Source organism: Aythya ferina, assembly GCF_964211825.1.
Source record: "Aythya ferina genome assembly, chromosome: 10".
NCBI classification, from domain to species: Eukaryota; Metazoa; Chordata; class Aves; order Anseriformes; family Anatidae; genus Aythya; species Aythya ferina.
Window position 1 is genome coordinate 12501685 of NC_140306.1, and position 121553 is coordinate 12623237.

Below are 121553 nucleotides of genomic sequence, written 5' to 3' on the forward strand. Positions count from 1 at the left end.
CCTATCTATTGTTCAGCATGACCACAGATGGTATGCGATACCCCTTTGGCCAGTTTGGGTCAGCTGTCCGGGGTCTGTCCCCTCACAGCTCTTGCTGCACCCCCAGCCTACCCGCTGGCAGGACAGAGCAAGAAGCTGAAATGTCCTTGGCTTGGTGTAAGCACTGTTCTGCGACAATTAAAAACATCAGCGTGTTATCATCACTCTTCTCATCCTAAGCCAAAACACAGCACCCTACCAGCTACTAGGAGGAAAATTAACTCTGTCCTAACTGAAACCAGGACACATACTTGTTCTCAATTTCTAAAGGGAGCTTAGCCTATGTAAGCAACACAACTTCACTTCCACACTTACAATTGCAATGAGGATCTTATCATTCTAAGTGGCTGAGGGGTTTCTCTTCAACATGCCATATGCTTGCAAACATTAAGTCTTCAGGTGTAAGCTTGCCCTCACTTACTAAATCAGTGAATATTCTTTGCCTAGGTATGAGGTTTATGGTCTCCATTCTGTGCACAAAATTTTCTCCTTATTTCTGTATCTTGAAGTTCAATTATAAATTGGATGTTTTTTACTATCAGCTCTGTAGCGTACAAGAGGACAGATACTACCACCAAATCATACACAAGGCTGAATTTCACTTCCCTTTTTAAGGGAATTTTCACTTCCCTTTTTAGCAGAGACCAGTAACTGACCAAGGACCAATCCAAAGTATTTGGGGTCCAATTTTACAGGTTGGGTACTGTCCTTCACTCTGCATTGCAATGATCTAACATAATTTGTTGCCACATTTTGCGTTCTGCTTCCACTTAATCATCCAAAGGCCCTTGGCTACCATTTGGCTTGGTTAAAATTCTAATTAGCCAAAATTGACATCTGAAAATTTTACATGTAAGCTTACCAAAGCTCATTACTGTAAATGAGAGCACTTCCAATGATGTTGAAATGATGCTGAAGCAGGTACTGCCTGGATGACTTCTTCCCAGTTCCAAGCCTGTATCTTGTTTTTAGGGTACAAGATGTTCATGGTGAACCAGCTCAGGAAAATGACCCACTGAAATCTTAATACAATTAAGAGAAGACCCTGTATTTTAGCTGGATCATTTCCATATTTTAGTCTGGTATGCATAAGCAGAAACAAATAGCCAGAACTCAGAAGTGGTGGAGTAAAATCAGGTAAAAGAGGTTGGGATGAGAGGAAAGAGAAAATCACTACTTATGTTTCTTGAAGAATTAACAAAAAACCTCCATATATTACTGGAACAGTCCTTTTGTCAGTTGCTGTTTACCTTTATGGAAAAAGCTACCTTTCCCTGCAACTGAAGCCAGTTACAAGCACCCTTTGTGACTACAGGGGCACAAGTTTTGGCTCCCATTTATTTGAAGTTAATCCTTAATCAATTTTCACCTCTCTGAGCATGACTAAGTTATCTCCTGGCTTTTCCCAGAGACTTTAAAAACTGGGTATCAATTTCAACATTAGCAAGGAAGACAAAGTTTGAAAATATTTTAAGTAACTAAAGCAAGTACAGAATGAAGCACAGCATTGGATTTTAGCTTTATTTATTGGAAAGTTACCAAACCCATAGAGTTCTGCATTACCTTTTTTATTCTCCTTAGTATTTTTCTTCTGTTTAAGCACAGATTCTGTTAAATCTTTTAACATACTTGCTGCTGTAAGGCTGCAGATACATTACAGTTGTTTGTTTCTTTTGCCTTAGAATATATTTAGAGAACTTTTTTTTCCCAGTAGCACTTTAGGACTTCTTTTGCCATGGAAGATACCAGTAAATAGAAAGAAGTCAAATGAGAACTGTGATAGACAAACAACTTAAAAGGGAACTTTATTAGTCAAGATCTAGTGAAAGCATTAAGTGGTGTTTTGTTTCATATAATTATGCAAGGGAATAGTTAGTGATTCATACCCCTCCAACACATTCAGTGATGATACGGATAAAATATATTTCCCAACATCCAAATTTTTTTCAAAACAATGGGAAACAGTTCTAGACAGGAAAAAAAATACAGAAGATATTCAGATATTCGAAGTATTTTTAATAGAACCTTACAAAGGTTTTCAAGTCACTTTTTTTTTTTTAATTTTGGCATAGATAACACACCACCTTAGTTATTCTGCCCCTCCCCTTCCTTGAAACAGATTGTTGAACTGAAAAAGTTCCCTCCCACCCCAAGTCAGCTGCCTTAAATATTACTTATATTACTAATGACAACAGAAGCAGCCTATATATGGAATCCAGTTTTAACAGGTGCTGAAGTTACCCTCATTACCCATACTAGGTGGGCAAAGTGCTTCCCAATCAATTATGATCTTCAATTTAACACAGTTGTTGACAGAACAAGTCTATTCACTGAACATTAAAGACCTTCTTTTCAGAAAGTAGCCAGTACACCCATCATGCTGCTTGCTAAAAAACTAGGCACAAGACAAGTTCTGAATTTATTTTAAAAGTTTTGTCTTTGACAGTAATCACAGTAAAATTGAACTAACTGAAGTAATTTTTTTTCAGGTTCTGCATTTGGTTCTGAATTAAACAGGGTTCAGTTTGCATACTTATATGAATATAGCTTTTTTAACAAAGTTTTTAATCTTTAAAAACCTATAAAAAGGTATATGATAATCCAATTTTCAAAACTCCCCATCTTAAATATTTTCTTATTAGCATATAAAAAAAAGGGAAATGTTATCACGCAAATATTCTGAACAGTGAGATTAAACCATTAAACACAAAGTTTTCAGTAGTTCTAACTTTCCTTTTAGTAGCATGCAAGCCAGGGCACCTCAGTTTCCCAACAGTAGATGAATGATTGAAAACCCCAAAAAGCACCGTAGAAGAACTGATCTATTTCCACTTTAAGTCACATATTAGTGCTATATGATCAGAAGGATGTGAAACACTTGGCAAAGCCTGATGGGTTGTTACTTCTTCATGACTTGGCAATGGAATGACCTGTTCAACCTCTAGAGCAGTTTTGTCAATGAAAATGTAGTCCAGACATCCATGAAACCCACCAACATAGTTTGTGTAAGCAGGTTCTCCACAAGCACTTTGCAGTTTGAAAGGATGGGTTAGAGGCATATTGCACCTTTCTTCTTCTCCATTAGAGACCCAGTCTTCATGATCTTCAGCAATGCCACCACTGCTGATAAAACTGTAAGTTCCAGACGATGGTGTGCTGTTAAAGTCTCCACAGAATATGACTGGTATACTGGGATGCAAGTCACATGCTACATGCTTGAGGTGAGATAAGGCTACAGCAATTTGGATGAGACGGATGTTCCCACCTGAAAATATAAAAATGTATTGCTTAAATTAGTTCATAGTAGCACTGGAAGAGTTCTCAAAAGTTGCTAATTTAGGCATGTCATGTATGGCTCTAAAACAGCAATCTTGCTTTAAATTCCCTGTGCACTTTTAGAATATTTTTTTGTACATAAAGATGCCTTTATTCACAACTACAGAATTTTGCAGAAATGTTTAACTTCAAATTCACAAACCTAAGTACTACAAACCTTAGACATCCATATCACAGGAGCTTTACAACTCTTGGGAACCATCCTAATACTGTTCCTAAAAGGAACAGAACTAAGATAAAAATTAATTTAAAGGAGAGTCTCTTCTGAAAGCTTCTCTAGCCAAAGCTAGTTCCCCTTCAGCTACAAAAGGAACAGGGAGCCATGAGCACACACAGGGCTGTATTTTATGGTCTGTGATTCAGACAAATTGTGTGTAACATGACTGATCTTCAGCTGTACTCTACTGACTCCCTGGCAAACTAGAACAATCTCACTGTATGGAAGATAATAAGTCTAATAGCCTGGCTTGATTTTACCTATATAAGGAATTGAGCAGGAAATCCCCAGTTCCACAAGAAAAGGTCATAGCTGCAAAAGGTTAGGGATAAATCAGTTCTCCACAGGAAGGAGAATCCAGTCATCCCATACACAGGAATACAGGAAAGTTACCTTTTGGATGCCAGTACAAATGGGTGTTAGCTACACAAATCTTCTTGGAAGGGTCAGTTGCAGACTGAAGAACAGAAACCTTCAAGAAAAAGAAGTCTGATAAATTTCAAATAAAGGTACTACACATTATTATTTTTTTAAGTGCATTATTTAGCTTATGCCTTGATGCCATTCCAAACAACAGAATCTGAGACTTTATAAACCAATGAATGGTATGTCTCCTAAATTGAATCTATTTATCCTCTGTGTAAAGTATAGGTATCAGCCACTTATATTGCCAGTAGTACCACTACAGAATTCCACTGACATCAGATATTTGACAAATGTTGTGGTGAACAACTGGGCAGCAAATGCCACAAACCAGCAATCAACACCAAGCCCAGATTGATCCTCAAACAGCTGATTTCATCTTCAAGCAAAGTAAGCTTGCATTTTTTCCTAATTTGATGTTGTTTCATATATCAAGTCCAATTGTCAGCATTTCCTTCATGTTAAGTTGAACATTTCCCCTACTCATTATTGTTACCCTAACTGGTGGAGAACATTCCCCTGTTCTGTCATCACTTCAGATTCCTAGTGCTTTGCCTCCCTTCCTCGTGCAACTGGGCACTGAAACACACCTTGCTCAGCTGCCAGGGAACAGTGGGAAGGGGAAGGAGGGAACAGACACATAGAAGTTGGTACCTGCAGCACAGATGATCTCTGCAGCACCTTCTCCCGCACTGCAGGGTACTCGGCCAGCTTATCGCACAGCTCCTTGTGCAGCGGGTCCGAGAGCAGGGCTTCACTGAACACAATGTCGTGCTGGCTCAGCAGGCTGAACTTGTCCCTGCGGTAGAAAGTGGCCAGGCCCTCGTGCTGTTTCTCCTTGATCTTGAAGAGCCCTTCGAGTCCAAACGCATCCAGAGCCGGAGCCAGGCTGTCCACGAAGACAGACTTGTCCACTTCTTGCAGGCAGATGAGGTCGGCGCTGTAGCCTGCCAGCTCCTTCTTCAGGAGGTTCTGCCGGTAGTCGATCTCCAGCGCGTACGGGGCGCAGTACGGGTACAGCACAGTGCGGGAAAACTCCGTTTGGGCATAAGTGTCAGCCAGGATGTTGTAGGAGACAGCACGGACAGAGCCGTGGCCGCACACCTTCCTGGTGTACAGGTGCCGCGAGTCGAAGGTGCAGGCGCCAGGACCGGCCTCCACGGGCCCGCTGCTCTCCACCTCGCAGGGCTGCCCGTAGCGCTGCTCCCCATCTCCGGGCGTGCAGCGCAGCTTCAGCCGCAGCCCCACGAGCGCGTTGCAGGGCGTGAAGACCCGCTCGGTGCCCTCCGCCTCCTCCACCCAAGCCGCGTCCCCTCCACCGCCTTCCCCGTCCGCGGGCCGCCGCTGGCGGTACCAGCGGAAAACGCAGTGCCTGGGGGCGGCGAACTCGGCGCTCACCTTGGGGCACACGGGGAAGCCGGCCAGCAGCGAGCGGGGCAGCCGCAGCTCGGTGACGGCGGGCGGGTTGCGCTCCACGCGGTACCGCGCCTCGCCCACCTGCAGCACGGCGCCGTCCTGCCACGCCGCCGCGTTCGGCACCTCCTCGGCCACCGCCAGCCCGTCGCGGGAGAACAACCGCACGGCCGGCACCGCCGCCGCCGCCGCCTCCTCTCCCTCCCCCGGCTCGGCCCGCGCCTTCTTGCTCTTCTTGGCCGCCTTAGCGCGGCCCTTGGCGGCGGTGGCGGCGAGGCGGGCCAGCGCCCGGCCCAGCGGCTCTTCCTGGTCGCGCTGCATGTGCCTGGAGCTGCCGTCGGGCAGCACGAGCCGCACGCTCAGCTTGGGCTCTGCCGGCACGCAGCGCACCACGGCCCGCTCCATGCCCACGGGGACAGGGCCCGGGGCCGGGCCGCCCGCGCGGAGCCGTCCGAGAGCGGCGCGCAGCCGCTGCCACATGGAGACGGCGCCGCCCGCCCGCTTCCGGCCGGAAGTGACGGCACACGCACGGTCTCGTAGCGGAGGGGCGGGGCGTCCGACCGTCGCGGTTCGTGCCCAGGTAGGGGGCGGGGCCTGGTGGAGGTAGGCGGGGCCGCGCTGAGGCGGGCGGTGACGTCACGGCCCCTCAGGCACTTCCCTTCGCCCTCAGGGGGCTGCGGGGAGGGGTCCCGCCCGGCTCCCTTCTGTCCCCTGCCCCTGCCCCTGCGCCAGGGGGTTGGGGCTTGTTTGCCGCTCAGAAACGGTTATTGAAGCTGGAATGAAATTCCAGTCCTTGTGAGAAATAATCCTTAGCCAATGACATGGGCTCAGGCGAGGATCTCAGTCAAGATTGCAATGGCGGGCGTCCCACAAGCAGGAGCGCGCCTACTAGTTCCATAACACGATGTATATACGTATATATGTATATATATATTTTTTATTATATATACATATATGTATATATATGTATATATATAATATAATATGTATACTATTATATATGTATACATATTATGTATATGTATATATGTATGTATATACATATATATATGTATATGTATAATATTATATGTATATACATATGTATATATATATATATTTACTATATATACATATATGTATATATATATATTTTTACGACCGGGACCCTCCCCTGCTTTCCCGTTGACTGGGTAACCCAGGCTCACAATCTATCCGGTGCCTCACAGACAACACTTGGCTTTCAGTTGTCAGCCTGTTACAACTCAAATTTATTTTGACTTTTTTTTACCCTTTTGAGGCGGTAACGTTTCTCACAGCGTGATTTCCGCCTGATTGCCCTAAGGATTGTGGTTGTGTGCATTTTACAAGCTCGCCTGTTAAGCTTCCTTATCTCCGCAAGCATATCTCAATACCACATTCCTCCCCTCTACACAGCGTTAACTGTGCAAAAACAACAGTTTGATTCCCACAGTCGTTACAAAGCCGCTCAGCTCTGTCTCGAGCTGCTGCCCCCGCAGCCTCAGCCCCCACACCACACGCAGCCCCCGCCGGGCTGTGGAGGCGCCGAGCCGAGATGGCGCCGCTGAGGGGAGGCGGCGGCCGGGCGGCCCCGCGGGGCGGTGACCAACGGTGGCGGCCCCGGGCCCCGCCTCGCCCCGCCCGGCAACCGCGGCGCTGTCCCGACCGGCCAACGTTGTGTCCGGCAGCCCCGGGGAGGTGAGGGCGGTGGGGACCGGGCTGGGTTGGGTTGGGGCTGCTGTTCCCAACAGGGCTGTGTCCGGTCCTGCTGGGCTGGGGGAGATGCCAGGAGGAGCCCCTCGGCTCTCCTCAGCCCAGATGTGTTTCTTTTGCCGGACCCTCTCCCCGTCCCCGTTTTAATTTGCTTTTAGGACGTAGAACTAACGGAGGAGGCGGCTCTGGGTTTCTGTTCCCCGGCGGGAACCTGAGGAAAGGCACTCGCGAGTTTGGGCATCGTGTTTCCAGGGGAACCCTGCCGTGAGGCTATGGGTGTTGCCAGGCTTGGCTGCACAACACTGAAGCCCCTGCAGAAAGGCGTTTAGTGCACCTGAATCCAGTCATACATAGGCGTTTTTTCTGTTTTTCAGTCCTTATATGTGGAGATTAACTAATTTTGTTTGCCAAATGTCTGTAACTGTGGTGGTTACTATTCTTTCCTCACCTCATTTTCCTTACTACACATCTTCATCTGCCCCCCGACCAAGATTCCTACTTCAAATCCTTATCTGTCTCCCCTCTCTTGTTGCGCAGCCCAACTACTTCCCAAAACTGTGATCGCAACCCAAAACTCCTGTCTCTCAGACACACCTCCTAGTTTGAATCCCACACCCACCCTTCCAAATGACAGCCCCCTGTGAAACCATAATTTGAACGGTAATTCACTCTGCACACACAAGCCAGGATTTAGCCACATTCCTTCAACCACATTGACACCTCACTTGTCTCTTGTTCTAGTAATTTCACTTTATTCTTTGCTAATTCATGCTCAAGTTGCTTCTTACCCATTTGGGCCGCATATTCAGTAACATGGATTGAGGCCCTATCAGAACAGGAGCTGTGAGACTGAGCTATTTTGGTGCAGTCTGCCTAGGGCTGGGGGTTCATAGACTACTTTGCTGGTATCTTCTGTGCTTCATACAGGTGGTGGGTTAGCACCCAAAGAATCTTGTAACAGAACTTAACTGTTATGCAATGTACAAATCTTGAGTTAATGAAATGTACCATCGTTTTCTACGATTGCAGACTTTGTATGTACCTTCTGTTAAACTTTGCAATTTTAGCATGTGCACTATTTTTCTGTTTTCTGAAACATAAATTTTCATATCTAAATTGTAGCTATCCTTGCGGCTACCACATTTTATGTCATATGTAAATTCAATTTAATATATGCATCTGTTCAGTTGCTTTCTGGACACGATTAATTGTATTCTCATCTTGCCTTTTTATTATGGTTTTAGATGCTACACTCAGGTGGAACTCCTTCCAATAGAAAGACTTTGAGAACTTTGCTTCTTCCCACAGTTTTACCTTCAACAGTCACATCAGATATGTCACCATTACAGAATAAGCTACTGACATACCGAAGAAGCAAAGAACAGCAAGAGATGCTTAATCAATTACTGTGAGTTTCACGCAATTCAAGAAATATTGAAGTTCAAATGAAAGAAACATCACACTAGATATTCGGGAAATAATAATGGCGTTTGTTAGCATAAGAGCATTTGTTTGTTGGAATCTCTGATTTTTTTTTTTTATTTTACAGCACCAAAAATCTGCTTGACATATGTTTGTTGTCTCACTAGCCTCACTTTTTAGTGATCAGTTGACAAACATGAAAAAACAGGTTACATCAATTAAAAAAACTGCATTATTTTTAATGTAGTATTTGTTATTTGTATTTTTCTGAACTTCTGACTGTACATTTTACTTTAGAATTGATCGAGCCTTAAAAGTCTATTCTGAATACATGGAAGAAAAATATCACAGAGTTCCTGCACCCCCTATCCCAGAACTACCTGCCACTGTAAGTGTGTATTTCTTCAGTATTATTGCCAATTTTATGCTTTGTTATTGGGCATTTATGCTCTTACTTCTCAATATTTACTAAAAGATACTTTTATCTCAGTTCTTAGTAATTCATAAATAGATATATATGCACAAGTAGTCCTATTGAAAATGATACCTGTATATACACAGTTAAGTCTTTACTTAGGAATCATATCTGTTAAATTTAAAAATCAACATTTATATTTCTGACTTTTTTTTTTTGTGTATATGTTCTTAATACATTAGGATTTTTTGTTCTTTTTTATACAGATGAACAGCGAGCAAAAACAACGACGAGTGAGTTAAATTCTTTCTTCTGCTTTTTTAAAGTGGAATAATAAATAATTTCTATTCAGAAGAGTTGAGTATGTTATGTGGAATTTGTATCTGTTAGACAGAAAAAAAAATTGCAATAGTCTTGTAAGGGGAAAAATGCAATCTGAGGCAAAAATGGGAATCCTTTCTTGAGACCCAGAGGAAGGAAAGTGTTTTCTGTTACAGAAAGTGTGTGTATGTCCAGCAGTAATTAAAGTTTTGATCTAAAATTTACTTAAAGATCATTACATTAAAAAATATCCTATGAGGCTTCAGTGTTTTTTTCAGTTGAGGTCATAGATCGTACTTTAGCCTTTACAAAAAGTAGTCTTTGACATTGTTCATTTGATTTAACAAGGAATAAAGATGTGTGAATACTGGTATAATTTTTTGAATTGAATTGTGTACAGTTTTAAAAATAATTTATTTCTGAAAGCCACTTTCAACTTAAATTAGCATTGAAATACTTGTGTTAAGTAACCTAAGGGAGCTTCTGTTTTTCTTGGTTGATGTTAGATAAACTCATTTTGAAGACTATATATATACACCATTTTATAACAAGTGCATCACTCAAAAGCATAGATACCTATTTGTTTGGCAAAACAACCCCCCCCCCCCCCCAAATACACCTATTTGTGCATACTCTTTGCTAGATGAATATTTGTCCAAAGAACAGTAGTATGAACTTGGAACTCTTTTATTATCAGTCAGGAACTTCATCAGAGAAACAAGGAAAATACTAAAAAGGTGCAATGCTTCGTATTTGAGCACTAAGACAGGGAGACCATTTTATCAGCTTGTGAGTAGCTTTTAGTGCACTACTGAGTGAATACTTAAAAGATTTGATTATGTCTCCCATCCATAGGTATAAAAAAAGACAAATAAAAAGGGACTTCATTGTGAAATCTCATGTAAAAAAAAAATACTTACACAGCCCATTATTAGACCTCTGATAATACTGTCCTTTCAGAACAACTACCTCTTTATGAAGAAGTGTGTGCAAAGTAACCCAGTGGTTCCCATTCAGCAGCAATGTCTAAAGTCTGTGCTTTCACTGGTGCCACAGTCACTCATGGAAGGCAAAGACAGAGAGCTGTTAGCTGAAAAGCTTTTAGGGGAGATAATAAAGGACTATGAAAAGAGCATGAACAGATGTGTGGGTAAGTACCACAAGCTACACAGTATTAATATTACTGTATGTATGTGTATCTGTATATATGTGTGTATATGTAATACGTAACAGCTTATAATGTGATATGTTATCTATGATAATAATATATATAACACATATGTATTATATACACATATATGTTATATAGATATTATAAGCTGTTACATATTCTCCCACAGAAAATATTTTTCTAGATTGTTCTTTCAGTGAGGCATGACTTCTGCAATTAGCCATTCATTTCTTTCATTTGGACTAGTAAAAAGTTATATAATCCTGTCTTAACCAGTCTCAAGCTATGGTTCCAGCAAAGACAAAGGCAGCTGTAGACTTCACACTCATGACTGTATTTCATTAAGCCTTTGACCTTTCTCTATAATGTTGTGCTTGAATGTATGGCTGTTTTCTACTAAAGACAGTAGAACCTTTCTATGTACTAGTCATCCTTTTTTTTTTTTTTCTTTTCTTTTTTTTGCAGCTTCAGGAATGGCAGCCTTTTTAAGCCCTTCATCCACAAGCACATGCATAATTTTTCTGATACTGCTCATGAATAAGATCCTAATGAAAATTTGCAAAGATAATTAACTATTTTCAGAAATCACTCACAACTCATCTGAAATTTTAAACTTTTAAATGAGGTTCATAAACTTGGATTTTGAAAGTGGATTCCCTATAAATCATGTCTTAACATCTTTATTTACATCTTTAATATCTGAAAACTAAAATTTAGCCATTTTTGTCAATATTTTAGTGAAAGGTCAATCTTTTTTAAAACACCAATTAAAAAAATCAACAATTTAAACTATGACCAACTTTATAATGTCATCAGTGGGATAATTATAGTATCCCACTATATTTATATGAAATAAAATTGCCATAAATACGTAATTATTTAAATACTAGTTTATCTAGTGAATAAGGGACAGACTGGCTGGAAGTTATATACCTGATTCTGTATGGGTATTTTCAAAAGCTGTGATTTTGAGCTACCTTTGGGAGAATGATTTTTTGGAGACTTGGATGTACAGTTACCTTTCCATCCCACTATGTGTGTAGGCCGATGTGGAGAATGGCAGAGGAAGTACAGTGCCTATTGAACATGCTCATACATTTATTGATTTTTACTTTTTTTCTTCCTAGTGCGAAGAGTTCTTATTAAGCCAGATGTAAAAGGGCTTGAATATGAAGAGGAGGCACCTTTGCCTTTATCACCTTTGTGAGTGGATTAAATTAGCAAATTACCCACAGGCAAAACACTCAGTTGCATGTGAGGAAATTCTAATTGAGCTGCATGAACAGAGTTATGGCATAATATTAATTTTGGAGACCCTTAAAGAGGTGTTTTTTTCTGTTTGTAGTGGATTTATGTCTAAAGTTCAGAATTACGAAGTTGACAATGTTTTAATGCTTTTGCTACAGTTACAAAGAGTGGAACCAATGAGTGCCTAGATACTAAAGTTGCCTCTGGAATGGAGTGTGTTCATGCAAGACACTTTACTCACAGACAACAACATCATGCAGTAGTTTAACATGCTGAAACTGCATCCAATGCCAAGGTTTCATTTGGCCTTGGTGCTATGCGGTGAAACCTTGAGACCAAATGCAAAGAGTATTATATTCTGCAAAGTAGAAGAGGAATTGAGGTAGACAGAATATAATTATCTGAATGGTACAATTTCTGGAACATTAGAACATCTGCCACCTAAACATTGATAATAAATACTTCCTGTTAGCAGTTTATTGAAGTTTGAAGTTTACATTGATAGAGCTTCTGGAGAAGCAGGTGATTTGAAAATATCCTGGAGTATAAAATCATGGATGATTAGACAGATTATGGCTTCCACGGCATTATACTGAGGATGTATGTATGGTAGTTAAGTATATATTTGTTTTTGTGAATAAGGTTTTTGATACTTTTGTTTATCTGTAAGAATCTTTTACTCAAGTATTACTTGAACTCTTCACTTGTTTTTGTTTGTTTGTTTGTTTATTCAGAGGCCTAGATTTTTCTAGACCATGGCATAACAGTTTTATCCAAGCAAAAAATCGGATCCTTTCTAAATTGCATATTCTTCACCCCACAATGAAAACTTTACTGGATTTTGGTTATTCAGCATTTTCTACCTTTCTTATAGTGGATTTTTCAAGTTTCAGGTAAAGTCTGTTTTGGTGAATTATTAGCCAATAGATTTTTGAAGCTGGTAAACAAAAGAGTTTGTGCACTTCTATTAATTACTGTGTTTGGGGGCTTTTTTCTATAATAAATTTGTTCAATCTGTCATTTAAAGATCTTTGAGCAGGTTATTTTGTGTTCATAGAATCATAGTGTTGTGTTGTCACACATTTAATTTAACTTTTCTTCTAAGCATAAATATTTCACTTGCCCTTAAATTTATGATAATATCAGCTGTTTTGGTTGATGTTTTGACTGTAATTCTGTTAAGGTCTCCTCATTATTTAGTTAATGTCAATGCCATTATCTCCATGAAACTCTGGTTGAAGTGGATTATATTTCTTATTCTTACTATTTTTCATCAGTTATTGAATTTTATTTTTAATTTTGGAACTTCATTGTCTTTACCTCATTTTTTTTTTTTTTCTGGTAACTGTTCTTCATTTTCTGGGGTTTGCGGTATTGTTTTTTTTCTTTTAAGACTGCAAAAATGGTACTTAGGTTCCCACTCTACTTACTGCTAAGAAAGAAGTGTTTCTAATACAGTGTAACATTATTATCTCTTCACTCTTTATTATTTATTATTTATTTATTTATTTTTACTATTTTCTGTATACAGTAGGCTGTAATTTTCTTTTCTAGATTGAAGGGGCCAATTGACTGTGAATCTTTAAAGACTGATGTCTCTTTATGCTGTTCAAAAGCAGAAGAGAAGATACTGAATACATGGTATCAAAGAGTTATCAGCCTCTTCACTCAGAAGGAGGCATTGAATGGTATAAACTTAGATCAGGTTGACTCTTTTTACAGCTGTGTGGCCACGCTCATGATTAATCAGGTAAATATGCTTCTTCCTTGTGATTAACTTCATGTGAAATGTAGGGGGGGGTTGAGTTTACTGAAGATTAACAATACTTTAACATCAAGTTAACTTGAAGCATCTGTTGTTTACATAGTTCTATTTACATGTATGAATATAATAATCAGTGGGACTATCTAAGTTCAGCATTTCAAGAATGCAGACATTTTTAGGATCAAACCTTTATTTACTCTGTAGAAAAATAATGGAAAATATTCTAATCAAATTATTGTCATATTAAAAAAAAAAAGCACAGTGCATCAAAAACCAAACAGAAACAACTAACACCAAAAAAATCCACCACCACATTTAGAGGAAAATGCATTCCAGTTATTCCGTTCATATTTAAGGCACATATTACTTATAGACTTAGTTTTCTAGCAAGAACAGTTGCATGGATTTTACTGAAGTGTTTGTGCACATGTTCGTTAGCTTGAGCTCTTAAAAAATTGAGACTAATATCCACTGAAGTCATTAGAAAGATTCATACTACTTCAGCTATCTATGAATCAGGCCAAAAGTACTACAGTGAATGGAAAACATGATTTACTGAATGAAGGGAAGGTGGGATGGAGCTCCCTGTTCTTTCAACTAATAGGAGATATATTTTATGATCTAGCTGAAAGAATTCTTGAGAAGAAATGTTGAAGCATTTGTTAAACTTTTTGACCCTGAAGACAGAAGTCATCTACCTTTATTTAAGATGGAACTGATTCTTGATGAAAAAGAAATGGAATTTTATCCAAGCTTACAAGACCTGGAAGAAGCAATTCTATTTATAGTGAATCGTATAGGACAGACTCTCCAGGTATGCTTTTATCTTTATTTAAGATAAATAAAGGCTCTGAAACTCATTTTGCTATTCCTTGTTCATGAAAAATTGGCACATTTGCTACTGGTTGTTTTAGTCTGCTGTTTTAAAACTGCAAAACTCCGTATATGTCCACAAATGAATAGTTGGCCTGTTCATTGAATAGAAATCAGCCTCAAAACTTAACCAGGAAAGAAAGCTAGCTAGAAGATAACCTTTTATGTTTTTTTTTTTTTTTTTTTTTTTGTTGTTTTGTTTTAGTTTTTGTTTTTGTTTTTCTTTTATATGTTTGGAAAATCTGGTAGTGCTTTAAATGTGAATAGACACACTTAACAATTTATTTATGCATTTTTAAAGGCATGTCTTTTTAACACTGAAAATCAAGTAGTTTTGCAGTGCATACCGTAAACTAATATTTTGTGTAGAAATATCTCTAATACCTTTTTTATGTGTGATGAGTTACCATAAACTTGCATTAATAATTAAGATACACAAAGAAAATCAGAGTTGATATTGCTTGCTTTTTTAAAAAAAAAGGCACCAAACAACTAGTATATACAATATCTAAGGATTTATATTACTAAATATTTATGTTATAGGAACCAATTTGTGATGCAGGGAAGGCAAAACTTTCCTAGTGGCTTTTAGGTGTATCCCTGCAAACTGAGTATTGGCCTTTAATCATAGGTGATAGTACTTTCAGAAAAGTGTTTTGGATTTGGTCATGTTATTTTGTATGTAGGACAGAATTCAGATTTATGTAAGATTGGATAATGTAGTTATTTTTTGTCTACCTTACATGTTTCTTGTTAAACTTGAATCTGAAGGAGTTGTTCTAGGTCTGTGTCAAGTGCCTGGCCTTAATTGTGATTAGGGTCTCATACTTTTCTGATATCGTGTCTTCTGGAGATTGCAATTTACTTTTAAAATAAATGTATCCCTGTATTGTTTTTATATTTAAATTAAATAATCGGAAGTTGCACTTCTATTAGAATGTCCAAACAGTACATTCTTGGCTAGCGGGAGACACTACTTGTCTGGACACTGAGCTTCCTACTCATATCGTATCATGGGCCACATCTACACTGAAAAGCTCTATCAAAGACAACTTAGAAGGTCCAAAGGAATATTTTGAAAACTATGGTGAGTGACAAAAGAACATGTTTAAATAATGGCTGTGTTACTTTGAAATAAGTAACTTACTGTACAGTGTGTTATAAAATGTGTATTTCTTGAATTGCAGTTGAAAAGTATGGCTGGCTTGTGGATGGAACTGCACAGGCACGTATAGAAAGATTTGAAGCAGAACAACACAGTTTTGGTGAATACACTACTGTAAGTTCATTTCTACATTTTGTAAGTAATATTTACTGTATGTATAGCAGTAATAAAAAGGGATCAGAGAATAACAGGCATTCAGCCTTTAGCTAAAAGTTATGTTGACTGCCTCCAAATGTAAAAAATAAGCTTTTTCTTTCCGTAGAAGTGTATGTGGTAAATAGAAAAAATGAGTATTTATTTTCTTGGATGTGTAATACTTGTTTATTTAGTCAACTATTTAAATAACATTTCTGCAATGTAAAAATCTAATGTTTCTTTTGAAGTTCATAGATGAATTCTTTACCCTTGAGAAGGAAATCTTGAGTTTACCAGAGATGGCTTATTTTCCAATGATCAGTTTGAATTGTGAGGACTTAAAGCAAGGTTTGGCTAGTAGCGCAAACACCTTTGCAAAAATGTTGATGGACAGAATAGTTGCAAATTACAGAGAGGAAAATGAAAAGTAAGTAGAATTTTGTGTTTGTGAACATTATGTGTGCTAAATCCATAGTGGAAATATTTAGAAGAAATGCAAATATTTATTTTTATATAGATATTTTTAATGAAGGCTCTTGGCTAAGTAAAAATTTCATGGAAGATGCTCCAGCTGATGCATTTTTTCCTCTGCACTAGACTTAAAAACTAGTGGAGGAAATTACTATTAAGCTTGGATAATGGGAGAGCTAAAAGATCAAAGGGCTTCATTGCTGTTATGGCTTTTAAAGTGTGAGATACAGTAGTACAGCACTGTCAAAGACTGGCTGGATTCTCATATTACATGATATATACTTCTAGGCTTTCATAGATAATGACAGATAGTAATACTAATGGATTCTAATGGTTAACTTGCAGGTATAGATTAGATCATTAGTGAAGTCATATTAAATTGTCCAGTTAAGATGAACAAATTATAGTCCTGTTTTACAGTGATTCTGTATTAGCAGAATGGAAGAATATTTACTAGGGATGTGTTTGAGTGTGTGCTAATGATACTGTGCTTAAGTTACTTAAGTACTTTTTGTATTTATTAAAAATAATTGAAGCATTTGTCGCAAAAGAATACCCCTAAATTCAAACAAACTCATTATTGTAGGTTAATAAATAGCATTTTGCTAGGTTTACTTGTTCATATTCTCTATTTAATTTCATATATTTAATTTCATAAAGTAATGGAGCTGTACACAGGTAATACTTGAAAGACAGTAATTTGAACTTTATTTCCTTTCAAGCTGAACTAAAATCTTAAAGTTTTTTTTTTTAAATCTTTAAATCTTTAAAATCTTTAAAAATTTTTAAAAAGCCAAACTAAAATCTTAAAAAATTGATATTTTATGTAAAAAATATAGGATATGTAGAGAATTTGAAACAATTAAAGAACGTGCATTAAAAGTTCCTGAGACCACAGAGGAAATGATGGAAACAATAGCTTACATAAAGGAGGTTAAAATCAAAGGTGTTCAGGACCTCTTGTTAAGGATCAAGGTAAATGACTATTCTTTCATTCTCATTTTTACCAAATGTGCTGGCGTATACAAATACAGCATTCATTCTGGAGTGCAGCGAATGTAGTCTAGTCTTATTGCTTGTATTAATAAACAAGGAAGTTCTGCTCATTCTTTGTCATGTACCTTTCTTTGAGAAACAAGCCAGGCTTCTGATTCCCCATTCCCATGTGCTCTGCTCATCAGTGAGGAAATGCAGCTTTTGATAAAGTAAAGCAGATTGAAAAGCATTCAGGTTATTAGTTGTGCCTAGAAATTTATTTTAGGGCTGCTTAAAAAAGCTATTTGTGTAAAAGCAGCATGCAAGTATAAAGATAATTTTATGTGTAAAAAATCGTGGCTTAGAACACACGAGAAGCAATTCGCTATTTGAGCAGAATATAGACGATGATACGTTAGCACTAGTACTGCGTGTGTGCTTGGAGAACAAACCTGGAAAATTGTGTAAGGTGTGTGTCAGCCAAAAACATTATTGGATAAGAACCTCTGTGCTTTGTTATACATTAGGATGATGTGCATCAGATTTTCTGGTTTGGTAATACGGCTTTAAGCATAACACATTTATGTTGCATAATGTTATAAAATGATAGCTGAAGATTTCACACTTAGATTAACCGGCCACAGAAGTTGTATTTAGAGAAAGAAGTTCATGAAGGGGGTAGGGATCTGAGTAACTTTTTACATATTTTGACTGTTAATACTCAATTTCCTGAAGTAGCTCTAAATTCTGAAAAGTCCATGAAATGTAGATTCCTATTGCATCATTGTAGATAATGTTTTCCTATCCTGTGCCTTAAACAGACCTATGATACATAAGGTTTTGTGATATCTCTATTATAGGAGTGCTGTTTGCAAATGAGTTACTTCTTAGATGTTTTTTTATTTGCTCCCGAAGACATTGCACTGAATGCAACAGTTGTTCAATGGCCAACGAAGATTAACCCTATTTTTGATGAACATGATAATGTAAGGATATTTTCTTTGTTTATGGTATATTTTCACTTGTTACATTTTTCACTTTTCTTGAGCTATTTATTTTTTCAGCAGCTAAATGTATCTATACATATAACATGAACCTTACTCATTTGGAAGAGCTTAAATAATGCATTTCCAGATTTTTATATCAAAAGAGGGCTTTCTGGAGTAAAATTTAAAAATGCAGAATTTATTATAATTTTAATTTACAAATGCAAAAAATTGGCGTTGCAATTTAAAACCTTCAAAAAGTCCTAATATTTTAATTCGTTTGTGCTCAATACTAAGTAATACATAGGAATGTAGAGAATTACTACAACGCAATTGACCATTACTGAAAATATAACTGCCAGCCCTTAATAACATTTGTTAGTAATGAACAGTAGGAATTGTGTTACTTAGGTAGCCATCACTAATAGAAAATACATGACATCTACAGTCACAAAGAGAACATTAGATTTCTCTCCTCTCTCCTGTTTTCTTTTTTTTTTCCTCCTCTGGTCTACGTTTGTCTTGCTAGCATTCTTTCTCTCTGGCTATGATATAATAAGTCAAGTCTTTTGGTGTTCTTCTTTCTCTTTGTATTAATTGTGTAAAATTTGTCCTCGGTTTTATTAATGAATTTTAGAAATGGCATTTAACATATTTATAAAAATAACAATAGCTTTTAAATATCACAATTGAGGATTTCTCTTCCACTATGTTTGATTTCCATACTACAGAATCTGTCCAAGGGTATTGAATAAGTCTCTAACTTAAAATATACCCAGACTGTGAGATTGTCTGATAACATGCAAACAAAATATTTTACATTAATGTAGCACCACCCCCCCCAAATGAGTGGAATTAATTTTCTACTTGTACACAGAGAATTCATGACGCATGTTCAAATTATTTTAATGAAAATGTTGGTACAGAGCGTATCTGACTTATTAATGGGAGTCCCTCAGAAGTGTATCTCTCGGTAGCTGACTATCTGGCAACTTGCATTTTATTAGACATTAAGGAAAAGTATATCTTTACATCAGGTCTTTGCTAGTCTGCAAGTTTGCATTTTATATTGTTAGATGTAAGTCCAATCCTCATAGAATCCCAGTATCATAGAAGGGACCCTTAAAACTTATCTAGCCCAACGTCCCTGCTGAATGGGATCTTTCACTAGATCAGGTTGCTGAAAATCCTGTCCAAACCAACCGTGAACATTTCCAGTCATTGGGTATCCACAACTTTTCTGTGCAGCCTGTTGCAGTGTCTCACCACCCTCATTGTGGAAAACTTCTTCCTTATATCCAATCTAAATCTGCCCTCTTTCAGGTTAAAACTGCTGCCAATCATACTGTAATGCAGTTGAAAAGAACTGGTTCCTTGGGAGGAGTTCTGTTTGTCCTTTACAATTTTTGTGTGGCAGTACTATTCTTGTCTTAGGTGATCTCTTTTGCAGAGATTCATTTCTTGTTTGATACCTTAAAAATAACCCACTTTTGTGCATATCCTGTGCTTTAGAGTTTTCTTGTGTTCTACAATTTCTACCTTTTATGGCAGTAGATACATGTGGGATAGCATTGGCCTTCAGCAACTGTAGATGTCTCAGTTTTTGGCAATAAAGCATTGAATCCTAATGATGAGAATCTCTTTATTCTTTGCTGTAATACAACCAGTCTTTCTGGCGTTAACATTTACCCTGTGCTGTAGCAATTGGAGCTTCCCTATATTTTTATGAAGGAGTCCTTTATGCAATTCTAACTGCTACGATTATTGAGGTACAGGTTCCGCATTAACATACAGAGGCTGCACACACTTAAATGGGACATACAGGAAGCAACTCCTCAAGAAATGTATTTATTTTAAGGATAACTTACCTGTATCATTTATTTTCTGCCTGTGCTAAATATTTAATTTAGACAGCACTATGTATGTTAATTATTGTGGGGATTTACAACCACTTCTGCATTGCTTTTTACTATAAAAACAATTGTCTGTTTTGTAGATGATTGAAGAGTCCAAATGTAAAGGAGAACAAGAATTAATACAGAAGTCTGAGAAACTGATGGTGGAATTAGAAAAGCTGACACATTCTGTAACAGAATTTGAAGAATACTCAGAACTGGACTGCATGCAACAGGTGTGACTAACATTTAGTATAAAATGGATAGAAATGTTCTGTATGTTTAAAACACAGGAATCATGGAAGAAATTTAGAATTAAGTAATAAATTCTGTTAGCAAATGTGAACTACAAAGTGTATTAACCACTTGCCACAATGTCAAAACTCATTAAAAGCTCTATCCCCACCCCTCTGTTTTCTTGGGCTATATTGGTAATAATATCTGACTCAAATGAAGGTTTACTATAAAATTGTGCTTAAATTAGCTGATAGGTTCCTTCTTCTTGGGAGGAAGCTGCAGGCTGCCATGAGGCCTCCCTTCAGCTTGCTTTGCTTTGGGCTGAACAAACCAAACATGCCAGGAGCAGAATCCAGCATTTGTTCTTAAATTTCATACGTCTGGTGATTGCCCAGCACTTTATCAAGATCTCTCTGCAAAGCCTCTCTACCCCTGTGGGAGTCAACAGACAAAAATACAAAGACTTATTATGTTTTGATGCTTTATTTTGATAGCTGTTCAAAGTATAGCTTAGCTATTTCTCAAAACATACGATTATTTGTTTTCAGTATGTAGCTGACGTGAGAGCATTACAGAAACGCATACAAGAGGCAGATGAAACAGTAGCTCATATTAATAAAGAAGAGACTCTGTTCAAGTGGAAATTGAGTGACTTCCCACTCCTCAGCAACTTAAAAGTTGATATTGAACCATATCAGAAACTCTTCCAACTTATACTGAAATGGCAGCAAACACAGAAGAGGTATTTCAATATTATATACTTGAGGGTAAATGAGGGAGAGTGGACAAAATACTCATGCTATTTTTGTTCACGTTAGATATAGAACATGCCATTTGTTTTCTTGTAAGCTTTTATCAGTTGCTAGAAATCCAAGTTTAATGGTACTGTAGTTTATATGTTAGGGTTGTTTTTAATTCAGCTAGAAAACATCTGTTGTGTTTTGGTTTGTTTTGTTTTTAAATGCAATATAAATTAGTGTATTTCATATTGGATTCTAACTGTATTGGTCACACTGGTAAGTCTATAAATAAGACAAGTTCTATGAAAGAAATGTATTGGGACAAAAAAAAAAAAAGGTTAGGTATGAGCCATTTTGTATGCCAGAAGAGGAAGAAGTTTAATTAGGAAGGTCACAGTCTGTATGTAATGAAAACCATACTTCAATGTCTGTCCAAAGTGCCATGTAGATGTGCTCAAATGATTATTTTGCTCTTCAGTGGCTAGATATTACCACAAAAACTGTAATATGGCTCTAAATTAAGTGAGATTTCTTACCAGTTCTTGTATTCTTTTAATAAGACCAGAAAGTATTAATATTTTCTGAGGGCAGGACAGAAATACACAGAAGAGCATGATCAAGCCACCCTTAATAGTGCATTAGAATTTTGTGTAAAATGATGGTAACTGGAAACAAGAGCTTTACTCTCATGTAAATAACTATTAAATTAATCTTACTCATTCGTGTTGCAAAACAAAGTGTTAAATGTTTGTGGAGTACATTTGCTATTCTGTTTTTTAACTTCGTTTTTTTTTCTCAGATGGATGGATGGTGCCTTTTTGGAACTAAATGGGGAAGTCATGGAGGCTGAGATTGATGATTTTTCTCGAGAGATATACAAAATGTCAAAACTCTTCCAACAAAAACAGAAGAAAATTCAGCAGGAGTTGAAAAAGACACAACACAGAACTGTAGAAGAGAAGAAAGGGGAAGAAATAAAGGCAAATCCAACTCTTACAATGTGTTCTTCAGTTCTTGAGCAGATTAAAGGCTTTAAGGTAAAAATAAAATGGCGAGGGTTATTAATATTTAATGCTAAGGGAAAAATCCTAAATTAAGTATGGTTGCTGCAGTGTCAGAGTTTTCCTCTTTAAGTTAGGATATTGATGTTTCATACAAGTAAAACCCATTTGGAACTACTAACTTTCCTAGTGAGTTGAATGGTGCACCAGGGCCAAATTTTTTCTGACCTCACGCAAATGTTCAGAAATGCAGGAGGGTAAAGCCTTTCCTCTTCCATTCTGTCCAGCAGGGCTTCAAAAGGAAGGCCAGATAGCAGAAAGCTACTGCTTGTTTGAGTAATAGTTATGGTTATGCATTTTTTTTTAAGAATGTCTGTTGAACTTGCATTGATTAGACCCTATGTGTGAACTAGTATACAAGGATTTGCTCTTTTGCTACTCTGTGTTTGTGGACATCTAGATCTAGTCACAGGAAACTAAAGAAAAATGCTTGAACCTAAGCACCCTGAAGTATCCTCTGGAAATTATTTCTTCTTCCTATTGCGATAGAGAGAGGCAGAGCTCTGAATCACCATGCCTACATTGTACTGTCCCATTTATTTTAATAGGATTATAGATTTTTTAGCAGTTTTAGGGATGTGGACAGTTAAAGAGTGAATGCATACAGGGGAAAAGTGCTTTGAGGATTCAGGGAAACAGTTAAGAATGTAGTTAAGAATTTTGACCTGGGACCATATTAAGTAGAAGTCTGATTTAACACAACATAGTTGAAATTGTGTTCCTTTTCCCTTTCTTGCCAAGACCTTTGCTTCATAGCATTATATTTCTTCTTCAGTAATTTACTGCAATTATTTAGGAATGGAATGGATTTGTCTGCACTTTTCAGAAAAGATTTTAATGTCATCAGCTACTGCAACAATTTTAAATGCAAAACAAGGATGAGAAAAAAAGTTGAGAAATAATACACATTGCAATTTTTATGTTATGTTTTTTCCTCAACTAGGAGAACATTCCCACCGTGAATGTCTTTTGTAACCCTGGCATGCGAACTCGGCATTGGCAGCAGATGTCAAATATAGTAGGATATGATTTAACACCAGACTCTGGGACTACCCTGAGAAAAGTTTTAAAGCAGAATCTAGGCCCTTATTTGGAAGAATTTGAAGCTATAAGTGTGGGTGCGAGTAAGGTAAGCATGGAGATTAGATAGTGACAAATATAATGTCATGTCACTTTGTGCTGGCTTTTATGACCTGCTAGACTTTTTGCCTTTGCCCTTACACAAAAGAAATTTGGTGAAACTTTGGCCCATTAAAAGATAACCGTGAGTGTGTAAACATTTGTCTTTCATGTTACGTCCTTTGTATTTTATGAGGGTACTGCTTTCTATGCACTAGAAAATGAATTACTAAGAAAAACATTAAAAATAACTTATGCTGTTAGATAAAAATAGTTTATTCAGCTCAGTAAGTTTATGTACTGAATTAATCAACCTGAAAAAAATAATAAAGTAAGTAGAATAAATTATTTTCTTTTCATATGGTAGGAATTTTCCTTAGAAAAAGCAATGCATGCCATGATGGAAACCTGGGATTCGATTTCCTTCAATACGACTGTGTATCGTGAAACTGGTGTTCATATTCTGTCTGCAGTGGATGAGATTCAAGCCATTCTCGATGATCAGATTGTGAAAACTCAGACAATGAGGGGATCGCCTTTCATTAAACCATTTGACAAAGAAATCAGAGTATGATGAGAAAAACATACTTTTTTTTTTTCCATTTTGATTTGCATAATAACTGTAATGCAAGAGTAAGCCAACAGTATTACAACATTATTATTTGATGTTAGTGAAATGCATTATTGTTTCTTCAGCAAGATTCTCTGGAGTTCATTTAAGTCCTTCCTACATTATTTCTCAGTGTTGCAGTTCCCTCTACATCTCAAGTTTTGTTTCCTCTCTCTTTTGCCATTCAGATACAAGTGCAACCAAAAAAAACTTTGTTTCACAGGCTTTGAAAATTGCTCTTTCATTTATGGTTTTTAACTTTGCTTCTTAATATCTTCAAAGTAAGATTTCATTATTGTTCAAATAATCCACATTTAGTGATGTAGTCCTTGAGTTTTGGAATCAAATTTTGAACTATAGTGTTTACTTTTGGGCAGGGAAACTTTTGGAGGGCTGGAAGAATTTATTCATTTATTTTTTTTAATCAGGCCTCAGAACAATGATGGGTTCAATTTACAGCTGCTTGTCTATTTGCAGAGATAGAGTACTTTTTGTGGTGCTGATGCTATGTCTGCTGTCAGGAGAGAAGCTCATCAATTTGCTTTGCAGTTACCCTCTCTAATTCCTTCTATTTATTTAGAAATAGGTGATTCAGGCAGGCCCAGTTAACATGTAATAATCCCGTAAAAGGTACTTATCCTTTACAGACAGCCTCTTCCAGAGCCATCTGCTATTGTCTACTTTTGAGACAGGATACTAGTCTGGCTGGATTGGTCCTCTGATCTAGTGGTCTCTCTGGTATTCTTGTGTCCCTGCTATAATTCAGCTGCAAAGCAAGAACTCCTTGCTGTGGGAGATGGAACAGCATTTGTCACTGGTAACCTGCAGGGTGTTACTGAACCATTAAGTTATCAAAAGCTTGTAACGCTAAAGTGATAACTGCATTTTGGGAAATTCATTTCCAGATACATTAAATTTCTGAACTCCTTTGGCCATCAGTATAAGTCAAAGAACCTAAATACTCCTAAATATTTTTCTATTATTTTGCAGACCACTAGACACTTTTTGTTTTATTTTCTTCTTGGGAACTATCAGTGTCCTCTTTTCCTCTAATTATTCTCTTTAATACTATTTGTGTGGAAATATCCATGTAACATTCTTTAAATATTTATTAAGGAATGGGAAAATCGCCTAATTCAAATTCAGGAGATAATTGATGAATGGCTGAAAGTGCAAGCACAATGGCTTTATTTGGAACCCATTTTTTCTTCTGAGGATATCATGCAACAGATGCCAGAAGAGGGGCGTCTATTTCAGACTGTTGATAAACAGTGGAAGGATATTATGAAATATTGTGCCAAAGACCCAAAGGTAAGGAAGAAAGACTGTATTAAAAAGAAACAGCAGTATTTCTGTTTATAGAATATACAGTGATCAGCTACATTAGCTGCCTAGGCTTTCTAGGAATAAAACAATGTTGTACGTTAGTTGAGTAATTTTTGCTGTGCAAAGTATCTTATTTATAACTTATAGTTTGCATGTGTTTGTTATTACAGGTTCTTGTTGCTACTTCCTTGCTAGGGTTGTTGGAGAAGCTTCAGAACTGTAATGAGCTTCTTGACAAAATCATGAAAGGGCTTAATGCATACCTTGAGAAAAAGCGTCTCTTCTTTCCTCGGTATGATGTGTTTAGGCTATTTCAAAAACAAAAGTCCTGAACATTTATATTGTTGTTCAGTAAGGTCAGCCTTTAAAGCAGCTTGATAGTTCAGTTAGCTTCCTTTCGTTCTTTTCCTTTTTAAAAAAAAAACACTTTTTTTTTTCTTCATGTTCTCAATCTTTTTCTAGCTTCTTTTTCTTGTCTAATGATGAAATGTTGGAGATCCTATCAGAGACTAAAGATCCTCTCCGAGTTCAGCCTCACTTGAAGAAGTGTTTTGAAGGCATTGCTAAACTACATTTCCTTCCCAATCTGGATATTAAAGCAATGTATAGTTCCGAAGGAGAATGTGTTGAACTGATTTCAAAGATTTCTACTACTGAAGCTCGAGGTGCAGTGGAGAAGTGGTTAATTCAAGTAGAAGATATTATGCTGAAGAGTGTACATGATGTTATTGCTAAGTCAAGAATGGTATGGATTTTCCAGTATGTTTTTATGTTTTTTGTAATAATTTAATAACAGTGGCACAGAGAGAAATAGACCTTTATTTTAAGGATGTCTCTTGGCTTCCTAAAATTCTTACTGATCACAAGTGTTCATATAGATGAAGTTATGGCACCAGGAACAAGTTAACGTGACTTGCATTTATAGTGAGTTAAGTAAGAGTTTACTTTGGATAAGAATTAAGTTGTTTTCCTGTAACAGTGGATTTAATCTTTTTTTTTTTTTTTTTTTTTTTTTTTAAGATTCACAGCAATATGGTGTTTCTAGGATATATAATTTGAAGTAAATGAATTATTTAGCATTTTTTATTTAACTAGAAGTTAGAAATCAATTAAACATTTACAATATGCTTGCTCCCTCCTAAAGGAAAATCATTTACCAGAATATTTACATATTATGGAAAGATAAGTACATGAATCTTTAAAAATTAATTGATAACAAATTGCAGATCTAAGGGGAAGATAATTTGGACTTGGAAAAAAGGAAAAGAATGTTTTCAGCAAAGAATGTTAATAGGATCATAATATATGCTTCTGTATTAGATCACAAAAACAGAATGGTTTGATTTGGATGAGACCTTAAAGATCATCTAGTCCCAAGACTCCTGCTGTCAGCAGGGACACCTCCCACCAAACCAGGTTGCCCAAAGTCCCATCCTACCTGGCCTTGAACAATTCCAGAGATGGGGCATCCACAACTTTCCTGGGAAGTCTGTTCCTGCACCTCATGACCCCCACAGTAAAGCATTATTTCCTTATATTTAATCTAAATCTACAGTCATTTACTTTAAAGCCATTACCCCTTGTCTGTTGTTATACTCCCTGCTGAAGAGTCCCTCTTCAGCTTTCTTGTAGGCCCACCTTTAAGTACTGGTAGGCCACTAAGGTCTCCCTGGAGCCTTCATTTCTCCAAGCTGAACAACACCAACTCCATCAGCCTCCATCATAGAAGAGGAGCTCCAGCCATCTGATCATCCTTGTGGCCCTCCTCTGGACTCACCCTAACAGGTCCACATCCTTCCTGTGCTGGGGGCTCCAAAACTGAGTGCAGGGCTCCAAGTGGGGTCTCATGAGAGTAGAGCAGAGGGGGAGAATGACCTCCTTCAGCCCGCTAGCTGCACTTCTTTTTATGCAGCTGGCTTTCTGGGCTGCAGGTGCACATTGCTGGCTCTTGTTGAGCTTTTCATCCAGCAATACCCCACTATTTAAGTATGCACTGACACTGTATTTGTACACTGTATTTATCTCTTTCAGGCATATCTAGAGACTGAGAGAAAAAGCTGGGTTCTGGAGTGGCCTGGACAAGTAGTTTTGTGTGTGTCTCAAATGTTCTGGACAAGTGAGGTACATGAAGTTCTTTGCAATGGACCAGAGGTACTATGTAATGCGTATTATTATTTTATTTTTAAATTTTTATTCATTTTTCATTTCAGCTGATGTATTTTGCCTAGTCAAATCTTCTCTTTCTACAATCAAAATAAAATTTGATAAAATGTCAGCATATGAGTTTGATATGCATGAATATCTGTAAAGTGATTTATACCTTTGATTCAGGTATTTGAATACTCCTGTTTAGAGCAAGCCTGGATTAAAATGTAGTTTTGGAACATACATGAAAAACAGTGATTGAGAGAAAAATTGATGGAAAAAAAAAAAAAAAGATGATGTAAAAATATATAGGTTTAATAAGCAATCTCCATTAAGGTATTTAGTTACTGTGAAGAAGTCTGGAACACTTGAAGCTGTCATATACTCAGTTTCATAATTACCTTTTTTTTTCCCAGGAGTTAAAGGATTACTATAATACACTTCAGCTTCAACTAAATGATATCGTAGAGCTGGTAAGAGGAAAACTTTCAAAGCAAACAAGGACTACTCTGGGTGCCTTGGTTACTATTGATGTTCATGCTAGAGATGTCGTCATGGAAATGATTCAAAGTGGTACTTCTCTTTTAAAAATATTTTTCTTTCTGTGTCTCTTTAATTTCATTATGCTGAGATAATTAAAAAATGCTAATCGGTCTGATTTTGCTGCATAAAACACAACAGTTTTAAGACATGAGCATCAAATGTATGTGAGTATTTGGATGCGAGCATAAACAGTAATAATTTCAAAGTCATTTTAAATTTAAATCTAATAGAAAATCCAGTTACCTAAAACTTCTCTTACTTTTAATTATGTATTTATCAGGTGTACAGAGTGAAACAGACTTTCAGTGGCTTGCACAACTACGGTATTACTGGGAGTCTGAGAACGTTCATGTCTGCATCGTTAATTGCAATGTAAAATATGCTTATGAATACCTTGGAAACTCACCACGCCTTGTCATTACTCCTCTAACAGACAGGTGTTATCGCACCTTGGTATGATCTCAACAATAAGTGGTACTAAATACCATATTTACTGTAGTATGTTATTTTTTGAATTGTTCATTATAGCCATAGTTTTAGGGCTCTCAGTTGTTCAGAGACTGCTATTTCTGTAAAAGACAACTTTCAAAGACCATAATTTCTATAGATTATTGAAAATGAAATTGAGCTACAGTAGCAAATCTGGACAGCCCATCAACATGACTTAAATTTTAGTGGATTTTTTTGTTGTGAATATGATTTTTAAAATATGTACAGAAAAACTTCCCTGTTTAGGTTTTGTCACTTTCTAGGTTACGAGAACATAAAATCCATTTCTGATGCCCTGTAGTTATTAAATGAAATGGCGAAGGAACCACTTCTGATCATAGCTTTCCTAAGACTAGTAGGAGTTTAGCAACTTTTTAGTCTCCCTGCTTCTGTTAGAGGTGTTTACTGTTTTATCATCAATTAACCTTACAATGGAAAATTACCATGCATACCAAAATGATATACTGTGAGGAGTACAAATGCAACAAAGAGGGACAGTGTAGGAAAGAAAAAGAGAATATGAAAAAGTATATTAAAGTAGTAGTGGAGGTAGAAAATAGTAAACTAATTGCTTCAAGTCTGGTGTGAAAGAAGTATCTAAACAAGATGTATCTAAACTGGATTCAATAAAGTTCGAGTAACTAATCATGGTCATGATCATAATGTATAAAACCAAATTCTCTTTTAGGAAAAATTTATTTCTCTTGTCTCTATTTCTAAGTCATAAGTAAATTTCAGTTTATTTTTAAATTTGCATAATATATAAATGTACTTTTTCTGTTAGTTTCATACAGTCATTTTATTTATCTAATACAATTTAAAGTAACACTTTCATTCAGAATAATTTCATATGAATGAAGTACTAATAATTTCTATAAACTATGTCTGTTCCTTAGATCGGAGCTTTTTATTTAAACCTTGGTGGGGCCCCAGAAGGTCCAGCAGGAACAGGTAAAACAGAGACCACCAAAGATTTAGCTAAAGCTTTGGCTGTGCAGTGTGTTGTCTTCAACTGTTCTGATGGCCTTGATTACCTGGCAATGGGAAAGGTAAATAGAATTAAATGTTAGGCTTTGTATTTTATTTATTAGGATGAAAAACTGTAGGGTGCCCACTTTGCAGCCACACTTGAATAAATTAGTGTCGCTTGTGGTTTGCTACCCTTGGACACAATATAATGCTCCCTACATATGTTAAACTTTCTATGCATCATGAAATCCTGTAAGTCACTAATTAAAAGAAACAAGAGTTCACCAGATAAGAATCTTGTGATTTAGCTTTCTTTAAAACAAAGACTTTGTCATTATATCATTGACCTTTGCTCTAAACAGGCTTAGATATTATCAGAATTGTATCTTTCATATAATTAAACTTCCAACATGATACTCTTAGTTTCTTTTGAATCCTTGAAAATTATGTTAGAGATATTGCTGTCTTTCTTAATTTTACAGTTTTTCAAGGGATTGGCTTCGTCAGGTGCATGGGCGTGTTTTGATGAATTCAATCGCATTGAACTGGAAGTATTGTCTGTTGTGGCACAGCAGATCCTTTGCATCCAGAGAGCCATACAGATAAAGCTAGAAACATTTGTTTTTGAAGGAACTGAACTGAAGCTTAACCCCAACTGTTTTGTAGCTATCACTATGAACCCAGGTTATGCAGGACGTTCTGAACTTCCAGATAATCTGAAGGTAAAATTGTAAAATACATGCCTTTGCTTAAAAAAATATTTTTAAAATAGTAATAAAAATACATATTTCTGGTATTATTTCAGGTTTACTTCATATTTTACCACATACTTGTTTTGTGATTTACACATACCAAATCTCTTTTTTCCTAACTACTTTTGTTATTTCTGAAAGACTTTAAACTTTTTTTTTTTTCCTCGTGTGTCTATTTCTGTTTTTAATGCTTATTTTTCCAGGCTGAAGACTTCAATACCATAACAAGTAAACTGGCAAGTGTCAGACTGTTATTATATTGTATTATTTGGATAATAACTTTTTTAGGATGGAAGGATATGTTGGAAGAATGCTTTAAGAAAGTATTTTTACATAACATTTATTGTAGGCTTGTTTAAAAGAAGTTCTGGTGAACTACACTTCATACATATAATGAGTTTGCTTAGATTACATGATTAAATAAAATCTAAGGGATTATTGTTGTGACTAGATGAGCTGTTTCATTAAGGAGGTTTGGCTTTAACAAAGTAATTAGGAGCCTTTTGGAAGCAGTGCTACAGTGTGCTGTTCCTTAACACTCAGGGTAGGGCAGAGTATGTGCTACACTATACGTGTCAATTTAAAGCAGACTTAATATGGTATGAAAATATGTCAAGCACTGATTACCTCAGGAAAGGAAGTGCATTCTCTCATGCTATCTACATCACTTACTGCTGTGTTGGATGCCATAAGTGGCAAACTGCACTCCTGGGGCAGTGTTGAGGGGAAATAGCTGCAGAGTGTTTTTTCTGCATTGAAGTGTACATGGAGATGGATCTTGATGGTGTTGTGTTTACATTAGCTTCATAGCAAGTCATAAACTCTCTCTGCATAAATTAGCACTTTTTCTATTTGATTGACTCCCAGTGTTCTGTACACTACTGCTTTCCAGTGTGACTGTGTCAATGATCCACAGCCTATCTACATAATCATATTAAGCAGTACTTCAGTAGAAAGTGGAAATGTTGTGGTGGGATGATCCATTACCCACAAAAATGATCTAAAGATATTTCTTTGGGTATGTGTTTCAGGTTCTTTTCCGAACAGTAGCCATGATGGTTCCTAACTATGCTCTGATAGCAGAAATTTCTCTCTATTCATACGGATTTCTGAATGCAAAGTCATTGTCAGTGAAGATAGTAATGACCTACAGGCTTTGCTCAGAACAGCTTTCCTCTCAGTATCACTATGACTATGGTATGCGAGCAGTTAAAGCTGTTTTGGTGGCTGCTGGGAATCTAAAATTGAAATTTCCAGAGGAAGATGAAGATGTATTGGTGAGTTCAAGGAATAATTCATAAGGAATTTTACTGGTGCGTGCAGTTCTGAGTTCTGAGGGTATTTCCACCACATCTTCACTGTCACATCACTGCTCCACTTTATTTATCTTCCCTATTTGTGAAAAAAAGATTGTCTTTTTTTTTTTTATTAACATCTGTTAAGTACATGCTGCACTTTCCAGTGCTCTTCTGCTGATTGCACAATTGTGTTTAACTGCTTATCAAAGGCACCATATAATTAATAATCTTTGTTACATATTGTTTTAATATCTGAACAGTTTATTCTTTGTTTCTAATGAGAAAAATAAACTGTATAATTGTTTTTTCTAGCTTCTTAGATCAATTAAGGATGTGAACGAGCCCAAATTTTTGTCATGTGATATACCCCTTTTCATGGGTATAACTAGTGATCTATTTCCTGGAATCAAACTTCCTGATGCAGACTACAATGTAAGTATACTTGTAACCTTTTGTTAGTAAAAATTATCAGTTTTGCTTGTTTATCTTGTAGCCAAGTGTAATTGATACAGTAATTTGTGAGTTGTTGTGAGATACAGAAAATTGTGAATGTTTGCAATGAAACTTTGTATCACAAAAAATTCTTGGATCTGTTGTAAATTTAATTCACATCTGAGTTCCCTTACATCCAGAAGGGCTGTGTAAGGCATCTTACAAATCAGAAACTGATCTGCAAATGTACCGGATTTCAGAGTCTCTGGCTGATTTCCATCCTAATTTTGGATGTAATTGATCCTAATTGTTGGATATATTTCAGTGAGATTAAGCTTTGTGCTTGCATTTTCTTTTTGCTTATAACAATAAATAAAGCACAGTTCCTTTGTAGGAGGATCATTGGGAAGAAGATGAAGATGGTGGAAAAAACAGAATGGATTCACTTTTAAAAATTTTCCAGTAAACACTAGACTCCTGTCAAAAATGTAGTATACTGATGCACAGGGTTGGTTTGCTGCTGCTGATATGCCTTTCCTGCAGGACAAAATTTGTAGTTAACTCCTGTTCTAGCATAGGAAGTACGGAAGTGATTTTTTTTTTTCTTCAGGGATGTTTGTTCTATTCTGGTTAATTAATATCTGAAACACTACTAATGTGAAAACCTTGACAATGATCCTAATTGTTCTACTGTAGTCCAGGAGATGAATTTACTTGATAGGGTGCAATGAATATTTACTTGTAATTTTACTAACGAATAAAATTAATAAATATGCTTAATCTGGAATACATTTATAATTAGTAAACACAAGAACAGGGTTTTAAAAGTGGGGGGGAGGGGAAGGAAGGAAAAGTAAAGAAAAACTTGTAGTAAATGATAAGACTGATTTGTTTTGATTTTAGGATTTTCTGGAATGTGCAAAAGAATGTTGTATTCAACATAATGTCCAACCTGTAAAAGCTTTCATAGAGAAAATGATACAGACGTATGAAATGATGATTGTTAGACATGGGTAAGGTTCCCATTACTGTTTCACAAGCTATTTTTGTCATCATTTGGGTTTATACCATGGTTATCTATATCACATATAAAAGGTTTTAATGGTGGCAAAATGTTTGTGTTGAAATATTTGGTTAACCAATACTACTTTAACGTGTACCGAAATTCTCATGAATCTAGTGTCCAGATTTTGGCCTGGATAGAGCTAATTTTCTTAATAGTGGCTGGCATGGTGCTGTGTTTTGGATTTAGCATGAGAATAATGCTGGTAACACACCGATGTTACAGTTGTTGCAGAGCAGTGCTTATACTGAGTCAAGGACTTTGCAGCTTCTCATACCACCTGCTAGTGGGCAGGCCTGGGGTGCTCAAGGAGCTGGGAGGGGACAGAACCAGGGCAGCTGGCCCAGCCTGGCCAAAAGGATATTCCATGCCATGTGGCATTGTGTTAAGCAATGGAACTGGGGGGACTTGGCCAGGGGGGCTGCCGTTGCTCAGAGATTGATTGGCCATCAGTCAGTTGTAATGAGCCATGGTGTTGTGTGTTAGTTATCAGATCTCTGCCATTCTGTTCCTAGGGGTATGTGTGTGCGTGTTGTAAAAATCAGGCAGATACACAATATAGGCTTGCAAGTTCATGTATGATTTTGAATACAACACATTTAAAAAGTTACTTTCTAGATATGTGGGACAGATCTATCAAAATATTTAAGCATATGGATGATGATGTTGGCCTTCATGTGGTCTGTAAAAGTAAAAATTGCAAGACATCTATTAACAGCTTTTATTTTATTTATTTATGTATTTATTTATTTTTTCTTCCATCTAACAGCTTTATGCTAGTAGGGGAACCATTTTCTGGGAAGACCAAAGTTCTACATGTGTTGGCAGATACACTGTCTCTGATGAATGAGCGTGGTTATGGTGAAGAAGAAAGAGTAATTTTTAGGACTGTGAATCCAAAATCAATCACTATGGGTCAGCTTTTTGGGCAGTTCGATTTGGTATCTCATGAGGTAATGCATGTTTTTAAAATAGCGTGTATTAATTGCCTGTCTTTATCTGTTTCATCCTGTCACATGCTGTGGCTTTCATGGGGCTTGTATGAATTTACTTTTTTTAACTGCATTTTAACTTTAGGTTAACTCATGATGTGATTGCACAGCTGTTTTCAGGTCTTTCAGGCATCTACTTCTGACTTTTAAGTCCCACTTCTAGACAGTGTTTCTTCATTCTCTGGAATCCAGTGTTTGTAGGGCTGTACTGTTAATAATATTACTGGTTCATTGGTTTTAAGAATCAACAAGCAGATATAACAGTATGTTTTTTTTGTTTTTTTTTTTTTAAACCCCATATATGTGAGACCTCCTTGATTCTTGATAGTAAACAGTTGAATTTGTGGTTTTATCACTTTAAACACACATGAGAACACAATTTTAATTAGTGTTGTTCTAACTCAGATGGCTGGTTTCAAATTAACGTTGAAAATGCAGCAGTAAGTGTGTATGTAGTTACATAGGTTTAAATATGCAAAATAAGCAATGCCATTCTGAGAGGCGTTGTCCTAATATAGCTCTATCCATGCTAGGGAGACATACCAAACTTAACTGGATTAATTTCTCTGTCAGTTCTGATCTAGTATAATCAAAGATGTGCCAAAACAATCTGGAAAAACTTATAAACTCATCAGTTCCCCACTGTAAAACTTAGGTTTGGAGAAGAAAAAATATAGAAGAGTGAATATGAAATACTGAAACTTAGGATGAGTCTGGGAAGAAGATGATGCAAGCCAGAAAAAAAGTACTTCTGACTTTCTGTGAAATGAATTCACTGTCTTCTGTTTTAACAAAAAGTATTTTTAAAGGCAAAAGATCACTGTTTTTAAATTTGCTAATGTTGTGTGCCCCTTTGTGAAACTGTAAAGCTGTATTCTGCTCTCCACAGAGCAAGAAAATTGTTAAAGAGAAGAAAAATGAAAAGGAATAGCTTACTTTTTTTTTCAGTTCAATATGAACAGTCTTTGGCAAATACTTACTAATAGGATTACTGGTAGTTTAATTTGAAATATCTATACTATTGTCTTTTTACCTTTCATTCCTACATTCTCCCCTTCTAGTGGACAGATGGTATAGTTGCTAATACTTTCAGAGAATTTGCATTATCTGAGACTCCTGAACGCAAATGGGTTATCTTTGATGGCCCAATTGATACTCTGTGGATAGAAAGCATGAACACGGTTCTGGATGACAACAAAAAGGTATCAGTGCAAATAAATGCCTAAATGATATATGACATTTTGAAACTATTCTTCTACATATAAAAACGCAAAAGGGAACAGGAAAACTTGGCATTTCAAATACAAGGTGGCTTTGAGAATAAGTTGTTAAGTCTTCTGTTTGTTTTTTGTTGTTTTATTTTGGAATCATAATCATAGTATCATCCCCTAAGACGTTTAATGTATAGTATTCCCTTAATATCAGATGTTTGTAATGAAAATGAATAATTCAATTTTAAATTAAAAAAAAATACAATCAATATAAAGTCCACAATTTCAAGTTGTCACTAATTAAGTTTCTGCAATTCCAACTGAAGACAAAAAAGGTTGCACTTTCAATATTAAATTCTGAAGTTAAATTTGTAACCATACAACTTCTGAAAATGGGCCTTAAGAATTTGAATGTGTATATAAAAAATACAGACGAAATTTTGAGTTTAAATTTTGGATAATTTGTGAAAATACTCGATTTGAACTATTGTCATATACAGGGTTGATAGTAATTGGTAATGAACCTACTGGTGGGATGATGTGGAGTACTATGATGTAAGTGAAGAATTTAGGTAATGCTTATAAACTACTGGTTTTTTGCTCCAAATTATTAAACATTTTATGTGGTTGGCATTGCTTCTGATTAAAGTGGGATTTGCTAATCTTCACGTATACATCCAGTGTGATAGGAAGGGTAATTGACAACTGCATGTTTTCTTTTTTTTGTAATCTTACTTGTGAATTTTTTCTTAATTGAAGCTTTGTTTGATGAGTGGAGAAATCATCCAAATGTCCCTTCAGATGAGTCTAATTTTTGAAACAATGGACCTTTCCCAGGCATCTGTAAGTTCTGTATTTAATGGAAATATAAAACTAAGTTAAATAAATTAAATATATAATAAAGGAAGTTTACCATTCTTCCCTAGCCTGCTACAGTCAGTCGCTGTGGCATGATTTATTTGGAGCCTTCACAACTAGGCTGGACACCACTTGTTACCTCTTGGTTAAGTAAACTGCCTGAACCTCTTAACCTAAAGGTACATCAAGATCTTCTGCAGGGACTTTTTGATTGGTTAATACCACCAGCATTACAGCTCCGTCAGAAACAGTGCAAGGTATTGTTTGTGATTTTTTCCTGCAGTAGTTAGGTGTCCACTTGCATTCTTGTTACTTGGGTAGTGAGAGCTTTTGTCTCTTGATGAGGATAATTACCATGTCTATGCAGCAGCCACCCATTATTTTGGGAAGTGCAACTGTTGTATCCGGTGTGAAAAGCTGGAAAGAGAACATTAGGTAAGATGTGTTGTAAGTTCATCATAGTTTCTACCTTGTTCTTTTCAAAAATTAATCATTCAAAGTATTGAGTGGAAAGTCACCCTTTTTTGCATTTTTGGTGGTGCTTTTCTGTGTTTTTGTTTTTGTTTGTTTATTTGTTTTTTCCTCTAAAGATGTTGTTTTGAATAGAGAAAGCACTTTTTTAAGTTTTAGGGAAATGTACATGTATTTTTTTTTTCAAACTATGTGTTTTTTAGTGCATGCTTTTTAGTGCATGGGCTTTTGCTTGTTCATTGTTGTAGTTGTTTCTGTGTGTTTTTATTTTAAGATGTAAGAATTGGAGGCCCCATGGTAGCCGTGAACATGGTTAACAACCTATATGTTGACATTTCAAGGCTAGCAAGAAGTAAATGATCTTTTGAATGAAAATCAGTGAAAATCTTGCCTCCGAGTATTTGTTCTGAATTAGCTAATTGTTTAATTACTTTAATATTTTGACTCCAAAATGTAAGCTAACTTAACTCAAAGTATAATACCCCTCCTTTTGTATCTCTTAGGAACTGGTACCTACAAGCAACAGCAATACTGTAGTAGCTCTTACACGGCTTTTTGAAATGTTGATCTGTCAACCTGTACAAGAAGATCCCACCAACAAAAACATCCATGTGTGGATTATGGTTGGTTTTGTGTGTTGTTTTTGTTTTGTTTTGTTTGTTTGTTTTTTAATCATGCTGTAAAATTTGTATGTATCTGTTTCTGCATATGCCTGTTTTCAAAACTAATTGGACTAACACAAACAACTTAGTTTAGGAGTAAAAGATACAAGAAACAATTTTGCTTCTTTGTTGTTCCCTTTCCACAAACTTTGGGAGTGCCCAGATGTGACAGCAGCATTACAAGTAACAGACGTGATTAGATATTTTACTGCTTTTCCAGTTATCTGGGATAACTACTGTTACAGATTGACTTGTTTGAGCAAAATTTCCTCAGGACAAGTTTTCTCTAGAAGTTATAGTAGGTGGACCCTCTGTCTAACCTTGTTTGGTGGTTCTTAAGATAGATCAGGGGAAAAAAAAAAAAAAAAAAAAAAAAAAAAAACCACCAGAATGTAGGAGCCTGTATTTAAAATTGAATTTGAAAATTCCTAGATCCTAGTTTGCAATTAGAGAATCCATGAGGCCACAAATCTCATCCTCTGTTAAGTGACATAATAATTTACTCTTTGGCCTCTATTTTTTTTTTCAAGTCTTTTTTAGTTTGCTCTGTCATTACTCAGATTTCTAGATCTCTTTAGACCAAGTGTATTCAAGGGCAACCTGTAACACCTTTATTCTTAAATACGTTTCAGAATTATGTCTGTTAATGAGACTGTACAGTGTTCAGATTATGTCATCTTTTTAGACAGCTGCTCATCTTTTTGCCTTTGCAGGGTTGCTTTGCTTTTGCCACAATCTGGTCCATTGGTGGAACTTGTGATGGTGATAGCAGAATTATTTTTGATAATTTCTTGAGGGAAACTTTGGCTGGAAAATCTGGAACAAATCCTGTACCAAAGGTAGTGGGAAAATGGGAATGTCCCTTTGAAGAGAAAGGCTTGGTCTATGACTACGTGTTTGAGGTAAGATTCCTTGCTTCTGTATTGACTGAAGTAAATTTTTACAGTCTGAAAGAAAGGAAAATAGAGGGAGATGTATATTTAACTTTACAAAGATTGTTGGATGTTGTGAAGTGTTGGTGCTGAATCAAATCCTATAGTGCATATTTCATTTATTAGTATTTTTAAAATACTAATGTGCTGACCACTTTTTTTTTTTTTTTTTTTTTGACAATACCAAGCTGTGCACATCAGTTATGGTCCCTTTTTAGATAAAGCTAAGCTGACAGGGTCAAGTCTGGTTTTGCATAGAAGGAAAGATGGCTATTTTCTGTAAAGATGGATATTGTGTCTGTGGTCTGTGGGCAATTTGTTTGTGTTACAGTTGTGTTTATCATATCCACTGGAAATGTTAGATTCTACTTGCTGGTTTAAAGTTAGGCATATGTTCTTCTGTATGTTTTTTTTTTTTCTTTTATCTGGTTGCTTTTTGTTTTTGTTTATTTTTTTCTTTTCCTAACCAAAAGCCTTCATTTTACATCTGTATTTTTTCCTAGCTAAAAGGCAGAGGATGTTGGGTTCATTGGAATGGATTTATTAAAAATATTAATTACAGTGATAAAAATTTGAAGATTCAAGATATCATAGTCCCAACTATGGATACAGTCAGATATACCTATCTGATGGAACTATTCATTGCCCATGGAAAGTAAGTAAATTCAATAGAAATTTCAGAACTATTTGTCATATGTAGAAACATCTTTTACTCTTTCCATTGACTTCATGTTTTTTATCAAGCCCTCAAGGCTTGTTTGGCCTGTTAAAAAGAGGCATTTATTATGAAGAATATAATTTGTTGCCTTAATGTCTAGGTTTGTTTTGTTTTGTTTCAATGAAGTCCTGTTATAATTCTGCTTTAGTGTGTTCATTCTGTGTCTTTCTGATGATTCAGTTACAACAACAGCTTGAGGAAGTTTTGTACTCTTTCTTCTTTGGTACTGAAATATATTTCAGTACTAAGTTAAAATCAATTATATTACATATATGTGTGTGTATAAATATATTATTATACAAAAGAACAAAATGTAACAATTTCAGGTTGAATTTCAAGGCTGAAAGTTTTATGAAGTTTAAATTACTGGAAGACCAATCAGGTGAAATTTAAGTTCCACATACTTCCATATATACTCCAAGGCCAGGAGAATGAGAGAATGAGAAATTTCTCCTTCTCCACCTCTGATCCCTTTGTCAATTACAAAGAGGTTGCGTGAATGAGTATTTTAAAACATTAGTGTCTTTTTTAAGGCATTTAATATTTTTAGAGATAGAACTTAGAGCCTTTGTCTTCTAGTTGCAATTAATTTGTAGTTGTTCAGATTTCTGTGGTCTATGCTTTCTTTCTTTCTTTCTTTCTTTCTTGGTGAAGACCACTGCTTTTAGTGGGACCAACAGGTACTGGGAAATCTGTATATGTCAAGGACAAGTTAATGAACAACTTGGAAAAGGAGCGCTATTTTCCCTTCTTCATTAATTTTTCAGCACGAACCAGTGCCAATCAGACTCAGGTTGGTAGAACAGACAATCTGTGCTTCAAAAATATGATCTATATAAATATTTAATCTGTGTTCTGAATATTCCTGTCTGCATTGTAGAACATTATTATGGCCAGGCTGGACAAGAGGCGTAAAGGAGTCTTTGGCCCTCCAATGGGAAAAAAGTGCATTATTTTCATAGATGATATGAATATGCCTGCCTTGGAGAAGTATGGTGCACAGCCTCCTATAGAACTTTTAAGACAGTTCTTTGACCATGGAATTTGGTAATTATTTGAAACAAAAGTGAAAAGTTCAAGTTGCTGCATTTGGTCATATAATTATTCACTTGAATTTTCTTTCCAAAACTTTCTTAAAATGCTTTGTAAATTTTATGATACCTTTGCTTTATATGAAAAACATTTAAAGTTGAAGTAACTTTTATGTTGTTCTTTAAGTGATTTTTCAATTTAGGAAATTGATAATTTTTTTCTTTTTTTTTTTTTTCTTTTTTTTTTTTTGTGCATGGGCTCTTGCTGAAATTCAGTATTTTTACGTATAAAAAAAAATAATTCTTTTACACCTTAATTTTTCTGTGTCAGCATTTATCCTTGTTTTTATTTTTTTCAGTGTTCTTTACTTTCCATTCTCTTCCTCCTCCTCACAGTGAATTGGCAGACCTATTTTTTAGAATGCAATTATATGTAACTTTTGATTTTACTCAATACATTGTTTTTTACTGATATCCAAGATTCTCCTGCTCATTAGAATATTTTTCATTACCTTTTCTTTTTAATAACATTGAAATCAGATTTGGTAGTAGGCATGAAGAGAAACAAGCTATATCTCTTCCTAGCTTTTGAGATTTTTTGGCTCAGCTTTGACTGGAAGATTGAACCAGGTTGCCTCCTGGGATTGCTTCCAGCCTGAATTACTCTGTGATTCCAGGCACTTCCTGAATAATGTTACTTTTGTGATTTCAGGCACTGCTCAAATGTCTGATACTCTTGAATAGAGAGAACATATATTTTGCCACCCTACAGTTTTAAATATTTGTTTCAAAATTTCAGATCAAGTTTTATTTAACCCTCATTAAACAAATAATCTTTCTTTCAGGCCAGTTTGATGTGTTAAGATGAGCTGGGGCATAGTTAGTTACAAGACTAGTTTGGGGTTTTATTGCTTTTTGGTTTTAATAGTTATATTTTTATATGTATGTACATATGTTATGCACACAGAGAGCATTCTGTAGTATGGGTGCATTTAAACTTTAACAAATGTGTTATATTTTTCTCTAACTAAATGTCACATTACAATTTATTTTGAAGGTACGATTTAAAGGATACATCTAAAATTACACTCGTTGATATACAGTTGCTTGCTGCTATGGGGCCTCCAGGCGGTGGGAGGAATCCTGTTACTCTTCGATTTTTGCGGCACTTCAACATTTGCACTATTAATTCTTTTAGTGATGAAACAATGGTCCGCATCTTCTCTACTGTAGTAGCTTTCTACCTACGGGCTCAGGAATTTACTCCTGAGTTCTTCTCAGTTGGAAATCAAATTGTTGCTGCCACGTTAGAGGTAAGAGGAGAAAACCTTAATGGAAGTTTCCTTTAGTTTTAGAAAAATTCCATTAGCTTTATAACTTAATTGGTGAAATAGAGATTTTAGATATTTTGTTCCTTGATATTTTTAACATACAGCCTCATATGCCGTGATAAAATTATCTCAACTTTATGGCTGCAGTAACCTTCTTATTCTAGGAAAAGTCTTTTTGAATGTATGTTAATAAGGGCTTCATGGTACCTATCCACATACATCAAGTAGGTCAGTCTGCAGTCTCTTTGGGGTTAGACAGGCACAAGAAGCTATGTCATGCAAAGGCAAAATGAAAATAGCAGTTGCAACACTCCCCAGAACCTTCTTTGAGAGACTAAGACTGAAGAAATAATCCTCTCCACTTCCGTGGAGACTCTTTTAACTTACATGTTGCAGATTTTGGCAAGTATCATATTTGCAAGGTACCACGTGCAAAAAAGGAATGGCAATTTGTGACATCTTTGCAAAGAAGCATCAATTTGAAGACAACATCTTACATATACATATAGATTTAACAGCTTATGTAGCCAAAACTAGTAGCAATGTTAACAAATCTAATGCCTACCATTAAGTATTCAAAATTGAAGTGCATCAGGTAGCTAATATTTGGCCAGTGAGGAATTCTGACAAAAAATCCGATAAGCTCCAAAGGCAAAATCAAATGGCTCAAGTTTCACAGGGGACATGAGTTTGGAATTATTAGCAAGTGACTTTCTCTTCTGCTGCAGAACTGAGGCCTTTCTCACACTTACACACTAGTTCCACTTATACCCAAGGCTGTATTCAAGACTGAATCCACCTTGTTCCAAGGCCTTATAGAGCCGATATTTTGGAACGCCTGCCAGATAAGACATTCAAAGTATGAATGATGTGAGGCTGACTGAATATTGCCACTGGAAATCTCTTTGTGCTTTCAGTTTATCCTTCTAAAAAAAAAAGGGGGGGGGGGGGAGAAATTTGCAAGAAGGTTTTGCTTCTTTCAGCAGAAAATAATAGTAGCAGCCCAGTACAGTTATTACATACAGCTGTTTGAGCGCATTTGACTATATGCTATTTAAACTGTTTACTTCTGTAAGGATAGAGAATCTGTTCTAGCATGGATTTACATCCAAGACAGTAGTATCTTCTGACTCCTGGGATTAAAGTGTAATGGAAGAACTAGGCTTTGGATATGAGATAGCAGGTGAAATAAGTGTGTAGACAGTACCATGGATATAGTATGACTGTTAAACTGTTGTTTTAGCATTTTGTTTTGGTTTGCAAGTTTAATGTTTGATAATTTTCTTCATATGAGTACACAGAGACAGATCAAAAGCGTCCTCTGCTGGCATTCCCTTAACATGTTACGTATGTTAAATGTAATGTCAAATGACATTAGTTCCATCATACAACATAGGCTATTGACAACATATACATTCAATGTTACAGTTAAACATCATCAAAAGATACTTTTCTTAATCTGACTTCATTCATCATTTTTGTGGGTTTTCTTTTTAGTTTTGAGTAATTTGTAGGTATACAAACAAATAGATTCAAACACCTGAAAACTAGGAAATTAGCATTACATAACTGATTACTTATCTCATCTGCAAATTTAAATTAATATTGCACATATGTTCCAGAACTTCATGAGAAGAATCTGGTATATTCACAGGACTTTGAGATCTTTGGACATTATTAGGATTTCTGAAGTGCGTGAAACGTTTTCTAAGAAAAATACACTTTTGGAAGAAAGACATTTTAAAATATCTATTCTAATAATACAGTCAGTGATAATGTCTTGTCAATTTTTGCTCATTTTTTTCTGTTTTTATTGCCTTTAGGTGTATAAGAAAGCTATCAAAAATCTTTTGCCCACACCAGCCAAATCTCATTATACATTCAACTTGCGTGACTTTTCACGTGTTATCCATGGCTGTTTGCTCATTAAGAGACATGCAGTTGAAAATAAGCACATAATGATTCGTTTGTTTGTACATGAGGTATTTCGTGTCTTCTATGACCGTCTAGTGGAAGACGATGATAGAGCATGGTTGTTCAATTTAATTAAGAATATTGTGAAAGAACATTTCAAAGAAGCATTTGATTCAGTTTTTGCACATCTGAGGCAGGAAAACACCCCTGTGAGTATCTCATTTAAGCTGTTGTAAAATCATTGTTTTTGTTAAAAATTTAGGACTAGAAAGTTTCTCAATAACAAGTGAGATGTTGGATTAGGTATGCTTGAAAATCAGAGTTGAATTTGGCAAAATGACTTCTTTGAAAAAAACAGGTGAAAATGTTTGGAAGGTGTTTGACTGTCATACATGTATATAAACTTCCTTTTCAAAATAACATTTAATTTAAAACTTTCAGAGTAACTTTCAGGGACCTGATTTACTGAGCAGAAAGACATTCCCTTTTTAAATCTAGCCCATCATTTATGAATTATGGTGTGGTAAACTGCATTCTGTAATTGTATCGACATTTTAATATTTTGAATGTTGTATAAGTCATGTCATATTCCTTGACATTCCCCTCCCTCCTCCCTCCCGCCCCCCCCCTCCCCCCTTTAATTGCTGTATAATAGAAATAACTTTGTGGTCATCGTTGCCCATTTCATATGTTGAGATTTGTGAAACATACATTGTACAAATTTGTACAATGGGAAATACAGAATTTTGAGGTGGGTGTTGCTTGTGAGTTGAAATACTTCAGTGCTTGTTCTGCTCTCTTGAGTATTTGTCTAAATTCTCCGTTCCTTCCTAAAGTTCCTACTGACAAATATTATTATTAAACACTACATCATTTGTTGTATATATACAATAGGTGACAGAAGAAAACATGAGAAGTTTGTTTTTTGGTGACTACATGAATCCAGAACTTGAAGGAGATGAAAGACTTTATGTTGAAATTCCAAACATTCAGCTGTTTGGTGATGTTGTAGAGCAGTGTCTGGATGAATATAATCAAACACACAAAACAGGAATGAACCTTGTGGTTTTCAGGTGTGTACACTCTGTATTATTGTAATACAAAGAGCTCTGAGCAGTAGTTGCTAATTCAGCATATCCAATTTTGCAGGCTATGTTTTTTGTTTCGTCCCCTTTATGTGTTCCTGGCGTTGCACATTTTTGGATGGAAATGAACTAATTTTTCTGCTATGGCTCTGCATTTTTCTATCAGAGAGTAAATAATGAGAAGGGTGGTTTTTTTTTTTGTTTTTTTTTTTTTTTTTTTCCTGAGAGACTCTTTGAATGTATTCTTCAGCTGTTACAGAAGCCTTGTGCACCAAATCTGGTGGGTGCTTGACTTCTGCTGGGCTTCTGTTACCAGTCAAGACTGATGTCAGTTTAGCCTGCAGCCACCTCCCTGTTGGTAGAGGTTACTGTGCCTTCATAATTGTCAGTGTAATCTGACATGTAGATGATCTGTGAAGATGACTAGTTAGTTTATACGTGGTTTATTTAGTCTAGGTCATTTTGACAATCTGGATTTGTAAGTACCTGTTTATACAACTGTACTGGGAGTGTGAACAGCTGACAGCCTCAGATTGAAGGCCTCTTCCTGAGCACAGAAGCAATAACCCAGTTACCTCACAGAAGGGCAGCCAGGAGGAAGGAGAAACATGTCTGACTTTAGCCTTAGAGACCCCTCTCATGGGCAGCATCCTCGTTTGACTACGTTATTTTTCTAACCAATCAAAATGAACAAGACTTTGAAATGCTTCAACTATTTTTAAGACCACTTGGAACTACTCAGCTTACCTTAACTACCCTACACCCCGTGCTTAAGCAAGGTCTCCTGTAGATCTTGCTGCATATTCCAAAATAAACCATGGTTGTGTTTCCACAATAGGCAGGGCTCTCAGTGAGGTGCAGATACTGGTTTCTGAAGATGTCATTCCCTTCTCTATTTCACATATAAATTATAAAACATTTGTTTTTGATTTCATTTTATCGTGGTGTATATAACTGCCTTTCTCACCCTCCATGTGCTTTCAGAAATTTGTGTTGGAGGTGGTACTTCTGTACATTTTTAATGGGTTTATTGGTTCACAGGTGTATGTATATTTCTGCCATTCTGGTAATTACCACATTTCACATTTAGGTATGTGTTGGAACATTTGTCTCGTATAAGCCGTATACTGAAGCAGTCAGGGGGTAATGCTTTGTTGGTTGGAATGGGAGGAAGTGGACGTCAGTCTTTGACTCGTCTAGCAGCATTTATGTCAAAAATGTGCGTTTTTCAACCAGAGATTTCAAAAACCTATGGCACAAATGAGTGGAGAGAAGACCTGAAAGTGAGTATTAATAACCTGTTCGCATTTTGACTTGATTTTGAAGAAGGATGTTTCGGACTATACAATATTTTAACTGTCTTGCATTTTTAGAGTCTGCTGAAGAACGCAGGTGTAAAAGGCTTGAAAACTGTATTCATAATCACAGACGCACAAATTAAAGAAGAAAGTTTTTTAGAAGACATTGACAGTGTCCTCAACACTGGGGAGGTACCCAATCTTTTTGCGGCAGATGAAAAACAAGAAATTATAGAGGTATCTTTATAACTTCTTTTATTCTCTGTCATCTCCCATTTAATCTATTTTGTCAGTGCAATATGAAGTATGCCTTAATTCAAAGTAATTTGGGGGTATATGCATTCAATTTTGTGATTTTTTTTTGGAGATTTTTAGATCAATCAGCTAGTTATTAGTAAGCTGGAATAGTTTATGCCTACTACAAGCTTTAATTCTGACCTCACATTCTGCTCACAAACCCATTAAGTTGTGCACATAGGGAATGTTGTTCACAAATACGTTAGTATGCTGGGGCCATAGTTATTTTTTACATTATATTGTGCAGAATAAGAATGTACCTCATAATGTTTTCATTTATCCATTCAGGACAAAGATGTATTTTGAGAAAAAAACAGCCTGTCTTTGTCAGTAGACTCTCGTTGTCTAGGGCACTGTTATACAGCATTTCATAGTCTTGACACATCTGATCAGAGAGAAGCTGGGGGAAGGTGCTCCATGAAATCAGGCTTAGAAGTAAAGACGGGAAATTAATAAATAAATAAATATAACCTAAATCATGCTTGGAATTTTCAAAATAACAATCACTGTATGGGGGAGCTGGAGGCGTCAATCTCTGTATACCTCAAGTTGTATACATAATGTGTCCCTTTTACAACTTTACAGTTTGTACAAACATATCCAATTGGTGTGTGCTAGCACTTGGTAGCTATCTGTAATATGCCTGCTAGGACAAAGTTACTTGTTACTCATTTAAATCTGCTTCATCAAAATATTTCCACTTTATTGCTAATAATCTGATTTTTGTCATTTACTTTAATTGCAGGGTTATGTAAAGCATACATGCTCTTGTGGAATAAGTTGAGTTGTAGGGAGGTCTAAGTGTAAGGTCTAAGTGTTTCATGGATTGTTAATTGAGGGTAATACTTTTATGAAGTAGTCTTTTTTTTCTTTTTTTTGACAGTTTTTTTTTTTTTTAATAAATGAATAGAATGTGTTTGAAACTTGAATATTCCTCTCCAATTAGGTAAATACAGCATATTTTAGTGTAATATTAATACTGAAAATGTTCTCAGTAAGTTAGTGTCTTGAAGTGTTGTTTAGGGAATTTATATAGTGCTTAAAATGTAGATGAGAACAACATGTGTTTTTGTGTAATGAGAGTAGTAATTTGCCTCATCTGTTCATATATCCTAAATCCCTTTGAGTGACTGAAGATGGATTGTGATTAAGTCTAATTTTATTTGTTCATCACCTGAAGACTTTGGTCCTTTATTTCCTGAGGGAGCTAATTTAAAATTTTGGTTTTCCTAATCTGTCTTAGCCATCTGTCTTATCCTAATGTGTCTTGTGTATCTGGCACTTGGAATCTTTTTTTTTTTTTTTCCAATTTTTGTTCTGATGTATTCTCGGTTGTTCAGCGCAACAGGTGATCTTTTCTAGAATTATTTGTTAGTGTCACAGATTTACAGTAAATGTACTATTTACTCATATTTATATACTCATAAATATTTACAATATTTATTCATTTACTTATTCTCAACTAGTACTTAGTGTTCATTTTTTCTTTCTAGTTTATTCTACTTATTTCATTTATCAATTAAATATATATATATTTCATGGTGTTACTATCATTAACAGGATTGTTAAAGGACTTCAGAAGTACTTGATGAGAAATTATATAACAGCTTTTACCCTATGTATCATTCCCAAGGGTGTTCGTGCACTAGCTCAGGCTGGCAATAAACATGAAGAACTCAGTCCCTTGGCCTTATTTGCATTTTTTGTGAACTGCTGCAAAGAAAATCTCCATATCGTGGTAGCATTCAGCCCAATTGGAGATGCTTTCCGCAATCGTCTGAGACAGTTTCCCTCACTCATCAACTGCTGTACTATTGATTGGTTCCAGGTATGTGAAAATATATATATATATATATATATTTTTTGTCAGTGAACTATGTCAGTTTTTTAACCATGTCTGTGTTTTCATGGTATAGAATTATTCTGTTTTTCAAAATTTTGAAATAGCATAGACAGTTTTGGTAATATTTTGGGAGCTCTTTGGTGTGTAGTCTCAGTATTTCTTGAACTAAAGAAATTCACGTTTTATCGCTACAAATTTTACACTTCTAAAGTAGTGAGTAATCTCAGTTTGGTGATGGCAATTTGTCATTTTTTTCATAATATACATGTTTTAAAGGACTAGAGAAAACATTTCAGTGTGACAGAACAATTGTCGTAATTTCTGCTGTGTGTTAAGCAAATACAAGTCCTGTTGGAATACTGTAAGTAAATCTTTTATATCAGAATAAAACTTGGAAAACTACTGATCCTTGCTAAAAAGCAAAGTTATTCTCAATTAAAGTGCAGTTAGTTTAATAGGTTGGCTTGGTGCTGAAGTCAATTGATTCATCTACCAAAGGATAACATAGATGCAGAAATGTTTGGATAGCATAACATTATGCAGTTTTTAACTAGAAGATTATCCAGGAGTCACCAGAATAGGTTGCATGAGTAGTGACCTTGCTGCCTGATGTAACTCTCGTATCAGTTCATCATTCCTGAGACCTAGTTGGGACTAGCGTGTCTCATACTGGTATTTCAAATAGTGAAAAATCTCTTTAAACTATGAAGACTGCTAACAACTAAATTTTACACATTCTTTTCTCCTCATTTCTCCATCAGCCGTGGCCCGAAGATGCCCTTGAGCGTGTGGCAAATAAGTTCTTAGAAACACTTGAGCTCACAGACAGTGAGCGTCAGGAGGTTGTGCTCATCTGTCAATACTTTCATACTTCAGTTTTATCACTTTCCTCAAGGTCAGTTTGTTTCTTTTAAAAACAACACATTAATTTCTAGAAATACTAACAAGAAAAAAGATTATACTAATGGAAGGAGTAAAATGAACATCAGAGAACTCAAAAATTGATTTAGAAGGGGCAAGAAACAAGATAGGTGGCTGAGTTGCATGACCACTCATTTCTGTCTTATAAGTTAATGTATAAGCTTTGTCTGCCTAAAATATATAAAATTGTGGAAACCATTTACTTCTTTTAATTGACAAATAGTTCAGTGCATACCTTTTCTACCAATAGTTAGGTGAATAATTATAATAATAACAACAATTAAAGGTATCCTTTATTTCTAATAGGTTTTTTCAAAGTCTCAAACGCCATAATTATGTTACTCCCACTTCTTATCTTGAACTTATTGCTGCCTTTCGGAAACTTCTGACTGAGAAACGAGACTCTGTAATGACAGCCAAGAAGAAATATGTGAATGGACTAGATAAACTAGCTTTTGCTGAATCACAGGTGATTTGGGATGGAAGTGGAACTGAAAATACAGAATGGTTGGCAGAAGCAGGTCTTTTGCTAGAGAGATAAGTCAAAAGCACTACTTCAGATCTTTAAATATATGGAGGTTTGTTTCCTTCAAGTGGGGAGCAGCCTTAATTTTCTGTTTCCAAGTCTGGTTAAAATTAAGAAATGATTTGCATTCTAGTTTGGGTCTGTGTGAACAAAATATTCCTTGTTTAAAAAAATATATTTTCTAACAATGAGGGGCAGTACATTTTAGCAAATACAAAAGTGACCCATACAGGTTTTTTATGATATATTATTTTTCTGTTATACCTAATAATTTGTGTGATTAATTTCAAACAAATTATCTCAAGATCAATCCCAAGGTCAATCTTAAACAGTAAAAATACAATGAATTTGTTTTGCTTTTTTTTCCTGCATTCATAGCTGTCATGTTAGAGTCCAAAGGCCTCTAAGCATGCATTTCTAAGCAGTATGTGAACAGAGCTTCCCTTCCTAAATAGTTATGAGAATGTACTAAAAATGAATGTACTTCTTAAAATTAGAGAGTGTACATGAGATAAAAATAAGTCTCTGAAGTGTTTTGATTTGAAAACAAATGTTATTTTCTTCCACCAATAAATTAGTCATTGGATATTTTCTGGGTTCTAAATCAATTGTTGGAAATTATATTTTGCAATTAAGAATCCTGGTTAATTCTTTTGCATATGTATAGGTTGGTGAGATGAAACAAGAACTAGTTGAGCTGCAGCCCAAACTGGAAGAGGCTAAATTGGATAATGCAAACATGATGAAGGTAGAGTTGCATAAAACATCGTATTCTTAACACAGGCATGTGCATATATATATCATATATTTCACCTTCATAGTAATTAGTTTTGAATGAGGAATCTAATCATACAATGTAGTTCTGTGTCTCGGCTGACTGTTGACAGATTCTAAAGAATATGCCTACATATGGGTACCGATATGTATCTTTTAGAAAATAAGAGCTGAGTTCAGGTTTTTGAGCTTCTTGTTTACTGCACTTAGCAGTACTGTAAAATTTGCCACTGTTTGTGCTTATATCCTTTGAACTGGAAGAAAATTTTACTTTTTATTTAAAATACATATACAGTCAAATGAATACACAGTCCTTGTCTAAGCTCTGTGCTAAAGGATGGTAGAGAAACATTCACGCTAATAGGGGTTAGACTGGGTTTCTCACAATTATTCACAAACATTGTGGTTTTTCAGCATACAAAATAAGCAAGGTAAGTATTGCATGGTTTGTCTTTGCATGCACAGGGATTATGCACTTGATATTTAAAAGGATCCTCAAAAGGAGTAACTTCATAGAAATTTACTGGGATTTGGGAACAGTCTCTTAAGTGTATTTGAAAACTCTGACTTGAGAAAAAACACATCTGGTATGTTACGGTCGCATCACAAAAAAAGTGAAATTTGAGTAACATTTCTGTGCACTGGCTTCTGGTGCTTGTAAGTATTTTTACAGATACAGTGGTATGTCTTCTACCTACTCTAAGAAACTGAGATTTCAGCTCCACCACTACGAGCAAACAGCATCTAAGAAAAATAAATATCACTTCTGCAGAACTGAAGAGGGAGTATTTGGTTGAAGGGTTGACTTGTCCCTGAACATAAAATAAATTTATGTAGTCAGTAATACAAACTGAAGCTATGAAAACTCACAGTAAAAGCTAGTCAGTTTTGAATTACAGCCTTAGGCGCACACTTGTTTTCTTTCATGAACTTCGAACATAGCTTAGCTTTTATTGATGGTAATCTGATTTCATGCAGTGTACCTACTGTTAAAGATCCATAACAATGCTGCGAGATCCGTAACAATGCTAAGAAATAAATTATTCCTTTAACATAAATTGAAAATACATGAAAATATTGAAATACTGAAAAATAAAAAGAGAATATCAAATTATTCCATAACTGCTAACCTAGGTAATCTCAATTTGTTTCATCATTCAGTAGGAAGCTCACCCATATCTTTTTTTCTTTAGACTATAGAAATAGAATCTGCAGAAGTAGAACAAAAAAGAAAAATTGTAAAAGTAGATGAAGAAATTGCGACAGAAAAAGCTGAAGAAGCTCAGGCTTTGAAAAATGAGTGTGAAAGTGATCTGGCAGAGGCGATCCCAGCGCTGGAGGCTGCACTTAATGCTCTTGACACTTTAAAGGCAAGCTAATCTAAACTTCAACAGTCAGAAGAGTTACTTAATATGATGATACTCTTCCGTTTATTTGGGAAAGAATGCACTGAGATGAAAGGATGTTAAAAAGTACTAAATTTCCTGAGTTTTAGCAAAAGAGATATAATACCTATTAACAGTTATGGTTCAGTAGATGTTCATTCCAATGTACTCAGATTACAGTACAGAAGGGGGGTGGGGAGGGGAGGGTTGTGCGTTTAAAATTTTGTTTGTTCCTTTGCAAGAAAGTCCACCTGTGGGGAAAGTACCCAAAACCTGAAGTTATCAACAGGAGTATCAGCTGAATTTTTTCTTTCAGCTAAGTTAAAGTTAACCAGCAATGTGTTAGAAAGCTAATGTTTGTGCCTAAGAATTATCTGGATCTTTAAGTGAAAGGTTTCCTCTTTGTCATAACTTAGTCATGACTTAGACATGATCTGAAAGCAGTATTTTTTACAAAGTCCTGCAGGATTTGCTTTGTAGGAGTCATGAAGGATATGAGATATATATTAGATGATGCTTATGAAAGCATATAAAAGTATTCTGACCTAGACTTTTAAAAATATAATTTTAGTTAATCATTAGTTTATAGTTACTAGTATTTCTTTCATTTTTATTACCTCTGCATAGGATAAATTAATGGGTATTTTTAATTGTCTAGCTAATGCTGTATCATCCCTTCTAAAAGTCCTTAAAGTCCTTTATAATTATGTTCATTGGCAATGGTGCTGTAATTTCTTTTTTCTTTTCTTTTTTTTTTTTTTTCTTTTCATTTATCTTAGTGGTGAGAAGAGCATAACATCATAATTATTTTTTTTAATGTGATTTTTATTTTAGCCTTCTGATATATCAATTGTCAAATCAATGAAAAATCCTCCATCTGGTGTCAAACTTGTCATGGCTGCTGTCTGTGTCATGAAAGACATCAAACCTGAAAGAATTCCAGATCCTTCGGGGACTGGAGGCAAGGTAATATGACACACTTGTGAGTTGCAAAAAAAAGTGTAATTCATATTCTTTGTCACAACACAGAGCACTTGTTCAATAAGTAAAATAACACAAGGTCCAGTAAAGTAAGCAAGTATTTACAGCCTCCATTCATTATTTTGCTGAAAACTATGCTTCAGACATCTTCAGTGTCCAATTTACATAATTTGGAATTTTGAAACATGCAAAGAAAACATGTAATTTGCTTAACTCGTATATAGGTAAAGAGATAATAAATAATTCTTCCCTGAGTCACTGCCTGGTTTTAGACTTGGTTGGGGGAATATATTTGATACGATAGACTTCATTGCTGTGTCAATGAGATACAAGATCATCCGTATTAAATATACATGATTATTAGAGAAGGTTACTCTTTTTTTGTGCGTGTGTTTGTTTTAAAGTTTGAAAAGTTATTTCCTGCTTTCTTCTGTAGATTTTAGATTACTGGGGTCCAAGCAAGAAACTGCTTGGTGACATGAATTTCTTAAAGGATTTGAAAGAGTATGACAAGGACAATATTCCGGTATGATTTTTGTTTAAATATTCAGTAGTTTTTGCCATGTGTATATTTTCTTCCAGGGGGGGAAAATTAGAAAATATTATATTAGTGGCCGCATTTGGCCAGAATTTGTCATTTTATTATGACCAACAATGCTTACAAGATTACAAGGCATCTTTATAGGATGAATATTGTCATCGCAAATGAGTCAAACTTTCTCTCTTCCTCGTAAGTGGCATTTCAAAAGGATTTAAAATTCCCTTTGGGAGTTTCTAAGGCTTCTATTTTGCCTATTTTCTATTTGAATGAAATGTCCTGTGCACAAATGTTTCTAACTTTGAAATTTAAAAGTACTATCTCATAAAAAAAGACATAAAAATAACACAAAACTGTCATCTGTCTTACCCCAAAATGGCCATAATTAGGTGCCTTGATAAGAATAGGGATAGTGTGTATGGTACTTTCACCAAATATTTTTCCACCCTCCCAGAATTTAAATGAAGGATGCCCTAAGTTAGATAGTTTCTGTTTTTAATAGCTTTTGGTGAATCACTCTTCTTTAACTTCTCTAGTCCCCTTAAGATTGTATACGCTTTCAATATCCACAAGATCTTTTCACAAAGCACTCCAGAAGTCTATTTTAAGTGACATGAAAAACTGTGTTCTTTCTTCTGAAGCTTGGTCCTCTTAGCCTCATTTCACGTGTTTTGTTTTGGTTTTATTTTTATTTATTTATTTATTTTGTAGAGACAGTGAACGTTTGATCCCTGTCCAATATTTCCATGCCTTTTTTTTAAGATAGTTTTTCTCAGTAAATTATTCCAGTATTATATTTTCATTTTCTAAAATAACTGTCTACATTGGTTCTTTTTATAATGTTTTTTTTTTCTAATTGTGTAATTTTGATTGCATGCATGCTGAAAAAATGGGCAATATTTTTTTACATATACTAGAACATACACAATAAACCAAAATGTACTAGCTACATAACTTCAAATGATGACCTACTATTCAAGAGTGTGATCCTTGCAGTTTTCCAAGTTCAGTAGAGATTGAACTTGCTTTGCCCTTTAGAAAGCTGGTTCCAAAAAGTAGGTACAAGCAATGTAATTAATTCAGATCTTGTCTTATGTTAGTAGATACACATTCTTATAGTCAGTCCCAATAGCTGTGTCAAGAAATGATAGCAAATAATGAAAATAGCATGTTTTTCATCAAGGGACAGTGTAAATTATGGCTTCTATATGACTGTAATGATCTTAACACTTAAGTAACTGCCACATGGAATATACACTAATTGTGTGATTATGAAGGATAAGGATAGGATTAGGATGAAAACATGAAAGGCTGCAAAGAGTGACAGGGAAATTTAAGGAAACAAATGAGAAGTGGTTTCTACAACAATTAATAAATGCTGAGCAGTTCTTTACTATTTTGGTATATAGAGAAATGGCAATCAGTGTCAGCAGCAAGCCTTTGCTGTATGAAAAATTTAATAACCTGTAATGCATTCATTATCCAGGCAGCTGTCATGCAGAAGATTCGGGCTGAATACCTGACTAATCCAGAGTTTGATCCACCAAAGGTGGCTAAAGCTTCCTCAGCAGCAGAGGGTTTGTGTAAGTGGATAATGGCAATGGAGGTGTATGACAGGGTTGCAAAGGTAAGTTTTTGATCCTAATCCCACAGTGATTATGAATTTTTTCCTTTGCTTGGTATCTTCACCTTAAGCATTGTTATTAAATAATAAATATACAAAATGTGCATTTGTGTATTGTTTGCAATTGAATAGGTTGTTGCACCCAAGAAAGATCGTTTGAGAGAGGCACAGCAATCCTTAGCAGAGACACTAGCACTTTTGAATCAGAAGAGAGATGAACTTGAAGAGGTCGAAAATCGTTTGGCTGCTTTGGAACAAACCTTTACTGAGAAAACTGAAGAAAAGGCTCGTTTAGAATTCCAGGTTGATCTGTGTGCTAAAAAACTAGAACGAGCAGAGAAGTTGATTGGAGGCCTTGGTGGAGAGAAATCAAGGTTAGATTAAAGTTCAAATGTCAGATATAGTATCTATTGTAGAAACATTAGTTTCTACATCAGTTCTCTGAGACTTTAATACTCTATTTCTATCTGAAGGTTGTATGGGATTATAACTGTTTGGGCCCTTGGAAGATTCTTGATTTTGGATTCTGTGTAATATAAAAATGCAGGCAGTAACATTGAGAGAATTGTAGAGAAAGTACTGAAAATATGAAGAAACAACAATGTAATATATATAACAACATCTCTCTATATAGAGATACAGATATAACGTGTACATACATGTTATATGATATATGATATAACAATAACAAAAAGGTTGATGCTTGTCATCAATGCCATAAATGTGGGGGTTTCAGCAGCATTTTATTCTTTATCTTCTGCTTGTCATAGATGGAATAATGCTGCAAATGATCTTCAAGACGTGTATGATAATTTGACAGGAGATGTTCTGATATCAGCTGGTGTGATAGCTTATCTAGGAGCATTTACTGCTGGATTTCGACAAGAATGTACGAAAGATTGGAGCAAGCTATGCAAGGTTAGAACATTATCTTATTTTTTAATAGTTTTTTTTTAGACTGCTGCAAAAGGCTTCATAATGTGGGCCTAAACCTAAAATCCTTTTTAATTTGTTTATTACTAGCCTAATAAAACTCATTAAAATAAGTGAGATAAATTCTGCTAATCCAATATTATGTAAATTTAGACTTCATTGAATTAGTGAATTTACTTCAAACTTAAAATAGCATGTCTGAAATTGAGAGCACATCATTAACTTTGTGAGGCTTGATTATTATTTAAATATAATCTCAGAATTTTCTCTCTTTTGCCTTTAAATAGAAGAATTAACTTTAAAATCTCTTAAAAAAATTCTTAAAAGGAAATGTACTTTGGCCATCTGAATTGAAGACATTTAATAAAAGATGTAAAGAAACATGTAATAAAGGTTTGTTTGTTTTTTTTTTTCTTTCTTTCTTTCTTTTTTTTTTTTCTATTTTTCTTTTCTTGCAGAAGAAAAATATCCCTTGTTCTGATACTTTCTCTTTGAGTAATACTCTTGGTGACCCAATAAAAATAAGAGCCTGGAATATTGCTGGTTTACCAACTGATGTCTTTTCTGTAGACAATGGGGTCATTGTTGAGAATTCCAGACGTTGGTAGGTGACAAAAAGGTTTAATTTTCTAATCCAAGAAAACCCAAGATTTCACACACACACACACACACACAAACAAAACAAACAAACAAACAAAAACCTTAAACATCTAGAGACAGTTTAGCCTCTGTAAATACAATGTACTGGAAAGCAGAACTGGAAACCTTTTATCCTTGTCTTCTGAATTTAATAAGTTTGAGAGGTATTAGACTAGAGGAATTTGAATATATAGTTACTGGAAGTTTTCTGGAGGTGCAGTGATGTGAAAGCTCCCATTAGCTATCTACAAATTGTCTGCACTCAGCTGGAACATAAGATTATAAAACTTCCTATTAATGTTCCTGTGATCTGTGTTATCTTAAGCGTCTTAACTATAGATTCAGATTGCATTTGAATTACAATGTATAATTCCATTATTTGAATGTTACTTAAATTCTCTGAAGGGTGCAGTAAGAGGAGATGTTTAATGTTGTTCATTCTTGACTTCTATTAAAATACATAAATATGGATAAAATCAGCAAGAGTAAAGGGGAACAAATTTTGTTCAACAAAATCAAAATACAGTCATCTTGCCCTGCCCTTCTTACAGTTCCAGCCTTATACCAACTAATATACTAACATCTCAGATTCAAACTGCAACTGATTGTTGATTTTTTTTTAGGTACAAAGATATGTGAGAGAGAACTCAAAACTATCAGCATTTGTAAAAATAAACTTAATTTAAAAATATAGATAAATAAATGCTGATAGTTCTAGTGGAGGGACAGAACGAGATTTTCATAGAATTCTGCTTTCAGGTGTATTTTATGAAAAAGTTATGAATGTTTTTTGCACCCCTTAAAACTATTTTTGCTATTACTTTTCAAGTTGTGATAAAACACTTGTACTCCATTTGTCAGTTAAAATCTTGATTTCAGTTATTTTAAAACTTATCACTTTTCCCTTGACAACCTGACACAGAAGCATTTTAATATAGCTTGAAATTTCTGCAAGAACAGAGAAATTTTTTTTGTGTATTCTAGGCCATTAATGATTGATCCTCAAGGTCAAGCAAATAAATGGATCAAGAATCTTGAGAAAGAAAACCGCCTGAATGTTATCAAGGTCAGTGACACAGATTATATGAGAACCCTGGAGAACTGCATTCAGTTTGGAACTCCACTTCTTCTGGAAAATGTTGGGGAAGAACTAGACCCATCACTTGAACCTCTGCTACTTAAACAGACTTTTAAGCAAGGTACATCAAGATAATTTTAAACCATGGATTACATTACTGTTCAGCTTTTAGTCTATGTTATTGTCTGGTTTACTTCCTGGTTTATTGCTACCTCCACAGCTTTCTTGTGCTTCTCTGAAACTTGCTGAGTAGCTGTGACTTTGGTTTTCAACTTTTCTTTCTCTTTTATCTGGAAAAAGACGGAAAATGCAGACAAGCACAAGTATGTGCTCCTCCGTTCTGAAATGAAAAGGGGAAAAGTTGAAACACTGTTCACTGGAGTTTATTTCAGAAAGATAATTGAAGGAAAGGGTAGTCCCTAAGAATTCGGTATTTGAGAATAATTTCACTGTTCTCAATTGCCATCTCTGGTATTGTATATGTACATTGAAAGTACAGTAGAAATTGGATTGAATCAGTTTGAAAATTTCAGTCAATGTGAAAATTTTGCAGAGTATCAGATTTATGTATTCATTTTTACTTTTCAGAAAATTGTCATTTAAATTTGCTTTTAATTCATCACAGAAATAATGTTTTTTTCTATAAGCAATTGACATAAAGTTTTTCTTAATGTTTCTAATTTTAACTTTAGGAGGCATGGATTGTATCAGGCTTGGTGAGATGGTTATTGAGTATTCCAGTGATTTCAAGTTTTTTATTACCACAAAACTGAGAAATCCACATTATTTGCCTGAACTTTCTACAAAAGTTTCTTTACTCAATTTTATGATAACACCAGAGGGACTTGAAGACCAATTGCTAGGTATTGTTGTAGCAAAAGAGAGGTAGGTATCTCTGTTTGGCAAACGGCCACTTAAAATATTTTATGGCATAATTCCAAGGAAATGAGAGGTGAATTTGTTGTAAAGCAAAATGAATGTTACATGTTTTAAGTGTTGCTCTGTAAAAGCTTAAATTTTTTTTTGGTTTTCTAAGTTGTCTTATACAAAGTTTACTAGGACTTCACTGAAATGCAAGTAGATTATGTGACGTTTACTGTGAGGAGTCAACAGATAATCAAAATAGCAGATGTAAAATCAATTTATTTTTTTTTATGGCAATTTTCTCCTGTAATATTCTTTTATTTTTGAATAATATTGACATAGTTTTCTATGTTTAAATCATTACTGTGTTTTTGCAAGTCGATTAAGCTGCCAGACATAGGTGCTGAATTATTAAGATTTAGTTTTAATTTCTTGCGAAATAAATACAGAGTACTTCTGAAACTTAATACAGGTCTTATCTGAACCTTCACAGAGACATAAAGTAGTTTCTGGGTCATACAGAGCTGTCTATGCAATTGGGCTAAATTCTGTTTGCTAAAAAACTGCTTCCAGGAGTAAACTTACTCCGCATATCGCACTTTTTTTTCAGATCCAGAGATATAATAAAGTAAAACTTGGATGTGCCGACATTTGTAAAGTACTAAGATGTTAAAACTCAGCAATTCATTTCCAAATACTGAAGTTATGCAAAGAAATCTGTACTCTGTTATAAATATATGCTCAACAGTATCAACCCATTTAAACTGATGGGAATACTCACAAATATTTATGGTGGGAACAGAGAGTTGTCTTCATGGGCTTCCTTTATAGTCAGTGGAAGATGAGAATTGACTATGTTTGCTATACGTGTTTTTCTTCATCAGACCAGAATTAGAAGAGGAAAGAAATATTCTCATCCTTCAGTCTGCAGCCAATAAAAAGAATCTAAAAGAAATTGAGAGGAAAATTTTAGAAACCTTACAGTCATCTGAAGGGAATATTCTGGAAGATGAGAGTGCTATTGAGATCTTGGATTCTGCTAAAATAACGGCCAATGAAATCACAAAAAAACAGCAGGTAAGGAATGATAATGTTTTTTCCTTAATAATATGTACAAATTAAATGTAAAATTTGCAGCTAGCAAAAGAACTGTGGATTAGATGCAAGGAAGAAATTCTGTGCTGGTGAAATATGAAGAAATAAGATTTGGACTATTCTAGAATCTCCACAGGTGGTTTATTCAGTCTCCAATTTACACGTTTTGAAGAATATATATCTATCTAAAGGACTGAATAAAAAGTGGCAAATTCTGAAGTTAAGGTAACATGTTAAGCTAAAGGAAGGACCTAATTTTAAAAACAAAAAGAAAACTCAGACATTAATAATCTGGGTGACTAATATAGGTATTCAAGCCTAGATTCTTTTGTTATATTTAATGAATAAAATACCATCTGAAGTAAATGAGACCCAAATAATAAAAGAATAAAGATGTTTTCAAAATTATTACAGACTTAACAGAAATCAAACTTTCTTTAAGCTGATGTTGTCCTTTTGTTAATACCTATTAAGGGTAATCTTAGAATATGTCTAACAGTTTAATTCTGAAAAACCTTTTTATATTCAAAGTATTATTTTGTATAAAGCTGATTTGTAGTAGAATAAATAGAGCTTAAATACATGAGCAGTCCGAAATTGCCCATATTTTTTAATATTGCAGAGATAAAGATTGATACAGTTGCAGCTAAATGATGCATCAGAACTGTTGTGACATGTTTATCCTTTGTTTTGACTATTGCATCCTACAGTATAGATAAATAGATCGGGCACTGCTGCATTAAAGTGCTCATTTTCCTAGTGTAGGCATTACCTATTGTGATTGTGCATTTTGGAACATTAAAGTTGTCTCACTGTAGTGTTAGAAAGTGCTGTGTAGAAATATTTTAATGATGTTACTTGGTAGGAACATTTTTGTTCCAAAGAACAGGAAGATTGTCTTTGGGGAAAACAAACAAACAAACAAACTTGAAATTACTATTGATATGTAGGTTGCAGAGAAAACGGAGCTTAAAATAGCTGAATCTCGAGAAGGCTATCGACCAATTGCAAAGCATTCATCGGTGCTGTTCTTCAGTATTGCAGACCTGGCAAACATTGATCCCATGTACCAATACTCCCTTAGCTGGTTTGTTAATCTCTTCATCAACTCTATTCATGATAGGTAAATACAGTATTTATAGTATAAAATAAGATGTTTTCATTCTCTTCTTCTGAACAGTTCCCTCTGTTTTTAAACCATTTACCTCTCAGCCCTCTTTAAATGTAGGCTTTTGAAACAAAATATAATTTGTTAGTAAAATAAATATTCTTTTTAGTCACTGCTTGAGCAAGTCATGAACTGTAAGCATGCACTGCAGACTAATATTTAAGTATTTGTAAGAATCTTGCTTATAGAAAGGGTGTTCACTATGAACACTACAAGAGTGCTGCCACCTAACTCCAGCAAATCAGTTCATTATTTTGCTCGGAACTCTAAACAGAGCTGTGAAGCATTGAGTGTAATTGAATTTGGGGGGAAATGGGCTTCTATGTCTCTTGTGGAGCATGCAGGCTTAATATGATTCATCCACAACGTTAAATAGATTTAGATTCTTAACTGATTTGCTTAAGTTATTAAATCTGAAGTCTCACCTTATTTGTTTCTTCTTAGTAACAAATCCAAAATTTTGGAGAAGCGACTTCGATATCTAACTGATCACTTTACATACAATTTGTACTGCAATGTGTGTCGCTCACTGTTTGAAAAGGACAAGCTGCTCTTTTCCTTTTTACTCTGCTGCAATCTTCTCATGTAAGCTCATTTTTCTTAAGTTTTTAATAACAGAAACCAATGATTTTCTTACTGGGGAAAAAGTCAAGAATATTTGGGGTTTTAAATACTCATAATATGGACTAGTGAAAGATGTAGGTACATGTATCACTACTATAGCCTTTGGGCACGTTACAGAAAAAATGTTTGTGTTCATATTTAAACCAATGGCTTAGTCACTGATACATCTTTTAAAGAAAATACATCCGTTTAAAGAAAATGGATAGTAGTATCAAAAGCTATTGCTATTACTTAATAAGTTTATAAATAGAAGTCTGATGCTATTGTGCCATTCTAGCAACTTCTAATTTTTTGTCTTTTTATTTTTTTTTCCATTTTCCCTCATCTTCCTCTTATACCTGTTTGCATCCATCATGAGATCTCAGTTGTAGTCTTCTCTCTTCTACTGTCTTTTTATTTGTCTTCCTGTGCCTTTTTTTGGGGGGAGGGGAATTTTGTGCTAATACATTGTGAAATGAAAGATAAATTCAAAATTGTGTGATCATGACTATAATGCACATATCTATTTAATAACAGTGTGTACATACCTGTATATGGACCATTCTTCCTGGCCTAATTTTTTCCTTTATTGTATTCCCAGAATCTATTTTTTCTATCAAGCCTTTAAAAATTAAGAATAATAGCACTTTTTAAAAACAAATAAGTAGATATATACTTTTAAATCTTGAAATCATTACTGTAGGTGTTATCAGTCATTCTCTACCATACAATTTCTTGATTGTCTAGAATACTGTGATCTGATCTTAGCTGTTACTGCAGTAGGAGTATTGCTAACTGTTTTTTGTTTGTTTGTTTTTGTTTTTTTCCCTGCCTGGAATATAGGGCTAAAAATGAAATTGAACGTCAAGAGTTTATGTTCTTACTAACTGGTGGTGTGGGTCTCAAGAATAAATACAAGAATCCAGATCCATCTTGGCTACCAGATAAGAGCTGGGATGAAATATGTCGTGCAAGTGAAATCCCAGCTTTGAAAGGACTGAGGTATAGTAAAATTATATGAATTATCCATAATTGTTTTTGAACAAATTACGCACAACATGCTGAAAAGAAATGTTCTAAAGTGGAGTTTTTCCTGAAATACAAGAAGCCAAAAATTCATGCCATCATCCCACACCTATGATTCTTTCAAGTACCACACAATGCTGGATAGAAGAGGAAGCAGAGCTTACTGTCAACGCAGAACCTTTCAGGTGAAGTCTTGTATTTCTGCAACAGCACGCTGGGGAAAGAGCTTCATTCAGCTGTTGGATTATTTTCTGATATAGATGTATTTTTGATAAATATCAAAATACACTCCAAGTATTTACAGTAACTGTAAGCACTTTTTCCTCTAGGAATCACGTGACTGAAAATATAGGTGAATGGCAAAAAATTTATGACAGCAAAGAGCCACAAAGCTTTCCGTTACCAGAACAATGGAATAATACATTAAACGAATTACAAAAGATGGTAATTCTTCGGTGCTTAAGGCCAGACAAGGTAAAATGATACATTATCATGTGTTTGTAGACTGTTGCAGGTCTTATACCATAGTTTGCAATAGTTATTAAAAAAAAAAAATAGTTGTTAAAAGAAAATATGATGAACAACAGATTATTAAGAACAGGTTATTAAGAAAATAAATGCTATTCTTATTTTTCAATTAAGCAGTGAAAACACCAGAAGCATCATCTGAGATATTCTGTTTGCATTTTTCAGAGGATATTCATCGTTCTAGTTTTCTTCAAGTGCTTATTCATGTTCAGTCTGTTCTTTGATGCACCCCATATACCCAAGAGCAGGACATGTTAAGAAGAAGAAATGCACAGTGTCCAGTACAATGTGCTTTCATACTAAAGGTTAAATGGGAATAGAGAGATGAAATGTGCTGAACAGCCAAATAGAGCTTTTAACACATTCTTCCTTATTTCACTTATCAAATTGTATTGTGTGCTGTTTAGGAACAACCAATGTTAGGATTTAAAGTACATGTTGCAACTGCTTATTAGTGAACATTAGTGTAATTAATTCTAAGGGGGAAACATGCTAGTCCTTCACACTAGGTAAAGCCTCAATTAAAGTTTTAGTGTGATTCAGTGTTGCTCATATGAGTTATTTTACCTTTTATTTGCTAAAAACATTTTAATCACCTTTGGGGGAAAAGAAAAAAAAAAAAAGAAATGAAAGGCAGGGGGTGACAACATGAGCTGAAACCTATGCTTCTGAAGCATTCAGCAAAACTAGTCTCACATCTGTGCAAACTAGAAAGGTCTCTCTCTAGGTGTTTTGCTGAGGAATTTAACTGAGTTAGGGTACAGTGTACTTTGAAGATGCTGTGAAATAATCATTTATGTTTGATTTAAGTTAATAGTCTGTATTTACTTCACCAGCTTGGTCCAGCTATAACAACGTTTGTAACAGATAAACTGGGGAAGAAATTTGTAGAGCCACCACCTTTTGATCTAACAAAAAGTTACTTAGATTCAAATTCTACAATCCCTCTAATATTTGTGCTATCTCCAGGAGCAGATCCCATGTCCAGTAAGTATATACACAAAGAGAAAATGAAAGCCAAGAATATTTTTTCAGATTCGAGACCTGCGCTTCCTCTTCAATACACAGTGGAGATTATTTTGCCCTTAGCACAAGTAGATTTGAGTGCATTATGTCAGACTGATACAATCACGTGCTCCCTAAAAAGGACAACGTTATTTAATACTGAATAATTACAATCTACACTAAAGCTATACCTTCTTGTTGTATGTATATTTTTTAAAAATAGTAATTAACATTTTTTCATGACATAGCTTCTTTTTAATGAAGAAACGCTAAAATCATATGCTTTCTTTTCAAGGCCTTCTGAAATTTGCAAATGACAAAGAGATGGTCGGAAATAAGTTTCAGTCCATCTCATTAGGACAAGGACAAGGACCTATTGCTACAAAAATGATTCAAGAAGGAATGGAAGAAGGAACTTGGGTTTGTTTACAAAATTGTCATTTAGCTGTCTCCTGGATGCCAGTACTAGAGAAAATATGTGAAGAATTTAGCAGTGAAAAATGTCATCCAGACTTCAGACTTTGGCTTACTAGTTACCCGTCCCCAAAGGTACGTGTATTGACAAACAGTATTTATTAATAGAAGGGAAAAGCTGGTGAAATTTTATCCCAATTTTTCATATACCTGAAGGAACTAATAATGTGGGACTTTTCTCAAATGCTTAGAGGCTTTTGAAGAGATAATTTAATCAAGAAAGGTCATTTAAAAATTAGTTCTAAAAATAACTATACCAATCTACCTTTTCAATACTTTGATATTGTGATGTGTGATATTTTGTATAGTAGTGAATGGAGCTGCATATTGCCAGCACGGGTAATTAAGGAGGTTTTTTTGTTGCCTGTGAGTTTTTCTTTCACATAAATTGAAAAATTTATTTTTGCAGCATACATTTTACCTGTAAGGTATTGAATGCCAACAAAACTCTTTAAAATACAGGTTTGTAGTTCACAGCACAGTCTTAGCTTTCTTTGAGTTCTTTTTTAATCTGTTGATCTTTAAAATGTGATTTCTTACAGATAACAGTTAATATAACAAACAAAACATAATAATGTATTGTTATAATAATATAATTTATATATTCCATACTTTCTGAGTCCAGTTTTGCTATTTTTTAATTTCTAGTTCCCAGTAACTATTCTGCAAAACGGAGTAAAGATGACAAATGAACCTCCTACTGGTCTCCGGTTAAACCTACTTCAGTCATTTCTTTCTGATCCTATTTCTGATCCTGCATTCTTCTCCGGATGCCCTGAAAAGGAGCTGGTAATTTTCTCATCTCTTTATCTCTTGACAGTTTGTTTGTTTGTGTGTGGTGGTGGTGTTTTTGTTGTTGGCTTTTTTTGTTTTGATCCACAGATACACTGATTTCTGTCCAGTTAATATCATAAGCTGAAGTGATTGTGAGTTTAGGTTTTAGAATGATTAAAATGATGACCTGAGAATTGCTATACTGGGTAATTTCATGTGGCAATCACTAGAATGTTTTCTTTGGCTTTATTAAATAACACAAATCTGAAATGTTACATGTACATATTACACAATTTGTATAAACTTCGAACATTCATTAGTACAGGATACCTGTCCAAGTTGTGTAACTGAGGGTCAGAACTCAGCTGTAATGCCATTCCAAACAGAAGCACATGCAAAGCCAAACTTCCTTTTGAAAGTACAAAATTAGGATAAATATAAGCATTATCACTGTTGAGATGATAAGCACTCAAATCCTTTTCTTGCTCTCAGGGACTAGTACTGCAGTGCCCATATCTCTTCCTGATAAATAAGGAACCACTTAGCTAATCATCACCTGTGAAGGAAGTGAAAAAACAGTGGGATTAGTCAGCAAAGAATATTGTAATCAATATATATATAGCTGTGAGTGGGTGCAACTAAGGATTTACATTTAACAGTACAACTATATTTTATATATTTGTCTACTGAGGCTTAAAATTAAATACCTGATATTTGAATTCTTACAAAGTCAGCACCCCTTTACACAGAAAAAGAGAAAAATCTTGTATAAAACTGTAACGTTTTCATTGGTCACATGGACGGTGGGTTTGAATGTCCTCTCTGCAAGTCTGCAGATGACACCTACCTGGGTGGTGCTGATGACACTTCAGAGGGAAGGGATGCCATCCAGAGGGACCTTGACAGGCTTGAGAGATGGACACAAGCAAAGCTCATGCAGTTCAACAAAGCCAAGTGCAAGGTGCTGCACCAGGGTCAGCAATCCCCAGCATCACCAGACTTGGTGATGAATAGATTGAGAGTAGCCTTGTAGGGAAAGACATGGGGTTCTGATGGTTGAGAAGCTCAATATAAGCCAGCAATGTGTACTGTCAGCCCAGAAAGTCATGTCCTGGGTTGCGTCAAAAGAAGTATGGCAAGCAGGTGAAGGGAGGTGATTTTCCTCTACTTTGCCCCCTCACGAGACACCGCCTGGAGTACTGCATCCAGGTCTGGGGCCCCCAGCACAAGAGAGACATGGACCTATTAGAGTAGGTCCAGAGGAGAGACACAAAAATGATCCAGAGAGCTGGGACAGTCCTCCTATGAAGAGAGGCTGAGAGAGTTGGGAGTTGTTTAGCCTAAAGAAGCTTTGTGGAGACCTTCCAGTACGTAATGGGGGATTACAGGGAAGATGGGGATACTCTTTATCAGGGTGTGCAGTGACAGGACAAGGGGAAATGGTTTTAAAATAAAAGTGAGTAGATTTAGCTTAGATATAAGGAATAAAATATTTACTATGAGGAGGGTCAGTGCAACAGGTTGCCCAGAGAGGCTCTGGATGCCCCCTCCCTGGAGGTGTTCAAGGCTGGATGGAATTTGGAGCAACCGGTCTAGTGAAATGCATCCCTGCCCATCGCGGGGTATTAGAACTAGAGCATATTTAAAGGTTCCTTCCAACTCAAACCATTCTGTGATTTTTATGATAATGGCACACCTAAGTGTGCTTGCATACATGGCAAATGTATCCATATATTATTCCCAAGTCAAATAATCACAATGTACTTCATAGTTGCCTGTAGTTGTACACTAGACAGAGTAGTAATTAAATGGTGTGTTCTTGGTATAAATTGCTGTATAGAATGAACATATAAGTCATTTTATGATACTTTTTTGTTTTGTTTTGTTTTTCTTGAAGGTATGGGAGAAACTGCTCTTTGGAGTCTGTTTTTTCCACGCTCTGGTTCAGGAGAGAAGAAAATTTGGGCCTCTTGGTTGGAATATACCCTATGGGTTTAATGAATCAGACTTGCGGATTAGTATCAGACAGCTGCAGGTAAAATCATCTATCACTGCTTTTATTTAATCTCTGATTTTATGAACCATAGGGAAGAGCCTGATAGTCAGAAAGGAGCATCCACTTCAGTTATATCAAATGTTCACAGAATTTTAATCAGACTTCCATGAACTCACTTCAGCCACAAAGGCAAGGAACATCAATCATATTATAAATATTTTCAGAATGACAAATGAAATAAAATTGTTCCGCATGAGGTTTTGGTTCATACAGACTTATGACATATAATGAGTGTATATATAATAAATTTTAAATTGTCATATGTAAGAGCTCATTGTCCTGTAAGTAACACCATGCTAGAAACAGTCACCTATTATGGTGGCTTTTGTGGTTAGCAAAAGGAATTTTGTTTTTATGTATATAATGTTAAATAAACAGAGGTCCAAACTGTTCTTGTCCCCTAAAACAAAGTACTCTATGCTACTTGACCTTGAGTCTTCTGCAGGCACTTTAATAGATCAAAATCAGGAGAGCTAAAACTGATTTACAGAAGTTGTTAAAGTTATCAAGCAGTTAATGAAAGAGATCAGAAGGTTCTGAAGGTTGGAAGAAAAATTCTGTGAAACACACATTTCTTTATGCACAAGAAAGAGAAGTGTCCTTCTAGAAAGTTTAAGTTGAAGAAACTATCCATTTGTAAATAATTCAAGAATGACTTGAATTACTTATTAATTTTGATGTTCATGAGAGGCTTTTACTACTAACTCCTGTTAATTTTAAACAGTAATTTTACCTGGAAGGAGAGTTGGGGAAGGGAGGGGATCAGAACTTTGGGAATTCTAACACTTAAGTGGGGAGAAAACTCTGTAAGTGGCAGTTTTGCATGCACTACAGCTTCCAGGCCCTCACTTTGTAGGTCAGACTGTTGCTCTGCAGATATTTCAAGTCTCTCTTGTGTTTCAGTTATTCATAAATGAATATAGCCATGTTCCATTTGAAGCTGTATCTTACCTAACTGGTGAGTGCAATTATGGAGGTCGTGTGACAGATGACTGGGACAGACGCTTACTGCTGACGATGCTAGATGACTTTTATAATCCTGAAATAATTGAAAATCCTCGTTACACCTTTTCTCCCAGTGGAATCTATTATGCTCCACCAAAAGGCACATATGAGGACTACGTTCAATTTATTAAGGTAAAAAGTAGCAAAATGACCGTCATAATGAACATGGCTAAGAACACATCCCTTAAACGCTTCTCTGCATTAAAAAAAAATAGGTTTGCAGCACGTTTAACTGTGTGCTTGGCTTCTTGCCTAACATCCTTGTAAGATCCTTGCTATGGTCTAGTATGTGTTTCTGTGAGGGAGGGTGACTCAATAAGGTAGATAGAAGGATGTAGCACAGATAATCAAGAATTCCTTAGAAATGGCTTTCTGTGTGTGAGTTAATGGCTATATCACCAGTAATATGGTCTGTCAATACCCATCATTAAGGTCCTTATCCACTTTCTGTTGAAGTCAGTAGTAGTTTTTCACTCAGCTTCTTAAACAAATGTTGGATTTAATTCTCAGTCTGTTGCTTTATCTCATGCAAATATTTACTGTATTTTGTCCTAGAATCTTCCCTTTAGTCAGGAACCAGAGGTATTTGGTTTGCATGAAAATGTGGATATTTCAAAAGATCTTCAGCAAATTAAGATCCTCTTTGAATCTCTGCTTTTAACACAAGGAGGAGACATTCAGGGAACTTCTTCTGGAGGTGGTGACAGCACTCTTTATGAAATTGCAGATGATATTCTCAGCAAGGTATTGTAGTGTACCAATGACTCCAATTTATCTTTTTACAAAGCAGAAATTCTTTAGACAGAATCTTCACTGTAAAATTGACTTCATATTGGAGGAAAAATCTATTGGAAAGAATTAAGTGCAATAATATGAAAGTAAGAAATTGTGTGTCTATATTTCTTTTGAAACTATTTTTACAACATAGACAGGAGATAGGACAGAGAAAACAGCAAATGAAGTTTGAAAGAATACTTGTTTTCTTTTTCACAAGTTTAAAAAAAAGAAAATGGAAATGTATTTATAATTTTTCATGGTAAGGAAAAATCTTGGTGGTTTTTAAAAGATAAATATAACTTAATTGCTTTTATTTGGATTATGCTACTACAGTATTGATTAGATACTCATGAGCAAGTTTAACAGTTTCATATCTGCGTGCTTTTAATATAACTCCAATTTATAATGATATGTGGAATGATTTCTAAACATGTTGACATTTACAGCTTCCAAACGATTTTGACATTGAAAGTTGCCTAGCTAAATATCCTGTGAGATACGAAGAAAGTATGAACACTGTGTTGGTGCAAGAAATGGAAAGATTTAACAAGTAAGAGGGTTTTATTTTATTAAATGTAACCCAAACCACTCCATTATCAGAGAATGTTTTTCAGCCACTCATATACCGTAAACACTGGAAATTCAGAATGTGGGGTAGATTTTGGGAAAAATGATCTGGTGGTAAAATGAACTGAAAAAGAAAAAGTGCATGATAGAAGAAGAGAGTCTGAGTCTAAGGAGGCATTTTAAAAGAATATGAACAATATTCTCATTTATTTATTTATTTATTAACTACTTTTTCAATGTATTTCATTATATTTTACTTTCTTCCTTCACATTTTCTGGCCTGCAGAGCAAAGAGCTAAGAAACTGTAATGTGCACGCAGTTAATAGTTTATTTCCTTGGTAGCTGGAAGTATGTCTGCTTATTTCTATATCATCTCATATGCTTTTGTTTTTAAATTCTTACTTGTTTTCCCCTTTCCCGATGCCTTTCTTGCTATAATTCTCTTTAACATATTTTTTCTTGAGATTGTGTAACTCTATCCATTTTTATTTTTCTCTTTGGGTCCTTAGTCTCTTTCTAGTTTTGTTTTCCTAGTTTTCTTTTTTATCTCTACCTGCTCCTCCATTCTTTCTCCCTTGTTTTTCTCTGCTCTCCTTTTTCTTTATTTCTCTATTTACCCCTTCTACTTCAGTTTCTCCCAAAATTGTAATAATACTCTGTGGCCGTAATTCTCCATGGTTTCAGACCTTACCCTCCTCTTATTTTTTAATCTAAAACTTTTTCCTTCAACTAGTATACAGCATATACACATTTGGATTTCCAAATTTATCGTTTTACCATACAGTATAGATTATATTAGAGATTAAAAAAGAATATATTCAACTCTTTGTAATCTTAAATAACTCTGTAACATTAAAGATGTGTCTTTAAAGAAACAGTTACAGTTAGTTATATACCAGTTACACAAATTCCATAGATCATACTATAGTCCTTTTTGTTTTCAGTGCATATGTAGCATCTTACAAATAATAAAGAACTTAAAATAATTCTGTCTTATTTTTTTAATTCTAGTTTAATCCGAACTATTCGCATAACGCTAATTAACCTGAAGAAAGCCATTAAAGGATTGGTTGTTATGGATGCAGAATTGGAGGCTCTGTGTGGCAGTCTACTTATTGGAAAAGTTCCTGAGAATTGGGCTAAGCATTCGTATCCTAGTCTAAAACCATTAGGGAGCTATATTCTAGATTTTCTGGAAAGGCTGAAATTTTTACAGGTAATGTACAAGAGGCAGTGCTACTAATTATTTAATCTACTTTTTTCATATAACTTGCCCTTTATGTTAAAGGAATATTGGGAAACAAGTGATAGAGTTTTCCAGATTTTCTAAATCCAATTATGTAGAAAGTGATCAAAGGACATAGGATTTGTCTCTTTCTGATTATTGAATGTATCATTTTCCTCTTTCCAGGATTGGTATGAATTAGGGAAGCCCACAGTTTTTTGGCTGTCAGGATTCTATTTTACTCAAGCGTTTTTAACTGGAGCTATGCAAAACTATGCTAGGAAACACAGAATCCCTATTGACCTTCTGGGATATGAATTTCAGGTACAGATGAATTATTAAATTAAATTAAGCGTGTATTTTATTAATCTGGGTCCTGATGTTACAGTGAGATACACTAAGTAAATCCTGACTGAAATGTTCATTTTCCAATTGTCATGCTGCAATTGAAGACATACATTTAATTCTGTGATAAGGTAGGCACATTTCTGTAAAAGAAATTTTGAAAGTAGTTCTCTCATTGGACCTGGGCCTCCACTCAGAGAAAAAAAAACAGCCTACACAGTGCATATTTGTCTGTGTGATTAAAGTCTTATTTTATAACCTACAGTAAGGTTAACCACATAACAAATTAACAGAAAGGCTAACAAACCACAGAAAGCTTTTGTCCTTATGGTTTTGTATAAAAGCAGTACCCCAAAGAAGGTACTATATTATTCTGATTTTGGATCGATTTTCTGAACATTGGCAATAGGTATAATACCTGAGAAAGCAAACACCTAGGAAAGTTTATTAACACAGATCACTTATTTCTTGTAGGTTATTCCTCAGGACACTGCTGATACTGCACCAGCAGATGGTGTTTATATACATGGATTATTTTTAGATGGAGCTCGCTGGGACAGGACAAAGTCAGTAAAAATTATTTTAATACAGTTTTAGAAAGCTTTTTTAAGTGCTCAAACAAGATTTAAATATTTCAAGAGTTACTTTTCATACTATTACAATAAAACACTTGAAAATATATTCATTCTTCCCATGGTCTCAAGATGAGAAAATAAAACAGTGACTCTTAAATATTATTGTGCTGGAAATGTTGGGATGTGCTAATCTGCATTAAAATACACTCCTTCAAAAAATCATCTGGCAGCATGAGTAGCAGAAAGATTTCAAGCAGATACTCCAATTTCTTTTTAAAATAACCAATAATTGGTATCTAGCCTGAGTCATCTTAAGACTAAGACTGTTGTGACTGTAGGACTTACTTTGCTTTTCTTACAAATTCTTCAAATAAACGTTATATTGCTAGATAGAAGTATTTTATATGTAAAAATACTTTTTCATGCATGGAATATGGAAAACAAACATCAAAAAAGAGCACTGAGATTTTATTTTTTCTGTCAGCCTTGGCTTGGTTTAATACCAAGCCACAAATAATGACTTTGTTGCTTTCTCTCACCAGGGGAATGTTAGCTGAGCAGTATCCCAAATTGCTCTTTGATATAATGCCAATCATCTGGATAAAGCCAAGTGAGTATAATTACCTTGAAGTATGTGCTATTTGACAAGATATTTGAACAATGAATTCCTTTTTTACACAAGACCAATGATCATACCCTCACCAAAGCACCCAAATGTGCACTTGACCTTTGACTTTTACATAAAAGATTGAATGAGTCAAATTGGCAACCACAGTCTCATTTCATCTGAGCTGTAGGCCTGTCCCCCTCTTCACAGGTGTTCGTAATTATTAATTTGACCAATGGATTGTTTAGATTAACCTGATCTGTTTCTCAACCAAAAGATAATTTTGGTAGGAAAAGCACATGGTGTTTGAATTCCTGGCTTACTCAAGTTGAGGAGAATTTTGAATTGACCTACAGAGATTTACTGTTTTACCTCACGTGATTTAGCAAGGTTTGCTCAGATTATTTTTATCTGCTCCTAGTTTTCTGTGATATTAGTGAAATATTTTCTATGACTCTTTTCTTTGATTAAGAACAGTAAATAGCTGATTTTCATTTATTCACTTAAGCAAGACTTTATATTGCAGTTGTTGCAACTTAGATATAATTAGCTAATATGCAGTCACACCAGGTTTCTACTTTTTCTGTCTATGCCTTCTTTTGGCATTGGGTGAATCTGTTCTCAGGCTTGCTTAATTTTAAACATTGTGCAAGTTGCATGTGAACCATCTAGTTCTAAGAGGATTGTTGAATCTCCAGTGATTTGAATTGCAGTTAGGCTCTGTGGCTGCTGGACCATAATTCTTAGGGAGATTCTAAAAGCTTGTGTCTAAATGTTAATCCTAACGTGAAAGCAGAATGCAAAATGCTTTAATTATGCAACTATTCAGATTTGAATGTGTTTTTGAATTATTACAAATTTTGTAGAATTGCAGAAAAGCATAAATTCCGTAAAAACAGATATTGTGTTGCTCACAAAGCAATATTGCTATTTTTAATTTAGCTTTAAGAATGTTACTATAAGTATGTGATATTTAGATTAGTACTTAATGTGGAGGTTATATTCCTTCTTTTTTTTTTTTTTTAAAGCTGCAAAATCGGATATAAAGAAATCTAATGCGTATGTCTGCCCTCTCTACAAGACAAGTGAGCGTAAAGGAGTCTTATCTACTACTGGACACTCCACTAACTTTGTCATTGCTCTGACGCTTAACACAGATAAACCAGTCCAACACTGGATCAAGCGAGGTGTTGCATTGCTCTGCCAACTGGATGACTAACTTTGACCAGTTCAGATACAAATGTCAAAAGATACCTTTCTTTTGTTTGCTTACAGAAGGGGAGCATGCTGTATAACAGAAACTTAGAGACTTTTTTTTTAATCTTAAAAGAGGGCATGTGTTTTCTAATCCTCAGTATTTTGCCTTAAATAAGTATGTGTTATTATTAGCACCTTTACAATCTGTAAAAGGTATGGTTAGGCTTTTAGCCTTTGGAAACATTATTAATGTGTAAACGTACATTTTATGCATTACTAAAATATCACTAAATATATCTTAACCAAAAAACAAAGTGTGTGCACTTTCTGTGAGAAATAGTACAATTAATAAACTTGAAGCATTAGGAGTGTTGAATTGTGTGAGCGGAAACCCAATACATAGTAAGTTTGGGGATTTCAGTCTGTAATAGGCACTACCAAGTCTCTTCCTTGCTCAGCAAATTCATCTTTCAGGACTTAATTTGGATTTATTTATTTATTTATTTATTTTTACTTTTCCAAACAGTTTCTGTTAAGCAGAAATGATCAAATCCTCCCTTATGACTGCCTGCCATAAAATGTTATTTCTGCTGCTTTGTTGCTCCAGAGAGGCAGTCCAGTTTTAATTCCTTCAATGATTCTGTACTTTGGTTTTCTTAAAAAAAATTAAAATAAATAAAAGATAATTAGTAAAGCATTCTACCTTAGTTCTTTAGCAGAGGAGAGCTATTTCCACCTTGCATTCAGACACAGCTATCATTATTTCTTTGCAAGGATCCCTCCACAAAATAGAGTGAGTGAATTAAGCACAGAAAAGTCTCACTCCAGCCTACCGTCACTGTTATAAATAGACAACTTTGTTTTTCATTTCATTGCTTACTCTGTGTTACATGTAGAAGAGGTTTGGGATGTTTCTTTCTGAAAAAAACTCCTTTTCCTTGTACAGACTCTATATTATCTTTTGTTTGCTTTTCTGTTTCTATTAATATTTATATGTAAATTGTGAATAGGCAATCAGAAGTGCATAGTAATTTTATTAGGGTCATCTCTTTATTTTGTTTAATAGTTTATACTTACTTTTATTGCTTGTATTATTTTCTTCATGTGTCATCTTACCCATTTTTAAACAAGCTCCTGCCAGTATCTGTAGTGAACCTTTGTGAAGTACTAATGATTTTTTTCTCTCTGTAAGGTAGTACTTACTACTTGCAGTTCTCAGCTTCTCATTCCGAAAACTTAAACAAGAGTATTTTGTAAATAAACAGAACTTCAAATTTCTTCTTTTGCTGACACCATTTGTCAGGTCAGGTTATGAAATGTAACTAACCTGTATGAAAGAAACGTGGAGAAAGTCCCAGAGTATCTTATGATAGGTTATTTATAGTGAGCTATTAACAGACACAAACTCCACTGAGATCAGTTTCTATCCTGCAAATATTGCTTTCAACTTAATAATCACTTCTTCAAAGTGTGAAGTCTTCCACAAGGTGAGGAAAAACTGCATTTTCTCAATTCCTAGGAAAATTAGTACTTTTTAAAAAAGTGTTTATGTTCACATTGTACTACTGTAGGTGTAATTGAATGCTAATAGATACTTGTATGCATGTTTTCTTACTAAATTTCTCTTCCTTGATACATATTCAATTACAGAGTAAGGCCTTGCAATCACACATTAGGTGGATCACATAACAAATGAAACGATGCAGGTTTGCTGTGAATTACTGCTGTTCAACTTTAAGACATTTCCAGAATTATTCCAAGTGTTGTATTGACATTTCTTCATTTTGCTGTGCTTATTCATTTTCTCATTTATTTATTTACCTTCAGTTTTATTTGCTCATTTTATTTTATTTTGCCCTGTATTTTTAGTGTTTTGTTTTGTTTTCAGGTCAACTCTCTTGAAAGACAGAAGTGCAAGTTTTGATGAGGTAAAATGGATGAAAGGTTAGAGTCTAACAGAACATCTTTGATTTTAATCTATAGTAACATAGCCAAATATACAAACGAATATTGCTACAGATTATGCATATAAAAAAGTATACATCTACACACATAATATTTAATGATATTTAACTGATTTGAGTGTAAAGATTTTCTAATATTTTTTTATTTGAACATTTAGACTTCTATAGTATAAATTAGATTTCTGTGCTACATTGTTTGTATTATAATCTTAAAAGATTCCTAAAAACATTCTTAATTGAATCCTCTCAATTTGGTAAACATTTTCATTTTCTTTTAACTGTGGTGATGTTCTTAAGCTATCTATTATTAACTCCATTGTGATTACACCAGTGTTTTTTTGATTTTTGCATATATTTGAATTTATATTGTTACAATATTTTTGTATGTATCCCTTACAACTGTTAGGCAAGTACAGGTATGCATTAACAAAGAATGCACACTTGTAGGTTTCTCTCTGCCAAATAGCTGCAGTTTATGTACATAAGGTGGTAAGTTTGCTCTTTTTTTCAGCCATGGAGTATGATGTTGTTTCAGTTGAAAGACTGAAGTACACAATGTTAGCACAAATTTGCAATATTTTTTCCTGACTACAAGATATGGCTCTAATGATATCTTTGTTGAAACACGTTGACCAAAAGGTATTACTAACAAATCTCGTGTCTTTCAGCTACTTTTCACTACCAGGCCCTCTGTGAACAAAACAAAAAACATCCCAAATTTTATTGCAGATCTGCTTTCCTACTAAGGAAGCATCAGAGCATGATTGTGGTATTTGAGTTTCTGAAAGATTTAAGAGGGAAGGAGTATTTAAACTATCTGAAAATTGTATTTTACTTATTTTTATTCTTCCTAGTAGTAATGCCAGATGAAGTACCTGTTCTGTATGTGCAGTCTGTGGAATAGAGATAAAAGCTAGCACATGCTATTGGACTTAGAAGACCTTTATTCTGTTCTAGAGTAGAACAGTTCTCTTTGCAGTGTTCCAACCTAAATACCTGGGAGAAGACGGTAGCTTGAGGAGTTCTGATTCATTTATTTTAGGCAATGCTTTGTTTCTCTTGATTGTTTAAAAACAATTGCTGTTTCTATTCCTCCAGACATAACCTGAAGACTTAACATCTGTGTCCAGTTAAAAAGCAGAGTTTTCCTACAAAAAGGTGATCCAAGTTGTGCTGATTGGCCATGTATAATGCTATATATATATCTGATGATAATTCTGATGATGAAATCCCTACTCAGCAAGCTATTCAAGAAAGCTTACAAGATATGCATAAAAATGAAACAAGTGCCAGTGCAACAGAGGATGAAAGGGATGAAAGGTAATGAGTTATTACTTCTGTTTTTTGTGTTTTATTGGCATTGTTATGTGCCTGGCCTTGTGTCATGGATACTGGAAACCACTTGTTCCGAGTTCTCCCTGGAAAAGTAAACGTGTTTCCTCAAAAATATGGAATGTATGAAGCTGTCAGGTGATGTTTCATCTAGTATCTTGATGAGTACAAGGCTTCACTAAAGTAGATTAGGATGTGATACAAAAAATAGGTTGGTGTGGTCTTTGGGTGCAAACCTAATATTTCTAGTTGCACAGGCAGACCAACAAAAATGCATTTAAATGTGTTAAAGTCTAACAAAACCTACGTAACTCAAAGAAATATAACGTGTTCTAGTCTTGAGTATGTTAAGTTAAGGTATAATTATATCCTGAACTTCTCATTAATTATAGCACTTTATTTTTATTGTGTTTATGCAGTTTCCAGTTTGTTGCCAGTAAAGAACGTGGAATGATAATTGCAGCAATTCGGACAGTTAAGTACAAATACACTGCACTAAGCCTATGCCCTAGGAATCACTTTGGTACTGCATTGTTGAGCAATGCCTACATTTTATGTGTTTGATCAGCTAATTTAAGTGCGGTTTTTCATGTAAACAACCCCTAGATTAAAAATTGCTTTCTAAAAATATTTTTTTTATTCTTGATACACAGGGATAAATAGCACTCAATATATTAGTTGCATTAATTTTGTTTTATGATGAGTAATCAAATATGCGTCTGTCTCAAAATATCACAGGCCAAGAAGAGGTCCTGAAGAAGCTGGTGAGCCATAGTTCTGCTTTTGAGGAGGCAGATCAGCAAGGCTGGCTTCCTGTGCATGAAGCTGCATCACAGCTAAATATGAACATCCTTGAAATAACATTCAAAGGTATGGAGTCCTCCTGGTTTTCCACTAAAAAGTATTACAAAGCCAGGTCTGTTGAAGGATTCAGCTTCAGACGTGTTCTGCTTTTCTGTATTTCAGCCTCCTGTGCTGCTACGTGGGAACAGACCACACTAAAAGGGGAAACACCTCTCTTGGTGGCAGTAAGAAATTGCTTTGTAGAAAACGTCCGCTTTCTCCTGTTCAATGGCTGCAATCCCAATGTTAAGAATGAAGAGGGAGATTCTCCTTTAGTTGTAGGTGAATATCTTGTTTGGGGGGAAGAAATGAGGGAACTAAGTGAGATTATAGTTACATGTTTTAGGTTGCAGTTTGCTTTCTTTGACTTGTGTAGCATCTAAAATATTTTGCTGTAAGGAGCAAAAAATGTTAATCTCAGTACTTAATGTGTTTGATTGTTTTTCTTAGAAGATCTAAGGCTTTAAATGAGCTTACAGAGCCTACATTCCAAGTTAGGAACTGTCTCTACAAGGTTTTTAGCATTATTTATTAATTATTGTCCTTATTGGTCTATTGGAGTGTGGGAAGCACAGAGCTGGGAGAGGCTAGAAGTATTTCCCCAATGTCTGAGCTAGTGCAAGGAGCTCCAGGTGACCTATTTTCTATCTCTCAGTCTACCCATTTAGAAAAGATGCAGAATATTCCTAGATACTTTAAAGTGCACTTTACTAAAGTGCATCATCTCCCAAGAAGGGGATGTATGAGATTTACCTAAAGCAGCCATGCAGGTTACAGATAATGGAATATCACGGGTTACAGTGTGCTGTCAATGCTGTTTCAGGAAGCTATGGCACACTATTCAGTCCTGCACAGCCAGGAAGATCAAAGAGAGGAAGGTGTTGCCTATTAATTCCATTTTCTGGAACCAATGCAAATCACTCTTAAAAGATCCTTGCTGTCTTGACAGCTGAGGCTTATTAAGATGAGAAGGTATATGGCAGAGTCATTGTAAACTTTTTTGCATTATGGTAACTGCCTGTGAAATTTAACTATAGCAGGCTGGCTTCTGACTCCAGTAAGCCCATATAAATGATCTCCATCTAGTGGCAGGAAACCTTGCATTCTATTACAAGAGCAAACACAACAGATGAGTAGAGAGAGGAAAAGAGATTACTGTAAAATTATTCCTTTGTGTAGTTTTTTATCCTGGAAATGAAGAACAAACGTGGTGAAAAAAATTAAACCTTTCAGTGTAGCTTGGCATTTCTTGCAGTTTAAATAGTGACATTGCTTCTTGTATAAATAGCAGTGTGGGAACTGTTTGAGCATTCCTGGGCTGCCACCTAACAGAAGCCATAGCCAACAGTGTGGGCTAATAGTCTGGCTAATGGCTTTTTTTTTTTTTTTTTAAATCTTACAGCAATTAAATACAATTCGTATGAGATTGCCACCTTGTTGATAAATTCTGGCGCAAAAGTAAATTTGCAGTGTGTCCACAAGAGGACTGCTTTGCATGAAGCAGCCAGACTAGGCAGAAAGGATCTGGTGAAGCTTCTGCTTCGTTCTGGAGCAGATCCTGACCCTCGCAGCGGATATGGGCTCACACCTCTTGCACTGGCTGCACAAGCTGGACACACAGAAATCATGGAACTCTTATTGCAAAAAGGTGAGACCTGATTATACAGGATGTTATGGGAAATGAAGGCTCAGGGCAGAGGAATCTTGACAGTGTCATAAATATCTGAGGGGAGGTTGTAAAAAAGACAAACCCAGCTTCTTCTCTGTGGTGCCCATTAAGAACAGGAGGCAATGGACAACTGAAACCTAGGAAATGCTTGGAAATCCTTAAAGCTAAGCACGGACCTGGACAATCTGCTGTAGTTGACATTGCTTGAGCACAGGGTTGGACTGGACAGTCTCCAGAGGTCTTTTCCAACCTCAGCTGATCAGTGGACCTGTTTTAAAATGCAGTAGATTCATTTACTAACATAGGCTCACTGTTGTTCCAGTGAGTAGAAATTGTAAGCTACACGTTACATGAAATGTTTAAAGTCCAAATGGAACAAAGTGAATCCGCTTTCACTTACAGAAGTGAAAGGAAATAAAAGGTTTGTTATGTTATTGATTATACAGTCTGTGATGATAACAGAAAAAAATATACAATATATATTTTGAGAGATTACTTTTCTACATCTAAAATAGTTATCATAGTTACACATATTTTATTGGTCTTTGCAAAGCTCTGTGATTGGATTATAACCAGTCATTGTAAGACATGCCTTTAGAGTTAACAGCAAAAGTAACTTTCATTACTAAAGCAAATACAATGCTATCTGTGCCCCAAGGATTGTTGTGATTTAGTTAACGTCTAATAGAGACTACACTTTTTGTAATATTCAAGCCATCCATTAGTGTTTTAGTGCGTAGTTGTAATTTTTATTTAATATGCAATATTGTTTTCTCAGGTAGACAGCTAACCTGAGGGAAAGCCTGACAGACTTTTGTGGTGGGAATTTATATGTGATGCTCAGCAGCACTGGACTAGATTGTATGACCTGTTTTGATACTGGATTCTCTTACATTTCCTGTTATATCTGTTAGGTCTTTGTAAAGGAGAGCAGAAATTCATTGTGTGTAAGCCAAAAAAACAATTATTTTTATGAATAAGAACTAAGCCTCTTGCTTGCCTAGTGCTCTCCTATCAAATCTTATTGTGTTATAGAGTTCAAAGTAATTTGGACCTTCCTGTTTCCAGATTACATAATCACTTTTAAAATCAAGGATTCAACATAGAAACTTAGGACATAATGGTTTTATGTGGTGAAGAATAGAATTCACAATATCTTGTCACTGGAGGAGAAGGGTTGGAGATCCTAATTACTGCTGAAAATTTACAATGAATACTGTGAAAATCCTCGATGCTTCTTTTCAGGTGCTGATGTTCTTTCACAGGCAATGGACTGTTCTTCTGTATTATTTGAAGCAGCAGGAGGAGGAAATCCCGATTCCCTGAGCCTTTTGCTAGAATATGGGGCTGATGCCAATGTACCAAAACACTCAGGTCATTTGCCAATCCACAGAGCTGCATATAGAGGACACTTTCTGTAAGTTAATATACTCAAAAACCAACTAAAAATGACATCAAAAATATCAGTTTTGGTAATTCTGCCATATTCGAAGCAGGTGGTGAATCTGTAGTTTTGTAGAAAAAAATTCTAGCCATATTACTCTCAACATTCACAGAAAGCTTTTATTTGAGATGGAACAAGTATTCTTCTAGCAAGGACTGGGGCTGTCCATGAGTAATAGTATACAATTTTGTGAGAAGCTGGTGTAAAGTCATAGTATCCATTGCTGGCTAACTATTAAATTCTTAGCAACTAAAGTTAATGCAGAGGTACAGCATGCCATGGTACTGATTTCTTAATTAAGACATTGAATACAGTCGGGATAAATTTTGAAGCCCAGGAACACAAAGATTGAGGTAGGTGAACCAGTGTGCTTCAGATTCCAAGATTCTCTCTCTTTTTTTATCTTCTTCAGTGCCTTAAAGAGTTTAGTTCCAGTTACTAATTTTGATGCCATTAAAGAAAGTGGAATAAGTCCGATTCACTCAGCAGCAGCAGGAGCTCATCCTCAGTGCCTTGAGTTTCTTCTCAAATCTGGGTTTGATGCCAATTTTATGTTGGATCAAAGAATTCGCAAAGGCTATGATGACCGCCGGAAATCAGCGTTATACTTTGCTGTTTCAAATGGGGATATCTGTTCAGCACAGCTGCTGCTGAATGCTGGAGCCTTGCCAAACCAAGATCCCATCAACTGTCTGCAAATAGCCTTGAGAATGGGCAACTATGAGTTGATGAATCTACTGCTTCGGCATGGGGCTAATGTCAATTACTTCTGCAGAGTGAATACAACACATTTCCCATCAGCTCTACAGTATGCTCTGAAAGATGAAGTCATGTTGAGAATGCTGATGAACTATGGCTATGATGTGCACCGTTGCTTTGACTGCCCTCGAGGAAACACTTCCCATTCGCAGTACGTGACTGATGGATGGACTTCTACTGTTATCAAAGACACAATGGTAAGTGTATAACGTGGCTTCATATGTTGGTGTTTTACTGCCAGTATCCTTCATACAACTATGTGAAAACGTACTTAAGAATGTGATCTGTCTGAAAAGGAAATGTTGGAACAGTAAGGCAGTTTACACACAAAGGTTTTAAAATTAGATAGTTTACTGTCATGGATGTTGCCTCATGGCAACATCTATCATAAACAATGTTATAGAACTGTGAAAATACAGCTAATGATATGCTGTTGATAAGTACAGAATTTGCTCTCCAGGGCGGTATTGTCCATGCTGTGAAAGCAGGGACTTGCAGGCTGGCTGGCTGGGTTGTCTTGTATCACGTCACTAATAATGGAAGCCTGTTGTAGGAACCCCCTTAATCTGGCATGATAAACACTGAGCAAAAATTAACAAACCTGGATTGACCTAAACAGGTTCTTAGAGACACCCATCAGAGTTACTGTATTTTTTTGTAAAGTCAATTTGAATGTAATAAATCTTTATTTAACCTGAAGATCATAAAATCATAGAATACCCTGAGCTGAAAGGGACCCACAAGGGTCCATCGAATCCAGCTCCTGGGTCCCTAAAGCACCACCAAAAAATCAGGCCATGTGTCTGAGAGCATTGTCACTTCTTGAACTCTGGCAGGCTTGGGGCCATGCCCTGTGGATCTTGTTCCAGTGCCCAACCACCCTTTTCCTGCTATTCAACCTGAATCCATCCTCTGTTGCAATTAGACTCTTCCCTCAGGTCCTATCTCTGGTCACCAGAGAGAAGAGATCAGCGCCTGCCCCTCTGCTCCCGAGATAAAGGGGTGCATCATATACCAGGCTGGCAGATTTCCTCTTCAGCATGTAGGGACACAGGTCTCCTCCAGCACCAGCACTGTCCATAAGTTTAAATTCCCAACTGAGGGTTTGGCATTTCTCCTAGGGAATGGTAGCACTTCTGTTTAATCACTTAGTTATGAATTATGCAGCTGTTTAAATTCATTTTTGGATCTAGTACAGAACAAGTCTCTCAGATTTTCAGACTATACTAGTGAGGCTTAACACAAGCTGTGACAACCTCTAAAGCTCCTCTAACAGACTGAACACTTGCTCTTCCTAGCATTCTGCTTAAGTTAAACAATTGTTCTTGTCCTGCAAAGGGGGAAGTCATTTACAGGAATATTGAATGTTTTCTTATTAAACGTTTTTTTCCCCTCAGTTCTGTGAAGTGATAACCTTGTCGTGGCTGAAGCATCTTTCTGGGAAAGTGGTGAGAGTAATGTTAGATTATGTCGACCACGTTAACATCTGCTGGAAGCTAGAAGCAGTTCTCAAAGAACAGGAACTCTGGGCAGACATCAATTCAATTTTAAGTAAGTATCTGATATTTAGATGTGAAATGACACACAAGTTGTTCTGGGATTGGGACCTTTGTTGCTGGCATTATTTTTATTTATTCTTGACCCTTGTTAGGCCAAAAACTATGTTTTTGACAATAAGATATCTCTGCAACAAACTCAGTCTGTGTAGCATTTAAATTAAGTCTCTTTCAGAAGTCTGACAGACTGCGCAGTTCATGTGGAGTACTGGGGAACTTCAATTACAAGGTAGACAACACAATCCTCTTCAAGTGGAGAAAAGCTCTTACCCCCATCTCAAAGTGATGGAATAACTAATAAATTACTGTCTTTAACTGAGCGATTGGAATTCCAGTCTAGATTAACTCTGTCTTTTTCATTTGTACACAGATTAAAAAGCAGTAAGTCAAAATTCTACTTTTAGTAGCTTCTTCAGGTTGGCAGAGAACATTGAGCAACTATTCAGCTATTTAGGGTTAAAGTACGTTTACCTGACTTAGACTACGTGTACTCCATTACCATACATTTAGCTAACTTGACAGAAACACAGCCTGTTGCTTTAGCTGACAATGCTTGTAAATATATCTGAGAGAGGCATGGGCTGAGGTAAAAAGGCTAGATCCTGACAGATCCAGTCATCATCACATTGATTTTATCCATCAATTCACAGAAAGAACATATGGCAAAATCTGGAGCAAAGTTTTTGAAAGGTGTAGACAAATAACTGCACAGAAATGAATAAATAATTTACCAATCTCACCTTCTTATTTCTAGCAAATCCTCGCTCTCTAAAGCACCTTTGTCGTCTGAAGATACGGGAATGCATGGGTCGGTTGCGTCTCCGTTGTCCTGTCTTCATGACCTTCCTTCCACTGCCAAACTGCCTGAAAGACTACATACTATACAAGGAGTATGATCTTTATGGACAGAAAAGCTTCCTAGGAATCTCCAACCTCAACTGCGCTTAATTATTAGCTCTATAATTTGGAGGGAATGTTGAAGTGGGTAAGACTACCTTATGCATCTCTTTTTTCTTTATGGATTTTTATCTCATACGTATATTAAGGAATATGAAGTTTCAGCATTCCCTCCCTTACCCCTGAAGAAAATGGGGACAACCTCAAACTGTAAGTATTGGTGATGCCATTCTATATGAATACAGTGAAATATAAAATATCTGAAAGTTATGGCTATACTGCTTTAAATGCTTAGTGTGAAAATTTAAACAACTGTTAAAATCACAGGTATGGCTGTAAACCTTTCATTATTGCTAGGTTAAAGGCTGTCATAACATGTAATGCTACCTCCAACTGCAAGGTTAAACTCAGGGTTTGGTTGAAGGCCATGAAGCTAACTAAAACCAGGAAAGGACATAATCGTTTTTAAATCTTGTACCTTCCATTCTCTTGCCACAAAGTAGAGGTTTTATTTATGAAGACCTACAGCAAAGTTCTAGAAAGCAGCATAAGTAGATTCCTTTTTTCTCACCCAGATCCCACTTCCTAAGCATTAAGCTGGGATTAACAGCTACAGATGCCTGCTTATTACAGCAGCTAGTGTGAAACAGCAGTGTTTCATCAAGGCAACAGTACTTCTGAAACAGGTTAGTTCTGCATCTCGTGACTGGATTATAGAAGGGAAATATTTCTGAACTCCTAAACATTACTGACTGTTGGATAGTAAGTTGTCTTGATATAGTTTAAAAGCTAAAAAGATTAAGGAAATAAAAGACTATCAAATCCACCTTAGCTAATACAACACACTTACCAGTTCTGTGTGGCTAAGTTGCATATGACCGTTAACTTATCCTCTAGTTTAAACTTCAAGAAATATATTCCTGGCAATAGAGGGAGTGCTAGGTATTATCTGTAATGCAATAAAATGCATTTCCATAGTTTGCCCATGCTTCTTATGTGTTTTGATATTCACGACATTACATGAAGAACATACGTAGCTTGAAACAACTGACAGGAAGACTTGCATGGTCTACATAGTGTAATAAACTTAATATCCCTTACCCAAGGGGAAAAAAAATCAGTAATCATTAGGCTGGAATTAGCAACATAACTTAGTCCTAAAAAAACACTGCTGACCTATGCAACATCCTTTTAAAATTGTGTACTTGAAAAAATAGTTTCTGAGATAATATCAGGTTCACATGAAGCAAACTACAGCTTCAGCTGAAAGTGCCTGGAAGTTCAGTCCATAATTAAAAAGTAACAGAAAGTATTAATCAGGAGAAATAAATTATGGGAATGGAAACCAATTGGTAATTTACTTACAATAATAGGCGGTGAAATTCTACCCCTGTAGCTTCAAGGAGAACTTGAGGTGTTTATGTTAAAAATTGTACTCTCAAAGTCAATATTAAGCATTTTGTTTTTTAATTAACAAAAATATTTTTTAATGAATTAGTTCTGTTCTACTTTAATGTCCTGATCTTTCTTGACTTGCCATTTGCTCCTGCAGCTTGCGTCACTCTCCTGGATGCATTATTATCTTTTTACTCATTTTATACCAGCAAAAATCTCCTGAACAAGCAAAAAACCTGATTTCATTCACGTTATCTCATTGTTTTTGTTAAGCTCTACTCTCCTCATTAATTTCTCTTCTTTTCAGTGGTTATGGGAGAAGACTCATCCACTGCAAGTGAAATGCAATTCACTGTTTTAGAAAACTAGATTTAATGGCAATAGATGGGAAAGCCTGAGCTAAAAATGAAGTAATTCCAATCATAAATAGTAAAATCTGAAAAATTCCTTAACAGTTATGTCCCATCTTTTTCTCCTAGTTTCCTCCTCATAGTTACATGCTTAAGTCTAAGACATTAATGGTAGGGGTCAAGAAAAAATACATCAATTCTCTGTCAGCAGTACTTTCTAGTGAGATTGCTAATCTATTATCCATCTTCCCCGTGGAGCGGTGGCTATTGCAACTAATCTTACTCTGACAGCTTGGTGACTAGATTCTAGAAACTGGATACCACTAATCACATTCTTCCTGAGCTGTTTCACACTTAATTCGTCTTCAGCATGTACTGAAGGAAGACACAATAACCTTGAGCTGTGTTGCCATGTTATTTGATTGACAGAAAGCAGAAATAGTGCAAAAACCAAAGACCATAAGAGAAAGAAACACAAACTAGATCAGTTTCCAGAGAGAAACTGGCTGCCATGCAACTATCTGTAAGCTTGTACTTAGGCACAAAAAGAAAAGAAAAGATGCATTTGTTGCCTTTCTGTACTTTTTTTTTTTTTTTCAAAAGAATAAAAACAGTCTCTTACAGATGAGATGAGAATACAAGACTATAAACAAAATAAAAATGCCATTTAAGGTGTGTTTATATATATATATTCATATATATATAAGCCTCAGATTTGTATGGTCCATGTGATAATGTGCTGGCCAAATCTGGCCACAGAGCTGATGCCATTGGGCCTGACTGGGCAACACCAATAGCAGGTACTTCTGCAACTGGCTACTGCAGGGATGAAACATGTTAGAACTGGAGCTGCTAACTACCTCAGGAAGAGAGCCTCAACTCTCTTTGTTACTCAGTCTCCCGTACCACTTCCTCTTTTAAGGCAGGAATATTGTGACCACTTCCACAGCTGCTCAGTCCCTTCTGTATGCTATGGGGCCTGTGGTGTCACAGGAGCTGCTCTAGCTCCTGTTGCAGTAGCAGCCCCAGCGCAGCAGACTTATTCCTGCAGCAGGCACTGCTCCCTTCTCTCTCCTGTGACAGGAGCCAGATGCAGTTAAGTTTCTGCATAGAACTTTCCATCTCCAGCTCAAAGAGCAGGAGGAGATTGCCATTGTTAGCGACAACTCCTGTGTGTAAGGAGAGTTAAGGATTGCGTTCCCTCTGTGCACATACAGATGTCTAGCAAAGAGGTCCTGAGCTTCCTCCCTTACTTACTTCATCAGTGTCAACGGACTCTAGCCCTGAAGGACTGGGCCATCACCAGCTGATGGGAAATATTCTGAAAATTGCTTCCATTCCTGAACACCAGAAACACCCTGCAATAAACTGTAAAACAGTCATAACTTATAATACAACTTGGAATATAAGTATTTTCTTTTCTTTCTACATTTCCTGTTACTTTCAGGCCCCTATTAACGAGGCAAGCGTTTCACTGGAGTTTAGTACTTTCAGTAATTAATGCAAAAATAAATATTTCTTCTTAGTTCAAACAATTTTTCTCTTCTGGATCAAAAAATGAATGCACATTTAGTATTATACAAAATCAATATTACACAGGGTATGGACCATGGAGTTCAGGCTTACAAGGTGTAAACAGATATTACTCTGAAAAACACATTATGGGATTTGAATCCAGGATGTAGACTAGCATAGTCTTTTACTTCTGTTTGCAAAATACAGTTCCATAAAAAGACTTTAAAAGCCTTAACTCATTTGCAGTAAACGTAGTGTACTGGTAGCAAGGCATTTATAGATTCAGAAGATTTTTCAAATGATAAAATTCAAAACGTTCATGTAACTCTAAGCGTGTGTTTTGTTTTGTTTTGTTTTTTATAAAAAAAGTGAACTCAAAGGCTTACAGCTTTTTATCACATATAGTGGGGAAAACCAAGAATGTGGCACTTGTGCTACAAGAATATATACATTATTCTTACTGTTCGATAAGGAACGTTTTATACATTCCTCACACAGCAAAGTGCAACTGCATCTTTTCAGCTCTTATATAGGTCTGACAAAGTATTTTTTTCTCTCCTGTTCAAAGAAGCCTTCCAGCATTATATTCAGCAACAACAAAAAAATCAAGACATGCAAAACAAAACAAAAATATGATCTTTCTGTTTAGAACCATTGCACATCTCACTGATGCTAATAGGGATTTTTCTTTCTAAGAACAGTTATGTGCAACAAGTCATGTAAAGCTTAGCTTATTTGGACATCCAGTTTTGTTTCCAACAATGTGTTCTGCATACTTGTGTAAAGAACAAATTTCACCATACTGTTTAAGATTAGTGAGAGTTTAAGTCTTGTTTCAAAAGCAGTCAGCTACACAGGCAGGTAAAAGGGAAAAAATATAAGAGTTTTTTCCATACTGCAGAAATTTTTTCAAAAAACAATTTTGTAATAAACATGGTAGCATCACCATGCCTTTATCTGGCATACAAAAGAGAAATTATACTGACATGAAAGTGGAAATCACTTAATTGAGAAAGAAAAATCAAGGCATATAAGGGTCTACACATCACGAAGTCTTTTATACAATATAACAGGCCCTCCACTTACATTTCACTTATTGTAGAACTTATACCCCTGATTCCAATTTTAATTAAGTAGGCAACCTTAGGTTTCAGATTCTCTCTTCTTCTTTCCATTGTCTATTAAATCACTGTCTTCTGACTGGCTACTGCTAAAGACTACAAACTGTTCTTCTCCCCGACTTGGGTATGATCTTCTGGAAGCAGCTATCAATCGGCTTTGCTCCTCTAACCAAACAACAACCAAAACTTATTGGACTTCTGAACTTACTTAACTCCAACCTTAATGTTACTTCTCTACCACATATAAATATTTCTAAACAAACACATTATTAAAATAAAATATTCTTATTTTCCTAAGATTTTACCCTATCAAATCAAAAGATGTTTCAAAAACCCATTTCTCCTATTAAGATCTCTCCCCTTAAACCTGATTTTCTAGTGTTTTTGGCCTGTAGAATGAGGCTTAGGTCAGTACAAAGGAGAGTTTAAGGCTTTTGGTCCTAAACATGAGTCCCTCATTGAGATCCTCCAACTGGGGGCTTTGAAACCTAAAATGAGGCTTTTAACAAAAAATAAGGCTGTGTCGTTGCTGTTATCTCCTGCAACTGTGAGCTGGCCCAAGCAGTCACAAGGTGGCGACTGTGGTCCACGTCTTCATCCTCTGCCTTACCACTACGTCCCACAAACTCAGCCTTCCCTCTCGTAATTTCCTCCCCTTCTGGGATAGCAGGCGTGGATATTTACCATGGAAGGCATCAGACCGAGACTAGGTCTTGAGTTTCAGACAATAAATATCTCACATTACCCGATTGCATTGTCCTCCCTCAGTGAGCTTCTGTCTGAAGGGGGCTGGCTGTCCACGAGGCTGTTAATCCCACATATGCTGTAATGAGGACGTGTCCCATAGTGTCTGTAGTGTGACAGAGGTGGAACAGCTGACCATATAATCCATCAAGGCCACTCAAAACCTATAATTGGAGAAATTTAGGAATACAACGTTCATAGAAATCAAATTCTTCTGCTTTTCTTGAAACTAAAGAGCCTTTCTCCCCCACTATTATATCACAAATATATATGTTGTTATATGTTATATATTATATATATATATATATATAACTGGAAGCATTTTCTAGGGAAACATGCTTGGCTGATTAGCAGTAACGCCAATGGGAGCCCATAGTAAGGAAAGTCCTCCCATGGGCACTGAGGCATGCAGGTGCTGTATGAACAGATAAATGGAAGCAATGCCATTTTCAGATCATTGCCTCCAATAAGTAGGCCCAAACCCCTTTAAAGGCCTCTCTTCCTTGGGTGGCAATCTAAGATGAGCTAAGAAACCAAAGCATGAGGTTCAAAGGAAAGTGGGCATGAGATTTTCTTCCTGGGCTGACTTCCCATGTGGCATGTGTTAAAAATCAAGCATGGCTACAGTGGCTCAGAGAAGCACTGAAGCCTACTCCCACATACCTTATCTCTGACTCTTCTGCAGCCCCTCCACCTCTGACATGTACCTGAGACAAGGCTCTGGCAGCTCACAGTCCACATGTGGTAGACAGAATCAGGACAGAGCTGCAGCTGCTCCTGAAAGGAACAGCTTTTGGGCTTGAAAATGAGGAAGCCAGGGGTGTAAATACGAGGGATAGAAACAAGTTCCAGACCCTTTCCAATTCCACTTTCCTTTCTCACCATTATACAGTAATTCCCTGGGGGTGGTTTGTATGACCATGAATCGGGATGAGACCAGAAGCCCCAGGACCTGCTACCTCTATCACAGTGACCAAGAGCCCTACGCTGGCAGCACAGTTTACGAGTGGTTGTATACAAGGCAACAGGCAACCACATTGGGTTGAAATTACAGTTAACCTTTGACTTCAATCCCAGTTCAGAAAGCACTGAACTTCTTGCTAGAGTGGGTCCAAGTTTAGCAACTAAACTGAATGTTTACCTTCAGTATTGCAAACCCCTCTTTTCACGTGTCCTACTAATACTTAAAATACTGAACATGCCAGTCTCTGCTCATACTTTTGCATCATTAAGAATATGCCAACTGGGGGATAGTGCTAGGCTTTAAACAGCCATGGTGAAACCATTTTTTTATGCAAAAGCTGAGGTTCTGAATGAGATCAGTGATGGGGAGAAATATTTGCAGCGTAAAGAGGAGGCACAAAGAGAAGTGGAGTTGGTCAAGGCAGTGCATACTATCTAAGGTGGAACCAGCAACTGCTCCCAGGCCACCCAGTCACTAGCAGCACTCTCAGAGCAAGGTCATCCTGTCTTCCTGACCACGGTATGGGTCTTCCACGGCTGTTTTGTGTCCCATCCCAATACACCTTGAAGATGGACACAGGGGCTCAAGCAACCAACCCTGCAATACTTTGGAGGGTGTCAACCCAAGCAGCTGGGATGGGACAGATGCACTGTTATTGCCACTTTCCATCCAGAGACCACAGCAGAGATTTAAGCAGCCTAAGCAGGCAGCTTCAAGGAACCAAAAAATCACAGGTAAAGATTGATGTAGTTGAGACTTGCTGTGCATACTTCCCTCATTGCTGTTGTGAAAGGAGGCAGCTCCAGACAGCTTTGACACCCCAGAAGAGATTTGGCCTACCAAGGTGGGAAGCTCAGCTGATGACAGTGATGGTCCCATTGCTTCCATGGGTAGATATTGCTTGTGATTTTCTCTCCTTCTAATGAATTCATCCTCACATCTGTGCCAAATCCATTTGTTCATAGCCCATAGTTGTTTTCTTTTTGTTGTTGTTGTTGTTGTTGTTGTTTTGTTGTTTGTTTGTTTCCCTTCCACCTGCCTTTCTGATTACCTTCCTTCCTTAGGGAATTAAGAAAAATGGCAGTGGGACAAAACCTTTACCTCAGGTAAATCTCTCGCTGTCCCACTTGCAAATTTGCTCAAGCAAACTGGGAGAGATTTGGCCTGTGAAGGTTAAGTGGGGGAAGGAGAGGGGAGAAGGCTCTGTCTGTATCAGAACTGATCTTTGCTGCTGGGTTACAACTAGACAGTGAAGCAAAAGCCAGCAGAGTTTGAAGAGGAAGCTCAGCCAAAGGTCACTAGGCTGTCCTTAGAAACTCGTTATCAGAACCTTGAAAACAGGGAGGAAGGTCATATGAGCTGACTGTAGCAATAACCAGAAAAGGTTGACTGAGTTGGGGGAGCTTATCATGCTCATTCATCTAGTTCAAATGACGAGGAAAGGGTGACAAGGGGACAGAGACTTACTGACACAGGGATACAGCTTACCCTGGAATGCCAGCGGGATACACTGTCACTTTTTGTGTGAAGGTCTCAGTGCTTTCGGTCAGTTATTCAAGAGATATAGAGGGAAGGGAGTTCAGACATGCCTTTTGCCAGAACTGGCCTAAAGGAGCAGAAAGATTCAGAAGTGAGAAATCCTGGCAAGCTGAATCTGGGCAGAATCTCATTAGCATTTTTCTGGTCACCTGTGAAGTTGTCCCTGGCCACTTGCACTGTTTCTCGCATCTTAAGGCAAAGTAAGACCTTCAAATCTGTTGTATGAATGTAAATCAAAACCACCTTAAAAATATTTCCTAATATAGGTGACCCCAGATGTGGAGCTGCTCCTTCTGGATACATACACCTCTTTTGTCCATGGGTTTCCCCCTTCTGTGGCATGAATAAGACCTTTCTTCTCCACATTACAGGCTAGCCCCAAACACTTTGGCTCCAGAGGCATTTGTTTTATTTAAATTTAGGTGCTTGCTAAGCAAATGGAGTCTCTCTGCTGATGTCACTGACCAAGTACATGCAGCTGCTTTCAGTCGCTGAACTTTGTTGTTTCCTACAGGGGTGAACAGAGTTCAGACTTGGCTGAACTCCCGAATGCATGAACCCAGACAGCATGGAGTTCAGCACCAGGCAAAGGTGTGCTGAGTGCACAGGAATGTAGTAGAGACCTCTGGGGCAAAGAGTTCCCTGCTCACAGGGCCATCACTGAAGAGACCCTGACGGTGCAACAGGACTGGCCAGAGTGGGTAATGCTGCACCATCCAGCACCACCTGAGTCCTCAGCATGCAGATTAACAGAGGGTAGGAGGATGTCGAGCTTTCCACAGAAGTGACTGTTGGGAGCACTGAGTTTGATCAGGTGAGCACAGATGAGCACAAGCCTGCTCCTTGCTGTAAACCTTTATGCACCAGTGGTCTTGCACCTCCAGAGGACCCAGGGATGCTGTTTGCTCTCCTTTCTGCGCACCATAGAGGGAAACAACAGTTCAACACAACCAGGGGAGACCACAGAACAAAACCAAGCATCTGTTGCATTTGCTGCCTTTATGTACTGAAATGAAAGATTCACCAGAACATCTATTAGCAGGAGGTCATGGCAACCCTGTCTCAAATGAGCATTAACTCTGTAGCAGCCTCCTAACCATCTCCCCTGCAGCTTCTTTCCCCTCTCTTAGCACTACCGTAACAACACGTGCTTGTGCTGGGATGTGTTGCTATCATCACTAAAGGGAAAGCAGGAACATTGAAGTCACAGCACTATAGAACAGTGTTTTCCCTTCCTTTGACATTCATGTTGTATTTGTACAGTGGACCCCCTTCCCTGACAACCAAGCTACATCAATAAGAAAGCTGGCACAAGCAACAGAAAGAATTATTTTCATCTAGTTGTTGGCCAGCTTGTGATCCACTGGAGAAACATCTCAAAAGCCTTGGCTGCATTTTTTTTTTTTAAACAAGCAAAACTTTCCCACCTCTAAACACTGCAGGACTGCACAGTAATTTCTAGTCTCCCCATCACTGATTATATTTGTGCTGCTGGAGAAGTCTAAGAGCTAGTGGAAGATCAACATCTCCCCCTGCTCTGAGCTGCAGATCGTCCTTTAGAGGAGCCCAGCACACAGCTCAGCATGGCTCAGCACCCCGGGGTGGGCAAGCTGCGAGGCCATGGCGTGTAGCAGCCGATCTCACAGCCACCAGGCCCTGTCCAGCCCTGGCAGTTCCCCGCATGCTGCGGGCACGCAGCACCAGGATGAATCTCTGACCTTTTGGAGCGCTCCCACCTTTCAGAGCACTTTCTCCTGGGGACTGGCTCTGTTTTGATGTTCCTGCTTTGACTTCGCCAGCCTCAGAGGAGTTTAACCAGGAGGAATATGTTTGGCCTTATATTGGACAAGAAGGGGAAGGGGGTGCATGAGGAAGCTTGCCCCAAAATACCCTCCCTGGGTTTGAAGAGCTGGCAGCAGCTCTTGCTGAGCCAGCTGTATGTCTTTGACACAGGCTATATTGACCCAATGCTCTGGGCACTGGCACAATGCTGATAAAATTCTTTCAGGCCAGAACCTAAAGACCTGTGAACAAGGACTCCCCGTATGCCCCAAGATCTGCAGCTGAAAAAGCTCCCCAGTAACAAACCAACCTTGCAAAAGGGATGCAAACCCTTCTAACAAGCAAGGAGAAGGTTCCCATGTTGAAACACATCACAGCAAGCATTTGTGTATCATGAACCCTCTTCATGTCAGCAGGAGTGATGCAGAGAAGCAGCCTGTCCTAAGCACCAGCTGAGCTCGGAAACAGTGCTAAAAACAGACTTGCCACTATCATGCCAGAAAATTAAGAGCTTGGCAACAGAGGGAGATTCACCGGCAGCAGCACAAACATTTCCCGTACAGAACACTTTATTTCTACACCTGGGTCCTTCAAAACCCACTGGACTGCACTGCAATAGAGCTTTAATAGTATGAGTACTGGGAAATGAGAGGAGCAGAGAGTTTCAATTAATTTCAATCTCCAATGCACAACAGTGATTCAACCAACAACCCCATTCCTTACATGTTCAAACCCTTGAAAGGGGGTCTATATTGAACTTTTGGCTTTCACTGCACATCCAGAAACTCCTCAGCAATTTAAGTTTGCTGCAAGGCTGAAGTTCCCCGAGTGTTTACACAAGCCAAGGAACAGCAAGCAATGCGCAGTAGCTGCCAGCAGGACAAAGCCTTCGGGGTGGAGCACCGGGACCCAGAGATTGCAGCCACCTCTCCTAACTCTGCCTTCAGGAACTGACTCATTCCTTTTTCTACTGGGAAAGCAGAGATGGGAAAACAGGAGCTGGTTGTCACAGGAAGATGGAAAAGTCAAAGAGCAGTGCTGTCACTGTCTTTGTTTTGAGACGTGCTCCTGCTAAGGTGCAGGAGAAGTCACCGTCCCCTGCAGCACCTCGGAGCAATTTCCTTTCCACTACAAGCCAAGCAGCCCTGCATCTCTTGGTCAGGTTCCCTCCCTCTTGGAGAGCAGACACATTCCTTTGCCACTGCCTCTCAGCTCAATGTCAGGTCTGCAATGTGCCTGGTAGATAAAGCAAGCCCTATCAAGACCAAGTGCGTTCTTCTCTATCACTGTACCTTGATCCATTGTACCAGATCTTTTTTTTTTTTTTTTTTTTTTTTTTTTTTTTATCAGCTCCTGGAGCTGTGGGAAGCAGCTGGAACTCATGGTCTGTGGGAGGAAAGGGCAGCACATCAAGCATCTCAAAAATAGAGAGAGCAGAAAGATTAGACAGGCTAGACTCAAACTAAGTGAGGCAGACAAAGCCCATAACCCCTGCCAGTAGGGTGAGCAATGCAAACAGTGGATGCCTATATCTAAAGAAGAGATTTTTTTTTTTTCCAGTCACAGCAGAGGAATGTGTTTTAAGTAGCTGCCTCTTGGCCTTTTGTTTTTTTTACTCCTCCAAAGACAAACACCAGTGTGACGCCACATCCAGCTTTACTGAAGTGCAGAAGGAAGTAGCTGGGAAGGAAGGGCAGATCACAATGACAAAATCCAGGCCAGCCTAAAAGGCAGACAAGCACAAACACTCCTGCTTTGCCTGCTAAATAAGTAGATATTTATCTACACAGCCTGCTACCACAGCCTGTGGATTTTTTCCAAATGGAAAATATGTGCTGGGCTTTGGGATGCTCCAAGCAGCCTGGAGAACACAGGGAGTTCAACTCAACTGCTCCTCAGGTTTGCTTGGTTTCTTTAATGAGCACCCCAGCACAGAAGGACCAGACCTCAGCTAACATGAGCAGGCTTCACAGCCTCCAACATGACTGCATTCCTGTTTACACCAGTTCAAGAGCTATGTGGCTGCTGCCTGTTTTTCAAGCTCAAAGCAACTTTGAACCTGCGCAAGTACAAGCAGAAGAGCAAAATGAGGCAGTGACCCACAGAAACTTGTCCCATATGAGGTATTTCCATGGAGAACCAACACGGGAATGGTGCTGCCTGCCCTGGGTACTGGTTCAAACTGGGTGCTTCATTCACAGAGGTCTGTACCTATGCCAAGTGTGGACAGTGTCTGAACACTATTATAAATAATCATAGATAAGGTGCCAGGAAATTGTTTCCAATTCCTGCTGTTTTTATTACAATCCCTTCTGTATTTTGTACTCTCCTGAAGATCAGCAGTGTCTGATTTCAGGGTGTAGGAGAACTTCGTGCTAAGAACATCCAGCCTTTTGCTTTCATAGTTATGCAGAATCGTCCTTGTCACGAACCCGAGCACACCACAAAGGATCACAACCAGAAGGCAGAAGGAAAGGGCCCAACTTGAACCACCCTTCAAATAATCAGAGAGATTAAGTCAACTTCTTGAACAATTAGGCTTGGCAGCATTCAGTTCTGTCAAATTACTCCAAGGGTATTTTTTTAGTAAGCAAACGTTTATTAGAAAATGCAGATGTACAGTAAGCACAAGGAAGGTTACACAATTTTATCGTCAACTGTCCTGACCTTCAGGGAAAAAACTCTCCAGCAAAGCATAGTTGCCATAAATACTTACACTATGACAAAAGATGATTGAAATGCAAGCTATTGACTGGGTACTTAGCCAAAACGAAACCTTATACCTTTCAAACTGTGAGCTATAAAGACCAGCAAGCTTTATCACAGTGTGATACACTGTCCTAGAGTTTAGAGGGCAGGAAAATGCAGCCGACATTTAGCACACAACACTAATCTATTGAAGGAAGTACTTTTTCAGGTGATACAGAACTAACTTCTTGCCGAGTTCTAGAGCCAACCCAAGCAAGTTCATAAAAGGGTTAGGCAGATCAATGGGGAACTGGCTCACCAGCAGTCTCATGTCCTGGGCTGTATCAGGGGATTTCCACGAGTATAGTGCACACCAGCAAGACATCTTTTAGCGTCTGATGGATGAACTTTTGGTCTGACTCGTTTGTTGCAGTCAGTGAGCTGAGAATCAAGACGTAACACTGCGCTTCTTACCAAGTGTTTGAAGCTCAATTTTGTTTGCACAAAGTAAAGTGTCCTTACCTGGAGCAGTGGGATTTTACACACTTGTTTCTCAAGGTGTCCCATGCATTTAGTTCTTCCTTCCATCTCTGGTGAGCCTGAGCAGAAGACAAGCCACTGTCTCCGACAAGAGCAGACACTTCTGCACTGGGCCTGCTCTGCTTCTTGTTTGTGAAGTATTACAACACGCTGTGCAAACAAACAGTCCAACCACGGACAAAACAGACATCTTATATTAATCCCATGCATGGGATTAGTCATGCTGATGTCGCAATCATTGATATCATGGGTAAAAACGACGCAACGAAGGGGAGTTTGAAAAAGTTCCATCACTGATTACTTGAATTATAAACAAAGATGTCCAACTGTCCTCTGCTAGCCCAACAAGCAGCTGTACCTACCTTTTGCCTGCCATCTTAGCTCAGGACTGCACTGGGGCAGAATCTCTGCCCCACCTCTGGAGTGGGCTGCCTTGCTATCACGATTGCAACCAGACAGCAAAAGCGTGATTTTACTGCTTTATATATGTTTATTCAACAGTTATAGGTACAATTCTTTGCTATCTTAAAGATATACCCTCATCTCACCTTCAGATGACAGAATTATATGGCAGAATTCCTGGTGCCAACCACACCGTAAGATCTTACATGGGTGAACATCTTTGTTCAGGGTGGTGCGGCACCAACATGGACCTCGAGCAGGGTCATGGTTGCTGCTATGCCAGTAATATTACCACTCATTGCTTGCTCTGGGTTTAGAGCATGGAGAAGAGTCTTAAACAAAATTCACTGGTAACCTCATTAAATTCTTTCAAGTTAAACACATCTTTTATTCATCCCTCCCATTCCCTAGAAAACACAGCTGTACAGCTGTGATGCTCTTACAGCTTTTGATTTAATCTTTTTATGCAGCAGAGGAGGTGGAAAGATGTGTGTTCAAATACAGGAAGAAAATCAAAAGATTTACATAGCAAAAGCAACTATGGAGAGTCAGGTCATTGGACCACAGCTGTACAGCAGGCGGATAAACAGATACTGGACTGGTTTTCTTAGAAGTGAGCAACCAGTCACACGGACTGTGCAACTGCTCTCTCTGCTCTGCAAACACAGCCTGCTATCCAAACACCAGTATAAGTACTGGCATTACCCTGTATGCCTTTGCTATTTGTTTGCATGCATTTGTCTATATAAGGTGACTCACAACAGATAGGACTAGGAGAAACCCAGGGCAGAGGTTATAACACAGGTGAAGTCATCACCTCCTCATTTGTCTGACAACACCGTCATGTGTAATGGGACTGACTGCAGCAGGCTAACTCCAGAGAAGCAGCAGCCCTGGGTACCAAGAGAACCAGGCCCACACAAGCCATGCCGCAAAGGACAGTGAAGAATTTGAGCCCGGGACTCACCTACAGCCACCTGAGGGCACATTTGGGTAACAGGCTGATATAAATCAAGGTTTTTGGTCCCTGCTGAATTGTTTTCCTCTAGCACAGATCAAAGTAAAAGTGGTGATTTTTAGGTGGTGACAAAGGAGGTGTAGCTGCAAGCGGTGTACGAGCCGCTCCCTGCTTTAAGATGCAGTGTTCCAAAAACAAAAACAAACAAACAAAAAAACTTGCACAGATTTGTCCTCAGATTTCATCCTTACCTACTCCCAGTTATTTTAGTTAATTATTCCCCCCAGCACAGCCAGTTCTGGACTAAGCAGACTAGCAAGCATTTATTTACATCCCTAAAGAAAGCAGCAGCACCAAGTACCAAAGCCTCTGATAGCAGCCTGCAAGTGGGTCTCCTGCACAGGCACAAACAAATTTCACTTTCCCTGCATGGTCCCACTCCAAGCTGCTGTGGCTGCACTGGGCTGAGCTCACAGAGAAGTCAGTGGCCAACGAGAGGCTGCCGTCGTTATGGCATTGTCTGGTTTTAATTAAGCCATGTCACCCTTCTTGAGGTAGGCTTGGTGGGGAAGGTGGCCTGCTTGCTTTGTTTGAAGGTATCTGAAAATATCTTGTGAACAAGCGGGCGGTGCATGGTCACTACAGTTTGGCAACACGTGGGGCTACAGCAACCGTTAAACTGTTATCCTGTGGTTTGGGTGAAAACCTGCATTGAAAAACATCACAACTTATCTTGAGATAAACTAACTGAAGATGAGCAAGTAAGTGATATGCTCTTGCGACAGAGAGCTGCACAGAGCCCCAGGCTACGCAGAGCATTGCCAGCTCCTCCATCACAAGAAGCTGAGTCCAAGGGCCACCTAGCCTTGTCCCTTATCCTGAGCAGCACCAGATGCTTCCCAAAGATGTGCAAAAACCCTAGCTTGCTTGCACAGATCTCAACCAGCCCTCCAACACCTTGGGACTGGTTTATGTCTGGACATAGAACCCGTTAACCCCTTGGGAAAGCATCACCATTCATTACAACATGAGGTTGCCTCACTTTGCACTCAAGAACCTGAGTTCAGACACTCCTTCTCATTGCATCTATGGCCTCACCAACTTGTGGACACAATGGGAGAGACATAAGTAAGCTCACTTAAACAATGGCTAAAATGATTTATTTCACAGCCCAACCATCCTTCTGTTAAGTTCTCCAATTTTGTGGAAACAAGCCCCAAACAGGCTGAAGATGTTGGGAACAGGAGGTTCTCCCCAGCTGCCATACAACACATACCATTCCTGGGTAGCTACTTGTTGCCATCAATTGTGCTAGAAGCATCACCAAACCCTGTGACACAGAGGATTTGAAGCTTGATTTAAAATAAAAACAGAAGGAGGAAAAAAATGAGGCAGCCTTGACAAGATCTGCTTGACTCACCCTGGCTGTGGCATTTAATGTTGTTGGAGAATTGCTCCATGCAGGGAGTGATTCAGAAAAAGCTCAATGAGGAAAAGCTTGTGACGAGGGAGACTCATCTGCCTTCCTTCAGAGCAGCTGCCTGGCTGCTGAGGACAGATGCTCTTGGCACGTTTATGGAGATGGCTCATTTATAGTAAATGAGCAACGCATTCAATAACCACACATTTATGAGACAGTTTCTAATCAAATCCTTCCTCCAAGCAAAGATAAGAGCTATCCTCCGTGTTTTCACCATGAGCACATGACAGCTCCAGCTGTCTGCATTGTGCACAGCCACCGCATTGTGCAAGGATCCACCAGGCTGACGTGACAATCCCAGCTCCAGGGCACCGATCACTGCCTAACTGCGAAGATCTTGTGCTAGGAACATACCCGAATTCTGCTTCTCGAGCAAGATGTCCCAGCTGTCTTTGGTCCACCCGAAGATCACGTCAGTGCCCTGAGCTGCTCCACGAGAGCATGCAAAGCACAAGAAATGTCTTCTTACTGTGGGTGAAAGAATATCATTCTGATGGAGCTGCCATTGCTCTACTGCTTCCTCCCTTGACTTCTCTACACTACTGTGATGCGATGAGACAAGGGCTGCCTACCCTTGGGTGAGACAGCTACAAGCAAGAGGAGCAGTCCTCAAGACTTTCTCCTAGAGCCACAGCAGCCTGCCTGAGCCAAGGGGAAGCATGCTGCATGTTAGTTGAGTCTGCTCAGATAGTTGGTGAAAGTGTGATTCACCTGGCAGACGAGCAAGTACGTTAGTGCTGTCCTTAGAGGAGCTGAAAATAGGAGGAGGAGGTTTCTTCACTGCTTCGCATTGCCAGGTTGGTGTCTTAGGAGTCAGAGACAACCCTCCATGGTCTGGGTAAGGATCAACCAGGCAGAGGAACTGAGGTCTGGGGAGAGATCTGCATGAGCTAGAGACCACAAAAATCGAGTTGCTGAAGAGGAAGGGCAGTCCAGTCAGACAAATGTGTGCGTTTTATCTAGACACCACAGCAGATGCCAGTACAAAATGAGGTATAACGGCTGCAGGAGCTGGCACATGTGAAAGAAAGCAGCTTCACAAGAAACCATGTTCTGGGAAAAGATCAGCTGGACCTTCAAGGTCTGTGCCAGGAACCTCCTGCAGCTGGAGAGACTTCAAACACTCAGGCTTTGCAGGGGTGGACGCGGTGAGATATGGCTGTGATGGAGACCCAGTGAAGGGACCTGGCCAACACCAAGGCAGAGGGGGCAGAGCCTTCTGCTCACTGCACACCCACCTCCCCATGCTCCTCTTCACCTTTCTGATAACTAGCAAGGCCTTTCAGTGGTTTCAGCCTCTCCTATCAAGTCTGTCTGTCTCAAATGCATCATGTTCCTACACATCTTGAAGGAAAGGAGAAATCCCTCGGTGAGCAAGTAGGATGGGGAGGCACATTGGTGTTCCTGCGCAGGAAAGGGCTGCAGCTGCCTGCCTCCCTGCCTGACCAGCAAACACACAAACACACATCCCCAACGAAGAAGTAGCCAGGGCGCAGGGGTCTCCAGCTGATATTTGGGGGATTTGTGAAGGAAAAGAGGATAGTGAGGGGTAGTAAGAGTTACTGCGTCACAGGTAAGTACAAGTGAAGCTGGACTTCACCAAACCTCCTCCCAGCCACACAGCAATTTGTCCCTTGCCTAGGTTCCAGTTCCCTCTACGGGCTTTCTCTCTTCTCAGTGAGCATCACAAAGTGTCAGCTCTGCTGCAGGCAAAGAGGAGCAGCCCCAGACTAAAAGCACTGGCACAACACAGAGAGGATTTTTGGTCCAGGTCCCAGTTTTACTATTGGCATCCAGAGGCATCTGCTTATTCCATGTCTCCTTTTTATAGTGGGGCTGTCCTGTCTCCCAGCAGACACTGGATCCTGGGGAGTCTGCCTGCTTTCAGGGTATCACACATCCCTCCAGCTGCAGTTTTGCTCCCCCATCACCCTGAGCAGAGCAGGTGGAGAGGGGAGAGGCCAGGCTGCCTGCCACCACAACTCTCCATGTTTTTGCAGAAAGATCTGCTCAGTGGAGGAGCCCTGCTGGATTTCTCCTACTTCTGAAATTGTTTTTTCCTTTCAGCTGATGATGACCTACATAATAAGCAGGTCACTGGAACATCAGAGATTTTTTCTGAGGCACAGGAGAAAAGCCAAACACAATTCCCCCGCTGTGCGTGCTTCCAAGGACAAAGCAAAATGCTGCTTCCCAGGGGTCATTCAGCTCGAGAGCCAGCTCTTCCCATCCGAAATCAGTGGGAGCTGCTGGGATCCCGCTGGGGAGACCACCAGACCCTGCTCAAAACAACAGGCTAGTGAAGGACCATCTCCATGGGGGGGGACGAGGAGAGTCTTGGGAACATCAGCCATCCTCACATGGGCAGCAAATGCGCCACGTGCAGCCCCTGTGCACATGGCTGCGAGCCCGTGCAATGGCCTTACTGCTCGAGATTCAACCCGCTGTGCAAGGCAAACTCATTGAACAAGCAGCAAAGGGAGGGAAGGAGAGAGCAGGAAGATGTGGAGGGGACAGGTTGCTGTAATGGTCCTCATGGTGCAACCCATCCCCAGCTGGAGGTAGAGTCTCATAGCAGTGAACCACAGGGATACAGGACTGAGTCATTCCCAAACAGAACACTGCCTTGGCTGAAATTCAGGCAGGCAACAAACAGCATTAGAAGAGCCTGAACTTAATTTGCTTCTCATTCTCTAGTCATTTCTGCTCCTTTGCAGAAAGCATTCCTACAGGGTTGCTGCAGTAAAGTGTAAGCTGGAAATGAGAAGGAATTGAGGAGCCTTGAGGAAGGAAGACCTTGGGATATCCCTTCAGCATGGTTTCAGGCACAGAACCAGACCATCCCAAGCCATTGTCTTCAGCACTGCTCTCCCTAATCTTGCAGCTGATCTCTCCCCACTTTCAGCCCCCCCAAACAGGAGAAAACACTGCAAGATGTAGGCCAGCATCCCTAGTCTCCCCTCCGAGCTGGTGCATTGCTAGCAGGAAGCTTGCAGCTCCCTACCCAACAGTCAGGGGAGATTATCTGTTACTGAAACGGGTGCAACACGATCCCACCTGGGGCTCAGCAACGGTCCCAGAAGGACAGAGCAAGCGGGTAACCAGAGCAGAGAAGGGAGAGAAGCTCTCGCAGCCTGACGGTTCCCGGAGCTTCGGTAACAGTAGCAGCAGCTTGGTAACTAGGTCACACTTATGATCCTTAATTAATCCTGAAGAGCCCCCATCTGCCATGGGGAAGATGGCAGATAAGTCAGCTCATTAAGCACACGAACAGGCCAGGGGGAACGTCATACCCTAGCCTAACCCCCGGAGGCATGGGGACAAAATCCCTTTTGGAAGCAGTGACTGCTTTGCCCAGCCTGCGCTCAGCCAGCAGACGCACCGGGCTCTCCCTATTCCCCCCGAGGAAAGGAAGGCAGCCTCTTCACCAGCCACCACACAAACCACACTGATATAAGCCATGAAACAGGAGAATTCTTGGAGAAAAACCAGCCCAGGGGAAGGCAGAGATTGGCTCCAACAAAGGAGCTTTACCAAGTCCCAAGCCCCAGCTCCCTGTGCTGTGCATACTCTGTCATCCCACTCTTCTCCCCACGCCTCTGGGTGCTGTGCACCCCCTGGAGCCCATCTCCTGCGAGGTGGCTGTGCACATAGGTTCAGGTGGCTGATACCTGGGAGAATTGCCCAGGTGCCTGTGATCTGTTCTGCCTCCAGAGCCTGTGTTTTGCATCTACACATGATTAATATTAATGTCTTGATCTGCTTAAGTCCCCCCATCACAAGCAGATAAGCTCAGATAATGCTGATTGGGTTTTCAAGTCCCACTTCTCCCACCTGGGCAATGAAAAGGCAGCCACCAACAGCAAAACATAACAGGGCTTCTGAGAACTCAGCCCAGAGCAGGAGTATTAAAAACAACGTTTTCAAAGAAGCAATGGGTGACTAATAAGGCATAAACTAGCAAAAGGTGTTAGATGGGGGCAGCTTAGTACTGAAGCCGTGTCTCCAGAGACCCTTATTAAGGTGTCACTTGTGCTCACTACCACCCTCAAAGGCACTGCGTGCAGCAACGTGCACATCTGACAGCACACCAGGGATCAGATGTAACTGCATATGATTAAACCAGAACACGTAGCAGGTAGAAAAGTTGCCAGGTAAACATAAAACAGTATTTCTACCCAAAGAAACTTTGAATAGCAGAGCAACTGAGCTCCAGCCATATGTACCATCCCTGTACGTGCTCTGATCCAAGTGCAGCTTGGTGGGAGACCACACTGCTGAGGGGTCGATCCATGAAAACAAGGTCACTGTCACATTGGGTCACTAGACCAAGAGCTAGAAGCTCATGGGATGGCTGCAGGAATTTTTGGGCAAAGTGCTGTAACCTGCGAGAAACTCTTCTCTCTGAAGAGAATAGACTTTCTAATGTATATTAAAGTTCCCTAGGGTAAACAGAGCTCTATATAAAACCACAGCACAAAGGTCGATCAAATGATCCGTCACTAATGCTAAGCCAGCAACACACAGCAACTCTCCACCCTCCCTTGGTTTGATCCTGCATTCAATTCAACATGAGAAACTGGGCATGGAAGTAAAGAAAATTACTTAACCCTGTGTTTTGATTTTCAACATTTCAGTCTTAATTGCATATCTGATCCCTTTTAACTTCTTCGTTTTACAGTCTTTGCATTTCCATCTCTTTCTAGGACATTTCCTAGAATCAGCTTTTATTTTCCTTGACAAGGGCTGGGGGAATGCACAGTTATATGAAAAACCAGGTGAACCTCACCCCATTAGGTGAAGAAATTCCTGAAAGACATTGGAGGCTCCATGTTATCTACCATGTCTCCTGGAGATACAAGAACAACACCTTAAATCTTTTCCAACCATTACCACCACCCCAGGCCAATACCTGACAAGACTCAGCACACCAAGTCAGAGACTTCAAAAGTTTGTTCCTCTAAGCCACCTAATGTCATAGGTCTAAGCTGAAATGGCGTTCAAATCTGCTGCAAATACATCAAGTCAAATAACCCACATGCAGAAGAGGCTGCCAGCTAGGTCACAGTACCCAAGGAAACTCCCATCCCCAGCTCTCCTGGCTGCTCTTCACTCGTATTCCTCCTGGTACTGCCTCTGCTGTTTGGCAGGCAGATTGGCCCAGGAGCCTTGAAAGCAGAGCCCAGAGCTTTGCGTGACTTAGGTTATTTGTGAGACAGTGCAAATAGAGCATTTGCCAGCTTTTTGAAGAGTTCAGGACAAAGTCAAATGAGGAATGGAAGCCTGCTGTACTCCAGTAACCCGAATACATTGTAAAGGTTTTCTGGTCTGCCGCTCACAATTTGGAGTTATAAGATACTAATTTCCTTTCTTGATATTCAGCACTGGCTCATTCTCATCTATTGCTGACACTCTTATCATTTTAATAACTTACTGATGTCCTCTATCCTTATCTGTAATCTTTAGAACGTGGGGGGGAAAAATAAGTCTTGCACCTCAAAGGTTAAGCAACAAGAGCTATTGCAACACAGCAGAGAAGTCTCATGGGCAGCAGGCACCAACACACTGGGAGATGAAAAGATTTGCAGAGAAAGGGGCTGGACACCAAGCTCATCCTTCCACATTTCTGCAGGCTAGGGCATTGCACAGACTTTTCTCCCACTCATAGGAGTGGGTTTGGCCCTGTGACGTTTTGTGCTCCCATACACATTTGTGCTATTTTTTGATCTCTGAAACATCTTCACTTAGTGAGGCATCCTTCAGCTCTCCACTTTCTATCACCCTTTGGATTCTTTCTTTCAAGAAGCTAATTCAAATTAATTATACAGCTATAACAACTTATACTACTAACAATTGAATATAACAACTAATTTTGTAATTATAAAGATTTCCTGGCCATTGATGGAAACAATTAAAGATCGAAACTGCTTTACACTTCCCTTTGGTTATTGCTTGCTTTCTCCAAGGCAGTTCTTCAGACAATTTCAAGACAAGCAATATCCGACACTGGACAAGAGGAAAAGCCAAGCAGGTAATGGAAAAGTCCTGTTGCCTCAGTGTGTGCTCATTCATGGGATGACCCACACTCAGGAACTCATGGTTTGGGTCTAGTCAGGAGGGGTTTTCCCTCACTTTATCATGTCATCAGCAGGTGTCCTGTTCTGATATGCTTCTACTCTTTACTTCATTGAAATGTTGATTCTTGCAGAAGAAATTAAAATACCATGTGCATAACAAAAGTGCTGAAACAAATCTCAGTAACTAGCCTTGCTGGTAGGTGAGAGAGGAGCAAACAAGAGAATGAGGGCAAATGTGAGGCAAAGCTCACAGCAGATGGAAAGAGCTGTATATGAGTTCCTGCTGTGTACTGCACAAAGCTAGACAAACTTGAGGATGCAGGATAAAAACGAGACTCTTTCAGATTTCCAAATCTGAAGCAACTTGAGTGAAGTCAAGGAGATATTCTGGAATCAAGATAAATCAGCTGGGCTCTAACTTGCAGCAGCCCCCACGAGGGAGTGGTGCCCTGCAGCAGAAGGGCAGGGTACCTGTAAGAGGAAGGTATCAGCTTCTGCTGTCCCAGCGGAGCGTGAGTCATGCCCCTGTAATGGGACTTTACCAAGTGACTGAACCCCTCCACATTCACGGGAATTCCATGGGGCTTGGCAAACGGGCAAAAATGCCCTGACCCAATGCCCTGTGAGGGCTCACAGGCCGATCATCAATTTTAAAAGACATTCAGCACACTGGTGAGAAAAACAGCTTGGTGCTTGTTTGCATGAGATGGGGTAAGAAGCTTGCCTCACCTGTGCCTATAAAGCAGGAGTGCTGCTCAGTCACTCGACAGATCATGGTTGCCTCAGCATTCAATAGCTCCTCCAGGCAGATTGAATTCTCTGGTGGCCACAGGGTCCTAGAGAGAAATGAGATTTCCGTCACGTGAGAAAGACATGGAGGGCACCGGATTCAAATGAGGAAAATCTGCTAAAGAAATTCAGCATGGGAGGAATTGCTGCTATGCTACTCTTGCAACTCTAAAGTTTTGCCTTAAAAGGTAAAGTAAATTCTAAGAAATGCTGGTCTCAGCACTGGAGATGAAAATTCTCAGATCTAAGCCTGGAATTTGAGTCTGGATTAAATCCAGATGTCAAGTTCATATCCACTCCCTTAGAAGATTCAGATCTCAATATAGACAGTGGCTTGTGCGTGGGGAGGAAGATTGTTTTTCTGTCTTGCCTTCTCGTGACACGGACTGGGTGGGAAAAAATAAGGAATGTGTGCATCTGAGTTGAGAAGTGGGCAAAATGTTGCTAATGTTACGTGCTTTCATTTGGATAAGCTGGGTATAGAGGGGCTTTGACTCTTGCATTTCTCATGAAGTACCTAAATGCTCCCTTAAAAGCATAAAATCCCTTAAAATTCCAAGAAAGGAGCTAGCTGCTGACAGATGTGAGACTGGGTGAAGGTTACACACCTGTGCATCACATTTTGCTTCCAGGAATACTTGGAAAACTTACCCAAGATATGAAGAATGGGAGGGAAGTACTGAAGGTACCTTCTACTCGAGCCTCCCTGATAAACCAGTAGCATGAAAAGAGACCATCTTCCACAGCAATTATTCATGCACAACTGCAGAAAACCCCTGTGGTAGGGGATTTTTTCTTTTTCCATTTAAATTTCAATATGGGAAACACTTTCTATGGCTTCTCATCCATCTCCCAAATTGCTGGAATTTAACCTTTTTTCCCCCTCTTGCAACTTATTTAGCAAAGAAATGGACAAATCATCAGAATGGAATGGGCTTAAAAAAGATAAAATCAGCAGAGACTCTCGGGGGGGCTGAGCCCTTCCCCTGACCTACCCCACAGATCCATCTTCCTCTGAAGCCAGCTGGTGCACAGAACCTCAGGGGCTCTTCCCAGAAGGCTGCTCTGAAACATGCTTACAGCCAGGAACTACCCAGTTTCCAACCCAAACTTTTTGAAGGTCAGTTGAGTAAGTTTGTTCTCACACCAGTGCTATCCCTGCAGCTTAAATAATTTTCCTGCTCTATGACATGCTGCTCCATCCTTTCAGAGGCAGCCGTTCCATCTCCCCTGCCTGCCATATCTGCCAGCTCCCCCTGACCAGCTCCCATCCATCCCAGGATGGGCTCCCTGTTCTCCAGTCAGCCAAAATGGTGTTGCCTGTTTTGTGGCTCCTCCTTATTGGAGTACAGCAAAGGGTGTTTGTGTGCCAGTCCAAGCTAGTTTCTCCTTAGCCCTGTGGGATGACAGTAATATGTTGCAGCAATAAAATACCATTTAACCCACTGAAACCCTAAGAAATTGTAGTTAATGGCAGCTCTATTAGTATTTACTTTACTTCCAACATAAAAACTCTGGCAATACTCCAGGATTGTTGAGAAGACACACTTTTCCCCTGATTTTCCCCCCTTTTATTGGTCCCAGAGCTCACAATCATCTCTGTGCGCTGACAATGACATGGTCCTTCAGCAACTCTCCAAGATCAGGGTCAAGTTAATGGCATTCCACTGCTGTTTAGCTCAGTGCAACTCCTGTCATGTACAAGGTTAAATAAATTCACCAAACCAAGCTCTAAAGAAGTGTTATTATGGCATCTGATTAATAGTGCAGATTGCAGGGAAGTCTGACAGGAAAGCCGAGAGCTCTGCTTCACTTGGAGATCTCTGTATTGTAGCCAAGGTCACTGTTTCAGCTTCCAACCTTGAATTAAGTTTGAGTAAAAAGCAGATGTTCTTCAGGCTTTCTACTTGATGTGTACACTTCTGAATGCAAAACCAGAAATTTCTGAATTCCAGCAACAGAACAGACTAATTTACTTCATCTCTCAGCCTTGCAACATGCTAAGGTGCTGCTATTAAGATAATCAGGATAAAGAAGCATTATCAGATTTTTGTGGGATTGAACCTGCTTTGGCAGGTGTCCACAAGCGATGAGCTCTGTGCTCTGCTGCAGTCCTCTGCCAGTGTACTTGCACAACACCTCTCCGGTGCATCTTACAATGAAACAAGTATTCCCTCTGCCCCTCCTAAGTCAAGCATCATGATTACTGAATATGGGAGGAGTGGGAGGAGAAAGAAAAATACCGTCAACATACTGTAAATTAAGCTTATATGACTTGATTTCTGTTGTTAAAACACAAATTAATCCTAGATCCTAAATCTTAGGTTCAGAGACAACTCTGCTCTATGAACACTCACCAGATATCTGCACAGTAGAATTCTGTGGTGTTTCCTCATTTTGAAAAATAAGCGACGTGATTCAAAGATTCAGGGTAGGGAGACAGATGTTGATGGCTGACCATGGAAGAGTGGTAATCTGAAACACAGATTAGGTATTTCTAAATTTGAAGTGCTTGACTATTGTATTTTGCAAAATGCAAATAGCTAAGGCATGTAACACTAACTGAAAGCCAGTTACAAAAGGAGAGCACTCTCCATGACCAAGCTACACTAATAAATTGAAGCCTCGTCCTTGTGTTACCAGGTGACCAAGACTCCTGTTAACACAACCACTATACAGACTGAGGTCAAATGCCATAGCTGTAGTTCAATCATTTATTTACAGAGCAAAATAAAACTGTTTTATGTTGTTTTATTTATTTATTTTTTAGTTTAATGATGCTCACTGATGAAAGAAAGCTTATTGCTTAATGTAACTTCTGCATTATGTTGTTGGAATAATGAGTTGTTTAAGATCAAGACTTCTTGACTTCTTAAGTCTTCATCAAGACTTATTAAACAATGCCACAGATTCCTAATAAGCAACGAGCAAACTGTGGTTAAAAAAATCATTCAGCCCAGTCCCATGCCTCTGCCTTGTAAGGTCTCCTACTTCCTCAGGGCTGCATGAAAAGGGGAGAATTCCGTTCCCTTTCTTAATCCAGAGTTTAGCAATGAGCTGAAGTTGACAGCAAGCCTGTTATTGAACAGCATTTGTGAAGCTTGCCTTCCTCTGGATCTATTTACTTAGACTATGTTTACATATTGTGACCAGCACCCTCCAAGCAAGTCAGTAACAAAGAGAGGAGGGCCAGGCAAATATCCTGCTAGTCTTCCCCCTGCCTTCCTACACAGGAGCTGTCTAAAGATTAATCTGCAGCATGCAAATACTGACCAGTGCTTTCTGTGTGTCTTTTGTACCCAAACTTCAGTTGAGCAGCGAGTTCTATGTCAGTTTTGTGTTTCCCCCATCACTGTACTATGAGTGCCTTCTAACAGCTATGTTACTTCTGAGATACTTGTCAAGTAAAAGTGAGCTTTTCCTCTTCAAACCTCTGTACCTGCTACAAAAAGTACATTGTCTGAAAGGGCCCTAGATCCGGCTCCTGCCTGGGTAAGGGGTATGTGAGGCTGGGCCTGGCAGCACTCTGCCCGAATCCTGTCTTCTGTAAAATTATTATTTCGCAAGATGGGGGGGAGGGAAATGCATCATCTTCCTTCTCTGTTCTTCAAAGTTAGCATATCCCTTACGGGAATTAGCACTATGGCAGCTTGGATAGCCAGATTTATCAAGGGAGGTCCTTTTATCACTATCCACTTGTAGATATTCTAAAAAAAAAAAAAAAAAAAAAAAAAAAAAAAAAAAAAAGATAAACTTCAACGTTCACTGCAAACCAGAGAATGCAAGATTTGACTTTGTTTTGCTGCTGCCATTTCCACAAGGGCATTATTAACCCCCAAACCCTGACCGTTGGCACTGTGCCTCAAAAATGAGGCAGCCTGAGCATCTCTGCCAGGGGAATGGTAAGGGCCAGGGTCCTGCCACCACCAGCGAGCCCCCCAGCTGCTTGAGGGCTCCGCGGGGCAGGGGGGACACAGGCATCAGGGGACACCGGAGGTGCTGGGTTTCCACTAATGGCACCCAAGAGCCAGCCACAGGGCCAGAAACTGGGCTTTTTTCTTTATGGAAAGGATTGTTAGGTATTGGGATGGGCTGCCCAGGGAAGTCACCATCCCTGGAGGTCTTTAAAGACGTTTAGATGTAGAGCTCAGTGATATAGTTTAGTGGAGGACTGGTTAGTGTTAGGTCAGAGGTTGGACTAGGGGATCGTGGAGGTCTCTTCCAACCTAGGTGATTCTGTGATTCTGGGATTCTTTGGTTCTGTGATTCTGTGATTTTGGGATTCTGGAGTTCTGTGGTTCTGGGATTTTGTGATTCTGTGATTCTGGGGTTCTGTGATTCTGGGATTTTGGGATTCTATGGTTCTGTGATTCTGGGATTTTGGGGTTCTGTGATTTTGGGATTCTGGGATTCTGTGGTTCTGGGATTTGGGGATTCTGTGGTTCTGTGAAGCGAGGGCACTGCCCCCTCACGGCCCCCTCACAGCTCCCCCAGGCCCCGCCCCCACCCCCTCAGGACGCCCCGCCCCACGCGTTCCCGCGCTTGCGCTCTGAGGGCGTAGGCAGCGGGTTGGCCGCAACGCGCCTGCGCGGCGCCGGGCGGGGCTATATAAGGGGGAGCGGCGGGGCCGCCGAGCGGGCGTTGTGCCGGGCGGGCGGCGGCATCACTTCCGGGCTGCCAGCTGAGGCGACGGGGAGAAGCTGAGGCGACGAGGATGGAGGCGGTGGTGCGGCGCTGCCCGTTCCTGGCCCGCGTCTCGCAGGCCTTCCTGCAGAAGGCCGGGCCCTCGCTGCTGCTCTACGCCCAGCACTGCCCCAAGATGATGGAGGCGGCGCCCCCGGCCGCCGCCCGAGGCCTAGCGTGCTCCGCCGCCCGCGGGCAGCAGGCGGGGGAGACCCCCGCGGCCCAGCCGGGTGAGTAGCGGCCCGCGCCCGGGGCAGGCGGAGCCTCTTGGGGCCGCGATCTGGGCCCTGTGGGCGCGGAGAGGCCGAGCTGCCCTTGAACGGCAGCGGGAGAAGCTTCTGGAAGGGGCAGCTTTCTCGATAAGGGTTGCTTAATGCCCGCGGTGATTAAACGAGGGTGCTGTGGGCTTGTCTGCGAGATCAGGGATGGGCAGCTCCGGCGTGGTGACGGCAAGGCCATGGGCCTTGCTCACGCTCGAGCGGCTTTTCGTTGGACTTGGTACCGTGCCTCGGGGCACTCTGTCCCTGGCACTAAGGACAAAGAGCTAAGGCAGCAAAGGGGTGGCAGGAAACAAGCCTTCAAAATCAAAACCTGCCCTTTTGAGATGAAGGAGAAACTTTTATCCTGAGAAGGGTGCATTGCTGCATGAGGGATCTTAAATCAGGTGCCCATTGAGTGTTCATTCTTGTATAAATAAGATGTGAACACTTGGCTAAATAATTCTTAGTGGCTTGTGCTAAATGATTTGCTGGAATAGTGGTTAGGAAAGCTCAAGTCACTATTAAAAAACTGAAACTGAAGTGCTTCCCTTTCTGTGCTTTCCTCAGAGGGTAAAAATGCCAAAGATGCGGCCCAACAGAATACAGATGGATCCCAGCCACCTGCTGGCCACCCGCCTGCTGCTGCTGGCCATACCTCTGCTATGAAATGCCCATTCCTGGCAGCTCAGATGAGCCACAAGAACAGCAATGTCTTCTGCAAAGCCAGCATTGAACTTCAAGAGGATGTGAAGGAAATGCAGGCGGACAGGAAAGGTATGTGTTGTGTGTGCCAAAGTGCTCGTTCCTTCCTCGAACCTTTGGTGCTTGACTTTCCTCTGTTGCGTGCCAAGTCTGACAGTCGCTGCTTACCCTATGTGGGTAGGGTTACGATAAATTGCAGTAAAAACTTGGTGAGGAATGCATGTGTTAATGGCGTACCTGCAGTGTTGTGCAGTGATTGCCCTCAGTAATCTTGAGGCAAGAATTCTTTAGACCATATTTTGATGCCCTGTTTCTAAATGTGTGAATCAAGCTATTTGTGCTCCCAAAGCAGGGGCTTGGGATTGAAGAGAGCCTTACTAGGGTGCTGGTGTAAATGAGGGTGGTATATCCAGAGACAGAAGAAACACTGTCAGGGTATTGCACAAATAGCAGAACGAATCCAAGCTGGAAAGCAAGCAAGCAACTAACTGGCTTTTGGTTTATGGAACTACAGAGTGTTACAGGCTGGCTTGCAATCTGATGTAAAAGGGCTGTCCTTCAAATGAAGGAACTTTTCACCCGTATTTGTAAATCCTTGCTGTCTGTCTCAGAAAGGAAGCCTGTTTTCTTTTTTGATTTTTTTAGCAGAACAAAGTACTAGAATGGAAAGGAAGCTGCCAACCTTAATTCTGCCTTCAGTTACCTATCTACTGACTTTCAGATGAGTGCTGTAGCTCCATAGGGTGGGTTTCTGAGTCATGATGAATCAATTGTGTTATAAGATAATTACATTGAATGTTGTCATTGATTAGAAAGATTTTCCTTTTGTCTCGTACAATGCAAAGTTAGAAGCAGATGCTGTAGCTGATTCCAGCAGGAGCCTTTAGATTCAGGTATGTGCTTTCTGAAGAATGAAGAGTTAAGCTACTTAAAATGCTGCAGTGCTGAACTCAACTGAAAAACCTCTATTTTAAACCGATTAGCTCACCATAATTCATTGATGTCTGTAGGTAAAGAATTTGCCAATGTAACAACTACTTCCCCAGCGAGGAACACTGAGAAAGAGGGAGAAGAGCAGAATGGATTGCTCAAGAGGTTTAAGGATATTATGCTGAAGCAAAGACCTGAGAGCGTGTCTCATCTGCTTCAGGATAACTTGCCAAAATGTAAGATAACACAGCAAAACCCTCACAGACCTGATCCCTTGTGACTTTTTTCCTGTGTGCTGAAGTCTGTCTCATTTCAGCTGTATCAACCTTCCAGTATGATCAGTTCTTTGAGAGAAAGATAGATGAAAAGAAGAAAGACCATACCTATCGAGTGTTCAAAACAGTGAACCGAAAGGCACAGATCTTTCCCATGGCAGATGACTACTCGGATTCTCTGATCACCAAGAAGGAGGTGTCCGTCTGGTGCAGCAATGACTACCTGGGCATGAGTCGTCATCCTCGTGTGTGTGGAGCAGTGATGTGAGTAGTGCCATATTAAGGGTCATTTACAAGCCTAGGGTGCTCTGCAGAAGCTTTTGTAGGAAGATATCTGAAGAACTGACCTGTGCACTAAGCTACATAACCTGCATCTAGTGTTGTTCTTGTTATAATCAAGCTCCTCTTGAGCTAGAGTAGATAAATTACTGCTGCTGTAGAACAAAATGCTATTTACTTGCTATTCTGTGACCTCACTTGATTTTTTTCCTCAAACTTCTGAATACTACTGTATAAACTGGATGGTATATTGTAGCTGTACTGTTTCCTTAGCTTATTGAACCCCTGAGTTGTGCTGGTTGCTTAAGACCTTAAAACTAACAGCAGCTTTTGACAGCCAGTTCCATTCTAAGACAATACTAATTAGGTACTAGACTGTCTTGAGCTATGATCCTGCTATCCATCTGTGGTGCTCAGTAACACTGTCTTTATTTGGGCCCTTTGTAGGGATACACTGAAACAACATGGTGCTGGAGCAGGAGGCACAAGAAATATTTCAGGAACAAGCAAATTTCATGTTGATTTGGAGAAAGAACTAGCTGATCTTCATGGAAAAGATGCAGCACTGTTGTTCTCCTCCTGTTTTGTAGCCAATGATTCCACCCTCTTCACTCTAGCTAAAATGCTGCCAGGTGAGATCTCAAAGTGCATCTTGTATTTACCACAAAAAGCCACACTGAGCAATTGGGAGTACATTTTGCAAATGGCCACCCAAAGTGTGTGTGTGGGGTGATTCATCCTACTCATCCAGAAGAGTCTATTTTGTTTAAATGCTATAAATTCTGTGCAGCTATTGCAAGTCATAGTTGTAGCCTACTGAGGCTGAATAGGTTGCTGTGAACTGCAGAGGGAATAGAGCAAAAAGCACTGGGTCTTCTACTTTCACTTGAATTCTACCTGAAAATGAGGCAGCAGGGATGTAGTATCCTTACCTGAGGGTGTGAATTTCTCTCCCTCTGATGTAGTTCAGGGCAGGTTTGCTTTAACTTCAGAAGTTGTTACATAAAGTGTTAAGGACTTGGAAGAACCCTCTGCATTTCTTTAGGCTCAAGTTTCTATTGGTTTAGACACAAAACAAGCCTTAAATAATATTTTTGCCTTACGATTTTTAAATTTTTCCTCTGGTCAAGAGAACTTTCTTGTGCTGCTTGAGCACTTACTGTATGTGAAATGATGCTGGGAATTAGCCGGTGCTTTCTGTACTTGACTTGTAACTGGATTGTTCCCTCAGGCTGTGAGATCTACTCTGATTCTGGAAACCATGCCTCCATGATCCAGGGGATTCGAAACAGCAGGGTACCGAAGCACATATTTCGCCATAATGATGTCAGCCATCTTCGAGAGCTATTGAAGAAGTCTGATCCATCTACCCCTAAAATTGTTGCATTTGAAACTGTGCACTCAATGGATGGTAAGATGGCATAGACTCCTCTCTCCTTCCAGTGCAGTCAGTACTCAAATCATCTGTGTTTTGGGTCTAGAAACACTAAAAGTGTTTCTTTTAGTTAAACCCTTACAGCATTTTAGCCCAATGTTTATCCAAGTTGAATACAGGGAATCCTAAACTGCCTGTTGGTGCTTTTGTCTGTAGGTGCTGTCTGTCCTCTGGAAGAGCTGTGTGATGTGGCCCACGAACATGGAGCAATCACTTTTGTGGATGAAGTGCATGCTGTGGGGCTGTATGGAGCTCGAGGTGGTGGTATTGGAGACCGGGATGGAATCATGCACAAGATGGACATCATCTCTGGAACGCTTGGTATGCATGGCCTGGTGGTTTCACAGCAGCTTATGTGTTCTAAGGCAGTAAAGCTTCTGAGCAGCTGAATTAAGTGGGTTAACTCAAAATCAGTCTATTGAAATGAACTTGCTAAGGATTTATGGGGGGGTTAGTGTTTTTCAGAAAGCCCAAAGGATTTAAGTATGTCCTGCATTTTGGAAAGTATTTAAGCTACTTACCTTGCCTTACTAATCAGCAAAGGCAGCATTTTTACTTTAACAAGCTAGCAAAAAAAATCCTTTTGTAGCATATTGGACAAGTCCTGAGAAAATTCAGGTGAGAAAGATAGTAAGGTAGTACTCTATACTTAGTAGTACTTGGTTCTTTTATATGAAATGGAGTGCTCCTAATCCAGAAACCTGAGATGGGGAGTTACATAAAAAGACTTGGCAAGAACTGAAGCAACTGCTATTATCAAAGTAGAATGCAGGCTTGGGTGTAAGTTTACTGCTGCAAATTAGAAAGGTTTTTCTAAATAGCTTCCTGAACATATAACTTACCAGGAAAGCTAATGTCTTACACTCTTACTGACTTGTTACAGCCTAATAAAAAAATTCCTCACCAGACACCATGTTTTCATTTGTTGCTTGGTTCTGGTACCTGAGCATTCCCCCCTTATCTGGAAAAGGGGGACCTGTATTCACCACAGTAACAACATGTGCTCCTTAGGAGTGTAGGCTATTTCTAGCCTCTCTGGAACAGATTACTTTAAATCTGCTGAGAGACTTAGTGTTGATCTTCTAGGGTCACCACAGAAGTCTGTGCTTACTGATTGTACTTAAGTTCTTCCTCAAGATCAGAATTTGAATGTTTGAGATGATCTTGAGCTGTGCTTGCTATGTAATAACTAGCCCAATTGTTACTGGGATTGGTTTTAAAAACAAAGCTGCAACATGTGCTGAGTAAATACAAGACTGGGGGGGGGCTGGAACTGTTGCCTGCTGTGTACTTAATGTTGTCAAAATAACTCATAAGTGAAAATGAAGTAAGGCTGTAATACTTCGAGTTGTTCTAATGGGTGGAAGGAGTAAGTTGGGATGATTTACTTTATTTTTTGTAGGCAAAGCATTTGGTTGTGTAGGAGGATACATCTCCAGTACAAGCTCCCTGATAGACACTGTTCGTTCATATGCTGCTGGCTTTATCTTCACAACATCCCTGCCGCCCATGCTCTTAGCTGGTGCCCTTGAATCTGTCCGAACTCTGAAAAGTGCGGAGGGGCAAGTGCTGAGGCGCCAGCACCAGCGCAATGTGAAGCTTATGAGGCAAATGCTGATGGATGCAGGGCTTCCTGTGGTGCACTGCCCAAGTCACATCATTCCAGTAAGGGTGAGTACTAGGATATCTCTGACACAAGACCATGGTGCCTGTTTTCATGGCTATGATCACATTGTTTCCAGGTGTTAATAAACATTCACACAGTTCAAACCTGCCATAGTGTTCTGCAGTGATGTGCTAGGAGTCTGGCTTACCTTCCTTGTCTAAATAAAGCTGGGATTAAGTGGACTTCTGCCTGATAAAAATGTTGTAAAGCACAATGGTAGTGTACAAAACCCTATCTAACACTGTAGAGAAGTCAAAGATAATGGTAATAAGCCAGTAAAAAGGAGTTCAGGTATTAACAGTTACCTGCTTAGGCCTGGAGGGCACTAGAGTAAAAGTTTTTAGTCTTTGATGCATGTTCTGTTTAGCAGGCACAAGGAAGCCTATTTGTGCTTGACTCATGTGGCTGGTAAAGTTGGGCTGACAACTCTGCTACCTTACATGTTTTCATTAATCTTAATTTTTTGATTTTTGAATTTCAGGTTGCAGATGCTGCTAAAAATACAGAGATCTGTGACAGGCTAATGAGCCAACACAGCATCTATGTCCAAGCAATCAACTACCCCACAGTCCCCCGTGGAGAAGAGCTGCTACGTATTGCCCCTACACCTCACCATACCCCTCAGATGATGAGTTATTTTCTTGGTGAGTGGTGCAGTGGAAACTCTGGGCTGTCTATGCACTCTCAATCCTAAAGACTAGGAAATAGTTCAAATTTAAATTGTATCAGCTGGATGATGTCTTTCCACTGTTGCAGCATACATAGCACACTTCTGTCCTTAACTGGCTTTGAGCATGACCTATGAAAGCCAGCATGCTGTGACCTAGAACAGTGCAGTCCTACATACAGCTGGTTCTATCCCAGCCATTTCTGGGGATCTGGTTGCATTGTCCAAACTGATCTTTACTTGTTAGGAGGGGGAGGGGTGTCCAGAGAAATCTGCTGTGCTCAGCTGAGCTTTTAACATGTCTTAAACACTGATCTTTATGGGGAAGCAGTTACTCTTGTATCCTGTCAGAAGAGGTAGTATGAGCATAGGTTTTTAAGGTTAAGGCTTACTGTGGTCCAGTCACATTGTGTCAGACAATTCCTGCAATTTTCTTTGCTAGGAGAATAGGTATGCTGACACTTCTGTTGTGCTGCTTCTCTGAAGTGCTTTGATGTTATATGACTTGACTTTTCTGTTTATAACAGAAAAACTGCTGGCTACATGGAAGGATGTTGGTCTGGAGCTGAAACCACACTCATCAGCTGAATGTAACTTCTGTAGAAGACCTCTGCATTTTGAAGTGATGAGTGAACGGGAAAGATCTTACTTCAGTGGAATGAGCAAACTAGTATCTGTCAGTGCATGAAAATAATGGTGTTAATCTTACTCTCATCTAGTTCTAGTACCCAGTCGGTAGCATTTTTAAATTGCTTATAAGCATTTTAATCATAGTTAAAGCACTAAGCTCTGAAAATAAATTTCTAGAGCCACTGTTTGGTTGTATTTTTATTTTTCATATTCAGCTTCCGTAAGATGAGTTGTCATTGGTTAGAAGGGCATCCCCTGGAATAAAAAGTGATCTACACTGACCTTCATCTGAAGTACTGCCTTCTCAATGAGTACAAACCAAACCTTTCAGTAGCATTTCCTTGTGTAGTGTGAGGGATGAGTTCTTCTATTAAAGGAAGGCTTATAGGTACTTAAAGCTCCTCAGGAACTTCTACCTTAAATTTGTTAAGCCTATGTCTAAGCTCCCCTCTGTTTCTTCTCCATTCTTTCCCATGGGTTTTGTGGGCATCCAGCCCTGTGGTACACTCCAAGTACATCCTAATTCTATCTGGGAGTGGTGTAAAGCCCTATGCCTTATCCCTGGGCTGTTGTTTTAGTCAGTCCCAGGGCATCTTACATGTTGGGAGGTGTTTAACCTGTATCAGTACAAACAAAGGTCACATAGTGCTACACTGAAAGTGAGACAGGATGTTCTTAACCACTCCTATGAGCTATAGAAGGGTGCAACACTCACAACAGTTTTGGCACCACATGAGTGCTACTGGCCTTGCCTCCCCAGGGGCCAGAGGGAGCAGAACAGCCTGTGCAAGGTGGGTGGGGAAGCAGGTCTAGTGTTCGCCAAGGCAGCTACAGGCAGCAAGCAGAAATCAGCTGTCAATAGCCCAAGAATTAATACATTTTAGGTTTTAGGTGCTTAGGTTTTGCGGTCAGCCAAGCCTCTAGAGGTTGCCCCAGAGCTCTAGACAGAACTTTAAAGCTAACAGAGGTGTTGATGCAGTATTATGCATATATTTAACTTAGTATGTTCTCACTGAAGATACACTGCAGTATGAGCAGGAGAGCATTTAGAAGGGGCTGTGTTAGCTGCTGTCTCCCTCTGCTGCTTTACTCTTGGTTGGCTGTGTGTGTGGTAGTCTCACACAGGTGCTCCTACTTGAGTGCTCAGCAGGGTGCTTTTTTGTACCTGAGAAGCATTCTGTTGTTTCAAGAGGAAAATTGCCAGTGGGATTTAATAAGTGGTGTTTTATGACTGCTTGACACTGCTGTTTTTTTCCTGTTAAAAAAAAAAAAAAAAGACTGTAATATCCTTGGAAGGGAGGACCTGTATACCATAGTATGGCTGGGAGGTGCAAGGTTGTTTGTGGTTGCCCAAGTTCTTGCCCAAGTTCACTCCAGCTGCATGTTCTACTTTCATATGTGCCCCAAGATAACCTTCACTGGAAAAGCTGCTTATCAGCAAACAATTCCTAATAATTCAGGTCTTTGAGAGAAGCAGCTTGTAATAGAATATCAATGCAGCTTTTGCAACCTCTGACAATTTGCACGTCAATTAGGTAACAGGCCTATGTAATGCTTTCATGAATAGCAAGTGCATACTTCAATCAGGGAGTAGTTCCAGGTATGTATGTAGCAGTATGGGTGAATACACGTATTGAGAGGACACTACTGTCATGAAGTCTACAGCAGAGCACAGCACTACTTTTTTCATGCGGTGGTATGTCCTTTAACTGCTACAGGCAAGTTTTCTCAAGTTACTGCACAACTCTTGCTTTTCAGGAGGTAACAAGCCCCCTGGCGCTGGCTATTGCTGTTATTGCTGTTAATGTTGCAGCAATATTACTGTAATATTACAAAGCCACTTTTGGGAGTTAGACTGTAGTCAATCTGAAGACATCACCTCCACCCATTGGCAATCACCACTACTTTATACTGAAGGACACTGCATTTCCTGAAAGCATTCCTTTCAAAAGACTTAGATTCCTAAGTTAATGGGGTCCATTTAAAAAGTCATTTACAAGCCAGGCAAGTGCCTACTGCCTCTGCCTGGCGCAGTGTCCTGCGGAAGGGCAGGAACTGCCTGACCTCAGGCACTAGGATTAATATGGCAAGTTAGGTCTACTGCTAAACAAGGCAGTTGATAAAGTAGCTTGCTAAAGCCCACCCCCGATTATGGTGTACGCAAGCAGTTTCTTTGCTGCTCTGAAGGGATTAGCTTTCACTTGCTGTGACATTAACCTGATCTTACTGAGGCATGCTGCAGAGCTACTTGAAGGAAAATGTAGTGCCCCACCCTGGTTTCCTTGCATTGCAACAAGCAGCTTTCGGCTAAGACTTCATGAATGTGCAGCTCCATTGCACATCTCCTCTCATTAGATACTAAGTTGTATTAGTAACTTGAGACATAGCTATAGAGCTGCAGGTCCTTCAAGATCCTTTATCATCCTTTCCTCGACGAGTGTCCTGATGTCATAATGCACCTTTGATGTTTGGAGCTGGTAGTGTAAGCAATGGGGATGGGGAGGTGTTGACTAATCTATAGCCACAAGCCAAAAGTAAAAGGTTACTTGCATTTCTAGTTTCTTCACTGATAGCATTCAAACTTGGAGCAACACATTTTGTATACCAGCTAATAGAGCTGATTTTTTCCTTCTAGTTCTCATAGCAGGTTCTCCACACTCCTTCATGGTGCAGGGGAGAAGAAATAAGACAGAGAGGGCTCCAGCTATCAGAAATCTCAAACACAATTCCAAATTAGTTGCAGCTGGGAATGGAATCCCAAGGTTCAGAACTAGCATTGGTTGCAGTGGCAGGAGCACAATGAGCATCAGCACATGGTAGTCAGTCCCTCTGTACCCATTCACATCCCATGTGGTAACATCTTCTAGTGCTGCTAAGCAAGGGTGTGAGGGTAGAAGTGGAGTGCAGTAAGAGCCTGGCAGAGATGGTCATCACAACTGCGAAGAGTGACAGAGCCAACGGCACACAGGACATATTTTCTCCATTGAAAAGGACAAAGAATGAATAAACAAACACATATTGTTTCCCAGCAAACAAAGCTTGAATGGTGGGTTGCATAACTAGTGATGGTTACGTAAGCACTGGTTTGGCTTCTGGAAAATAACTGGTCAAAGATGTTCATAAAGTTGGGGACAAATAGTCCATAGCCCTGACAGAGTAAGCAAGGAAGAACGCAGCTGTAAAGACTGTTCAGATTTGTCTGGGGACCCACAGGGGCAAATAATTCATCCAGTTGAGTGTTGCACAGCCTTAATCTCATATCCTTTATTTCTCAACCTATTTACATAAGAGAGAAACTCCAGGCAGTGCCATGCAGTAAAACATCCTGAATGCAAACAAAAGCACCCACCACTGATGCAGTGGTCAGGCCAGCAGGCCCTGACATCCTCGGCCACCTCCACCAGGCCAGCTGCACAGTCCCAGCGCTCCCACCAACCCCCCAGCCTCTGCTGTGCCATGCTCTGGCTGTCCCCAAAGCCCCTCGCTGAGCGTGCAGCATGGTGCTCTCGTTGCTCATAAAGCTCTGGGGGCCTTGGCTGCCTGCCCAGCCTCCAGCTGCGTGCTGTGGGCGACGATAACCAGCAGGTTCAGCGCTGAAGGAGGGAACCAGCCTCACAAGCTCACCAACGTCATGCCTTCAGGGAACTGGGCTAAAACCAGCCCCTTGAATCCCACGTGATGAAAACCCAACGCATTTTCTAGGCCTGGAGGTAGTCCCTCTGGTGGGGAAGAGGCAATGCTCGGTGCAGCCCTAATGCTGCAGCCCCCTCCAAGGCAAGCCACCAGCAGGTGCCTGCCTGGCCAGCGCTGCTGGTCCTGAGCTGCTGCCACGAGGCACAAGCACCACAGGGCAGAGTCCCCACAGGGCTTTCCAGCCATGCCATTGTCCTTGTGTCACTGCTGGTGGTCATGTGTGCTGCTGGATGCTGTTTGGGCCAACTGGGCAGGAGCAGCCCTTGCCTGGGCTCTGAGGCAGGAATAATAGTAGTAATAATAGCATTATTAATGCTGCCAGAGCCTCACCTCTCTCATATCCCTGCTGCCCTGCAGACACGTATTTTGGGGGCACGTCTTTTGCTGTGGTGAACAAGGTGATGAAGAAGGCTTTTCTCCCAGCACAGACAGGCCCACAAAGAGCTGAGTGGGTGCTCCTGAGGGCCTGACCTGCCCACTTCTGTATTCACAGGGGCAGCTCTCAGCTACACGTCAGTAGGGGGTCAGTCCTGGGTCCTGTTTAATGTCTTTATCAATGACATAGACAGTGGGACTGAGTGCACCCCCCAGCACATTTGCAGATGACACCAAGCTGAGAGGTAGGGTTGATACGCCAGAAGGAAGGGATGACATCCAAAGGGACCTGGGTATTCACTCAGAGGGTGGTGAGGCACTGGCACAGGCTGCCCAGAGAAGCTGTGGGTGCCCCATCCCTGGAGGTGTTCAAGGCCAGGCTGGATGGGGCTTTGGGCAGCCTGGGCTGGCGGGAGGTGTCCCTGCCCATGGCAGGGTGGTTGGAACTG

General features: G+C 38.5%; 4 protein-coding genes and 1 long non-coding RNA gene across 11 annotated transcripts; 3 read left to right on the forward strand and 2 right to left on the reverse strand.

Moving 5' to 3' along the window:
- Positions 1-1819: 1819 nt before the first annotated feature.
- Positions 1820-5913, reverse strand: PDE12 (phosphodiesterase 12). The gene is made up of 3 exons (XM_084531245.1): positions 4670-5913; positions 3986-4064; positions 1820-3304 (listed from the first exon to the last, which is right to left on the reverse strand). Exons 1-3 carry the CDS (start codon positions 5906-5908, stop codon positions 2862-2864), a joined length of 1761 nt encoding a protein of 586 aa, XP_084387371.1. The 5' UTR covers positions 5909-5913; the 3' UTR covers positions 1820-2861.
- Positions 5914-7052: 1139 nt separating this feature from the next.
- On the forward strand, positions 7053-75849 carry DNAH12 (dynein axonemal heavy chain 12). Its single transcript, XM_084531247.1, has 76 exons — positions 7053-7126; positions 8386-8549; positions 8861-8951; positions 9245-9271; positions 10260-10449; positions 11598-11673; positions 12453-12611; positions 13273-13468; positions 14109-14297; positions 15293-15443; positions 15544-15635; positions 15905-16083; positions 16967-17102; positions 17963-18088; positions 20085-20219; positions 20769-20962; positions 21760-21997; positions 22965-23150; positions 23508-23708; positions 24867-25061; positions 25247-25368; positions 25539-25821; positions 27108-27227; positions 27638-27794; positions 28045-28217; positions 29150-29302; positions 29705-29944; positions 31006-31251; positions 31585-31704; positions 32608-32717; positions 33537-33720; positions 34821-34961; positions 35730-35813; positions 35897-36085; positions 36803-36922; positions 37675-37863; positions 38397-38548; positions 39266-39404; positions 39492-39658; positions 40700-40955; positions 42797-43096; positions 43782-43960; positions 45063-45255; positions 45346-45507; positions 47201-47395; positions 48172-48305; positions 48638-48800; positions 49525-49605; positions 50825-51001; positions 51851-51982; positions 52434-52523; positions 54022-54162; positions 54292-54533; positions 54930-55077; positions 55551-55696; positions 56716-56930; positions 57502-57694; positions 58558-58750; positions 59719-59891; positions 60381-60521; positions 61383-61541; positions 61895-62039; positions 62930-63080; positions 63394-63647; positions 64221-64361; positions 66244-66381; positions 67306-67539; positions 67963-68151; positions 68631-68734; positions 69764-69968; positions 70164-70301; positions 70797-70888; positions 71440-71507; positions 72533-74188; positions 74590-74645; positions 75764-75849. The coding sequence occupies exons 2-74, from the start codon at positions 8386-8388 to the stop codon at positions 72721-72723; spliced, it is 11877 nt and encodes a 3958-aa protein (XP_084387373.1). The 5' UTR covers positions 7053-7126; the 3' UTR covers positions 72724-74188; positions 74590-74645; positions 75764-75849.
- On the forward strand, positions 71777-84142 carry LOC311442266 (dynein axonemal heavy chain 12-like). Of its 4 annotated transcripts, none has more exons than XM_084531250.1 (11): positions 71777-71894; positions 74590-74629; positions 75764-75985; positions 76417-76476; positions 76736-76867; positions 76964-77122; positions 78243-78488; positions 79755-79926; positions 80366-80909; positions 82110-82263; positions 83023-84142. In XM_084531250.1, exons 5-11 carry the CDS (start codon positions 76840-76842, stop codon positions 83214-83216), a joined length of 1497 nt encoding a protein of 498 aa, XP_084387376.1. In that variant the 5' UTR covers positions 71777-71894; positions 74590-74629; positions 75764-75985; positions 76417-76476; positions 76736-76839; the 3' UTR covers positions 83217-84142. The 4 variants fall into 4 exon arrangements, with proteins under 4 accessions (XP_084387376.1, XP_084387374.1, XP_084387375.1 ...); XM_084531248.1 differs by having other exon boundaries at positions 71799-71894; positions 76417-76468; positions 76732-76867; XM_084531249.1 differs by having other exon boundaries at positions 71814-71894; positions 74590-74645.
- On the reverse strand, positions 76980-105571 carry LOC311442268. Of its 4 annotated transcripts, XR_014696540.1 has the most exons (6): positions 105450-105571; positions 88292-88454; positions 83009-83147; positions 78686-78777; positions 77178-77232; positions 76980-77072 (listed from the first exon to the last, which is right to left on the reverse strand). It is a non-coding gene; the product is annotated as an uncharacterized lncRNA (long non-coding RNA). The 4 variants fall into 4 exon arrangements; XR_014696542.1 differs by lacking the exons at positions 76980-77072; positions 77178-77232; positions 78686-78777; positions 83009-83147 and adding an exon at positions 98998-99111 and having other exon boundaries at positions 86764-88454; XR_014696541.1 differs by lacking the exons at positions 76980-77072; positions 77178-77232; positions 78686-78777; positions 83009-83147 and having other exon boundaries at positions 86764-88454.
- Positions 105572-110143: 4572 nt separating this feature from the next.
- On the forward strand, positions 110144-117318 carry ALAS1 (5'-aminolevulinate synthase 1). Its single transcript, XM_084531111.1, has 10 exons — positions 110144-110422; positions 111020-111226; positions 112165-112320; positions 112401-112623; positions 113086-113270; positions 113870-114049; positions 114230-114394; positions 115476-115744; positions 116221-116383; positions 116934-117318. The coding sequence occupies exons 1-10, from the start codon at positions 110224-110226 to the stop codon at positions 117092-117094; spliced, it is 1908 nt and encodes a 635-aa protein (XP_084387237.1). The 5' UTR covers positions 110144-110223; the 3' UTR covers positions 117095-117318.
- The last annotated feature ends 4235 nt before the right edge of the window (positions 117319-121553 follow it).

Bases quoted from the DNA above. Each gene is read 5' to 3' on its own strand.
- PDE12 (XM_084531245.1), bottom strand. From the start codon at position 5,908: ATGTGGCAGCGGCTGCGCGCCGCTCTCGGACGGCTCCGCGCGGGCGGC. The intron at 4,065-4,669 runs GTACCAACTTCT...TTTTTCTTGAAG, and splicing joins AGAGATCATCTGTGCTGCAG to GTTTCTGTTCTTCAGTCTGC. The intron at 3,305-3,985 runs GTAACTTTCCTG...TTATATTTTCAG, and splicing joins TTTGTACTGGCATCCAAAAG to GTGGGAACATCCGTCTCATC.
- DNAH12 (XM_084531247.1), top strand. From the start codon at position 8,386: ATGCTACACTCAGGTGGAACTCCTTCCAATAGAAAGACTTTGAGAACT. The intron at 28,218-29,149 runs GTATGATCTCAA...TCTGTTCCTTAG, and splicing joins ACAGGTGTTATCGCACCTTG to ATCGGAGCTTTTTATTTAAA. The intron at 48,801-49,524 runs GTGATTTGGGAT...GCATATGTATAG, and splicing joins TAGCTTTTGCTGAATCACAG to GTTGGTGAGATGAAACAAGA.
- LOC311442266 (XM_084531248.1), top strand. From the start codon at position 75,849: ATGTATAATGCTATATATATATCTGATGATAATTCTGATGATGAAATC. The intron at 80,910-82,109 runs GTAAGTGTATAA...TTTTCCCCTCAG, and splicing joins CTGTTATCAAAGACACAATG to TTCTGTGAAGTGATAACCTT. The intron at 82,264-83,022 runs GTAAGTATCTGA...TCTTATTTCTAG, and splicing joins AGACATCAATTCAATTTTAA to CAAATCCTCGCTCTCTAAAG.
- ALAS1 (XM_084531111.1), top strand. From the start codon at position 110,224: ATGGAGGCGGTGGTGCGGCGCTGCCCGTTCCTGGCCCGCGTCTCGCAG. The intron at 111,227-112,164 runs GTATGTGTTGTG...TGATGTCTGTAG, and splicing joins AATGCAGGCGGACAGGAAAG to GTAAAGAATTTGCCAATGTA. The intron at 114,395-115,475 runs GTATGCATGGCC...TATTTTTTGTAG, and splicing joins CATCATCTCTGGAACGCTTG to GCAAAGCATTTGGTTGTGTA.